Consider the following 143,593-nt stretch of genomic DNA (forward strand, 5'->3'; position numbering starts at 1 on the left):
TCGAAACTGGCTGATCTCTTTCCTTAGTAACAATTCAGCCGATAAACTGTAAGTTGGAAAGTTTGCTGCCGATTTTCCTCTAGCAGAAGCACTCCCGGGTCGAAGTCGGGATGCACCACGCATTGGCGACATTCTCACCTAGTAAAGAAATCGTACGCGTGCATATTCAACTCGAAGTAGACACGTCGCGCTTGACGTTTGCGCGAGCGATGTCTTCAGCCACAAGAAGGGAGCGACGGCTTGGCGACGTCTTCGTGCAAATCGGCTTGGTGGTCGGGCGTGTCGTACGGGATGAATACCAATTCTTTTGACCAGTCCCAAATTTCTTTTTTAAAGGCAGACAAAATTCGCCGGTGCCGCGAACGACAGTTCTGAAATAGAGGTCCCAGGCCCGTCGTCCGCTGCCACCGCCGTCCCTGCGAGTCCCACGATACGCGAAACGACGCACGTACAGAATGCTTCCGGTTGTCTGTGGAACTTTCTTTTCAATCAACGTATTTGCAGCTTTTTAGGAGCCACAAAAAATGGGTTACATATTTTTTTCTATTTTTAATATTGAGTGTGTGCCTTCAGTGACCCACGACTTTGATTAAATTTGGTGGTCGCATCGATACCTTAGAAAACGGCCCGTGACCGCGGAAAAGAGAGTGAGCGAGACTCGAACCGGCCAGTTCTTGATCGGCGGTTTTCGGGCGGAAAGAAACCGAATTTCAAGCCGCAAATTCTGTTCTGTGTAGTTGAGCTCTCATATGTCACGTACAACTAAAAACCTCGGCGAGCATAAATACCCTGTCAGTGTCCCTTTAAAGAGCCTGGCGTCTCCTTGTATCACCGTGTAGAAAAGTGTCAGCTGCGAATTAGCGCCTGCCCTTGTCCACTTCTTCGCCTGTCCTTGTCTTAGCGCTATCTGTAATTTAGTTTGATGAATATTAGGCTTAGGTGAACGTCGGTTCACAAAGAAAAGGGGGATCGGTGGCCGAGTGGGCTAGTGCACACTCTAGTGCACACCATCTCGGAGCACGTGGAGCGAAAGGTCGCGCAGCAAATCCCAAGATCCAGAGTTCAATTCCCGCCCCTAGTGACATATCCGCCCCCGCCTGTTTTGATCATGAGCATCGTACCGGCGCCGGCGGCGTGCGGTCGTGGATGACTACTGCGTGATGTACGTTAAAAGGGTACGGAAACAAAATTGAAATATTCAAATTTCGTTCGGAAATGAGTCAAGCATGACGGATAATAACCGTAGATGATAATCGCACGTTTGTATTTCGTTCCAAACGGTGCACTCGAGCAAGCGCTCGAAGAGAAGCAAACGGAGAGCGCGATGCGTCATGGGATATCCGGTGAAAACAGAAACAGAAAGAAAAGGTTCCCCGCATTCGTGACGTAGCAAGGCTGCCGTGGTTATGAGCTTTGCCCTTGGTGGCGTTGTCAGCGTTGTGGTGTCAATGGACCTTTTCCAAATACCGACGGCACCAGGCGGTGGCTCCACGAACTAAAAATCGAGGAAGTGACCTACCTGCGCTACCAATCGATAATGGGAGCTACGCTACCAGTTGCTTCGCCCTCTGAGCTGCGTCGCGTGCCCAACGCGACTTTAAAGAGGAAAATCCGTAGCGTCCACCCAAACGTCGTGTTTTTCTTTCCGTCCACTTTCTTTTTTTGTGTAACACAATTATATACATGCTGCAATTACGTGTTCTACTCGTCGATCTACAGCCTCATTCCGAATTTCCTCGATTTTTCGTTCCGACTTCCACCGCTTAGCATCAGGCGCTCGCGCGTGCGCAGAACGCTTCTCGGAAAAGGTCCATAGGGAGTTTTCGTAGACAGCGTTTCTCCCTCCGCTAAGCCTTTCGCAACGAAGAAGCCGCTACTGCGCCTGCGCGCCCATGGCTTTGAATGTAGAGTTCCGGCTATCGTAGCGGGTCGCGGAGGGCTTAGCGAAAGGGGGAAACGCATCGCGTTACAACCGAGCCGCTCGAAGTACCCGTGGGGTGACGAGCGTGTGGCTGGCCCAAGGAGCACGTAGCTTCCACAACACTGTCAGCTTAGGGTTGAACGGGGTGGGGAAAGCAACTTTTGTTCCAGTTTTGAGCGACGGGCTAATCTTCTAGGGAGAGAATGGCTGTTTCCGGTTGCACGAGCGAGGGTCGGAGAGAGTGGGGAGTCCTTCCTTTCTGTCTTCTTGGACCGTTTGGTACAATGCGCGATTTGTGAGTTGAGCTAGGAGGAAAGCTAAGAAGGAAAATGTTTAAATTCCGAAGGGCGGCGCTGCTCGGAAGGAATCTGCTACGTCACGACTACGTAGCAAGTTCCCCAACGTTCTTAAATTACATCCCAAATAGGCTCCGCATGCATCCACCAGGTGCACATTGAAAGATCGTTTATTTAAGTTTAAAATTAGTTTTCTTGTGCCTTTAATTGGAAGACTGGTGTTTTTGAGGTTAGGGTGCAACATGCGACGCATTCAAGCTAGAAAATGAGCGCTGGAATTTCGTTTCCCTACCAGCGGTTGTACGGCACTAGCTAAATTTCTATCTACAGCTGGGAAACTTGTCGCCCGTCGAGTCAGGTCACCACTTTTTTTTTCTCACAAAGTAATTGGGTTTTTCTTTTGTACCTTTGATTCATATAACGTTATCTCCATAAAATTTCACATTTTGTCACCACTGCTACCATTCCATTCTCACAATTTCAGTTTTATGCGATGCGCAGTGTATTAATACAGGCCGAAAACAAAGGTTACATTTTCGACATCTTGTAAACCCTAAAATAGAAAACGATAAAAAAAAAATTGGACGAACACAACAAAATTTCTTGATTGAAGCCGGCAGTTTCGGTTTCGTTGTTTGCGTACAGAGTTTCTGGATTTGTCTGAGCCGAAAGCTAGCCAAGCGAAGCCAGCTTCGAAAATAATTTTTGTTGTTTTTGATTCCGGCAGTTGTTGCCGATGGCTCACGGCTTCCCTTGCCTCCGTTTTCTTCTCTGCGAGGGCAAAGCAGTCATGGTCATGGTGAGGGGGTTAGCTGGGGGGCTTTTGCGAGTCTTTTCTTAATTCATTTAACGCTCTTCAACTTCACCAATCGCACGGCGTGTTGACTAGTCGCTATGGAGGCGTTAATACCCGTCATCAACAAGCTGCAGGACGTCTTCAACACCATCGGAGCCGATGCCCTCCAACTGCCTCAAATTGTGGTCGTCGGGGCCCAGGTTTGAATATCTTGGCTCTCTTCCTTCCTTATCCAGCGCTTTGTTGTTCGCCTTTCGTCACCCCTTTAGCGCAGCCGGACGATAGCCTCAGCTTCTGCGCTCCGCAAAACAGTTAGAAAACGATAATAAGGGCGGTGTGCAATCGCCGCCGAGATATGCAACATTTTGGTCTCGACTCGTGTATACAGTACATAATCTCACGTGTATCTCACCAAATTCGTTGCTACGACGTTTGCATAGCGCCAAGTTTGCATGTTTTTTTGTCGCTCACACTCGAGATTTTGGTGCATCGCTCCGCAGTAGCAGGTTCACCAATGTACCTCGAACCACCTGACCAACTTCTTGCACTCAGAAGTCTCGCGGTTGTTTTTCAAATCACTTCCGTTACACGAAATGAGACACGCATTTTTGTCGATTCGATACTTTTCCAGCCTGTTGAACATTTCACCCCCGCTCTAGCGATCGCGCCATTCATTGATGTTCGCTAACTGCTACCTCAACCGCAGAATAAACGATCGATTTTTTTTTTTTTTTTCTCTTTTGAACTTTGTTTAGGGGTCATATCAAAGTCAGGATGGCGAACAGTCTCCAACATTGGTTCGCGACATAGAGACGCTGATGTTTTCGCGTGAACGCTCTTTTGGTCGTCGCAGAGTTCGGGCAAAAGTTCAGTACTGGAAAGCCTCGTGGGGCGGGACTTCCTGCCTCGGGGTTCGGGCATCGTGACGAGGCGCCCGCTCGTGCTTCAGCTGGTCTATGTCTCCAAGGACGACGTTCAGCACCGCTCTGCCGATGAAGGTGGGTGCAACTTCGTACCGGGAGGCACTCACTTGATCGAATGACATTTTAGCGAAAGCCCACGTTTCACCGAATGACACTTTAGCGAATAGTCGGACGCCGCCAAGCGGCGTTTTCGGGTGGGCCGAATGGGTTCACATTTTTGTAATGAGTTGCCGCAGACTGTCGCCGCGAAGCGGCGTAAAGCGCAGCGCGGCGGATGGGTTAACGCGCGCCCCCGTTATTCGCTAAAACGTTAATTCGCTCAAACGTCGCTGTTCGCTAAAATGTCATTCGCTCATGTGATATGGACCCCTTCGTACCTGCATGCGCCTATTTTGCAGGGTTGCACGCAATCGCCACAGTTGCATACTACTTTGGGGACAAGAGTTGCCTTCAGCTGTGCACAAAACATGCTGCCTGTCTCCTCGAAAGCTCTTCCTGGATCTATGCCTGAGAATTTCTTGGGAGTGATCCCAAGCACTAACCGCTCATCCACACTGGAAGCGGATCCGCGTTCGCAAAGTGGTTGCGAACGCGGTTGTGTAAAGATCCAGTGTAATTGCACGCGCACTCGATGACATCAAGTGCGCATGCAATTGTACTGGATCTTTATACAACCGCGTTCGCAACCGCTTTGCGAACATGGATCCACTTCCAGTGTGAATGGGCGGTCAGAGGCACGCATATGGATGGAGCTGTGAGCGACTGGGCGTGAGCATGACGAAAATACCACATTTTTCAGGCGATTGTCCATAGACTATACACTCTTAAAAGCTGAAATTTCCGCAGTTTCGACTGTCTGCAGGTGTAGACTATACGGGGACTTTTTTTTTTTTTTTTTCTGGATTGGTTGTTACAATGATATGTAGATTTTGTGACTGACAGAGTATGTTTATGATGATTTATGTATTGTGCTCACTTATGAGCTGATAAAATAGGCATTATTCGAGCAGTGCTGTGTATAATTCTTATTTATGTGCAGACTAGGCATCGGGTGCTCACTATGCGGTGGATGTGTACTATGTAAGGGAAAAGCTGTTCTTTTAATGAAATTTGCAATGCCCCTGTAAACTATCCACCGGGTGCAAACTATAGACCGGGAAAGTGTGGTACTCAGTCAACATGTTTTGCTGTGCCAATGCATATCAAGGTTGGGCAGAAATGCCCTAAAATACATGGAAATGTAAATACGGTGACATCTGTTCCCAGGGACTGCCCTAGGGGTGGGCGACCAGGGCAGTCTCCCAGGATGCCATTCAAAGGGGTGCTGCTGTATCCCTCTTGAATTTTTTTTTTCACCTTTTTGATTTATTTGAATGCTGCGCCTGACCCGACGCTATGCTTGATCGCCGTTAGATTTTGGTATGCAGTCCTCGTCTTGCGTAACGCTCGTGTTTGGTCACTACTCACATGTTTACTAATAACGTGATGTCGTACCTAGTAGATAGGGGCATATAAAAAAAAGGGGGGCGGGAGGGGGCACATGGCCAAAGTGCCCAGGGTGTTTGATGATGTAAGGCTGGCCCTGTGTGTTCCTTTATCTTTTCATAGTTTTAGTTTTGTTGTATTCTCAGTTCCCTAAGCTTCAGAGTCTAATTTTTGCTGTTCCCACTTTATCAAAATTCAAAACAAAAATAATATCCAGACAAGGGCATACCCATAATTCATAAGAGCTCGCTTCCATCAAACAATACTTCTTCAGCCATATTTGGCGTTCGCACCCTTGCAGTTGGCAATACCAACTGTCCCACAACAAAACTTGCAAACAAGTGTTGCTTCAATTAATGTTTATAGTTTAAAATGAAAGCTAATTTTTTTCCCTTCCCTTTCCATCACTTTACCCTGCAGCTGTGCTCGGGGGAGTGGAGCAAAGAGTAATTAGGAGTAATATAAAAGCTTCAGCTGCTTCCTTTTAAATCTATATATTCATAGCCGGCACCATTATCAAAACAAAACCTATCTCTCCTCTAAGAAGCACAAATAGATGGTCCAAACTAGAAACCGGAAGAGTGACTTTTGTTGTGACCCAGAAGTGCAATAGTCCCTTATCTTGAACAATCTAGCAAGAAAAATAGTAAATCCCTTTTTGTGAATAGTCCGGTATTTGAAAGGAAACTGGAGGGGTCCCCTCTCAGGAGCACTGACCCTTTTCTCCGATTGCTTATTTGTAGAAAAGCATCCCTTTTTTTTTTTTTTTTTTTTACATTGTGACTTTGAAGTTGAGTTTTTCTGATGAATTTGAATAGATAATTGCAGATGTGAGTGTTTATTTTAAAACAAGGAGCCCGAGTTGCGTGACATATACAGCTAAATACTGATACTTCAAATACATCTATGATAAAAGTATTGCAATGCGCATCAAAAATACATTAGGAAAATGAACGAAAAAGTACTTAGAAACACAAATACAGGAACACGTTTTGCTGATATTGAAGAACGTACAACATCAACCTTGGTGGCAGTCTGGCCCCTTGAAGAGACTTCATAAAGTGGTGTTCTACCAGATTGGGATGTAATTAGTTACAAAGGTGCATTAAAAGTCCTATGAAACAAATTTTGGGCTGGGAAAAAACAATTTAGATTGGGATTTTACTAATAGCGCATCATTCAGTGGGCAAAAAGAAAAAAAGGATAAAAAATCAAAAGCCGCCTGACTTTTGGTACAAAAGTTTGAAAACACAGCGGACTATTTCGTACCTCCTTCCCTTCGTAAACTCTCTGCCTTTTCACTGTCATACATCCGAAGTCCCTAAAACGCGTCACCGGGTCCATACGCACGTCACACGACACCGGACCTCATGCTTATTTCCTTCACCCCTAAGCTGATATTGCAGTGGAAGCTACGCGCGTGCCGGACCAATCAGCCGTCTCCCTTTCATCACCTGACCTCATTCTCTGCACGTGGGTGTGCGCGAGAGGGCATCATCACGTGGCAAAAGTGTGGCTGGCCCAATGAGCACTCAGCTTCCACAGCACTGTCAGCTTCGGGGTGGACGGGGTGGGGAAAGCAACTTTTGTCTGAATTTTGGGCGGCGGGCTAATCTTCTAGGGGGACAATGGTTGTGCCCGGGTACAGAAACAAGAGTCCGAGCAAGAGGGGACTCCCCCCTTTCCGTCTTCTTGAACTGTTTGGTACAATGCGGGATTTATGAGTTGAGGAGGAAAGCTAAACAGGAAAAAGTTAGAAAATTGTGTTTTAGTACCCCTTTAAGATTTAGTAAAAATATGGATGTAGAAGATCACCACTGTAAAACAAATGACAAGGGAAGAGCAGCTTTTTCCTATGAACTAATTGTAGCTTAAATGAAACAGTCAAAGAACATGGTGGGTTACTCTGGAGTTTATTGTGGAAAAATGAAAAAGTAAACACTTCCAGACGTTTTCCTGTTGTAATATGCACCACAATGTCGTCTGGTAACGTTGCAAAAAAAAATAAAGAGAAAACGTGATTTATGCGGTTCCTTGAAAGGGCTAGGCGGCCACCGGGGGCCTGCCAGATTCTGCAAAAAAATTCCAGATGTTCACGCAGTGTGTGGCACTAATTTCGTGCACACGCTATACTCCATTCAATCCTTAGCTGTGAATGTTTTGCAATTTGGAGAAAAACGAAGAGGCAACGAGCCATGATGTGAACTCCAGATTTGCTGTTGTACAAGAAAGTGCTTGGACTCACTTTATTAGCTAGTGTGGCGTGTAGCTACAGTGCTCCCCCCCACCTGTGTTTACCTGCGACCCATCAAAGATATAAAATTGTGTTGCGACCCCCACCCCACCCAAACCCCTCCTTTTGCAATGCCACAAGCTTTTCGATTTCAGTGCATGAACAGTAAGTAATGCACAAACATGGTGCTGAAGTTTTATTTGGCAGTCAGTATAATTGGAGTGAATAAGGCAGGCTAGAAGCCATCGCAAAAAGAAGAAAAAAAAAGGGCATGCCAGCATGATTGACTGTTCCTAATGACTGAAATGAGCTTGTTTGTTAGAACGCAGCTTCTCAAAATAAGTGTGGAGTTTGGACATTGCAACCCTCGGTTCCCGCTGGGGGCGGTGCCGTGACCTGTACCTTCTTTTCATTGACGCCACCGCAGAGAAACTAAGTTGACATTTTTTTAAGTTCCCAAGCAACTTTGCAATCCCTCTTGGGGTCTTGACCCGCAGTTTGGGAAACAGTGGTGTAGTAGAATTATGCTAAGTACCCCAAACCTCATTAAAATGGTTATTTGGGCCAGTTGGTTCATGATCGCCTAAAAAGCAGAAAAAAATATTCAAGGATGAAGGAATTTGGACATATCCCAAACTTTTGAGGTAGATCGAATACTCCATAAAAAGGTATAGCTGCAATAAGCAATTGAGTTCTTTTATGAAAAAAGAATGCAGGTTTTCCGAGCAGGACGAGTTAGTCTGATGTACAGTAAATGACATTCCGGAGAACATTCCAGCAGCTGTTCCTTGACACCTTTTCCGATAAAATGGAATTGAAGAAAGGAAGCTTTTGTTGTCCCCCCTTTAGTGACCAGCAACTTCTTTACATTGCTTACACATCAGCAATAGTTTCTATACTCTTAGAAGAGCATAAAACCTGCTACACCTGATGTGCTGCATAATTATTCACAAAATTATTTGTCTGATTGACATTCAGAGACATGTTGCAAATGCAAACTGTGATAATGCATCTATAATGAAAAACAACAAATTCATCATGCCTCATCGCTTTAACAAGAACTCTTTCATTGTTAAATATGGCGACGAATGAAACTGTCTATCGATGGATGCGGTGATTAGTGTAAATCTGTGTGCTTTCCTTAGTATTAGTTCTACTACCTGATTCTCTTTCTTTTCACATACTGATCGACCTGCATTGGTCTCAAAGATAGCTGTATTTTCAAAATAAATAGAATAAATGTGTTGTAAACATTGAATTTGTTGGGAAATTACTTATGGAAAAAAAGATGGAGATGGTTTTATGTAACCAAATCGATTTCAACGAACAGAGCTCACTGTTGAGTGCCGATCTATAAATCCTCATTGGGCAAGTGATGAAAATGCACCTCTCGGGGCAGTTTCATCTTACGTAGCCTCAAGAAAGAAAATGGTAAAAAAATTGACCGCATCTCCACGTGGTGAATGGTGTTGATTGGGGCGAAGCTCTGGTGGTGTTTGTCTGCGTAGACGCTGAGCTGCAGCATGCCGAGCCTTTTGTTCGTTTTCATCTATGTCAGAAAGAGAATGTGTGGTATGGAACGTGGTTATATAAGCATTTGAGCATTTGATCGCAGCGCCCTCTCGTCTATAAACGTTGAGCCAATGCATGCAAAGTTTAACGCGATTATATACACATTTGACCGCAGCCCCCTCTCCTGTATAGACATTGAGCTGCTACATGCAACGTTTCATCCATGACAGAAACCCCAGCTCTTGAGTTACTACCACATCTCAGAGCCCCCTACTCGTCCCGCAGTCATGGCCGAGTGGTTAAGGCGATGGACTAGAAATCCATTGGGGTCTCCCTGCACAGGTTCAAATCCTGTCAATTGCGTAAACACTTTTTTTTTTTGTCTTACACGAGCACGTGCTCGTGAGCACGTGAGCTCACGAGCACTAGCACCAGCAAGATCGATGTGAGCACGGACGCCGGACGGACAAGGCTAGACCCCAAGGAGCTTCGCCTCTAAAAAATGCAAATGAATTAACCTTACTGATTAAATGGAATAATTGCTACGAAGCCGCCGAAAGGACAAAATCTTTGGCGGCACTGGGATTCTGCTTGCAGTGTCCAGGTAGCACGCCAGAGAAATGCGTAACTCGGCATAAGCTTGGCGCAATCCTAGTGGCTTAACATGAGCCGAATGCCTTGGAGCAAAGCTGAATATGGCTTTGCTCCAAGGCATTAGTTAGTGTCAGAGTACTTTCAGTGGCTTTTCTCTGGCTCGCCACATACTTGCCAAAGTGCCAGGCTTGAGCCAAGGATCTTACGTATGAACCGAAAAAATAGCCCTGAAGCCTAAATCGAGCACTTGTTTTCTGCGATTGAGGCCCGAAGTTACCACCTGAATTTGAACAAACAAAAGCGAAGCCCAAGTCTGGTGCTTGTTTGATGATTTTGGACCAAAGATGCCAGATGACGGCCAAACTTCCAGTAGTGAAACCTAACTTTAACACTTTTTTTGGCATATTATTGCCAAGACACCCAGACTCTGGCCAAAGAAGGGGAAGTTTGACTCAAGCTTGGTTTTTTTCGGGCTTTCTAAAGCCTTAAATTCCGAGATAAAACCCAGATTTTGTCCCAAAGAACTGTGCTACTTGAGTGTCTGCTATCTGACAAAAGCTTATTGGTGTGCAGAAATTTTGGTTGATGTTAAAGATTTGCAGGGCTCTAATGAATTCCATGCCCCTGCTCTCAGAACCCCATTTGGAGGTGGCATAAACGAGGGCTGTTTTGCTCCCACGCAGGAACCATGCAGTTGGAAGAGTGGGCCAAGTTCCTCCACACCAAAAACAAAATTTACACCGACTTTGACGCCATCCGGGCCGAGATTGAGGCAGAGACAGAACGCATGGGAGGGACGAACAAGGTGAGGCGGACAGTCTTCGAGCCCCTGGTTGGCCGTCGATGGCACACTGCGACTGGGGCCGGGTGGATTTAAACCTCTTTAACATAAAAATCTCAAAAACCAGTTTCACATGCTCTCACACTAATTTAGCACAAAAGTGTGGCTGACTGGTAGACTTGTCTTTTAGAGCGCAGCTCTTAGGCGCCTATTTCCGGAGTTTCACAGTGTGGGCATCGGCGTACCCGCGCTAAATTTAGCGGAAAAATTGATGTCAAGTGACCTCAACACCAATTCAATTCCCCGCTAAATTTTGCAGGGAATTGAATTGGTATTGGTCACGTGACGTCCATTTCTCATTAAAGGGACACTGACAGGGTATTTATGCTCGCTGAGGTTTTTAGTTGTACGTGACATATGAGAGCTCAACTACCCAGAACAGAATTTGCGGCTCGAAATTCGGTTTCTTTCCGCCCGAAAACCTCCGATCAAGAACTGGCCGGTTTGAGTCTCGCTCACTCTCTTTTTCGCGGTCACGGGCCGTTTTCTAAGGTATCGATGCGACCACCAAATTTAATCAAAGTCGTGGGTCACTGACGGCACACACTCAATATTAAAAATAGAAAAAAATATGAAACCCATTTTTTGTGGCTTCTAAAAAGCTGTAAATACGTTGATTGAAAAAAAAAGTTCCACAGACAACCGGAAACATTCTGTGCGTTCGTCGTTTCGCGTATCGTGGGACTCGCGTGGACGGCGATGGCAGCGGACGACGGGCGTGGGACCTCTATTTCAGAACTGTCGTTCGCGGTGCCGGCGAATTCTGTCTACCGTAAAGAGAAATTTGGGACTGATCAAAAGAATTGGTATTCATCCCGTACGACACGCCCGGCCACCAAGCCGATTTGCACGAAGATGTCGCCGAGTCGTCGCTCCCTTCTCGTGGCTGAAGACCTCGCTCGCGCAAACGTCAAGCACGACGTGTCTACTTCGAGTTGAATATGCACGCGTACGATTTCTTTACTGGGTGCGAATGTCCCCAAAGTGTGGAGTTTCCCGACTTCGACCCGGGAGTGCTTTTGCTAGTGAAAAATCGACAGCAAACTTTCTAACTTACAGTTTACTGGCTGAATTATTTCTAAGGAGAGATCCACCAGAATAGCGATGCCCCAGTAGCTCAGTGGGAAAGACGTCCGGTTCACACGCGGTAGGACCGGGTTCGATCCCCCGTGAAACTTTTTTTTTTTTTACAAACATTTTCCGATGTTTACATATATATTTCTTTTTACAATCATCACTGAAGAAACAAACAAAAAAAATAACAAACTAATGTTGTGGACTATACTTCGCTGAATTAAATGATATGAGATTTCCGTTTTGACACCTGCGAGCTCAATGTAATCACTTTCCACAAAATGCAAGGAGCATATAAATCAGGTAACGTCCGCTTTTCCTAGGTGCCCGTTTATGTTCTACAGGAATTGCAGCCAGCCGTTGGTCCCGATCCTGTTGATCTCTCGGAAACTCTGTCGCACAATGCCACTTTTTTTCGGATGCAGGAAATGTGAGCCAGCTCTTCACGCAACATCTTGGGTGTATTCTTTTCGGAGCCGATCATGGAAATTCACCACGGGCACTCACTACTCATCTCCAACTCCTCAATGTACAAAACAACTCATCTTGGAGTACAGAACAACGAGCGGAACAAACATAACTGCAAAAAAATCGCACGGCGAGCAGTTCCCGCACGCCGCATCGCACGGCGCATGTCCTGTCGTCTGCTACCGGAGAGGAGAAAAAAAAACAAAAAAAACGCACGGTCTGGTGTAGCCACGTGACTTCCGCCACCAACTCTCTCCTTTCCACTTCTCCGACCTCCGTCGGGTTTCGGTTTCGGTTTCGAGGAGTTGCGTCTTTTGGCTTTATTAAAAAAATACGCTACTCTGTTGCAAAATATTAATTGGGTAGTCCTCCGACACCATAACGACACCATAATGAAGCGCCTTGCAAAAAATAAAAAAATTTTTTTGGGGGGTGTCAGTGTCCCTTTAAATCTAGCTGAGAAACTACCCAAAAAAGTGAATGTTTGAACCATTTGTCTTATTTGAATGACATTTACAGGGCTTGTTTATGTTGATGTTGAGAACATTTCTGCCAAATTTTGTTAACCTGGATGAAGTACAAAAAAAAATGCAAATGTTCAAAGATGAAAGTGGGCGTGTCTGTGTAGAAAAACTATCATTTTGAAATTTTGAATTCACTTATAAATTTGTCATTTTCATGTGTTGTATTGCTTTAGGACACAGGGCAGATAGCTATGGAGCTATATTTTTATATTTTACCATCTTTCATGACGAAAAAAAAAACCACATGTACACAAAACCCCTTCTTTCCATCCTTTGTCCAAAATTTTTGTTCTTAAGCATGAAAAATTGCAAAAATAAAAAATACAAGCTTATAGCTATCTTCTTGAAATTTCACCCCAGAAAAACTTATAAAAATGAATCCAAGTTACGTAATCACAAAACAATAGTTTTCCTAAAGTGAAATTTATGCCAAAAAGTGGAATGGAGAGAAATGTTTTCCGAGTCCTTCATCCTCTACCTTTTCTTTAGCATTGGTGGACTGATAATAATTTATAAAAAAATAACTATGCAGTGCAAACTAATGAAACTTTCGGAGAATACTCTCCAGATGTTGGTGGATGCAAATACTGCATTTTTCAGAACCAACTTTTTTTTGCAGAAGTTGTTTTTTCTGGGTAGTGTCCCCCTTAAAGTATTAAAGAGCAGACTTGCTTAAATAAGACATAGTTTTCCTACAGACCAACATTGAGTTACCTAAGCCTTTTTCAATCCTGTGTGTCAAAACGTTGTGCGTACATGGAATGTTTAATTTAGCCTCAGAAAAATAGAATGAAGAAACTCATTCTTACTGGTCTCATTCTCTGTTTTGTCTAGTAAAGTGCCCCAGTGGCTCACAAAAACACTTTTTCGCTCTTCATCTAAAAAAGACCCTGCACCAAGTTATAGGAAAATTTCGCGTTTTATTTGGAACTTTTGATGGAGACATGTGACCTAAATCCATTGGGCACAGGTTGCACTTCTGTCGCCGTGCTAATCGACATTCTTCCACAGGGCATCTGCCCGGAGCCGATCAGTCTCAAGATCTACTCCAACCGCGTCGTGAACTTGGGATTGGTCGACCTGCCTGGACTTACGAAGGTGGGTTTTTTTGTTTCTAAATTTGGGAGAAGAGGTGTGTGTTACGTTGGACAGGTGTGCTCGCGGGCCCAGCCATCCACTTTTAGCGTCGAAGGTGTTTTAGGGCTTTTTTCCAAGTCCCGAACATTGCGAAAAGTCGTTACAAAATCAATATAACACATCCAAGTTTCCCTCTGCTCCTGTCATCTGTCTCCACGAAAAAAATTGTCAAAAACTACCGGGTAAAGGGCGAAGAAAGAGACAACGATGAAATTGAACTGTACTTAGACACAATAATCGCAGATATTGTAAAGAAATGTAAACTCATCTTAATCCTAGGGATTATGTCGGATGACGCTCTAGACTCGGAAGCCAGCCCCAAAGCAAATTTTGCGTAAAAAGCCAGGAATCGAAGCTCGAATCTTTCGCTTCCTAGACCGGCACTCTACCTCTGTACCATTGGAGTGGTTTGAGTGAGTTGTGTTAGAGCTGTCGTGTCCTTGTGTTGCTACAAAAGATTTGAACTTACCTTGATACTTTTCATTGTGAAGGCATGTTGGAGAGGTATCTTTTATTATAACAATCTTGACAATAGGTGGAACACGTAACAATAGATGGCAACACTTATTAGACAACATACGTTCGGAATGCATGACGGTAGGTGAGGATACCTGCCTGCCTCACAGTATGAAGCTGACCAACATAGCCCGTGTCATGTGTTTCTGTGAGCATCCCTGACAGATTTCTTCAAAAGTCAAACAGCAAAATAGATTGAAACAGGTCCACACAAAATCACGGCACATCAAAGTGTCCCAAAACAACCACAATGGTTATTTATAGATAGCTAATTGCCTCAAAGGCATCCCTGTAGCAAGAGGAACATATACGTGAAAGATAAACCGTACGTTACAGGAAAACGCGAGATTATCTTGGGTAAAATGCGACGATTTTAAAGGGGAAAGTATTAGAACATATGCTTGCACTTTGTCAAAACAGAGCTCTGGCAGTATCGTTTCTACTGTGTTAATGGGCAAGCTATTTCAGTCTCCGGTAGACCAAGGGGAAAAAAGGGCATTTGAAAATATTGATTCTGCATTCAATGAACAAATTTTTCTTAAACTATCTCTTCTATTTGACGCATAAGTAGGCTCGTAAATATATTTGATTTAACAGGTATTGGTATTGTTAAAAAAATGAAAGCCATTTACAACTCCCTGTAACGCCGAATTGGAACGCAGCTCTTGAGGAGGAGGAGGGGAGGGTATACCCCTCCTCCCTCCTCCTCACTCGTGATCCTGCCTGCTACTCCTGAACAAAAGGGCTCCGGTTCGAAGCCGACCGAGGGACAAGAGATAAAAGTCTTTTAAAATCACTTTTCGGAGTAATGGAAATTCGGATGCGTCCCCCCTGCTCATCCTCCCTGCTCCCCTCCTTTCTCCTTTTCCCCTCACGGGGGTCACGTGACCCCGGACCTGGGGGGGTCACATGACCTGGCGGTGTCGCGTGACGGGGGGAGGGGGGTGTCACGTGACCTGGGGGGGGTCACGTGACCTCACGGTTACGCGGACTGCGACACCGCTTAAGCCGGAAACGGGCGCCTAAGAGCTGCGCTCTAAAATGTATTGCGTAAAAGCTTGCAACATAGGCAAAGTATGGAGAAAAAGTACATTCAATTTTGTTTTACATTTTGAGCCAACAGCGAACATTAAGATGGGAGCACCATGAAATCATGTGTGAATGCCATCCCCAAAAAGATCACTCATACCATTTTTCTAGCTAAATATCCGTACATAAGCGATTCCAGAACAAACCATACTCCTGATTCTCGTCGGACGTCTTCGCGAGAATCGTGTCAGTTGCTGAATTTGAGGTATTTGTACAGGTGACAATCGAGTTCGCACCGAGTTCCAAAATCTTTACCACACTACGGAACCAGAGTTTGCTGTGTCCACATTCTGCAGTGTCAGTTCCCATGTCACGTGCTTTGTAGCAGGTGCCCCGTGTTTATTGCTCCTTTTAATGCAGAATGTGTTAAAACGAGTTGCATTAAAAGAGCGAGCTCTCTACACTCAGCATTCCCACCCAATGCGCTTGCTCTTTACTTTCTGTTCTTTGTTTTTCAACATGCCGACGCGCTCGCCCGACTCGGCACCGCTGCGTTCCTTGCGTTCTGTCAGCCGTTTGTTCAATCGACTGCATCTCGTGGCCTTGCACACTGTGCGAACCAACGTTGGTGCAAATGGTGCACTCACGGGCCTACCGCAGAACGCGGAACCTTCAAACAAAACACTCACGGAGTGCTTGTGCGCTTATGATGCTGCAAGGTCAGCTGTGGCAAGGAAACGGTCGCCAGGTGCTCGGTGACTGCGGTGACCACCACTGGTGGCAAGATACCTCCAGGAACATGCTCTGGAAGCACCCTGCCACCAACAAGGAGTAAATGCTCGTCCAGCAAACGCTCGCACTTTGCTCCACAGACGTACGGGGTGTTTAATTTCAATTCAAGCAGACTCATTCAAAACGAGTCGTGAAAGGTACACTAGTGCGGTCTGTGCAGTCGAGTTGTACGGCCAGGGGACAAAATATAGGATGCTAAGGAATAGTTAACTGAAATTTGTTAATTAACTTTAACTTAGCAAAGACAAACAAATTGCACCAATTCGAAACTTGTTGAACGTCGTTGAAAGCCACTGAATTGACCTTTCATGATGATGGGCAGTCTATGTTTTGTCTCCCTGACCGTATAACTATTCTGCATGGACTGGATCAATCTACCTTTCGTGGCATTTTACAGTGGAGCTGTTAAATAAAGGCTAGTTTCCCGAAGATTGTGTCCCCCCGTAAAGAAATGTTGACACAAAACTCTGGGCAGCTACCGCCATCTATGAGCGACGGCGGCAACCAGACAACTGGCTTGCTGGCCTTGCTCATAGATGACGGCAACCTTTTCAGCCTTTCCACTCCGGTTTTCACCAGAGTGGAAAGGCTGAATTTCTCTAGGCGTCGTCCTCAAGGTCGTCCTAGAAGCCGTCCTTGAGGCCGTCCTAGGCATTGTCCTTGAGGTTGTCTGAGAGGTTGTCCTTTAGGTCGACCAAGAAGTCATCCTTGAGGTCGTCCTAGAAGTCGTCCTTGAGGTTGTCTTAGACGTCCTCGAGGTCGTCCTAGAAGCCGTCCTTGAGGTTGTCCTTGAGCTCGTCCTAGACTTTGTCCCTGAGGTCGTCCTAGATGTCGTCCTCTAGGCGTCGTCTTTGAGGTCGTCCAAGAAGTAGTCCCATCATAGTACAGCTTCGCTGGTCTTTCTTCTTCACCAGAGTGGAAAGGCTGAAAGTTTTTTAATAGGTCTGTTTGAATTAAAATAGTACACCTTGTATAGTGATAGTACTGTTTACACTCCACATTAGGATGTGATGCAATGCGATGTCACCACCCCAAACACCCTAGGACACAAGGAGCACACAACTTCGTTGGCCGTCGGGTGTTGCGCACCATTTTTCCACCACCCCTCAATGATAAGCTAATACATTTTTCACAACAAGGTTTGCTCAATCATGCCTCAATGTCTGTACCCAGGTCCTCTGACCTAACATATTACAATCAACTAGTATAAGACAAAAACAATAATCTTTTTTCCATAAAATTTTTTTTCCTCCTTTCTAGAGATTGATTGCCCAGTATTTTTAACCATTTACCGTAAAAGCAAACCTGCATGCAGTATAAACTCATTACAACAGACCTGGTTACTACAGGCATTTGGATATAACATGCTGCTTTCTGAAGTCTGGTTAGTTTTCCCATTTGTACCGTTGTTTCAACTTTGTACAGTAAAACCTCGTTATAACAAAATGGGATATAACAAACTAATGGATATAACAAAGCAATCATAATTCCCCTTGCTTGCTAATAGTATGGAGAAATGGACATTGGCTATAACAAACTAATGGTTATAACGAAATAACTACGACCGCTCCTTCAACTTTGTTATAACGAGGTTTTACTGTATCTGCATACAGCGTTACTCCTCTTACAACAGACTGAAATCTTGGTCACTATTAAGGTCTGTTAAAACCAATTCAGACTGTACTGGGGGATTCAAGGAGCGGCCAGGCTCTTAAAATTGACCGCAAAATTCGGTTTCTTAACCTGTCGCGTGACGATTTTGTGTAGCGTTGCCCACAGATGGTGCATTTTTTTTGTAAAATTTGCAGAGAGCGAACTTACTTGAGGAAAAAGTAAAGAAAGAAAAGGGCTTAGCTCCTATGGAAACGCGGCGAAGTCACCGGTCTTCAAACAATAAGGCACCGCTTCGCACGGGAGACAAGAGATGGCTCAAGCGGTCGCGACGCCAAGTGCCGTCAACGAACGAGCATACTGCGCCGAGAGCCGGCATCTCTAGCAGAATATCGTTTAGACTCAAAAGTGGCGTGGGCTTTTTTAATATCAGTTGCCAATGCTTAATTTTATTATCCTTCCTAATAAACATTGAATTGACAGATAATTGAATAAAAAATGGTTTGTCGGGATATTTTGACAGTTTTTTCAGGGTACTGATGTCATCTGCTTTGCAATTCCTTGTTGATACCGCGCCTGTTTTTGCTTCTGCGACTGTCACCGTCTGCGGAATGGGCACCGCTTTTGAGTCGAAACGATTGTTTGCTAAACACGCCAGCTCTCGGCGACATATGCTCGTTCGTTGGCGGCAGTTGGTGTTGCGACCGCTTGTGCCATCTCTTGTCTCCCGTGCGAAGTGGCGCCGTATTGTTTGAAGACCGGTGGCTTCGCTGCGTTTCCATAGGAGCTAAGCCTTTTTCTTTTTTTACTTTTTCCTCAGGTAAATTCGCTCTTTGCAAATTTTACAAAAAAAAAAAAAAAAAAGAATGCACCATCTGTGAGCAACTCTGCACGAAGTCGTAGCACGATAGGCTAAGAAACTGAATTTTGCAGTCGATTCAAAGAGCCTGGCCGCTCCTTGAATCACCCAGTATAATACAAAATGCAATATGAGACCTGCCAAAAAAACCAAAGTAAATTTGATTCACGTATAATGCAACTCAGGAACATGCAGGTTCGTAGTATTTGCCTGCAGCAGCTCGGCGTTTAAGGTGAAGTCCAGAGCACATTGTTTCTTCACGAGCCGTGTCTGGCCGAAATCGGTCTCTGCAAACTTTCCTTACTTGGGCCCTGGGAAACATTTTCTCGCTCCCTTGGACGATAAAATAACTTGTTTCGGTCTCCTCCATCCACGAATGCAGCTTTCGCTCACCGTTAACTTTCGTCCCGCCATTTCTTTGCCGATCTTCTCGGCCACTGAGATAACCTTCCTTTTCAGTGCAGCCCAGCGCCGCTTCCGCTACGATTGCATCACACGGCTTAGAGACGAAAACACTTCAGCGAATGCGTACGCACGCCAATGGGATTGGGTGGTGACGCATTCTCGCAACTCGCTGCTGCCGGCGATGACGGTTGCTAAAAACCAAAACTGCGTAAACCCTCTTTCACACGTACCCTGCAAAAGCTTAGAATCATGAGCATCCAACGATAATACGAGAGCAAATTTTGCGGGCAAAAATTGGGGGAAAAAAGCTTAATATTAGCTTCGTTTGATTTACCCGCGCCTCCTGCACCGGTGCAGAAGGTGTAGGGCAGTGTACTTCGGGTATGAGTATTGAGATTTGACCGGAAGTACATTGCCCTACACTTTTCTTCACTGGTGCAGGAGGTGCGGGTAAATCAAACGAAGCTATTACATGCGGGTTTTTAGTCTCTCCTCGCCGCTGGTGGGTGTCAGATCGGGATTTGGCAGTAGTCTCGTTGTCAGCCCCGTGATCCCCCCTCCCTCCCCAGGTTCCAGTGGGAGACCAGCCGGAGGACATAGAGACCCAGATCCGGTCGCTGATACTCAAGTACATTGGCAACCCCAACTCCCTGATCCTGGCGGTGACGGCGGCCAACACGGACTTTGCCACGTCCGAGGCGGTCAAGCTGGCTCGGGAGGTGGACCCCGACGGTGCGTGTGGCATTTAGCCCCGGCTTGTCAAGACATCTCTGCCTAACATGTACTCTTGCATAATAGCCACAGTTTAATTTTGAAAATTTTATTCCACTGTATACATCAATATTCACAAAGTTCCCCTTCCTTTTCTAAATGCACCAGGCGTTCGCATGCACCATCTTGCTTTGAAAGTGTGTTTTTCTCCTAAACACACTTTCGATATCCATACTTTTCCAGGTATCGATTGTGGCGTGTTACCCTACTGAGTGCACTTCTTACCAAGCACCATTGCACTGCGGAGAAGCAACACCCGCGGAGCTCGCTTTTACGGATGCTGCTTCTCTGCAGTGCACCGGTGCTCGAAAAGAAGCGCACTCAACAGAGCTAAGCCTCTGCGATCAACACTTTTACTTTGCTCATCTTGAGCTGCGAATGCAGCCAAAGCTACAAGCGCGAGCTAGCTTGCACTCCTGGCTTTGGGACATGCATTTCAAGCGCGAGCGCTCATTTTACGGAAGAACGCTTTAAAGCAGCGACCTCGAGCTCTGATGCTTTGGGCGTTGGCTGCACTCTCAGCTTAAAGGTAGACTGAGTATAAAAAATGTGAATAGCACAGTTTATCTCGAAGCAGATATCGAATAGCATATTATTCTAAACTATTTAATATATTGAATATTCGCACAATGCAGGAAAATTGTCGTGAACGACATAATTGTCATGAACGAGTGGCTTTGCAAGTGTCATGAACGAGTTACACGTTGGGTAGGTTAAGGATGGCAAAGGTTATACGTAAAGTTTTTATATAAAGTTTAAGCCCCGGCGGGGCTCAATTTGGGGTCGGTGCTGTGGCAGTCAGATGCTATAGCCACTAGCTACTAGCTGGTCTGTAGGGGCTTGCTATCTTCTTTGGATGCAAACGTGTTAACGAGAATGGCAGGTTTTGGACGAAAATAATAAATAAATAAACAAAATAACTATAAAAGAAAATAAATAAAACTGGAAAATAAATATAAAATAAATAAATGAAAGGAAAATAATAAGTAAATTACTAGATGATATTAAAAAGAGTGAAAATCTAGCACAAGCCACAAATGGAGCGTGATTTGTCTGGGAGAGATTCTGCGCTCCTCTGTCTTTGTCAGCGTGATTAAGCTCGTTTAATTTTTTACTTTCTGTTGTACCGGTTCGCCGCTTCTTTTGCTGTATTTATAGTCGGTAGAAACCTGAGGCCACATTCCCGAAACTTCCTTACGACAAAAGAGTTAGTAAATTTATCTCACGACAGAGTTACGAACCTTTAAGTATTTCCGAAGCAAAATATTCGTAAGTTTTGTGTAAGTTACGGCTTTTGTCGTAACTTACAGAAAACTTACGAACATTTTGCTTCGGGAATACTCAGAAGTTTGTAACTTTGTCGTGAGGTAAATTTACGAACTTTTTTGTCATAAGAAAGTTTTGGGAATCTGGCCTCTGCACTTGGAGCATTGGTACTCTTTTCTCCCCTTGCCTGATGCCACCAGATCGTCCATTCGCCCGTTTGCGTCGTGCGACATGTGTTTGCGTGCCAGCAGGTCGTGGCCACCGCTCTTCTGGTGCTTGGAGCCACACGGGCGCCGTCTGCAAGTTTTGTTAATTGTGACTTCTTGAGTGGTATTTCACCAGTGACGTTCTGCTCTGTTGGAAACGGTGTTGGCAAACAGAACGAAAGAAAACATCCGCGTCGTCCATCGGGCGTGAATTCTTCACAAACTGCAACATTGATCTTGAGCACCTACACAACCAGAGTGTCGTTTCTCTGAAGCGTAGCTTGTTTAGTCACTAGCTGTACCCAGTCAAAACCACAGAAAGCAATGGAAGAGGCTGCAGTCACCATATAATGAATAGTGCTGTCTCTCGGTGATGGACCCTCCAGGCTTAGCACCAACAGTAGCCATACAAGACTGTCCCACACTCGCTCCGTGTAGACGTCTTAGTGTGCTCTGTGTAGACTCGCGGACTTGACGGAATGCTTCGGACCCCCTTCTTTTGTAGGGCGCCGCACGCTGGCGGTGATCACCAAGCTGGACCTGATGGACGCGGGCACGGACGCCATCGACGTGCTCTGCGGCCGGGTGATCCCGGTGAAGCTGGGCATTGTGGGGGTGGTGAACCGCTCGCAGCAGGACATCAAGGACCGCAAGCCCATCGAGGAGGCCCTGCGGGACGAGGCCCTCTTCCTGCAGCGCAAGTACCCCGCCCTCGCCAACCGCAACGGCACAGAGTACCTCGCCAAGACCCTGAACCGGGTGAGAGCACGTGCCGCCATTAAAGTTATTGCGCCGTGTGTACATTCAGACAGTTTCATGGCGCAAGATAAATATAGGTGTGGACGTCGTGTGCGTCGCAGCTGCAAGCTAAAGTCTTCTCCTCGCCTTGGTTGCAAGCGGTGCCACCGAACGACTCTTGGATAAGTGGCTAGTGCTAGCCTGTCGCGGGCCCGGTTCTCCATGCTTTTCACTGGACGTCACATTTGAAGGCGATGTTTGGAGTGCATGCTCGGAATGAGCTCCCATTAATAGCCTGCTAAGACTGGCAATCGTGCGGAATGCACATTGCAAAAGAACTGCGGAAGCTCGCCTTTGGCACGCGCTCGGCAGCTGTGCACACAGCTATGACCGCCAGGGAATACTTCCTATGGGAGACATGCGTGTTTTTAAAGCAGTTTTTTGGGTATGCCACTTCATGTAGGACCTGGCAGCTTCGTCATTGACCCTAGTTTCGTGCCTCAGTGGCAGTAAGAACAGTTTTATGAACGCCTCAAAGCGGAGAGATTTCTGGTGCAGTGTTTGAGCCTGCGCCTGTCAAGGTCGGAGCAGATGCGCCGAGTGGAAATCACACGTGCACATGTGCCATGGCAAGGAGATACTTAATTTTTTTTTTTACTTTGTCATTAGTAATGTTATGGGGCCATGGGATGCTGTCGACATAGGTTACTCAATCGCAAGCCTCTAGTACTTTATCTGGTCGATCATGTCGCAGCATTAGCCGTGCTGTGTGTCCACACCTATATATATCTTGCATTGTGGACAGCTTGATGTTAGTCTGCCCGTGTGCGTCTGGAGTCTACGTCACAAGTGAGACATTTAGCGAGTGCAGTAGCTGTTAGCCTGTAATCTTTACCGTGTATCGAGCACGAATGATACGTGACCGGACACTGGCACGATGCTCATCCGGATCAAACCGGGCAGGGGTGGGGATAAAACCCGGGATCCCTCGGATCTGTAGCTTGAGCTTTCGCTCCCACGGCGCTAGTGATCTAGAGATGGAAGCAAATGTGATCCTGACCTTGCAGGACTTGCAAAAGAGGGTGTCTCTTACGCACCTGGGCCAGACAGGGCAGTGAAGATGGGAGCACAGAAAATCCTAACTACTGAAGTCATGAGAAAATGAGAGAGAAATGGAGCGACAGAAGGTGGAAAAAAGAAGGCAAACGACACATTTGCTCGTCAATTAAGGTGTCTTGTCTACAGCCAAGACACCAGGCACCCACTGCGGCTGACTAACTTCTGGCTGTCGAGACGTACACGCAACACAATCATATCATGCGGGATGTGTTACATGGCCGGCAGCTAACCATTTCCAGCTTCCTATGGAAGACTGTCGTGCAAGTACTGCGTCATCGTTCCCATGTAGCTCGTGTCCTTACTGATTAAACGCGAGCGCCAGCCGAATGCAAAACTGGTGTCTGATTTGTGGCCCAGGCTGGCCTGTTGGGTGCCCTACACGAAATTCAGCACCACGGCTTTAAGTACCTTTTACAGACCACTGTTTGTCTACTTTATGGGATGAACCGTTGAGAGAAGCTCTATTTCTAGCAGACGATAAAAGTGAGCTCCAGGCTTTTGTCCCTGTCAAGTGTGCACTCTTTTTTCCTTCCTCTTCATGATTACTACTTCAGCACGCTTTCTAGTTTGGGCTGTTTACTAGAAATCCACGGCCGGACGCGACTCTTCTATCTTCTTCGTTCCAGTATGTCTCGTTCTTGGAGCTGCCGCTACAACAGAAACGGCGGTGCTGTGATTGCATTATCCTTACACTGCATCGCTTTCTGTGTTATGCGGTGTAACAGAAGTGTGGAAAAGGGGCAATTTTTCTTAGTAGTAGCTTGCATGATGCGTGTCTTTCTTATAAAAAAGAAGCTAAAAAGAGACGAGGTACTGACCTTGCCAGTGATATTTTGCTGCTGCTTTGTGTATATTAAAGGGTTACCAGCAATCGGGGACCACCATTTTTAGCCCCCTATTCCTTGCCATTTCGAGTCATCCGAAATACTTTGGAAAATAGCAACCCTTTTCTGCTAGATTTGTTATATGAACTCTATGGGACTAGATGCATCTAACCAACCTTAACTAAATCTCAAAATCAGCTTTGCATGCTGGAACACCATATTTTGCAATAATAGGCAGGCTGAGTAGTAAATTCGTTCCAAACATATTGAAGGAAGTCTTTGCCTCACTCTGAACCGGCAAATAAAAACCAAAACCTTGTAATGGCTTGAGCCTTTTTCTGTTGTCCAGGTTCTTTGGATTAGTTTACTTACCAAAGGTCCGAGTGACAGTTAAAATATGTTCCAGTTTTTTGTCTTGGTGTTGGTGAGAATGATGAACGGCTATTTATGACGTGGCATTCTCTTTTGTACTTCACGGCAGTTTAAACATTGAGTCTAACCTTCCGCTGAATTGAGGGAGAGGAAATGAGATGGCCAGCGCTGTGGTAAAGTGTTGTGTCGCCGTTGTCCAGCTGCTGATGCACCACATCCGGGACTGCCTGCCCGAGCTGAAGACGCGCGTCAACGTGATGATCTCCCAGTTCCAGTCGCTGCTCACCTCCTACGGGGAAGCCGTGCAGGACCAGGCAAGTCGGTCTTTTGGTCCCAGTTTGTGGCTTAGGGGGACCCTGCACGCTCAGAAATCTTGTACAGCGATAAGTCACTGCTAGGTGAGAACAACAGGTCGTCTCTTTCAAGTGCCCGATCTCCAGTGCACGTGCTGCCTTCTGGCGTGCTTTTGCTGTGAAACGTGTGGCAGGGTATGCCGGCGCACATCCCTCACCGTGGAACTCGATTGGTGTGTAGCACTGTCGGATGTAAAGCAACCCAGCGATCGTAATGGTACTCGTCTCAATATAATCTTGGGCAGGGTGTTAACTCGTGTGTGCAGTGTGTTCCCTTTCCTACATACTTCAGTGACCACAAGGCTGTGTTGTGAGTGATCAAAGAAGCTGCCGATTTTTTTGTGAAGTGCTTAAAGGGCCATTGAAAAGAAAAAAAAGTGTTTTTTTAAACAGTGTGGTTGGAACACATGTGTCAAAAAATAAAGTTTATGCGCAAAATATTTTTTTAAATCAATATTGACGGCGCGAGATTTATTTCAGTTGCATCTGAATTTTGCGTGCAAAGTTCCCGATGTCACGGAATGAATGGTTGTACAGTCATTCCACCTCATCGACATGGTCATACTCTCTCTCCACCCCAACGTGATGGCCACAGCTTCTTTCCTTCACGTGCCCAAAATGCCAAGAGAGAAAACAAGTGGAAGGGAGGTGACTACCGACTAAATTATGTTTCGCGCCGTTAATATTGCTTCTAAAAAAAATGTTTTTTGTCAAATTTATTTTTTAAAACGAGAGTCCTAAACAAATTGTTTAAAAAAAATACTTTTTCTTCTTTTTCAGTGGCCCTTAGGAATTTCTTTTCTCAAGAAAACTTTTTGTGCCATGTTTACATAGAGAGATTCATTTACTGTGAGGAGCAATTCCAAAACATTCTTTCCTTATGACATGTTCTACAGAAGCATCAAATAGCAGCATGTCGCGGTATTCAAAATACGTCTCACAACCAAAACATTCCGTGAAAAAAGAGGCCATTTTTGGGGCAAAGCGTTTTTTGTGATACAGGTATGTCTTCTATCGGGGTACAAGTACATCCGTGCTCGGCCGATTTGCATATTAAAGAAGTGATCAAAGATCGCTGCACTTACCGTCATCGCAGACAGCCGACGGCGCCACCGAACCTCATCAATTATGGTCGGACAACGAACGGCGTTCGTCGGCCACTCGCGAGTGACAGACTCCCGCTCAGGCGGGCAGGACCAATCAGCTGCTCGTTCAATCACTACCAACTCGCCCAACTTACCACCTTACTACGGTCGTATCTGAGCACTCAAAAGAAACGTTCTCGTGGAGTTTGGCATCGCTTTAAGAAACCCAAAAACTCGTCCGATCAACATCTCGTAACGATGACCTTTTCCTGCCGGCTCGCAGGGCCAGACGCTGCTCCAGATCATCACCAAGTTTGCGTCGTCGTACTGCTCGACCATCGAGGGCACGGCGCGCAACATCGAGACGACGGAGCTGTGTGGGGGCGCCCGCATCTGCTACATCTTCCACGAGACCTTTGGCCGCACCCTGGACTCGATCCACCCCTTGGGGGGCCTCAGCACCCTCGACATCCTCACCGCCATCCGCAACGCCACGGTGAGTGGGGTACTTCTAAGCCCAGTGAACGCGGAAGGTTCGTTGGCGGGCGTCCGATGCAGGTTCCCATAACGCATCCGACCGGTGCGTTTACCACGTCTAAAAAAGTGAACCGTCGATTTCCGCCTGACGATGTCGTAAAAGGGCTGTGCCATCACCGGCCTGCTGTAGCGGCAGCAGTGGCAGCTGTAGCAGACGTCTGTTCTGCTGCGGGTTGCTTTCTGGCTCGACGGTTCACGAAAGCTTTGGCAGCCGGGAATCGGGAAGCCGCGACGACGGCGACGCTCGTATCTGCTCGTGCTTTTTGCCAAAACTTCTGCAACCAGCCGCCTGTATCGCGACATTCGACGGTACGTCGCTCCGGTATTTCTGATGTAATTTGTTGTCACTTTGGGACAACTCCTGACGCATAGGTGGAATGGGATGCTAAACACACTAGTTGGAAACGCATTCCATGCACCATAATCTGCCTGTATGGCGACATTTCTATAACATTTAGTTGCAAAACTCGGGATCCGTTGTGATGTCGCCCCCTGGAGTTTTATCCTGCCTTGGAAAACATGGCTAATTGGTGAGTCGGGGAATGGGACAATGTGGTGTTTTTTAGGTGCCCAATGACCTCTCAGGCTTTGAAAAGGAAATCGTCAAAACAACTGGGTTTGGTGTCTGTATCATTGTTTTGGTTGTGACTCTGCCGGAGCAGCCTTTCACGCAGAAGCGGCTAGACATCAAGCGTCGTCTGCTCGTGTGATAGGCAGGCGGCATGGCACGCACAGAGGGAGCCGGTTTTTTCCAGCGCCGTTCTCTCCCACTTCTCACCCCCTTGCTTCAGGTTGCGGCGGCAATGGCGGACAATGCTTACACACGTGCATTCGGAGCGGAGGCGTGAAAGAAAGTCGACTCGCAGGGCCGCTCAATGTTTGACGTCACTGCTGTGGCGGGGTTCGCGCGGGAACTTTGAATTCGGCATTCGGAAATTGTTTTTTTACTTTACAAATACTGAATTCCCAAGTTTCGAATTTCGAGGGTAATGCCCAGGCATTGTTTTTAATCGTTTTGGATTAAAAAAAAAGTATTATTTGGACCTGTCAGTGCCCCATTAATCTCTTTGATAACGTAATAAATAACCTGGTTCTTGTAAAAAAGCAACAGTATATCAATGAGAGCATGTTCCGTATAATCCGTAGCAAGCATACTCGGTATGTGGAATATGGACGTTTTCCAAAGTCTGTCTTAGGTGCTCGTTCTTTTTGCAAACAGCGCGAGAATGGAATGAGCTCCCAGCACATGTCATGACCGTGCATTTTGAGTGTGTGTTTCTGTGTTGTGCAAATCCACTCCTATCTTGGTCCTGTGTAGGACCAATGGTATTTCAAATAAATAATAAAAAAAAAAAATCATTAAAATGCTAACGAATGACTACTGTAATATCCTGAAAGATATTACCCCCGAAATATAAACCACCTTTTTTTTAGCTTGATTTGCTATTTTTTTTTAAACACCGAAAGATAGCCCACTCCTAATATTCGTAGTGTTTGGGTCAATGATGACCTTGGCGTAAATACAACTAGGTAGGCCAACATAGAAGTTTGGGCTTGTTGGTATTTCATGATTAAAAATTAAAACAGCACAAGGACACGGACAAGAACAAGAAGGTAGACGAACAGCGCCTTGTTCGTCTGCCTTTTTGTTCTTGTTCTTATCTTTGCGCTGGTTTAATTTTTAAACAACTACCCTAAAATACCGGGCAAGCCCCCACTCAAAATTGAGAGATAATTGCGAAAAAAATGGGGGATGGGCGCTTGTCCGATCATCAATTTTACATATAAATGTACTGCACACATTTTTTCATATCTTAAACATTTGGATATGGGCACTTAATGTGGAATGGGCGAATGCACGGTATTCTACGGTTGGTAGCTATGGCGGGATATAAGCGAACATTGCTAACTGGGAAGTACAGTCATCTTTGCTTCACTCTTACTCGCCGCAATATCAAGTTTGGCTCAAAAACATAATCTAAAAATAGCCTTTTTTCAACTTTTCTTGGTTGTACACCGAAGGTTAGCCCACTCCTTGTTTTCAGCTGATTTGCTCTCAATTTTAGGTGGGCTATCTCAAGATATTACAGTACTCACATGACGCGATAAGGTGAATAATTTATTGCTGTGAAAAAGACTGCTTCTTGTAGTTGACCGCATGCCTTATTACAAACCGCTCCATGGTCTCCAAACAGTCCACCAGTGCCAGACCACTACCTTTGATATGCGTATTGAGAAACATTCTATCGTGTTGTTTCCATCCAGGTAGCCTTTGTGTGTAATCTTTTTGAAACTTTAAAGATGGTGCGGGATATTTTAGTAAGATTCCACGCAAATTCTCACTACTGAACTGTGAGCTTAGGACCCTTAGTGATATTGTCTACATCTCGCATGCTATCTTTAAGGCTGAAAAAATTGGGCATACAGAGGTTACCTCGACGGGATGTTTTGCAATGGGCTCTTCAACGTTTGCATTGGAGGGCTTGCACACTAATTAATATTTAGAAAGTTGGCTGATTCATTTGCGTTCCACTTAAAATATTGTTCCTCTTAAAAAGTGGAACGACATTGAGTTGGAGTTGTAATTTCTTCACTTTACGCGAGCTTACTGGCTCGAACGGGACCCAGGTATTCTGGCATGAAGCATCACTGACCCAGAAACTTCCTTGTTGCGGTATAACTTCTTTGATGAAAGCGAGCGTTTTATTTTAGTCTTTGCAGAACTTGAGGACGTGGCACAGGGGTTGCAATGTTGACGTTGTCCCCCATGCGACGGTACTCGAATGCGGCTCGTAGATTAGACGTGCACATTGCGAGAGCAGTCGACTCACACTCGTGACAATCAATGACTCAACAAACATTCGGGTAGTAGCTTGCGTCCAATCGCTGCAACAATGGAAGTAGCCGGATCCTAACAACGTTTGGAAGTCAGCCCATGCCTTGTTTCTTTTGTCAACCTCTGCGTTTGGCTACGATAAATATTGGGTTGGCTGCAGATCAGACCACATGGCCACTTGTTCTGGCTGCAAATTGAGAGTTTGGTCCATCGCAAAAATATGGATTCGCTGAAGAGGACCGTTACGTGGCTGACTCCTAGCAGCTCGCCGTGACACAGACTCCCGTAACACATTTGTAACAGGGGAGCATCGTACAAAAATTCATTAGCATAAAAAAGCGCCAGAGAAAGTGTGGAAGCGCTCCGTTTCGAACCGGGGTCTCTCCGGTTGTGAATCCGATGCCCAACCATCTGCGCTGACATCGCAGGCGGCGAAAGCGAGTCTGGAACGTTGTCACGGGGCGGCGTGCACTCTCTGACGTACGGTGGCAGATCGTGCTGCAGGCAAGGGGGAAGAGAACAGGCGAGTGCTTCAAAGTGCACAAGGTCGCTGGGCCAAAGTTGGGAAGCACGAGTGCAAGGGACACAAAACTTTCTGTTCACCTCCCGCTCCAAGGCTAGCTATAGCAGGGCTTTCTTACGTGCCATGGAGGTGACGCGATGCAACGTGCAATATATTTCACATTACCACAATAGGGGGGGAAGGATGGACGTTCTGTGTCGGAACGAACATAAGCGCAAGTCCGTCGCAAAACTAGGTTGTGCAGCATCGCGAGGGCGTTCTGACCCCTGCGTCCGTTCCCAGGGTCCCCGGCCGGCCCTCTTCGTGCCCGAGGTGTCCTTTGAGCTGCTGGTCAAAAGGCAGATTCGACGCCTGGAGGAGCCGAGCCTGCGCTGTGTGGAGCTGGTGCACGAGGAGATGCAGCGCATCATCCAGCACTGCGGCACAGAGGTCCAGGTGGGTTCGCCGGCCTGCTTTAAAATCTGTTTTGGCAATCCTTGGCCGTTTCGGACAAAAGGGAACTGTCTTCTAGGGGTGCGGAACTATGAATAAATTGACTATCGATAGGTTTTCCAGAACTATTGATTGTAAACTTTCAGAAAACTATCTGACTTAAGAAAACGAAAGTGAAGCTCAAAAAGGGGACGGTGACAGACATGCGGGGGGTTATTAATCCAGTGTTGACTGCTGTATTTACTCGCATAATGAATGCACCCCCCAATGGGCATCAATGTTTTGACTTTTTGTTTTCCCTCCTGTAATCAACGCACCTCCAATTTCTGGATCCGCGAGCTTCGAATTGCGTCCAATTTAGCAAGCCACCAAGCCAGTTTTCTTTTGCCGTTAAGTGGTCATGCCAAGTCAAGCCAAGCCAAGGCACTCTCGTAATGGCCGCAAGTGCCTAGTTGTGGTAGTTACTGAAATGATCAACCGTGAAACCGAGTGTCGCGCACACTTGACAAAGCTTGGGTCGAGGAATTGCCGAGCCCCGGCCATTTTTCGCCTATCGGATGCATTGATTTCAACAAACAAGCCATCGTCTGTGGTCCGCTTTCGGACAGTGAAATTGTGAAAGTGGTTAGGCCTAATTTCAAATACTCTGGGTAAATGCGTTTATTTAATCCGCAACAGAACGGCACAGCAGAGGTGCACGCTGCGCTGTAAGCTGAGAGTGTCTGGTAGCCTTTCCGGGAATGAAACTTGATTCCTGCAAGCGGGCTTCGGTGGTCGGGGGTTAGACTTCATAAGAGTTCTTATACGCGTAGTCGCAGATTATACCTGAGCGTGCCCGCCGGATACTAGCAATATATATCGCCTAAGAGCAGTGTTGTTGCTTTTCGTGCTGAGTGAGCTTCGTAGGACGCTTTTCCTTCAGCAGAAGGCACCCCGAAAGCGCCCTAAAAAGGTTTGCAATTTATAAAGCATGGTTATTGTGGCGCACCCCCGACCAGCCGTGGGTGTGCCTCCATCACTGGAGACGTGCCACAGTACCTCGCCGTGTCATATTGGCATCTAATGTGACATTTGCACAAAGTGTGTAAATTCAAAAATTTTACCCCATGTAATGAACATGTCAATATGTGTCAATTTTTCGGGAAAAAAAGTGTGTTCATTATGGAGTAAATACGGTATCACATTCAAGAAAAACTATTGGCACTTATTCACAAATAGAGTTCACCATTGACAGTACCTTATCTAAGTAAGTAGACTACTGATACTATCGATAGTTTTAATGATAGTACCATCAATCTTTTTTTTTTATATCGATAAATGGACTCTGCCTCCACTGTCGATGGTATTATTAGTACTATCGATAGCATTGCGCCCCTACCGTGTTGTTCTAGCCGCGGAAATAACCTACACTACTGTTTGGGACCTTAGTAGGAAGGAACGTGGTTGAAGTAGGAAACATCTTGAAGTGAAGTCATTCCTCGGCAGGTCTCCTTCGGCAAGTGTTTGCAGAGCACCTGACCCATTCTTTTAGAGCCTATTAACTTTCAAGTCTGCATGGCTCACCAAAAACGCCAGAGAAATTTCCAGTCTTTTTTAAGAATAGTGCTCGAGAGCGTTTTGAAAAGGTGAAACCATTGTCCTCTATTATATCTTTCCTGGCGATACTTTGATCGTCTTGGCCTGTTACCTGCCGAATCCATGCAGCTTCCATCTTAGGAGTGTTAGAGCATGGGGCATTGCTTGCGGCAGGAGTGTAATGCTGTCTCGCAGCATTCAGGCCGCGTACACGTTGCAAAGTACCTTGAAAGGCACTGGCCTTGAACTGGTAATGAAGGCCACCGGGCATGACAGTTGCATCAAATTTCAGTACTTGTCTCCAGGTTTTTGTCGGGGGGCGTAAGCAGGAAGGTCTTGAATTGTAGCGACTTCGAAGTCGTCTTCTTGGGACTGACGGTTTGAAGTGAATTTGCCGGAGCTTGCTTCGTTCTCTTCGACGGCCGACGCAGTGATGCGGTGGACTCGTTTCGTTTCAGCAAGAGATGCTCCGCTTCCCCAAGCTTCACGAGTGCATCGTCGAGGTGGTGACGCAGCTGCTTCGGCGACGCCTGCCCGCAGCAAACACCATGGTACGTGCCCCTGCGCCGGCTGCTCCGGGTATCGGAGCATCGGGAAATGGTCTTTCGTCACGCGTTACGGACACTACAGCCCATTTTCCTATTATAATACTTTGTTTTCCATTATTTATCCCTCATGTTTCAGACAAATTTGGTATCACTTACCTACGGTGCTCGACGAAACGAAAAAGACCAGCGGAGCGTTTGGCCTCACCATAGTAATTGCACATTTTCTGCCTGAGGAGCATATACAGTTGATCTAGCATGTTTAACTAACAAACCGGAGTGCCCCTAGCGGCACGCCACCAACACTGCACATGCGTAATGTTGCGTGGGCAAGAAGCGCCACCCGCATCAACGAACCATTGGAAGGAATCTGCCGTTGTTGGCGTCAGTGTGAGTCCCCTGCTCTTTTTCACTATGGAATTGTTGATTCTACGTCTTTCTAGCAATGTTTTGCTACTTCAGTGGCCCGAGCAAAATTAACGAGGCTCATTACGCCGTGCGGCGATTCATTCCACCTAAATGCCCCAGAATGGATGCTAAAACCCAATTCACTTGATGAGATTCTGGTCGCTATTTTTAGTTGCGACGTTGCCCGGGCTACAAAAGCGTGGACGGTAGCTGCGATGCTCGACGTCGATGCTGAAAATTGCAAGCAGAATTGGGCATAACAAGTCGGTGATGGCCACTGGTAACAATAATCCACATCTCCTTGTATCTACTGTTTACATTGAGCCTACTTACCCCAAACAACCTTCAAAAAGTCTTTAGACGCCTGCACTTGTTGGAATTAACAGGTCTAAGTTTGATCTATGCCCCACTTTCGTCTGAACAAGCGCAGACGAGTTTGAAAGAGCAGTCAACAGTTTGAACGTTCAGACGGCCGTTTGAACGTTAATACACGCTTCAGTGGTTTGCGAGGGGTCGTCACAACTACCGTATTTACCTGAGAATAGGTCGACCCCTATTTATTGAACCCACCGAGAATAAAAAAAAATAATTCAAACATAAGCCGACTTTTTTTAAAAGGAACAGGGGAAAGTTAAGGCAGAAGAAAGAACAAACATTTATTTACAGCCCTCTCAGTTACATCACACAACGATGCCAAAAACTTAATCATTGTCAGAACTTCCGGACATGCCATCGTCGTCCGAAGCTTCGTCAGCTTGGTAGACATCTTAATAGGTGGGAACAGCGCAGGAAAAACCGACGAAGGACGAGTAGAAGAAGTGCACAGACACAGCGCTGACTAACAACTGAATGTTTATTTTCAAGCGAACCAGAAAGTAAACACTGGGTGTGGAAAGGAAAAAACACAGAAGCCAAAAAAAGGAGGGAACCCGATAAAACAAGACACTACCACGCCGTATCACTTTCACACACGTCTGCCACAGTTCTTGATAAAAACACTTCGTCAGCCCTCAAGTTAACCGTCAGCCCTCAAGTCACGGACGCGTGCTCCGGTTGCTATGGGTACTGCCGCGCGCTGCCGCGCGGCAGTACCCATAGCAACCGGAGCACGCGTCCGTGACCTCTGGCCACCTTGCGGTACATTGTAGTAGGTGCGGCTGCGTTCCCCTGTTCAATGAGTTGACGATCTTGGCGCGCAACAAAAACAAGACTGCCCGGGAGATTGATGAGGCCTTTTATATTTTATCAAGGGGGGAGGAAGAATGCGTCAGTGCTCCGTCGGTTAACTTGAGGGCTGACGAAGTGTTTTTTATCAAGAACTGTGGCAGACGTGTGTGAAAGTGATACGGCGTGGTAGTGTCTTGTTTTATCGGGTTCCCTCCTTTTTTTTTTTTTTGGCTTCTGTGTTTTTTCCTTTCCACACCCAGTGTTTACTTTCTGGTTCGCTTGAAAATAAACATTCAGTTGTTAGTCAGCGCTGTGTCTGTGCACTTCTTCTACTCGTCCTTCGTCGGTTTTTCCTGCGCTGTTCCCACCTATTAAGATGCTTAACCAACTCTCCCAACCCTCTGCCGTGTTGGTAGACATCCTCGCTAATTTGCAATAATACTTCACTGACACCGTTGTAAAACGACGACAAGAAGAAACAAAAGAAGGTGGAAACAGGCGAAGCGATGAAAGACCAAATACAAAGCCGTGCGAGTCGCCGTGAGCAACACGCGAGCCGCCTCAAACAACAAACAAAAATAACCTCTCTATCTTTTTTTTTGTTGTGCGTATTTGTGGAAGAGAGGGGTGGAGGGCAAGGTGCATCGTGCATCATGTCCATGTCCCCCCCCCCCCCCCCCCCCCCCCTTACCCAGCGAAGGGAAAGCTACAGGTGCGATGGCGTGATGGTGAAACCTGACGCCCGAGGTATGTGCGCGATTGCGGCGGCCACGGGGGGGAGGGTTGGCGTTGTTGGTTGCTGCTGTTTCGGTTGTTTTCGTGCGCCGAATGCTTTTTGAAACAAGAAGAAGGCGCGGCTCTACGGCGACGCCTGCTCAGTGACTCGATAGCTCCATGCCCTCGGAGGGGTCGCAAAATTTGGTCGCAAATGTAGGTCGAAATTCCTTAGTCACAATTATAGATCGACCCTTAATTTTTGACAACATTTCCAAACAAAAAAGTTGACTTGTATTCGAATAGATACGGTAGACAGTTTTCCCGCATTTATGTTGGAACGAAAGACACAAATCTGATGACCACAAGCCTCCGTGAATTCAGCTCAAAGTGCTTCTTGCACAAGCAATTGTGGTGCGACGGTGTCTGATTTTTTTTTTTTTACGGCACCTATTCACGTTCTCGGATGAACTGGGCCAGCAGAAAACGCGTGAAAATGGATCTTCCCCCTTTCTCGGCTCTTTCGGTATAGCCTTGGCCACGGCGTTTTGTTGAGAAGGCAGTTTTTTGTCTGGTTTGTTTCAAAACAACACAGGGATGGCCATCCCGCATGGCGACTTCCGCCCACACTTAAGACCGGAGGTATGCCTGAGGTGCCACCACCGCGGTGGGACATAACGAAGTTGGTTTGGTGTATTCAGCTAGCATACACTGTTACTACCGCAGAGTAACCATATGGCTCTGCCTTTGAATTACTCTAGGCATCGCTAGAGATTTAAACACGATCGTGACACCACCTTGAATCGCAAACAAAACATCTCCACGCCGTACCTAACTTTTTTACGCGAGGCCGCTTGCTCCGCCGGTTCATTTTGTTTTGTTGAGCACCGTACATCACTTACGTCTGCTCTTGATTTTGCACTCTCCTGTTGAAGGGTTAGTAACCATGTTCTTATTGTTCAATTGTTCCGTTGCTTCCACTGTTATTTGGTGTTTTCGCTAGGGGTGTACAAATACCGTATTTACTCGAACGTAGCGCGAGTTTTTTTTCAAATTTCCCTTACGTAATTTGTGGGTTTGCGTTATAATCGTAACGCCTTAAAATTTTCCTTGGCGGTGTCGCAGCACAGGCTCTTTAAAATGGCTACGAGAAATCTCGCTATCTTTCAATCTTGTGCTGGCAACATATACACGCTGGAAACAGCCAATCCAATCTTATTCTTGTTTGCGACTCATTGCGCCCATGTTAGGGTTACGGGTTACCTTCACAACACTTTCTCTTTCTGTTAGGGTTACCGTACCCATGTGCCCGTGTTGTCCGTGTTTTGTGAGCTGCTGCTACGTGCTTCGGCGACTGGACTCGAGCAAATGGCCACCCGACAAGCTTAGTACCACGCCCGCTTTAAAAGAAGTGCAATTATGACGGCTGAAGAAATCGGAAACTCTGCCGCAGCTCGACGGGTAGATGTGACAGAATCGACTATCCGTGGGTGGAGGCTCCAGCATGAAGTGCTCTTCAAGTGTGAACCCGGCCGAAAAGGCTTCCGCGGACCACGTTGTAGTACTTTTTAAGGTACTTTTTTCCCCTCACATAACTCGCGTTACATTCGTGTTCTTTTTTTTTTTTTTTCACTTTGAAAAGTCGCTTCTCGCGTTCAATCGTGGTCGCGTTACATTCGAGTAAATACGGTACTCGAATACACAAATTCGAATTGAGTAGTAAGGTCCCGAATGATTAGATTCGCGAATCGAATTCCTAGTATTCGGTCGCTCGACTATTCGACAGATTCGGCGAAAGACGCGCAGAGGCAACAAAGGAACCGTTTTTTCTCCCGACGTTAGCGAAGCGATGTTAGACAGACCGTGGAAGAAACACCTGTTGGTACTACCATTCCACAAAGATCTAGCGCGCGGACTAGGAAAAAAAAAAAAAACCAGTAATGAGCGCCACGAATCTTGTACCACGCAGATTTAAACACGATCGTAACACCACCTTTGAATCGCAACCAAAACGTCTCCGCTCCGTGCCTAACTTTTTTCACGAGAAGCGTCAATGTAGTACGCGCTTGGCACACTCACAGAAATCGGTGACTACAAGATTGGATAAAGACAACCCCGTTAACCACGCCGACAACACTGGCTGTGTTGTGGTTGTGGTTGTTTTGGAACCGCAAGCTGCAAGTTCGGATCGAAACTAATTGGAAAAGATATACAGTATAGACCACTTACAACGTAACCGCTTATAGTGCAGGACCGGGTATAACGCGGTTTTTTTAAACCACCGGTTCACCTCCCATAGAACTCCATGTAATTACATACCGCTTAAAATGCAGGCGCACGAAGGGAAATACCGGTTATAGTGCGGCTTTTGGCACGGCCCGCCGACCGCGCCGACGACCGGATCAGCGAGCTCGCTTCCCTGTGCGACACTAGATAACGGCGCTGACGGCGCGAGCCGCAAGCTGCACTTATGCTGCACTCGTGGGGCAAGGAGGTTGCTCGAAAACGCGGGGAGAAGCGAAGAGAGAGGCTTCTGTTGCCATAGCGATGGAGGGACGCACGCACGAGTCGTTCACGTGCGTGCGTCCCTCCGCTGCATTGGAAACAAAGAAACAAACAACCGCAACGACAGACCAATCGCAGGTCGGGGAGAAGTGTTCGCGCGCGTTGCATGCTGGTTGTGCCGGTCGCGGGCCGGCTGCTTCTATTCCGCAAACATGGCATCGGTTGTGATCGTCGTCGTCATTAGTCGTCGTAGACGGCGTGCATCTCATCGTTCTGCGTAAAAGCGCTATCCTTGACTGAATTTTCGTTGTGTGTCGCTATGATAACCCAGCACGTACTAGAAGGGAAGATCCACCTACTCGTGCGGCGATGTCGTGGCGGCGCTCTCAAGACAGCAGAAACGCCCGTGTCGTCGTGTTTGTTTACTTCGACTACAGTGATGATTTCTAAGCATTTGTGTCCTCGAACATCGCCCAGATTTCTTATTTGGCGCATTTCATACGTGTGCTTAAGTTGAAGGTATTACTGGCGCGTACCGTATGAGGGATGCGAATTTTCACGCGTTTTCATCTCCGGAGAAAAGTGATTAGGGTTAGCAATCCTGAACGCTCGCAACGTCCGTCCGCAACCCGCGACGCCGTTAAAAGGCTGCGCCAGGCAAAAGCCGCTCATTTCTTTCAAAATGTGTGACACACCTGAGACAGAACTGTACTAGTCTGGTGAAATAAAGACTTTCCTCAAACTAAGCTTTATTTTTCATCTAACATAAAATAAATTCTTTTACAAAGGTAAGTTGTCTCATGGCATGTATTTTGGCCTGAAAAATTGATGTTTTGGTTATAGTGCGGTACCGCTTATAGTGCGGATTTTCGCGACTCCCGAGACATACGTTATATGCGGTCTACACTGTAGTACGCGCTTGGCACACTTGCAGAAATCTGTGACTACAAGATTGCATAAAGACAACCCCGTTAACCACGCCGACGAAACCGGCCGTGTTGTGGTTGTGGTTGTTTTGGAACCGCAAGCCGCAAGTTCGGATTGAAACTAAACGGAAAAGATATAGTGTGCTTAGATCCAAGAGTGTTTTTAACTGTTCGATTTTTTAAATACGAACTGCGAAAAGGTGACAAAACGACGAAACAAAATTGTCGTTTTAATCAAACAATGGACACCGGATTGCTGTCCTAAATCTGCCGTTTTTATGCTTCGTGTTGTTGGACTGCGTTTGCACAGGGACGTGTTTTCACAACGATGCACAGCGCTCAAATAGATGATTCGGTCCTGCAAACGACCGGTTGTACAGAATTTCAGGGAAACTTAAGTCACCACCGATATTTTCTTGTAAATCTCGTGCGAGTCTGTTGCGCTCATCATGCAGTGTGAATAAATTTGCGCAAGATTTCCTACCTGCCCACAGATGCATGTATGAGACCATCTTTTACGTACCGAATAAAGTTCTTTTTTTTGGGGGGGGGGGGGGGGGGGGGGGGGGGGGATAGGCGTTGGTGCATTTATAATGGTACAATCACTTGAGGGAGTTCAAAAATTGGGGAGGGCGAGCAAGCTTTCCCAACTTTGTCTCTTTTCTCTCTGGGACTGCCCCTAGTTTCAAGCTGCAGTTTTAGTAGACATACCTACTAGCAGGTACAAACTGCTCTAAAGCAGGTAAAAGACTGGGAAGTCAGTACGGTGCAGACCCCGTGTTTCTCGCTTTTCGCAAGGTGACTGGGGAGGTGCTTTTGCGAGGTATGCGGAATATGCAAATGATTTTGTTTTGCTCGTCGTTGGCATCTCCAGCAAAACGAATAGGATGATCTATAAAGGTGCAATCACAAGCCAGGATTTACGATAACAGTGTGTTTGCACTGTTATCGGCTTTAGAGAGAATACCACTTGTCGTGGGAGGTTGACACTTTACAGGTAAGAAGGGACTAGTACACTACAGATTCAATCTTTACGTAAGATGGTTCGGAAGCCGAGAAAAAAAGTTTGTCGGCTAACGCAGAATTCGGACTTCCGAAGGCTTCTGCGGACAGCTGTTATGTAATAATCTGGCCCCTTGCCAGGTGTTTTACGTAACAGCTGTCTCTCAGTCGCAAACGTTCGGTGCACCCGGTGCGAATCTTGAAAACCTCCGGAGCGAAACGACGAGAACATACCTGGACACGTTTGTCACTATGCGGACGCCAGATTTCCTTTGGCTAAATAGCATTCAGCTTGTCATCTTTCGGGGCGACATGGCTGCTGGAAGACTTGCTGTCGTGATCACTTATCTGGCAGCACTTTACAGAGCAACGGCGCCGCTTTGCAGGAGCTGACATCTCCAAAAAGTCGGCATTTGCACGCATAAGGAAAAGAAGAAAAGAAAAAAACGCTCAGAAAGCAAAGAGGAAAACAAAAGTAATGAACTGCGCTATGAAGGTCAAAACCCTGCGTCGCTTCATAGACTTTAATGGGTTTATAAATATACGTTTCAATTTGCTCCTTTAGTGGAATTTAGCTCGACTCCCGAGCTCTGGAGATCCCCCAAACAAGTGTGCAGTTCCAAATGCACTGCATATTCTGTGTCTCAATAAATATTAATCTGTAGAATTAAGTTTCAACTTTTTGTTACTTTTTCCTATTCATATATTTCTTCTTTCTCCCTAATGCTTCTGGCTTTAGGATAACTAAATTAATACCGTATTTATTCGAATATAAGGCGGTCACGATTATAAGGCGAGGGGGCAGTTGAAGGACCCAAGAAAAAGAAGAAAAAAAATCGTCATATTGCTATACTGAGCTTCGAATATAGGGCGGGGTATGACTTTGAGACTACAGATTTTGGAAAAAAACCTCGCCTTATATTCGAATAAATACGGTAAATAGGCTCGGGGCTAATGAAATAAATAAATAAATGAATGGCTTTGACTGCAGGTGGAAAACCTTGTGGCGATCGAATTGTCTTACATCAACACGAAGCACCCGGACTTCCACGACGCCGCGCTGGCCGGCACCCTGGCCAAGGAGGTGACCAAGCGAAACAAGGTGGCCGAGGTCAATGGCCTCCCCGCCGCCACGGCTGGAGAGGGGGACAAGCCGGCTGCACCCAGTGGCAAGGTTCGTGCCGTCCTATCTCTTTGGTCGACGGGTCGGAGTACTCGAGACTACCGCAAAATTTCGTAAGGGCACCCTCCCCTGAGAGATCGCCCACCTAGTTTCTCCGGCTAAATTTATGCAGCATAAAAATTCAGAAACATTGATTGTGAGAGGTGAGTTTGCAGCAGGCTCCCGCGTTTCTGTCCACAATCTGCACGTGCAATGTCGGTTGCCGTAGATGCGATTTCGTAGCGAGTTTTTGAGTTTTTTTGCTTATGTTCTGTGCGCGCGATGTCGGTTCCTGTGTCACGAAAGTTTGTAGTTGTTCTTCACGTTTTAATTGCACCGTGAAACAGGAATCTGCTGCATCCACAGTCTGTGGTATCCTTTCCCGTGACACAGTCATTCGTAGCGAATTCCCGCGTGTTTATTGGATTGTGAAACTTGAATTGGCTGTATCCACGATCTGCGGTATCAGTTCCCATGTCATGTGGTTTGTAGTGGGTGCCTCTGTGTTTATCGGTAATTATCTCTTCATTTTGGGTGGACGCCTTCGCGGGATTTTACGATAGACGAAACATGACACCTGAAAACAAAGTGAAGTTTGTTTAGCTTGCAAACAAGCAAAACCCGCAGAGGCGAGCTCTGTGGGTGTTTTTCCTCGCTCGTAAAAAAGTGCACTCAACGGTTCCGTGAAAACAAAAAGTATGAATCAAAGTGGCAATGCAGGCGAGTTGATTCATGATACAACTGGAAATGGAGCACAAATAACAAAGACAAGGAAGTTGTAGACGGGACAAGCGCCTCACTTCGACCGATTATTTAATAAAAGTAAAAACATTGAACTAACCATTCACATCGCTATCACATCGATACGTCCTTCGATGTATGAATTGCGCAAAAACGTCGTCCAAATTAAGCAGCTACATTGAAAACGTAGCGGGACGGCAAAAAGTTCTGAATTTGTTTGAATTAACCAAAAGCATGAAATATTCGTGTTTGAAATACTGCTTGCGTACTCTATTGATTGAAACCTAAACTTGTCTCGATTATTCCGATCAACGCGGAGAGCACAGAACGCGCCGTGCACACATTATGCATGCGTTACGATTTGTTGCGGTTGGTCACGGAAAGCTTCGGATGACTTTGGGTGCATTGCACACCCGACGCGCTCGAGTCCCCCGGGTTCGTCAGAGCGATCGAGATGAGTTTAAATTTATTCAGAAGTGAAGCATGCGAGAGTATCTTTAGGGAGATGTTTCCGTGCGTTCCGTTTCTACCGAGGGTGAGTGTAGTGCCCCGATTTATTAGGGCTCTTAGATTCCACGGAGACCCTCACAGCACCTGAAGTAGTCGCAAGAGAGAGAGCTTTAGCTGAAGCCCCTCAATGAAAATCAGGTTTCGCGTTTCTTACGAGTACCAACAACCGTTGTTGCACGAATGTGCAAAACACGTGCCTCTTTCTTCGGTGCATTTGATGCTACTTACTAGGCAAAGACGAACAAATCGAGGGGTTTCTGGTTTATCACACCCGCTACGCTATCCGTCAACTGCTCTGTGAACTCGGAACGTTGTACGTACGCCGAGCTATCTGTCGGTGCGATACGGTCCGTCCCCGGGATGCCGGGAGATCAAGTGCTACATGGTTCAGAAGCCACTTGCATGTGCCAACAGTAAGTAGCTAGTGCAGGTTTCCACGAGTCATATTTGGTCGTGCAGCTTGCAGACCCTTACATCTCCTCCTTATGGCGTCGAGCAAAGGTATTGGGCTACAGGTCAAGCGTTACGAGGTTCAATTCCCGTTGAGGTCGTTCGTTAAAATTAATTATGCCTAGTTACGATTACATCTGATTAATTGTGACTAAGTCTGCCTTCTGTTTGTATGTTCTTGCATTGCCTGCCGTTGTCTAGGCACGCTCTGTGTTGCCTCGGCCCACGTGTAACGCTTTTTGTCTCCGATCAATAAACATATTTTGCGTTAAAATAAAGGAATGAACCGTCCGTCAGACTGCCCACGCTCTTGCACTGCGTCCCAACGCCCCGAGCGAAGCGCTGGGCTGGATCGGCAACGTGGTCGGGGCCGTGACTGCAGCGGGTCGGGGCGAGAGCGGCGCCAACACCCCGGACCAGGCCAGCCCCATGCACCACCCGTCGCTGGCCGCGGCCGGCAGCCCTATGAAGCCGGTCAACCTGCTGCCAGAGGAGGTGACTGTGCACGGGGGGGACTGGAGTCACTACGTGTTGAGAAACTGAGGGAGAGGGGAAGGCGATCGGTCGTCGGAATGCCCAGCTCTGGTTGGAGTGATTAGTGGGTAGGCGTGAAACTAGCTGCCCTTGTTTCCACCGCTTTCGTCGAATGCATTTGAACGTGAAACCCGGACGCCGGCATTCCGCGTTGTAAGGCGTTCGGCGAGTGCAGTGGAGGCAAAGGCAGCTAGTTTTAGGTCTCTCCACCAATCATTCGAACCTGAGCGCAGCTTCCTGACGTCCCCAATTTTCTCTAGCTCTACCTACTAATCATTCTGACCAGAGCTGGGCGTTGTGAGGTCCCCGATGGTCTCTTCCTCTTTCTCAGTTTCTGGGCAAAGGCACGGACAGGATAAGAACGCCAGGAAGTAGCCTCGTTGACCCGCCTCCTGCGCGAGCTTCGCTTCTTGGACGACGCTTGGGCGTATCGTATGCCTCGAGTGTGCAGCCAAAGAATGTCGGAAGGCAACAAGCACATGCCGGAGGTCGGACGTTGGAAAGAAACGCCCTGCCAAGCTTCTCACCTTGGCAGTGGCTGTAGATGGGTTTCTAGGATGTTGAAACTTCCTTTTTTAGGGAGTGCGCCGCCGTTTTGAGGCCATCTGCCGACGCAGTTTGTTCTTGGTCGCTCCACCCGGAGTGTGCCAACTGAAATTGGCCACTAGTAGGGGTTTTATGAAAACAATTTCACATACACTGAAATTTTCTTTTGCCCGCAATCGAACGCTTTGTCCGAACAACGACCATTTTGTGTCGACCTCTAACGACAGAATTTACAAATCGGCTTTTCCTTTTTGAAACAAAATAATGCTTTCTCGAACGAAAAAGAGCAAGGCAGGAGATCGTGGGTTAATTGGCTTGTTAGTTGACTGTACGTGTCTGAACACACGGTGCTGCGGCGTCAACCTGCGCCAGGAAAAGGTAATTTTGCTGGCACAGGTTCAAGTTCTTGTTGTTTTGGGTTAGGCAGTTTTCGGTGATGACGCAGCATCGTGCACGCCGCGGCCCTTCCTAGATCCGGTTTTGGTGCTGCCGGTACTGCGAAGTGCAATGCTCTGAAGGGCTTGTGTGATTTCGGCTTGAACAGGCTGTTTGGTAGGGCAGCTAGAGCTCGTGGCTGGGAGCAGCAGAACCAACGAACTCGGTTCTTTTTACACAAGGACGCAAAGACTGCAGTCCTGTTTACGCAGGAACGCCGGAACAAGAAAAGGAATGGAAAATATGAAGGCACGAACCAAACTCATCATGAAGGCACTATTCAAGAAATTCAAAAGGCCGCCCATAAAGTCATGTACACTCCTTGCTCTGAAGAGGGAGAGGGGAGTTGGTACAATCGCTCTCGTGCACTCTCCTGTTTACCTACATTTCATTTTCTCTGTCACCTCCATTGTCTGCTACAACTGGTCGTGCGCCTACTGTTCCCACCAATTCCCTTTCGCCGCCGCGGTCGGTGCTACACGTTTTGCAATGGGTCTACTGGTTGGGAGCAAATAGTATATGGGGAGACAGGTTGTTCCATTCTGTATTGGTTCTCTGAAAGAGAGAGTATTTCGAAGCATTTGTGCGAACTCTTACGAGAGTTATTTTGGAGAGAGGGTCATGTCTAGTCCATCCGCTCAAGGATGACTGAAGATAGGATGAGAATTCAAGCCGAAGTTTGTTGCACCAGAGTTAACAAATGAATTTCAGTCTAGTTAACTTCCTTTAAATTTCCAGGGAGAGAATTTTGTAAGTTATTAAGTCAGTAGGGGAGTCAAGCTGGTGGTAACAATTACTGTGAAATACTGCAAAAGCACCCACTTCGATCGAGTGTCCAGTACCAACATTTCCCAAACTTGGAAATTCTGCAAATTACGCGTTAACCACCTGACGTGACCGGATGAGCGCCGGTGTCTAGATTAACCCAGTTTCCAGTGAAAGTGGTGTGGGCGTTCCCCCGGACATTTTACAATATATGTAAAACAAACTGCAAGTTTGAACTTGTTCAAGCTGCTCCCAGTACAGTGCAGCCTCTCTCAAAACTGGAAGTTCCTTGAGGCTGGTTGCATTGACCAACGTTTCTAGAACTCAGTTGAGAAATTCACCCTTGGGATGTGAAGCTTTAGCACCCACCAGAAATGAGCTTCCGCGAACTAGGCAGTTAGTTTGTTCCGTTAGTTTGTCGGTTAGTTAAAGGTGCATAATTTTTTTTGGCATGAGGAGCTCAGCAATATTAAGTTTGCAGACGGAGGTAAAATGTATTTTTACTTTTTTTTACAGCTCTGACGCGCCTGATTTTCGGTGTAGTTGTTGCAGCAGAAGTGGCAGTGGCGGGATCGCCTATGGTTTGGTTCTTAAGTATGGGTTGGAGTCACCTCTCTAAAGCAGGCCCCTATGGCAGTTTCCCAACTGAGTCGTTCTAGAAACGTTGCACCGTTCCGTGCACTTAGGTGACGCCATTGGCCCTGGCACATGTTCTGAGTTGGCAAACATCTCGTTGCAGCCGACTGCGGGCTCTCGCAAGCTGTCCCCCCGGGAACAACGGGACTGTGAGGTCATCGGTAAGACTCTCCTGCTTTGCGCCGCTTGGAGCCACTGAGTGAGCTACGCTTTGGGGTATTGAAGAGGGTGCCGCCATTTTGTTGCCAGTGCAGAGCGAGCCCAGTCGGCGACGACTACGGTTTGGAAAAGGGACTTCCGAGGCTTTGGATATGGCTTCTGGAAGCACGGGAGACATCTTTGTGCTTCGTTGCGGGCTTTTTTTGTGTTTGGGGTGACGAAATCGTGTTCTCCGTGGTTTTGGTTAGCTGGCAACAGCAGTTTTAGTAAACCAGATGGCTGAAGCATCGCTAGTTCGAAGCATCGCCTATATAGTGGCTCTAACTCACACCACGGTGGGCACCACTGTTGCCAGCGTCATTGATGGGCAAAACGGAATCTCACCACGAGAGAGTTCGAACACTCTGCAAATTGAGCAGCTGGCGTTCATATGGAAGAAACTAAATCGAAGTCTGGTTTGGCTCGTTAGAGAAAAGTGCAACTAGTCCATCAAAAATGCAGAAATTTATGGCAAATTGCTAGGCAGTTGTGGCGCATAGGTGAAACGTTTTAACACCAGAAACGTGTAGCGATACTTCGAGTTTCCAGACACCAGACGTTTACGGCGCTCTTTGCCGGATAGCTTAACGAATATCTCACGTACGCTCGAGAGTCGTTCCTAGAACGAAGCGATACTACCGTTAATCAGGCCGATATACCCAGCGATCTTCCGGAGTCCGGCATCTAGCTCCTCGCCCCTTCTCTCCCACCCGTCAACCGATCAACGTCGAGTATCACAGCCACGTTTTTATCCGCACTTTACTTTTGGGCCTTGCGAAATGCCAAATACCCAGCCAAAGAATGTTTTATGTAAAAAAGAGATGCCAAAACCACCAGCTGGTTCGCACGTTTGCGTTTGAGTGCTGCCTAGTGCGTCGCATTCGCTCGTGATGGCTTACACCGAGGTAATGCGGTGGCGCCATCTGTTGGGTGGCCCTACAATGCATACAATCTGTATATGTTTCCTCGTGGGCTCGAAATATGTTTGACGATGCTAGAGTCTACCATTTCTCGTAGGTCGTGCTAGGTTTTATACAGTCTAAGCTCGTTATAACAGACCTTGATTTTTACCAAGATTTCGGTCTGTTGTAAGAGGAGTATGTTGTATGCAGATATGAAGTTGAGTCAATAATGCATAGAGGGAAACCAACCAAACTTCACAAATCGGTATGTTATATCCAAATGTCTGTTGTAACCAGGTCTGTTATAATGAGCATAGACTGTACTTGCAGATGCCATATAACCTTCAGCCTAGCTGTACATAGTTCCAGGGCTATGTGACAGACGGCGCCGGTGCTTTCTCTCGTCTTGAATGGACGTAGGCGATTCCAACGCCTCTGGTCATGCTCAAACGTAAATGTGTGAATCAGCCTTCGGAAGTAAAGTAGCAAGAAGTTTGGCGGCAAAATATCTAGGCATCGTCCGAACACTAGCAAATTCTGCGGGGAGCAGACGTAAGAATCTGAGCATTCGTCGTGCCTCGTAAAATTCTGATTCAAAATGTATGTATCCAAAATTGGGCTTGCAAACACTGTTTTCGAACAAATTTTGTCTATTTTTCTGAAGCTTAAAGGGATGCTGAATTGAAATTTGAATTTTGCAAAATAAGGCCGAAGAAGTTTTAAACGAGGCGCTACAAACTCCAAAACATCACTCGTACATCAATATCTCGATTGGATAACCGTATTTTTGGAAAGGAAGGGTGCGATCAAGCGAGGGCTATGACGTCAATGTCCTCCTGGAAAATATGAGAATGAAGGGATGCAGCCTTGCTTCTCTCCTCCTCTCTTTAGTCCACCTGCTCAAGGGGTCGAAGAGGAGAGGGAAAGAGAATCGTGATGTGACATGTCTTGTCGACCTCATCGGCCGTGTTCATTCGCGCACTTCTTTTCCGAAATTGCGGCCAACCGTTAGAGATATCGCTGTATGAGTGATGCTTTTGGGTTTTGCAGCGTCCTGCCTATCGCTCCAGACGAATTTTGTGATCTCCAAATGTCGGTCAAACATCACTTTAACCCAAGAGCGGTGAAATATTCAAAGTAAAGCAAAAGCGGCAGCCGTGCATTTTCCGCATCCTATACCAAGTCTTCGTCGTCGGCACACTAGTTTGCAAGCTTGCTCCCGGGTAGTCATAGTTTATATATAGGATTCCGTGTTTTCGGAGTTTATTTCTCGTGAAATTCGGAGGGTGTTTTTGAGAGTTTATTTTTCGCTGGGGATTCAGGTTTTATTGAAGTTTATTTTTGGGAGATTCCCAATTCTTTGAAATTCAAAGTTTATTTTACTGCGTAAAATTTAATAATTCGAAAACCAAATAAATAATCTCCAGGTACCATGACCCGTTGTCCCGAATAAACCTCGACATGCTAAAAAGCAAACCCCTTTTTGGCAGTAGTTCTAAATTTCAAAAGAAACTGAAGTGGAATCTCCTCAGGACCACTGACCTTGTGCTCTTACAAAATTTAGTTGTAAATTAAAGGGGCGAGGGAGGGTAAAACTCCGTCTTTCTTGTTCTTTGTTTTGTCAATGTTGTTGGATCCGAATTGACAGGAAATTTTGTGAATCTGAAATCCTAATTGACAGAAAATTTACCGGTGAGTGTTTTACGAATTTTTTCGGATTTATCCGAAAAGACTGAACCCTATTTATACATTACATTAAAATTATTACTTATCGTGACTGTTCCGCTCGTTGCCAGCCTCTACTATAGCGTTCTCAATGTATTTGCGTTTGGTAATCCAGCGTACAAACAACAAACAGGCTGGCATAGGACGTAAGAAATTCACGATCGCCGTTTTCGCTTTATCTTTAATATTTCGCCACCCCTCGGTAACTCTGAAAAAAGGTATAGACATAATTCTTCGCACAAAATGACTTTCACGTGCCCAATTTCAGGTATGTACTATGGGGGAAAAATGAAATGCGAACAGAGGAGAGCGTGGCCTGCAGTACAGGCTGCACCGCCTGGAAGTGAGCCTAGGGGCGAGGGTGCGTGGCCTACTCCGATGTGTTTACACCCTTCGATCGGTGCTCTCCAAGCTTCGGCAGTGCGCCTCTTAGTGCGCTGAAAGCTATCATTGCTATCTTTGCTCGCTCAGCGCATGCAGTGCGAGGAAGCTCGCTACTAGCAGCAGCTAGAGCGCACGCTCAGCCAGCGTGCACTTCAGCTGCTACTAGCGGTAAGCTTCCTCGCTCCGCACGTGTCGAAGTGACGCTTCGGAGTCGTCGCTCAAAACGACAGTTGCCGGTTGTCCGAAACTTTAGCAGAAATCTCGGGAAACGCTTTCCCGTCCTCCAGAAATGTTAAAACGATGCGTGACGGCGCAAAGCGGCTCAAACGTGCCGACACCACATCTAGAGCTCGGGAGGTCGTGCCTCTCGGTCTTAATTTTGGCCAATTGCACCCGTTGTGCACCAAAGTGAAAGTATCCGAGAATGGAGCGTTGATGCCCTAAACGCCGGTTAACACCCTCGCATTTGAGTGCGACCAGCAGCGTCGCAACCACCCGTGAAGGTCGCAATGAGATAACACTTCCGCCGTCCGTCGTCTAGCCCCAGAAGACTTGCGACGTGTGTACATTTCTTTACGCATCATTCTTTTGCCGTACGCTTAAAGTAATTGGGACAACATTATACTAGGTGATGATTTCTCATAGATAGCTCATGAATCTGATCTCGCAAACACCAGCCTAGGTATTCGCGGACCAGGAGCGTTCCAGGGCCCCCGGCAGATGGCAGCAGTGTGCCACCGTGTTCTCTCGTTGTGAGAAGTTGCAAACAGTTGCGAGTCCTGTTAGGTGGCACCATCAGGCGTCGCGACGTCGTGGCCCTTGCTTCTCTCAAACCCCGTGCCTCTGGGTTGCAGAGCGGCTGATCCGGTCGTACTTCCTGATAGTGCGCAAGAACATCCAGGACTCGGTGCCTAAGGCCATCATGCACTTCCTGGTGAACTTTGTGAAGGACAACCTGCAGAGCGAGCTGGTCACACACCTCTACAAGCACGACTGCTTCGACCAGCTCCTCGCCGAGTCGGAGCACGTGGCCGTCAGGCGCAGGGAGGCCGCCCAGATGGTCAAGGTGAGCGCTCTCAGGGGCGGGCCCGGGGGCAAGCACCCGCGTCTCGGAGGGGAACGTAGGCCCTTTTCGGAACTTCGTCAAGCGACGTCGGCGGTCACCGTTTCTTGAACGTAAAACGCGCGATCGAATCGGAGTCCTCTCCGAATGCTGATGCAGCATTCGTTTTCTTATGCAAGCCGAGCCGAGCCAAGTTAACACCGAACGACGTCCTCGTATTCAATACAGGCTCGCAGTGTTCAATACGGGCTCGCAGGGCTCGCAGCATAGATAAAGGCTTTGTGCCTTTATCTCTGCCCCCTCTACGGAAACAACTCCGCAAAACAAATAAAGAAAAAAAAAATTACCTAAACAATGGCAGATTCGGTAATTGCTGCAGCGGCTACTAGGTGGTGCACACTTTTGAAGGGGTCCTATTGACCTCTTAATCCTGCGGGTGAAGTTGGGAGATGCAGAGCGTGCGGCACATTTTGGGTTGCACTGGGTTAGCGTTGCACTGGGTTAGACACAGGCATGTTGTCGCGCCACTTGACATTACATGATACCGCAACCGTGCGGCCATGTCATGTGGCAATGTGTTATCGAGTCATGGTGTCGCTTGATATGATGTCAAGGTGTCGCATGGTGCGGTGTCACGGTGTCACATAACCGTGGCGTCATGTTGTGGTTTCAAGTTGTGGTGTCATGTGGCATTGTGAGCACCATCCGCTAAATTTAATGGAACGTAAGTTGGCATTTCTCGCAGTCACATTCCCCAGCCTCAATCCTGTTCTTTCGCATGTCCCCGTTTCCTCCAAAGTGTGCGCTTGTTCTGTTCCCCTCTTGCAAACTCCCCCACAATATGTGCGAGCATGCTCGCTCAACACGTCCTAAATAACAAGGTCGTAATGCTGTACCATAGCCTCCACTCACCACGAGACGCGGCCGCTGAAAGTGAAAAAGGTAGAGCGGCAAACAACAGATAAGAGGAGAGTCATGTAACGGGTGCCCCGCTGCGGTGGGACGCTGAAACACACTATACTTATACAGCGGAGCTGTTAAGGGCTAGTTTCCCGAGGATCGTGTCGCCCGCAAAGAAATGTCTACGCAAAACTCTGGACAGCTAACGCCATCTATGAGTGACGGCGGCAACCAAACCATCTATGAGCAAGGCCTTCCCGGCCTTGCTCACAGATGGCGACAACCTTTCCAACCTTTCCACTCTGGTTTTTACCAGAGTGGAAAGGCTGAATTTCTCTAGGTTTCGTCCTCGAGGTCGTCCTAGAAGTCGTCCTTGAGGTCATCCTAGACGTCGTCCTTGAGGTTGTCCCACAGGTTGTCCTAAAAGTCGTCCTTGAGGTCATCATAGACCATGTCCTCGAGGTTGTCTATGAGGTCGTCCTAGACTTCAACCCTGAGGTCGTCATAGGCGTCGTCCCTTGAGGTCGTCCTCGAGGTCGTCCTAGAAGTTGTCCTTGAGGTCATCCTAGACGTCGTCCTCTAGGCGGCGTCCTTGAGGTCGTCCTAGACTTTATCCCTCAGGTTGTCATAGGCGTCATTCTTGAGGTCTTCCTAGACGTCGTCCCTTGAGGTCGTCCCCGAGGTCGTCCTAGAAGCTGTCCTTGAGGTCGTCCTAGACGTCGTCCTCTAGGCGGCGTCCTTGAGGTCGTCCAAGAAGTCGTGCTTGAGGTTGTCCCATCATAGTACAGCTTCGCTGGTCTTCCTTCTTCACCAGAATGAAAATGCTGAAAGTTTTTTTTTTTTTTTTCTGTTGGCAAGGAATAGAACGCCACCCCTTCTCCCGTTCCTCCGCTTTGGTTTCGTCTGTTTCCTTTTCGCTCAGAATTGTGCGGCAAACTGCCGTGGCTGGTTGATTACAGATTACTGATATTTATACACGGGAACAGCGTCGAAAGGTCGTTATCCCCTGCTTGGAGTTTTTGCCGGTCCATGCGCCATGGGGCACACGACTTTATACCTTGATGACAAACGAGAGCAACTCGCGCTTGCACTGCTAAAGACAAAATAATGACGACGAAGCTGAGCCGCTGAGCACGCTGACAACGTAGCCTCTGCCACAGGCCTTCGTGGCCACAATCGCCGTAGCTCCGACATCAGCAGCCAGTCGCCTTGGTTTCTCCTGAGAGAACGAGTGTGTTTCGGGTCCTTGCCGGCTCAAAAGCTCTGCGATCAATACCAGATTCCCCGAGAAATGCTCTGTGCTACCATATCCTCACACTCTAAATCTGCGACCGGGCGCTCTATGGCTCTCTTGTCGAACTGCCAGGCTTTGTGAGTATAAAGGAGGCTATGGCTACACCTTCCACGTTGCCTGCCGGACCCCAGGGCAGGGCACAGATTAGACGTAGAAAATTTCAAGAATCCTAGTGCTGATGTAGTGCAATTAAAGTCCTGTATGGCATGCAGTTTTACCAAAACACGTCCCTTTGCACATGAGAGGAGAGGTATGAAAAAGAGAGGAGTCTCTGCCTATGGGGAAGGAGGGACAAAAAGGGGAGAGGGGGATCGCACGTGCTAACAGCGTCTCGGCCGTGGGTCCTTTGTTCATTGTAGCACATCTGGTGGTTGCTAGTCAACAGAAACCCTGTACCTTCTTAGCATTATTTCAACTCCCCTTTCCTGAAGGCTCAGTTTTTATTGAAAAAGAGTCAGTGGATTTCCTAAAGCCGTAGGAAAGATGAGACTGTCATTGCCACGACCGGCAGACGACGCCATCCCGATTCCCGACGCCGCTGCACCCTCTGCGGAGAGGACGGACGAACTTGCTCACTCAGGTTGGAGGAAATAGTGGGTAGACACGACATCTAGCCGCTATGTCCTCGAATCGGAGCTTGGCGCCATGACAAAACAGTTTTGAAACCCTTGCAAGGACATCTTCCTCACCTCTATGATGCCCCCCCTCATAAAGACGAAGTTGCTCGCCCTATACATATCTCGCCTTTCAACTACTTGTGAAAGCCTTGCGTTTCAGTGATGCAAATCTTTTTTTCCTTTCTTTTGCTCGCAGGCACTCCACAAGGCCAGCCAGATAATAGGCGAGATTCGCGAGACCCACATGTGGTGATTGTCAGGACGCAGTGATATCGCGGCATAGCGACGTGCCGTTGGACGGGGGCCTGCAAGCTGCAGTCGGCAACACGTCGCTTTGTCGTCCATTGCCGACTCTGGCCCCAGGAACTGTTGGCAGCGCCCCCTAGTGCAGTTTTCTTCTTTCTTTTTTCTTGTTGGGACTTTGTTTTGGGGGGTAGGTAGTGTGGCTGCCTCCGCAACGGCCAGGAGGAAGCGTGACCACCGTCACTCAGGGCGTTCCTCGTTTCCAAGCTTAGTGACAGACCCCGGACCAAACATCTCGTCTGTCAGTGGACACCGTGTGCACGCGAGCATTCGATGCACCATTTGTTTTTTATTGTTTCCTTTTGCGCCGTGTAGTGGCTAGGAAGGAAGTTGGTGCGGCTGTTTTGCTGCCTGCTGCATAAAGATGAAACTTCGCCGAATGTTTCAAGTGCACGGTGTGCTTTACTCGCCATTTTTTCAGGAAGCGGCATTTTTGTTGACTTGCCAGCAATTGTTAGCATGCAGCCCGAGCCGACTCGATGGGCTGGGCTGCTGCCAGAAACCTCAGTGGGTCGGGGAGCGCTCGCTTCACTTGCAGGCGATGTGCATCATGGGGTTTGAGCATGAGTGTACGTGGGACTTTTTCTTGGGAGGGGGGCCGGGGACTTTGCATGTAGAGGACAAAGGGCTGGGCCATCTACTACGGTGCGTGGAATGCATCTGACTGGTGGGTTTTCTGTCCTGTCCCGCCCATGCATCGAAAGTGATTCCGAAGTGGCAGCCAGCTGTGTCACAGGGGCCAGCGTGTCGTGTCGTCACATGTCGCGATCCTGGCACTTGGTCGTAAAAATGCTAGGTGCTATACTCCGTTTCGCGATAACTTGGCGAACTGTGGAGGCTGCGGCTCCTGCTACCCAATAAGGGCGCCGTAGCAAGGCACGTGATAACAGGACATGGTCAAGGCTGCGAGGGCCTCGTTACTGCCACAGTAACAGCGCCGCCCTCGACAAAAAGTAGTTCTAGTCTTCTTTTTCTTTTAACGGCAATTGAACGATTCCATCTCTAATGACGAGATATAAAGAATAAATAATCATAAAAAATTAGTTTCAATTAAATCTAAACCAAAGAAGTGGCACCACGTCCGTATCAACTCCCAATATTTTTCTCCTTGTAGTGGCGTGGCCATTGGCGATCGCAGCCGTGTAATCGGCCTTTTTTGCTTTAAATCCATCACAGATTCGTGGCTAGATTGAGAGTATGGTTTTCTCATGAACTGTTTCCGAAGTGCTAGCTATTCTACTGGATGGAAATGTTGCTGCGGTGGACATTCGTCCGAAGTTGGTTGGTTTCGGAGCAGACGATTCATCAAGCAGACTACAGGCGGTTCCTCCGGGCCTTGGGCCTCGCATTTGGCGTAGTGACACAAATGCTCTCGTGACGTTGGGTTACGTGTCTCGCTCCGACACTCTTATTGAGTCGCGGGATCCTTGCCTCCGCAGTTCGCCAAGTTATCATGAGACGGAGTACTGGGTCGCTGTCGTTGCGGCCTCCCATCTCGCGTCTGCTCCGGCTTCTGTCAACTGTCTGGCTGCGGGGTGAGGTATGGCGGAACTGGCATCTGCCGTATCCACCTCCGCCCCTGCTTCGCCACCAGGATCGTGGAAGGCAATTGCGTGCATGCGATGCCTTGGTGGCATGCAACACACCGCTTAGTTAAGTGCCGCCCGCTCCGACCCAGAGCCGTATATTGTGAGAGTTTGGCCAGCGGGTGTGGCAACGAAGGCGCCGGAGAGGAGAAAAGTAAATAAAAGGAAGGGGAGCGCCGAAGGAGCGAGAGAGAAAGAAGGGAGCAGGGAGGAGACGACCGCCATTTTTTAGCAACGCTGTCGGAGACTGGTCGGAGAAGAGCACTGCCGAGGCTACGCATCGTCTGCTACGGGCCGACTTCTTTTTCGCCTGAATAAAAGTTTCTGGCCATACGCCGAAAAATCTCCATTTATTAGCTTTTTAACCCACCGAGAAATAACAGAATGTCATTTTCTTGCCAGAGCCAGCGATATAAAAGGCAATAATCGAGATTTAGATGCCGATCCCACGCATTCCGCTGGGGAATGATCGAAGATGGTGGCCCTCCCCACTCAGGTGGGGCAGCCGGGAGTTCACGCGCATGCGCTCATGCCTCTCGCTCTACGCCGCGTGCTGATTGGCTCACTTGGGAGGAGAGCGTTATGGCGGCGAGATCGTAGACTGACCAAACTCTCCCTATATACGGCTCTGCTGCGACCTACTCTAATGGGCAGGCTCATTAGAGTGTTTCTCGATCTAGCTTCAGAGTAAAGGCTTGGCACGTCGACTTTCGAAGCCTGCCCATGTGCAGCATTGCTCTATGTTTTCTCCACTGTTCAACCTGCGGGAGTTGCTTGAAGCTCGGGTTGTAAGCGTCAACAACGACCACATACTACCATGTTTTCGTTTATCTGCTCCGGAGGATGCCCCTACAGAGCGTATGTGCAGGGATTAAACTTCCAGACAATGATGCCTTTATGTCAGTCTTGTTACAAAGCTAAAAGTCGCGAGCAAAAATTGATAAAAAGGGAGTATGGCGGTTGTGATAAGGCAGTACCAGATTCTTGAATTCCCGGTGAGATCACTTGATCTTCACCTGGCCACATGCCTCTCCCACGTGCCAAGATCGAGTGGCACGTGCCTCTCCACGTGCCACTGGCATCGGCCTTCCACACCTTGCACAGGCGTGGGTGCGACAAGCTTCACCACTTTTCATTGGTGTGCTAGGATAAGCGGCTTCCGAGGGGGACACCCATTGTTTTGCGTGATGGATATGGAAATTAAGATCAAACTTTTTATGGCGAAAGTTTTACTTGTCCCGTTGAGCAAAAAAGCGGCGTATATGGCCATAAAATAATGATTGAGCGGCACGTGCCACTCAGTCGTATGCTGAAGGACGACGCTGCCCTTGGTGTCGTCCTAGTGGTTGTCCTAGACCTCTAGGATGACCTTACTTGTCCTATCATGCGAAAAAGCGGCTACGTCGTGCCCTAAAGATGGCCATAAAAATATGTCAAGTATGCACCACTCACGCTCAAGTACAGGAGCATGATGTCGCCGCCGGAGTGCCGTGTGCTAAAAGTACGCTTTGAACTTCATCTGTTGCCGTGTGCTTCGTGCGATGGACTGTGAGGCAACCGCGTCTACATCTACAGCCTCAACACCGGCAGCAGCGTCTATACCTACGGCGGCTTCCGCAGGCAAATGTGGCTGCCCACGCAAATATGCCACAGCCTCCTTAAGCGTCCTCTAGGCATCGTCCTAGACGTCATCCTTAAGGTTGTCCTAGAAGTTGTTTTTGACGTCCTAGACACCGTTCTTGACCTCGTCCTAGACGCTGTCCTTGACGTCGTCCTAGATGTCATCCTAGATACCATACTTGGTGTCCATCTTTAGGACATCGCCCTATACTTTCTAAACTTTAATACGTATAGAAACATTACTGGAAAACATTTTTCCCACAGGACTATAATGCTCTTGCCTTCCTACACGTAAGCAGTCTTCAGTGTCCTGTAATTTTTTAATCTTCATTGTAGGCAGACCTGATTTTAAAGAGCTGTGCCAAGAAATTAAAAAAAAAAAAGAAAAAAAAACTGACCTATATATAACAATTAGTCGAGGCAGCTCCCAGGCAGCAGTCGATCGCTCGTTGTTTGTGGGTTTTATGGCGCAAGCTCGGACGACCATACTGCACCGAACTAAAAAAAATCAACGTGAAAACATGCACTAAGGATGCAGCATTTGATTGAAAGGGCACCGAATTCTGACTAAACTCTGGCTCCAGTGCCACTTGCTCTTGCAGAATTATAGGGTTGCTTTTAAAGTTTAAGTAATTTTTGGTATTATTTGGCGGTGATGTTGTAGGTTCCCCAGGATCGTGTCCATGTATGTCGACACAAACCTACCTGGACAGCTACCGGCATCTATAAGCGACGGCGGCAAGCACACAGCCACTATGGTTTCCGCCGTTGCTCGTAGATGGCGGCAACCTTTCCAGCTATAATAGAAGAATGGATAGTTGGGCGCGTTGGTGGGAATTCATCGTAGGAAACGGCGCGAAAAACAGACGACGAAGAAGCACACAGTCTATGCAGTACAGCTCCGCTGGTCTTCCTTCACAAGAATAAAAAAGCTGAACTTTTTCTTTCTTTTTTTCCAGTTTATTAGATTAGATATTTGAGTTTGGTAGGTTCATAAATCTTGGTGGAACACATCTTCATTGATCGACGTTTTAACAGGTATGCTAGTTTTTGTGAAATTTTACTTAAATTAATGATATTGACTCGCTACCTTAACTATGAGTGTAAATAAGGAAGTGGAAGAGTCGTTTCATCTGAACCAGAGTGTTGCTACGATTCAGTTTTCAAATATGTTTTTCTTTATCCCCATTGTAGATGGAGCCTTATTTCTAAAAAGTGTGCTTTTTATGATCAAGAGGTATAAGGTAATATGCCTGAAAAATCAAAGATGAACCCTCAAATAAGTCAATCAAGGATTGACTTATTTAGCGAAATCATTGTTTGACTTTCAAGTGATGCGCTAACACATGTTGGCATCTGCTCCAATGGGTAAATGGCTGCTCCAAACCAACTTTTTGCCTGCTAGAAAACCTGCTACAGAAGTCAAATGCCACTTCCATCACTGTTTGTATGTTCAACGGTTCCGAAATCGCTACGGGACGACATTCACCAGTTCCAGTAATTGATAAAATCTCTATAAATACTTTTTGTTCCTCTTATTTTCCGATTGCCCTTTGCTCGCTGTCGGATCGAATAGACGTACCGAGATTGAGATGATCGCGGCGCTTTTCGCTGGCGCATGGAGGCGATCTGTGTTCTCAATTTCTGGGTCCTGTTTAAAAAAAGTTGGCGTCGACTGCGCACCCATACATTTTGTATGGTGCTCTGCTCAGGAAAGCTTTTAATTATAAACTAGGGTTGGCTGCTACACTGGATATCCATGGCAGTGCAGCCGTGGTCTAACGAAATGCTTTGTCTATGAGCTGCACTGTGGTTGCACCAAATACGATATAGCTTGCTACCGTCTCTCCCAGAGGGCTGGGTGGAGGGAAACTGCTTCTTTGGATGCTCATGGGTTTGAGTAAAGGCAGAAGTTTTCTCGGAGGAATTTTTGAATCTCGAGGATGGAACATGTTGGAAGTAAACGGGCGATCAGCAGTGCTTGCTTTACTTGCACAGAGCACGCCTTACTGGGCTTGGGTACACAGCTGTTTTATTGAACCTGTGTTGGCAAGAATATCACTTAAAAAAAAAAAAAAAATGCCAGCAGAGTTTTAATGTGGAGTACAAGTTCGTCTGCTTCTTTTGCAAGGATTATGGTTGACGTCGGAATGCCGAGCTCTGATTGGCTCTCATTGAAGGATATAGTGGGTAGAACTCGAAGCAAGATGCCTTGAGGTCTACCCACTATACTTCAATCAGAGCTCGGCGTTCTGACGTCACCACAACCCCGGCAAAAAAAAAGCCGACGAACGTGCACTCCGCATTCAGTACTTTCATGTATCACTTATTCTAAAATCGGTTTGATTTTATTACAAAATAGCATTTTTTTAAGAGAAATTGTTAGCAAGGATTCTATGAGATGACTTGCCAAGCAACAACCTAAAGCTGCTATGCATTGAAAATCTACAAGCCCACCATAGCCGCGTGATCGGTAGCCGTCGTGACCTACGCCGGCTGGCCGTGACGATCGTGACAGCCTAATGACGTCACGCAAAAGTTGAGAGTTACTCAAGAGGCTGTCAAAAGATGGCGCTAACTACTAGCCGCGCGAGCATTGTGGAAAATCTTGCATTTCAAAATCTGAGGCTTCACAATAAAATACTAACATATATATGACCACGTAGTTATTAATTCGCCTCATTTTAATCGAGAGTTTCCGCTGATCTACTGTGCTTGTTCAGCTCATTTGCTTAACGACCGAACGAGACTCGATTATTCTGGCGTCTCATTATAGCATTAGCTCACTTTGGATGCCTTGGATAATGCAATAATGCTTACGATATCCGTGATAACGAATCGCGTACTTGGATGGGTTTATGCCAACGATGCAGAGCTGGGTTTATGATAATTTCTACGGGCTCATGGCCTCAAACAGCCGTTTATTGGGCTGGATGGATGGATGGATGGATGAATACGGCTGAGCCCTTTGGATCGGGCGGTAGCTTACGCCACCTAGCCATTTTGTTTTACCATTTAAGCTTAGAATATTTAAATGTGAAATCTATATTCACTCCGCAGTGCAAAGAAAGTGAGGCTATGAAACCCCCTTGCCATCAGTGATTAAGAAAATACCTAGTTTTCTCTCGATTTCTGCCACCATTCACTTAATCTTTGCTTGGTAATCTCTACAGTCTTGAAATCCACTCTCCCTTCGCTGTCTCTAAAACCCAATGACTTTATTAAATCTATGTTGTCTTCGGTAGGCATAGGGTGAAGCCCTTTACAGTAGAGTATCAAGTGCTCAGCCGTCTCGTCCTCCTCTCCACAAGCAGTGCACACTGTATCAATTTCCTGGTACTTCACTCTGTATGTTCTGGTTCGCAGAACACCCGTTCTTGCCTCAAACAGCAATGAGCTTCCCCTAGAATTGTCATAAATGCTTTCTTTGGCAATAACTCTTTTGTTTAATCTATAGCTTTCCAGAGCAGTCTTTGTCTGCATTCCCTCTAGCCACCGATCTCTTTCTGTGGCCTTAACTTTCTTCTTAACTGAGACTTGCTCTTCCGTATCTTCGCTATAGCCCAAAAACCTTCCTCTTAATTTCCTAGTGCGCTGTCTCCACTTTGTGTCTACACTCCTCATGTATAAATAGCTGAAAACCTTTCGTGCCCATTGCTCCCCATCCATTAGCCTCAACCTATCCTCAAATTCTACCTTGCTCACCGCTTCCCTGCTCTCAAATGATGCCCATCCCATGTCTCCTTGTACTCCCTGGTTTGGCGTTTTGCAATGCGCCCCCAAAGCCAGTCTACCTACTCCGCGCTGTTTTATTTCTAGTTTCGCATGCACTTCGGATTTCATGCATAGCACTGCGTTTCCAAAAGTCAAGCCAGGCACCATGACCCCTTTCCAAATCTCTCTCACCACCTCATATGTTTACTGGCGCCATCTGGGGTCGACGATACGCGGCTTGACGTTTGCTGTGTTTGTGCACGCTTCTGTCACGGGCTCGTGTGTGTGTGGGTGTCCAAACGCGTGTGACGTGCGTCGCGTCAGGTGCCAGTCTCTCGGTGGCTGGCTGCGGTGGTTGCAGCGGCTGCCCCTATTCGGTCGGCAAAATCCATTCCAGCTTTCGCCATCCCCGCCTTATTTACCGCCGCCACAAAATTACCTCAGAGGATTCCTGCGACGTCCGAGAAGTCATTCGGCCAGCATTCATAAAATATTCACGTGGGATTGGCGAGGCGACGCACCTTCGGACGTGAGTAGAAAAATCGATTGTATTCTCTACGTTTACGGGCTTGGGGGGCACAACGGCAGAAAGGAAATTGTTTTCTTCCCAGCAGTTTGTGATCGGAGGAGTCGACAGTATCCCACAGTTATTGACACTCACGGAGCTGATTTCGCGCTGGCGTCCTTGGAGCGGCCGTGAGCTAACGTTGACCCCCGTTAATATCCACTTTTCATTCATTTTCTAGACTCGCGTATCGCCTCAGTCAGCGGAACCTGTTGAATATCGTTCGTTTGTCGGATTCGTTAGAATCGTTCGTTTGTCGGGTTCTGTTCATTCAGGCGAACACGGGAATTGCGGATGTTGGAGGAAACAATTGACGGTGTTGTAACTGCGAATAGGAGGGGGCTGTTTGTTTTGTTTTCTTCCGTCACGCTGTCTCGCTCGCGACGGAATCAAGCAGTCTGACGTCAGGCAAGGAGCTCCTACATTCATTGTCGTCGTGGGACGGTCGTGGGTGACGACAACTTGCCCAGGTTATCGATGTAGTGGTACAGGAAAATTCGAAAACGGTCGATGTATTAGCGCCGGCATCCTCGCAGCTGCCTTCTCCTTCGACGTGCGCCATTGTAAACGGCACTTGCGCTAGAACTGTGTTTTGCAACTAACGGTGGGCTTCCGCTAGCCGCACTCAACACGACTCGCTCCAGTTTCCAGCGGACACAATTTCGCGCCCCTGCGAGCGCGTGCAAAGCAGATTAGCGGCAAAGTGGATTCGAGGAACAATGTTACATGTGCTCCTGCGCACGAAACCGTGTACGCTGAAAATAGGAGGGTGTTGTGTTCTGTGTGAATAGCTTACCGAAACCTTTCTCGAGTTTTAAGTGACGATCGCTCGTCCCTTCTCTGGCCCCTGATAAGAGACGGCATTTCTGGTATATCGTTCTAGGGGGCCTCTCGCGTTCACGCGATTTATCTCGAGAGTGCACGCTTAAAATAAGGAAAGAGGAAAACAAAAAACGCTTTTGAGTGTTTTTCCGCTTTCCGCTCTACGTAATAGACCGTTTCAGACGCCGGTTCAGGAGGTCATTTTGTGAAATGGAGTGAGCCGGAACTCGAGCGAGCGCGGACACTCCTTCGACCAAGGGCTAGATCCTGCTGGCATTGAGCTTTACTGACATAGCTTCATAGCATCTTCGATCAACTCGCACCGGAATCGCCCTGAAACCAGCACAGTGCACAGCGCTCCTCGGTCGTGCAGCGCGATGTCGGTGCAACATCGAGGACAAACTGCGCCGCGCCGGTGCACCGCGGCGAGCTCCACCTTGCGTCACTTCGCGTTTTGTTCGTTTATTTTGCGTAGGTCAGCGCACGGTGCCCGTCTGCTGTCAATTTCTTCTATTTATTTACTCGCGGATTTGACGGTCCCACAGAAATAAACATCGTGGACGTGATTGTCGATGGGGTCACGAAGCGGGTGACAATTCCACATGTATATGTTGGCCATCATTATTAGTTCAAGAAAACGAAACAACAGATAATAGCCGTACCTCGCTGTCATCGAAACGCCTCGCGCCGCTTTCCACGAAGTTCGTGCTTTTCGGGCGCTCCTTGCCACCGCAGCAATCGCCAGTAATCGCGGCGAGGGTGAGAAGCTCGTCGTCTCGCCGTCAGAAGACCCGAGGAAATCATCTAGTGCAGCTGCGAAGCGTGTTCGTTTTTGCAAGATCGCCATCTCGATAATCTGCGCGTCTGCTACTCCCGCCATCTTCTCGATTCCCGCTCCTGGCCGCAATGCCTGATGGGACTGCCCCCCGGCGCACCGCCGATTTTCTTGGTGCGCGTTGGGGCAACGAAAAGCCGCACCGGGAGGGTGCGCTTCGTTGATCGAGGACGTACGGTGCGCACCGGTGCACTTGATCGAAGATGAAGGGGCGCACCTCAGTGCCCCGGTGCGCACCGGTGCGGATGATCGAGGATGCTATAAGCTTCCCCAATGTCTTCTTTTTTTTTTTTTTTTTGCACCTATTGTGACTTTTTTTTTTTTGCCCCCATTTCCTTAAGAAACAGAAAAAAAAAACAGTCGGATAGAGTCAGTGCCGGATTAAGGCATTTGGGGCCCTGTGCTAAGGCTGATATGAGGCCCCTTGTGATAACAGTAACCATGGTGGGGATGATGATGATGGAGGTGGAGGTGGAGGTAACGACAACGGAAAGATATGTCCAACCATGTCGTTTAATACCTCAGACCGTGGGGCAGAAAAAAAAAAAAAAAAAAATCTTTTAGTGGGGAGCAGACGCGAAAGGGAATGTCTCAAGTTTGGCTAACTGGTTTATTTCTCGAGCATCCTCTATGTACCCCCACAGCCACTCTCAGCCACCTTCTATCCAGAGATCTCCTTTGTTAAAAGCATTTTCAAATACAAAGGACGTACACATTTATAAGAGAAAACGCCGTCAACCCCACAATACAATGCCCATATCATCAATGACGACAGGAAAGGTTTCGGGACCTACATTAAATATGTATATTTTATTACCTTGTGAAATCTAAATATGCTTCATCTTATGATTATTGTCGAGCCTTTTCTTGATTTGTCAATTCAATTGAATGCAAGTTTTTCTTGCTGGCAATGAGGCTGTGGTGATTATTGATGAGAAACTACTTTGCAAATAGTCAACTGCTCTATACTCTGCGACAATTTTTCTTGGCAGTGCAATTGAAAGTACAGGCACACATTCTCTCTTCCATTTTGAGTGCTGAATAAAGCTGTGCGCAAGCTCTCCTTTTCTCCCCGGAAACGCCGAGAAAAATTGTCGCCAAGTATAGCAGTTCACAATATAGTAATTTTGTGCTACAAAACTGAAATCAATGATTCCAAAAAAATATTCTGATTTTTCGTTCACATCCAGCAGCGTGACATAAAAAACAAAAAAAACTTACATTGAAAATGTTGACTCTTTTCATGAAGTTGTTTGACCAGAATTGCAGTTAAATTTATACTTACCCGCAAAGTCTCCCGTATTACCCAGGGGACTCCCAAAGTTTCCTCATTTTGTACTGTTGTGCTATTGACAGGAAAATCTGCTGGAAAACACAAACTCCTCCTCCAGTGCAAATGTAATGAAGTTGTCTTTTTGTAAATTCATTGTCAATACTTCTTTTAAACCCCCCTCTTCCTTCCCCTTTGGCTTAGAAAATCTAAAGGGTTTGGTTTCCCCGAACTTGGCAGGTATGTTTATAGAGTACACGTCCAGGCCAGCTTCCACAGGTTTGTGCGTAGTCCTCTTCCGTTTACCCACATCCCCAGACACATAGTTGACACATCGAGTCTGGGTGTCGAGAACAAAGCGAGACATTACTACCCGGAATAAGTACAAAGGATAGAGAAGAGCACGGAAGCATTAGTGACGGCTGCAATTAAAACGTAAACACTTCCCAGTGGCATGGACCGGAAGTTGCGCAATTCAAGATGGCGGCGCCCACGTCGAGAAGGCCTGTATATCACTTCGTGCGTACATGTCCGTGCAGGCGGAAGAGGTGTCCGATAGCCCCAGCACTCCTTCACTGCTCGTCCACCTTCGAGGTTTGCGATGGAGGTCCGCGAGCGACGGCGTGGCAACCCCGTGCTGCGGCCGCCCCCAGAGCTCGAGCTGCCGGCCGACGCGGGCTTCCTGGACGTGGACGACGACTGCCTGAGCGAGCCGCCCACCTTCGCCCCGCCGGGCACCCCTGAGGAGGACCACCTGCTGGGACGCCACGAGGCAAGGGCTCCCCCTCACTCTCATTGCCGTGCCCGCAGCTCGTCCACGGCTGGCTTGTTTTCTGCATCCTCAAAAGCGGTCCATCGATTTTCGCCCGACGACGTCTTAAAAGCGTCAGGCCGTTGCCTGCCGCAATCTCGGCAGTGCAGCAGCGACGGCGGCGGGTGTTGTAGGCATGGCAACGAGAGCCTACAGCGTCCGCTGTGCGCTCTCGTTGCTGTGCTGTAGGCTCTCGTCGACGGAAACCAAAACAGACAAAGACAGACGCAGATATGGTAGGCGCCCGTTCTGGCGTCGTTCGCTCCGCAGCCACACGGTCGATGGAAGCCAAAGCAAGTGCAAGACGACGTTGCAACTCCTTCCCTTTTTTTGCAAGCATTTCTACGACCGGCCGCGGAGATCATGAGCTCCGAAGGTGTGGCATGCCGGCTCTTGTGGCGAGTTTTGTCTCCGCTTCAGGACTACTTTGGTTGTATGGGCAAGATGGCACGGTAGACATGCCGGTCGAAGACTCGTTTCGGGCACCATGCTCTCGTCGAGCCCCTAAAGGGGGGCTCGGCCCGTACCGCCTAGGCTTTCCTGGCAGCACAAAGGGTACTACTACGTAGTGTGGAGCGCGTCATTGACTGGTGTGTTTAGCTTCCTATACCGCCCATTCTTCGAAAGTGATCTCGAAGTGGTGGCTAACGAGGTCGCAAGAAGTGGCGTGTCACGTTGTCGGATGTCGTAGTTACGACAATTGGTCGTAGAAGTTCCGGCAAAAGATGGAGCAAATACCAGCATCGCATTCGTAGCGACGTCCCAACTCGTGGCTGCCGAAGCTTTCGTGGACCGTGTAACCGGAGAGTGGCAGTAAAGTGGCGAGTTGGTGACATTACACGTGCAGACTGGGCATAGCGTAGGAGAGACCCGCAGTAAAACGGGTGTCTGCCACATCTACATCCACTGCTGTGCCACCGCAATGGCGTAAAACTTTTAGACATTGTCATGCCGGAAAAAAAGGCGCTTTTGACGATGCCTTAAACACGCCAGTCGGGCGCACATTTCAGGCACCATAGTTCCACATTCTCTGGATCCTGCAACGTTGCACAGATCTCCCGTGAACGTACCGTTTTATACAAAGTGCAGATGCCTGGGTGCGTGGCTGTTTATGCTTGCTGCACTACTTGGAGGGCCACTGGAAACTCGTAAAAGCATGCAGTAGAGCCTCATTTCTGCTGCTTGTGGGTTCCCAGTAGCCCACAAGGTAGTAAAGGTAATTAGTTTTTTGTATGTTTAGACAGCAGGAAGTTGGTCAGCCCCCCTGTCCGATGTCTCTGCTGTAGATGAGAAATTTAGCCACTGCAGTACAACTGCTATCCTGGGATCTTTAAAGGACACATGCAAAGGAAAAAAAACATTTTTTTTAGACAGCTTAGATGGAAAAAGGATGTCATAAAACGATTTTACAACGAAGAAAAAAAATTTTTAGAGCTATATTTACGACGCTATACGAATTTGTAGTTGGCGCTTGCGGGAGCCGCCGCTGGTCACGTGGTAATCCCGTGCGCCGCCGCACGCTGAGCGTTGTGCAAACGCCGCTTCAACGCGTTTCTCCACGCCGCCGTCGCCGCCGCCGCACAAGTTCGTCTGCTTCGGGGCGCCGCTGCCGTCGTCTGACCGGCGCACAGGTCTATCACGTCTGCTTGCGCTTTTTCAGGAGTTTCCTTTGGGCTCTAAAAGTTACTTATTCATCTTAGTTTTTTGTTATACTTCAAAGAAAGATGAATAAGTTACTTTTATAAAAAAATGTTTTTTTCCTTTGCATGTGTCCTTTAACACGGAGTAGTGGTGGACGACCGCAAAGCTAATTTAGGTGGCACAGACGTCCTCCGAGCCTACCAATGTGCAAATGGTGGAATGCGTGGCTTTGAATACATGCTGCACTATTCGGGAAGGGGGGGATCGGCAAAAGCACGGGTTCTGCGGCGTGAAAGCTAACGCTGCGGAACCCAAGGTTCAACCTCTGCCTCTGCCCGTTGCTATCTATACCCGGCGTCAACTATTTTGTGCTACACTGTCAAAACTAGCCTAGCTTCCACAGTGCTCCAACTCTGTGAAGACTAGTTGCACGAGCTCATGCAAATGAGGTGCAAAAGATAAAGCTTGCACAGTGGGTGTCTTTTTTTTTTTCTTTAAGCTTTTCAGATTGTTTTTAAAACAAGCTATAAAAACTACATTAGTAATATATAGGGCTAATCGTTGCGATAAGCCGAATATTTATCTAAATCTGTTCATTAACTTTTTAGTTAGTAGAACAAAGCATATGGTTTTAATTAGAAACTTGCTGAGCATCATCGAAAACCGCTAAATCCATACTTTAGAAATATTTGGAGAGCCTGGGGAGTTAGGTGGTCTGCTGAAGCAACCAGTTGTGGAACAAGCTTGAGGTTGGCAGTGCAGAAATGGGAACAATAAGTGTGCGATGGTGTCATCACTCATTATCCTTGCGCTTGCGACGTGAGTAATAACTCTGGTGCACCTCCGTGCTTTTCACGCACTCCGAATCTTGCTCAAATTTGATTTAATGGTTTTCAATGATGCTCGGCAAATTTCTAATTGGAACCACGTGTTTATGTGCAGTAATTAAAAATTCGTTAAACAGTTGAGTTAATTATCCGGCTTATTGCTACTATTAGCCCCGTATGCTGTGTATCCCTGGCCGTATAACTAACATGCGGAGACAACTTTTTAAAAAAAAAAAAACTATGAAGCCCAAAAGCCCACTCTGCATGTGTCCTCCTTAACAAAAACATTTTTGGGAGCTCATTATTTCTATAACTTAACGTTTAGAGCCTAAAGTAGACAGCCTTGCCAGATGGAACTGATTTCACTATGACTAGCCGGCAGTATTGCAGTGTACTCATGATCAAGGGGGTGATTTTCACTATCTGTATGGGAGTTGAATAACCAAGTGATCCAGTCGCATTGATTAAAGCATTGCCTGTAGATCCTTTGATAATGGTAGTGACGTCAACCCCCGTGCTTATTGGAGCTAAGGAGAGATACATCCGTGACAAAGGTAGAGGTTTTCTAGAGGTATGGACATGAACGGGATCTGATGCCTAGTCAAACAAATAGGAACAAGAATAGCAATGTATTGCATAAAAGCGAATTGTTATCTATGAGTGTGCTCATCTGATAAGAGGTCGGAGTGCAGTTTAGTTTTTTTTGCAAGATTGTACAGAAAAGCAATGCTACCCTCCTATCAAACAATGGCTTCAGCTATCATGAGACAATTGTTAGTAAAAATAGAATATTTTCATTATTATTTTGCTTGCATTTCCGATAAAAAAAAATACCATGCCATAGATACAGTTTGTAACTTGAGTGGAGACTAAACTAACGGTGATGGTCAGTATTTTAAGCTGCAGCATGAAGCGAGATGTGGTACCGAATGTCTTCTCGTCTTACGTCAACGACAAGACGTGACAGCACCGAATGGTAGCGCACTCTGGATGCATGGGCCCAGGTTACTCACAACATAGAATCGCTAAAACATAACTTGCCAACTATGTCTTTGATGGTTCATCTTTCTCTTCTAGAGTAAATCTTGGGGTTTCCATGCCAAACCGAGGAAGGACTCAGATTAAATTTGACCACCCGGGCATATTTTGACCTGGGACTGATACCTCAGTTGTGCGTCGAGTTTCTCTCAAATTGCGGGCACCTCAGACATGGTTCAAACCTGTTGACCGGGGATCCAAATGCTGCATGGATTTGGGTGTAATGTGCTCGGTGACAAGCCGAATTGCCGATGGCAAGCTGGGCCTTCTCCAGTGATATACAATTTACTACGAAAAATAAATATGAGGGTTAGTCAACACATTAGTAACAAAGCGAGATATAAAAAGTATTCCTGAAATTTCAGCTATTCATGCGTGACGTTATAGGCAGTTTCATGAGAGCAGCCAACATTATATGTCGGACGGCTCAATTTTACATATAAATGTACTGTGCGTATTTTCTGAGACCTTACAAATTTTCATAATGGGTGCTTAATGTGGAATGGGCAGATGTGCGGTATTCTCCAGTATGTTATTTTTCCCTCACGTCTCAAGAGATGGATCGGTTTGTGTGGTCGGTGTGTGTCGTATACCTAGATATATGTAGCTTTTAAATGCGTAGCATTTCTAGGGTCAGCCTTGGGGATCGTGTGTCTGTGGTATGTAGCCTCTCTGACTTTCTAGTGTCATGTGAGACTGTGATGACATTATATATTTGCAAGACCCTCGCAGTGTGCCCTTGAGTGCCCTCCTTACCGTGCTTGCAGAAGGAGGAGTGCGAAGAGGTTCTGACAATGTGATGCATTTAGAACGTCTTTGGGAAAGGCCAAAGAGTCGGCAAATTGTTTCCTCTGACTGAAGGGGCATGTTTTTGCAGGACGACGACGATGACGAGGATGAGCTGTCGCTCCCTGCCCGTGCGGCGGAGCAGGCGGAGCACCTGGTGCGCAAGGTGCTGGAGGAAGCGGAGCAGGCGGAGCAGCTTGTACGCAAGGTCTGGGAAGAGGCCTGGAAGGTGCGTGGCTCTGATACTCCACGTTCCGAGCCGCTGGAGTGTAAAAATTCCCCAGGCTCCACCATCTGTTTTTTGACGACGCAACCGCTCTGCTTTGTAGCACAACTATACTCTGCTTCATTTTACGACGTATTGCAGCGGATGCTATGACGTAGCTGTGCGTCACACTGCCACTCTGCCCAACCGGAAGGTCGCTGGATGTACTGAGAGTTGTGGATTGGCATTGGCGACTCTTCGCATCCGCTGCGGTATGTTGTAAGTTGAAGCGGTGCATAGACCACGTGTAGCTCGACGCGTGTGCGTGACAAGAAAATGGGAATGTCTCGAAAGAAGTTAGTGAGGTTTTATTTATTTATTTATTTATTTATTTATGCGAGGTACCCTTCAGCACCCAGATAACTCCCAAACTGGCATTTTATCCACACCAGAGATTAGGTGCAAGATGAAAGAAACTACTTTGCTTTTACGACATTCACGGATTAGCGTGTCTTCGTCCGAAGGCGTATTCTTTATTGGTGTCCGCATCTCGGGAACATGGATGCAGGACTCGCCGCAACGGACCGTAGAGTTCTGCCCTGCGTTCTAGGTTTTTTCAAACGAAAGCGTCGGTTTGATAATCTGCCTTTCTGATCACCGAGGCAAGTATGTTTTCAGTGTCGCAGAGCTGCGTTCCCCTCGCGAGTTACCAATGGCCCGAGGTCAGGATTTTAGAACAACCTTCCAGAACCTACAAAAAAATCCAGGTTCATGAAAATAAAGTTTTTAAAGTTCTGCCTACCTTATGACGGAATCCTATGACAGCTCAAAAGCTCTTAGGAATGAGAACTTTGGATTGATCTATACACTGAGTCAACTATTTTGTGCTACGCTGTCGAGGCTAGCATAATTTCTGTGGTGCTGCATCCGTGCACTGCAGTGGAAGCGTAATGCTTTGTATTGCATCTCATTTGCACACGCTCTTGTGCAAAGGAGGTGACAATCACACAAACGCGTTGCTTTGTTTGGCCACGTGCAAGTACCTTTGAGAGCGATAGAGCACTGCAGAAGGTGCGCTAGCCTCTACCACTTACACGAAATAATCGACGCAGTGTAAAGTTGGTTCGTGATTGCCGTCTCTTTTTGCAATGACGTTACCTTCGTCACCATCAGCTAAAGCGATTGTCCTGGCCTCAGTAATGTTAGGCATTGCAAGTACTTTACCCGAGAATCACCAAATGATATGGCGGTGTTAACGTCTTGCTGCACGGTTGTAGCCTCTCAACAAGAGGTGCCGGAAGCACAAGCTATAGCTAGTTATCGCTGGTAACCGTGTTCATTGTGGTTCAAATGCGGGATTCAAAACAGGCCGAGCTCTGCTTTTACAACGTTTGCAAACTTGTGGGACATAGAACGTTTTGCTTTCCTTTAAAAAAACAATATTGTCTTCGCTTAAAAAAGTACTGAAAAAAGAACACCTTTTTTTTTAATGCTAATAAAACATTTTGCAAAAACAATATTTGATTAAATAAAACTATTTTGGCACAATATTTATGCCGCTATATGAAATTCGGTGGGGGTCATGATCCTCTTTATGCCCTGCCAAAGAGTGGTGGCCAAGCACGTATGCGAACCTAATGTCTCCCCGTCGCATTGTCCGGTGCGTCTAGTCTGCCGTCCGACACCGCCTGCTAGTCCTGCGAGCAGATACACGGCAGGGTTTGGCATCGTCTGCTATTAGAACACACACTACCAACGTCTGACACGCTCGAATGAAAGCGGCACTTAAGAGCCCGCCATCGCCTGCGTCCGTCTGCTATACCGCCACCATTTACCACCGTCTACAACACCCACAAGACACGACCATGAAAGCAGTGCTCGAGCGTTCCATCACGCGTGAGCAACGGTTTAATACAGGTATCCGTCAGCGTCTGTCAATCTGCGCTAAAAGGCGACCAAAAGGTCTAAAGAAATTGATGAAATAAATATACACTCCTTTCAGCTTTTTTGCTGTTTTCTTGCATAGCGTCCACGAGCAAGGTGGGGGCGCGTCACGACGCTTGATTAAAACACGACCTATTCGCTTTGGCAAGTCGAATGCGCCGCTCACAACTTCAGAGCTACGGGCCTTCTGGAACGAAACGATGGGAACATACCTCGACAAACCTCGTGCAAGGCAAAAACCCGATTGCTCTAGCCAAATGGCTCGCAAATTCTTACCTGAGTAAGTGTCCTCTCAGTACTGAAACCGTGGTCACAGTCAAGACGGTAGCATGATTCACTGGACAGCAGGGCTGTTTTTACGGGAACCGACGACTTTATTGAGCATGAACACGTGTGAACAAATTAAGTCAGATCAGGCGAAATAGTCATGATGCTAGGCTTGCGCCGGTCCTGTTCAGGGGCGGATCCAGACCTCCATTTTAGGGGGGGGGCGGTTCCTCGGTGTAAAACGGCGGGGGCGGGGGAGGGGGGGGGGGGGGGGAGTGTTTATATTTTTTGTGGAGTTATCGTTTTTCCTAAACTCTGATAACATAATTTAGACGCTTTGCAGCAGCTGTGCATAAACGCCGCCATAACTGACCCTCAGTTTTCATTTCCTCTTATTTCGTTTATTTCACTTCATCATTACCATAGCAGGCCAGGTTATGGCCACATTAGATTCAACTGTGTCCTTTTCTAAAGCATCGGCCTTTGTAGAGAATCGTCAACTACCGTTTCAGTTGCTCGGCATCTCGGTAAGACAGGAGAAGGTCAGCAATGGCGGCTGTAATTTAGTGCGTGTGTAAAGCATCTATAGATCTTGAGAGCTTTTGTATCGGTTTACCTGTCAAGGATGAACTCTTTGAATTAAAACCTTTCGGGTGACCACGCTAGAGGTAAGTATCTCGAAAATTGTGGTGACACTATCCTTTCTGAAACATGGGTTTCAGACCGACACTACGGGAGCAGTCGATTTAGGACAGCTTAAAGACATTGCCTTGGCAGACATTCTGGTTGGAGGTAGTGCTCAACTGCTGCGGCAACGGGAAGAGCGGCTTAATTCAGCGGAGCGAGTACAGCGCAAACAAGCGACAAAAATGGCCCGGCGGCTTCGACGCTGCTCGCGGCGTCAAAACATGCACTGTAGACGCAGCGAGCGAAACAAACGCTGCCATGCAAGTTCGTCGGTTGTTCGCCGTATATTTGGAATGTCCAGAGCGCAGCACATGCGGCATTGCCAACCCAAACTCGTGTTTTCACGTATTCTGGATGCAACTCGAGAGAACGAAAGCGAATAATTGTTGAATATTTTTAAAAGCATGTTGCAGTTCAACAACTATAACTTTTGAACTTAGACAAGACCTTAAACCAGCAATGGATCCTTCCAAATTATTATCGATTGCTTTTCGTCTGGATATTTTCTGTATCAAAGGAACACTTACTTGTTTCTGGGTAGTTAGCTCATTCGTCAGGGTCGAGAGGACAGGTGCAGAGATATGATAGGGCAGAGCGTTTGTAAGGTCGGCGAATCTCAACTGGGCTAAAGGCCTATCACGACTGCAGCTTGGATGTTTGGGAGTCGGTGTTCACTCGAACGGGCACAGGCACTGTCGATTTAATTTATGTATAGCCGCATCTTTGAAAGGGCTCGTTTTCCCCAAGTCCGTTCGACACACACATATTCGCTCCTGCAAAGCCGCGCGAAAGCTCTGCCGTCAATCCACAGAAGCCGCGTTTAACTGGAAAAGACGGAGACAAGGGGTAGCGGGCGCTTTTCCTAAAATATGTCCCGCCACCCTAAGTTGAAACGGCATTGTATACAAATAAATGCCTACGGCGTCGGCTTGAGGACCCCGTGTAAGCAGCCTCCAGCCTTTAGAGTGCTTGTACCGTTTATCTTTCTTTTATTAGCTTCCCGCCACGAGAAGTCGTACCGCAGGCAGTATGAAGCCCATTCGAGGAAACATCTCCCCCTTCTGGCGCTCGTCGGCTTCTTTCTGTATTCCGTGCTGCGGCGCTGATCCTCAGTGAGGGATGGAGTCGAGGACGTAAGCGGGCTTATGTTTAAGCCAAGGTCGTGGGGAAGTCCGGAGCGTCTTCAGGAGAACCTCAGACCCAGACTACACTGTACCCAAAGCATTTGCTTCCTCTCTCAGTTGAGAAGAAAAGCAATTGGTCATCTGGTTGTACAAGCTGCACCCCCCCCCCCCCCCCCCCCCCCCCTTTGGAACGTCTCCTCCCGTTACGTCCCCTTCGCACCTCCCTTGGCAATTAGCACACCGTGCCAATAAGATACCTTTAGTGAGCCCGTGGGCGACAGCATCTCAAAGCAAGCCGAAAAAGACATGCCAAAAGACAAGCCCAGAACCACGAAGAAACCATCAAACGAAGAGTGATGAAAAGGCGGCCGCTAGAGAGGAAGGATAATCCGCCACCCCTGAGGAAGGCTGCTTGGCGTCTGCGTTTGGGAGCTTTCAGGGCACAAATTTTTCGCAGACAACCCCCAGAGAGAGGGAGACAGAGAGAGAGGGAGAGAAAGGGGACTAGATATGTTGAAGGTATTTTCCCCCCATGCTCGACGTGCTGGCCTTGTTTGGAAGTGTGCCTGCAGTCGAGGACCCTGATATTTGGTGCTCCTCCCCGCTGTCTCTCCACTTCGAAACTCCTGGCGCCGTCCCTGTCGGGAAGACGTACCGTGACCTTGACGGAGATAAACCCCACTTTGGAAGCTCCCAGCTGGCGCGTCCACCCACCGCTGTTTTTATCTTTTGTTTCTCACGTCGATTGCTTACGTTTTTTCTTCGAGCTGACGAAGAACCCCGGGGGGGGGGGGGGGGGGGGGGGGGGGGGGTTGCCTGGCGAGGCGTTTGGGGGGGGGCGATCGGCCCCACCGCCCCCCCCCTTGGATCCGCCACTGGTCCCGTTACCAAAACGAGCATCCGCACAGCAAACAGCAACAGTGGTTGCTGCAAGCTACATCGGTTGAGGAGGTCGTCCTCTAAACACCTCAGTGAACGCGAAACGACTCATACTCATAAAAATGGATGAGCTCAACAAGCTATGCAGTGTATGAAACTGCTCCTCACTAATGCTGGTAGGCACATTTGTTATCGTTTAGAACTGAAAGGAAAAAGGTGATAGCATGATATTCTAACAACAATTATGACTACCTAGATCGCTTGTTTCTCAAACATAAAACAATGTCGAATGAGAGACTGCCACAATATGGAGAAACAATTTCATAATGAACATTCCACATGTCAATCATGTCCAACCAATGAAAGCCGGCAAATGGAGCATAGCTAGCTATGCTCCTTTTGCCATTGGGTGGGGCTTAGAGCAGGGCTACCTGCACCTAAATTGTGTCTAATGTAAATATTGCAATATAAAAGTTTATTTTCCAAAAGCGTTTTTTAAACACGTGTTCGAAATAAACAATTTTTTTTTTTTTTGAGAGCGCACTTGTAGGTAATGAAAGTAAACATATTTGGCAGAAATCTGCCTGGTTAGGTGAGAATTAAAGTCCAAAAATTGTAGCTCCATCTACTGATTTCACCACTTTCTATTTATACAATTTGCTGTACGGCATATTTCTCCCCTTCTTCCTCTATGCATAACTTACAAATATCTTAGCTAAGTCTGGCGTAGGAGCATTTTTGTGGATTTAGTGTATGGTGATAATGTAGATTCCCATTCATTTTATGCGTGGCAGGAGTGTTGTTCCGTGTTGTTCCTGCCACACGAGCACAGCTTGCGTGCGTCACAATGTTGGGATTTCCTTTTGGCAGAGTGCCAAAGGCTTTGTCCTTTAGCAGCAGACCGCAAAGTGTGAGATGCTCCCTTCCTGTTGCCATGTGAGGTTTCCTTTAAATCTTGTCGAGACGTTTAGAAAGGGTGAGGCAAACCAAGACTCTCCTAAGTTTTTCTGTTTGGGCTGTTCTGGCTTTTTTTTTTCCATCAAATCATTTTCATAGAATCACGTCTAATTCCCCCCACCCACCTTTTTTTAATGTTGGTTTTATTACTAAACGCGTTCATCAAATGGTGGAAGCTCATGAGCTGGCGATTGTCATGGTTATGTCGATATTGCAAGCAAACAGGTCTTATAGACCTACTTTTAATGTTGCAATATCTCAATCAAATGTTGGCCATGAGCTCACAAACATATATTTATTAATTTATTTACTGTATATAGGCATTTAATGGCCGCATTCATGTAACAGCCGCACTCCTAAGTTTGAAAATAGCCCGAAGGGAAATTTATTACTCGTGCATAGGCCTAGTGATTTTAAAAGGCTGAAGTGCCATCAGCCTTGGGCCCCAAAGGCTCTACAACAATCTTACAACTACTGCCGGATAGCGCGCAAAAATTTTATGTCTACTCCGCACTCTTTGTGCCATCTCCCCACCTTTGCTTACCCACATTCCCACTTTGAGTTCTTTTGTTTGTCATTCATCTGTCCAATCATCTCGCACATTTTCACACTCGAAATCGGAGCCAGGGACGCCGGAATGCTGAGCTTTGATTCAAATGATTTGTGGATGGACCTAAAGCTGGCTGCTTTTTTCTCCACTGCACCCGTCAAACGCGCTTGAACACGAAATGCCAGCGTCCTGCATTTGGCTCTCGCGTTCTAACGTGTTTGACAATCATAACCTAATCATTCCAACCAGAGGTCGGTGTCCTAACGTCCGTGCGCTCTCGTCTGTGCGCTCTCTCGTCTCCATCTCTCCCTCACTTCCTCAGCGCATACGCGACGTTTGCAAGAGAGTCTCCAGGAAACTTCCATTTTGGACGATGCTGGCGCCGCCTGGCACGCAGCATGTTTCCACCATGCCGAGCTTAACCTAGTGTTGCCTGTGACATTGATTTTTATTCTTTTTATACTCCCCATACTCTTTTTCTTTTTTTTCCTTTGACCGGGTTTTTGTGGCCTCTAACTTTCATTTGATTGTTTTGAACATGGTTGCGGCCACACTCAATGCCTAGCTCGGATTGTGAAATGGAACTGTCACACGCAAAATATTGCCACAATGACCCGCACTTCTAGCCGGTTGAGACATTTATGTCTCAACCGGCTAGCATTGTTAGTCTAAATTTATGTCAAGTGCCTTATGTATGGCTGCATCATTTGCGACCACGAACCCCCCCCGTGCAGTGCGTACATTCTCTCACGACGAGTGCAAAACAAAACAGAAATGGCATGTGTCGCAACAGCAGCTTCCCCACTGCCGGCAGCTGTTTTTGCCATGCGTCCATAACATAAGGGGCATTGTAGTTCTCTGGCATGGAAGTGAGCGGACAGGCGGCTTTTGATTGACACAAGCTTTATTTTTTGTTTGCAAGATAGCTGCCTCGCAGGGCTGAATAAAAAAAGACGATTGTTGCGCGACTATGTCGACTTCAGCACCTACACAATCTTGCCGCCAGTACAAATCTCACCACGTCCTTCTGCTGCAATGATAGAAGCCGACACGAGTCTCGCCGAGAGACAGCAACAAAGCTTTATTCTTTCAAGGTCAGAGAGCAATAAACGTTCAGGAATGTTAGCCCTAATCCGTTCGATGAGATGTCTGAACCGAGAGAAACTTCGCCCTTCTCGGACACAGCCACGCACGCACGCACACGCACGCAGGAAAAGAGTGTGCACCGGTAATGGCATGATGATGAGCACATGTATATCCGCAAAATAAGAAACTTCCTACGTTTGAGGCTGAGACAAAATCTTTTTGGGCTCCCGGTGCCTTAGACTGTCAGCCAAGCCAAGCACTAAAACATTTCTTTTTATTTGTGCTGGCTGGCTTTTGGAGTGTTTACGGCAGTGGCTCTCAAACATTGATGTTTCGAGGACCACTTCTGGATCAACAGAAGTGATGGAAGACCCATCCACCATTAGGGAGGGGAAGGTATTGGACGATTGCAATGATAGAAGGGTAAATGAGGGGGAAAACTAAATATCTGTAGTCATGACCGGCATGCAACGCACGCCAGCAGGAAGCGGTCACCCTGTTTGGAGGGTGCGGGCGACTCTTTCCCGCCATGCCGTGCGGTCTGAAGCTATGCTGGGTCCCCACTTGCAAACGTCTATACTTGCTCACCTTAAAAGTTGTTGCGTTTGAAAGGGTGGATGACGGACGATCCGATGAAAGCCTGGTTGACATGAGTTTGGGAAAAGTTGCCAGTAGCAGACCACGGCACGCGCTCGCTTCTCGCTCTCTATAGGTTTCCAGGACACTTGATGGAAAATGTGCGGGAGCAACTTTGCGCATCTGAAATAGACTTGGCCGTAATACCTGGAGAAATGACCGGAATGCTTCAACCAGTTGACGTGTCTTATGAACCGGCCGTTCAAGTGTGAATTTCACCTTGCGTACACTGAGCGGATGACGTTTTTCCCACTGATCTCCACTAGAGGGGGCTGGATGGCGCATTGAGCAATCAGGTATGAAGCCACCGGAAGTGAGCGGCTTGTCCCAGAAGTGAGCGCTTGGCAGGCTTTGTAACCCTTCGAGTGCTGGTTTGAAAAGCGTCGAGGGCGCTGGATTTTCGCATTTTCCGTCAAGAGAGCCTGATTGTTGCGCAGTAAGAGCGCATGCGGACCCGAGAAGTATCATGGGAAGCCATGCAATGTAAACATTTAGAGACTCTAGTTGATCAAGTTGTGAATATGTCCCAAGTTCAAATGCGCATTCTCGGGATTCAATCCAGAACGGGAGTATTAAAACCCAATCGACTGAATGCACTAGGAAGCCCAGCGCACGCCCGACTTCCGGGACAAGCATCAAACTTCCGGTGGCTCCACTTGCGCCGGGCTCGGAGAGCAGCTAAGCACCATCCAGCCCCCTGTAGTAGAGATCAGTGGCTTTTCCCTCTATATATCGAGAAAAAAAAAAAAAGAAAAAAAACCTGCGGCCATCTTACACATATGTTCGGATTGTGCAACATTACAGGGTGGAGTGGTACATATTATGCCAAGAACATAAAATCAATGTTAACACAATTATGGTTCTTTGGGTAACAAGAAATAAGGAGCATTTTTAAAATTGGGTCACGAATGGTTGCAATTTTGGTGGGAAAGGTGGTTTCATTCTACAGAAGTACAGAGGATGAACTGAGAAGAATGTGCATTCGCATCGCGTGGGAAGACCCCAAACCTGTTTTAGAGATCTAAGTGACAGTAAATATGTGAAGGGGGTAATTAGTTGGTCATGACGTGGGGAAGAATGGTGATAAATTTTGTGAAAGAGGGGTAAAAGAGAATACCATTTACATAAGGCAAGGTTTGGCAATGATAAGGAAAGTTTCACGGAGGTTACATTACTAGCAGTGTGATACTAGATAGAAAGTATGAAACACGTGGATTTGCTTTGAACAGATTCTATGCCGGGGTTCTAGATGTTGAGAAGTTTAACGTAACAGGACAAAAATTTATTCTCGGAAAATGAAGTGTGCGGTTAGCATCATTAATGACGTGGTTAGGTGCTCTGTGTAAATGTTCCATGAAAGCTCAGATGTTATGTAAACAGCGAGACACTTGTAATGACACAACCGAACTTGAAACAGGAGGGTTCTTGAGAATGCCATTTCCTGTGGGTGTCCTCTCATTGCAACCCAAGTTAGAAAGAGGAAAAAATGAGAGCAATGTTTTTTGAGCTGCACGTTGAGATGGTTGGGTCTTCTGGCGTCCAGCGAGCCAGGCGTGTTTGTGTTTGTAATCTGAACGCTTGCAACGGGATGCGGGATGACCTGTGCGTTTGAGAGGGTCGTCCAAGATTAGACTAATCATATAGCTGATAAAAATGGGGTTTCGGAATACAAAACTGCAGCGAACCCCGCTGTAATTGGAACGCGGGGTCCGGTGATGCTGGTCCTGTTAGACTTTGTTTGTTTGTGCATTTTGCGGGGAGGGGTAGTGGAGGTTGGTAGAGATAAATAGTTACATAACAAGGTGGTTAATTGGGCCAGTTGGTTCACATTGAAGTTTGAAAAAACACTAAAAAGATATGGGGATAAGTCAAGCAAACCGGTTATCTCAAGATATCTGGTCACCATCTCCAATGTAGTGGAAAACAGGATTAATGTCATGTTTCAATAATATGAACTCCATTAATATGAATATCTCACTATATAAGCAACATTTAGGGGGACAGACAGGGTTAATTTTTGCATTTTGTCTTTCTTGCGAAATATTCTCATTATGGACAATTTTTGGGGGAATAGAGGCATTTGTATTATTGAGATATGACTGGATCACTATTTTAACGAGCTGGGAAAAAGGTGGGAAATAAGAGCTGTACTGCGTGGGCTCAAACGTTTCTGGAATCAACTAGAATTGCTGACCACGTCTCATTGCCTTTGCACTGAACAAAAGTTCTCACATAGAGAGCACCCACCGTCTTTCCCCGCATGCCTCAAGGTTCTTTGTCACGACCGCATCACAAACCTTGCTTGTTCCTTTGAAACATTGGCAGTGGTTGCTTTGCTTCTGCAATCAAATTTGTATATCACTGGGGTATCTGCTAAACTGAAAAGCCTGGAGCTGTCGCGGAAATCGTCACAAAGTCAGTTAAGTCGGAGAAAATGAATGACGAGAGTGGTGCAGAGATGTGCGTGAGGGCACGGCATGAGTGGCCTTCCGCGGCTTTGAGATTCTTGGCGCTTATAGCATAGCTTCTCTGGAGCTCTGCAAGGTGATGTTTCTTCAAAGCCAGCGTCAGCATCAAAAGCATCAAGTGTGTGCACGCAGCATGGAGCTTGTATGTTTGTTAGCACTGCGAAGGCTGTATTGGCATCTCCGGTCGTGGAGATAACGGCCGTCCACGACAACTGGGCACTCTATGAGTTTCACATATTTTTAAACTTGTTTCAAATAGGGCAGCGGGCGTTTGGTATGTCCTTTGGCGATTTTTGAAATGTTTCAAAAGTATGGGACGGGTACTTATTGTGTCGTGAGCGCATGCTCGGTATTTTTAGGTAATGAAGGGGCCATGCAGCGATATTGGGTTGAAACATTGTCCACCTTACAGAAGCTTACTGTGACCCAAGTTTACTTTCACGCGACGCCACTGACTGGGATGCTTTTTTGTTGCTGTGTAATTTCGGTCTTAAACACAGATTTTTCCCATCAGTTTACAAAACTTGATGGCATAGCAACGGCTCATGGAAATGGCGCGTGCTGGTAAAGTTGAGGTGTTAGAGGAGAATTGCATAAACGTGTCGTTTTGACCTCGTCTTTTATATAGGTTAATTTCTCTCGAACACCGCATAGTAACTGAGATCCAATTGTTGTCACAGTCATGGAGAATTTCCACATTATGACATTACCGTAAAATCCGGAGAGATGCACCACCCCTGAAATGTAACCGGCCCCCTATTTTTGGCTCAATTTGCCATTTTCTTTTAAACTCCGAAAGACAGCCCACTCCTAATAATCCTAGTGTTGGGATCAATGATGACCTTGGCGTAACTGCGGCTAGTTAGCCATGGCGGAATATAAGCAAACATTGCTGATGGGGAAGTAGACATCTTTGCTTCACTGTCCCTCACCGCGACAAGAAGTTTGACGCAAACACAAAATTTAAAAATAGCTTTTTTTTTTTAAACTTTTCTCGATTGCACATTGAAAGTTAGCCCACTCCTCATTTTCACCCCATTTTCTTTTGATTTCAGGGGGGCTATCTCTCGGGATTTTATGGTATTCGAATGCAACTCATAGATTCACAAGCACTGCGTGAACACTTGGCTTTGGCTCGTGACAATCAACATCTCAGCGAGCGTTTGAGTAGAGGCCCGTGTAAAATTACTGCGGCGACGGGAACAGCTAAATGCTTGCAATGTCTCTAGCTCTTAATGCTTTGGGCTGTGCCAACCTAATTTATTTACAACTTCTACCGTGTGTAGACAAAAAATGTTGTCTGTTTCATAGGTTTTGGACGTCAAGAATACATTCCAAGCAGTATTTGCCTCAAGTACGGATATTGCATGCCTCCCTTAACCTTTTGGGGTCCTGTGACTTTTCACTTTGTCGGCACCTCAGGTCAGAATGATTTTACACTAAAAAGAATGCAGTCACTGTAGGGGTCAAAATATAAAATTCATCATCGAAGCCTCCATGAAAAACAGTTGAAAATGGTGGATCTTGGATTGTACAACAAAGAGCTTAAAAATCTTGGTCAGCACCCATGTGGGTGTCCAGCTTTGAGAAATGAGAATGTCCGTTGCGACGCAGAAACATTACAACTTTTCTCTGAGTGAGGATTCATCAGGCCCGCTTCAAACGGGGCAATTTCTCCCAGCAACTTAACTTCGTAACACCAGCAACACAGGCCGCTCGCATTCACACGCAGCAACCAAATTTCTGCGATTTGCCATCATCATCATCAATTTTATTTTTCTAGCACGATTTAGACACACAGTTACACGCTATAAACATGTTCTTATACCCTTAAATGGTGTTGAGAATACTAACTTATCTTTCTGAAACGGTTTATTCCCGAAAACGATCCATTTCAAACCTGAACCAAGTCCTTAATTGTCATCATCACAGTGTCACATGAAAATATTGCATCCCTGATGGCTGCTGCCGATTCAAATGTCTCAGAGTTGTCCGAGTTGCTCATCCGTTTCAAGGTGGACGCGATCCAAGCTGTTTGTGTCGGAGCATCAGGATCTATGGAAAGCTAGGGAACAAATCGCCAGCGACACCCAAATTGCTAGGAAGGTTGCTCCTTCTTCAGCAGACATCACAGAAACTTTCAGAGCCCTCTTGAAGGTTGTCTTGTCCTGTAAAATCACTTTTACCGTCACTTGGATTTAAAAACGAATGGAGAAATAGATGCCATGATAAACAATGCGTGAATGTATGAGCAAAATTCTGCTCGTCCAGAAAAAAACAAAGTAGAAAGAAGCGTTGTTACTTATGCCATGCTGTGTAGAGCTAAAAAGTTACACTCCCAATGATATAGGTGGCGCATATCGAAATTGTTGGGGCGCTGGCGACAGTTGACCAGAAATCAGAAATGAGACTGTCGGGGAAACAGGCGACCTCAAAGGACTGTGCCTTGGTGGCCTGCAGGTGTGCCACTTCACGTCACTGCCCCAGTGGCTGCAGGACAACGATTTCCTGCACAAGGGCCACCGTCCGCCCCTGCCCTCCTTCTCGGCCTGCTTCCGCTCCATCTTCCGCATCCACACCGAGACAGGGAACATCTGGACGCACCTCCTGGGTGCGCATGTCTGAAGACTTTTGGGGGGGGTCGTTCCTTGTCTTCAGAGACTTTTAAGTAGTGCCATCCCAATTTCTAGCAACTTTTATTGATGTTGTCTATCAATTTCTAGTGACTCTTAGGAACTATTGTCCCCGTTTCTTGGTGCTTTGGGTCACACTTCCCTATTGCGAGGGGCTTTTAGGCAGTGATGTCCCAACTTCTAAAGACTTTTAGAGAGAGACTGTTCCCATTTATAAGATTTTTAGGTTGTGCTGTCCTCATTTTAGGCACTATATGTAAAAAAATTCCTATTTCTAGGGATTTTTATGAGGTATTGTTCCCATTTCCAGGTGTTAAAGTCAGATTTGTCTTTTTGTGAGGACGTGTAGGTAGTGTTGTTCTAATTTCTAAGAACTTTTAGAGGTTATTGTCCCCTTTTTAAGCACTATGGATTGTGCTTCTCTATTTCTAGGGGCCTTTAGGCAGCACTAGAGAGTTTTAGTAGATAGTTCCGATGACTCAGATACTCCGCCGCTGCTTTGCGCATGCATCGTATCATTGTTGTGGATATCGGAACTATCTATTAAAACCCTATTGTCTCAATTTTCAAGGGCCTTATGAGATATTGTCCCCATCTCGAGGGTTTATGGGGCACGCTTGTTTTATTTCTGGGCACTGTCCCCATTTCCTTAGACTCGTAGGTGGCGTTGTATCTATTCGACAGATTCCGGTTTATTGTAGAAATAAATAGCGCGAAGGTCAAGTACAAACTGACAGAACAAGGGCGAATTCACAACTGTCTTTTTAATGTTTACAGAGAAGACGAGAAAGAGGAAGCGTTTCTTTCTCGTCTTTCTTTAGCCATGAAGAATTCCCAAAATGAAATTGCCTTGATGGGAAGAGGAAGTTACGTTGAAAGAACTGAGAAATAACATAAAAAAGAAAGGAGGACGTTACGTCAAAACATGAGAAATAACGGAAAGAAAAAGAAAAAAAGAAAGATGAAGTTGCTGACAGTAAGCCAATGAAACAACTTCAAGTAGGAAATATAAGGTAATGAAGTTGTTTGTCACTTAATGTCACTGATGGTGCACTGACACACGAGTTTTCCTTTTTTTTTTTTTGGTGCTCATTGCCTCGTATATTTCCCTTGATTTCTCCTTACGGAAACTTCGAAGGACCTTTGTCGCTGTAAGTATCGGTTTGTCTTCCGTGCACCGCGAGATGACCCGATGGTGTTGATTTTAGTGACGAAGCATGTTCACGTAACCTGGTGTTCATGCAACGGCCAGACTGACCAACATTTACTTGGCCCTGTACAGCAAGTTCAATACAGCTGATGCTGTAAAAAAACGATGGACAGGTTATGAATCTTTAGGCTCATAGCAGATATTCCACAGTCTTGCGGGGTTGCGGGTGGCCGTAGCCTGGCCTCAAAACGGCGGACGGCGTCTGACGAAGTTTTCCACCCTTCCCCCCCCCCAGGGTGCCTGGCCTTCACGGGGATGGCGCTGTACTTCCTGACGCGGCCTTCGGCCGAGATTCAGTGGCAGGAGAAGGTGGTGTTTGCCAGCTTCTTTGCGGGGGCCATCATGTGCATGGGCATGTCCTTCACCTTCCACACGGTCAGCTGCCACTCAGAGAAGGTCGGCAAGCTCTTCAGCAAGTGAGTGCCTGGCTCCCAAAGCCCCCCCGTCTCTTTGCCGCCTTTGTTCGGGGGACGCTGCACTCCCCAAAAAAATTTCTTTTAGACTGCCATCTCAAAATCCATTTTCCCCGAGGAAATGAAAGGAAAAATTAAGTGAAGCTATATTTACGCTGTTATTTTGATTGCAAAATATAGTGTTACATTCCGAGTTACTGAAAAAGTTTGCAGCTATCTATCAATTAAGCTGCCATGTGCAGAGTTGTATTTTATGAGAAGCAGGGCCGACTCTCACGTTCCACCTCGGCCTTCTTGACAAGTGCCTTTCTGAAACGTCACTTTGTCCTTCTTTTCTACCTTTTCTTTCTGCAGCCCGAAACATTTCCAGGCCTTTTTTCTCGTTTTCTTTTCGCGTCATTTTTTCACCATGGGCTCTAAATACTTCTCAACGATGTTAGCTATGATTTCTTGTAGATGGTGCATGGATTTTATCTCGCTAATACTGCAATACCTTGATCTAGATGTGTGCAGTTGCAGGGCTACCTAAGAGATGGTGCCAGTGTGGCAGTGCACTTGAACCTACCTTTAGGGGGAGCGATGCCATGCCAGAAATGCACGTGCAATCTGAATTAGCTTCTGTTAGAATGCAATTTTTTATATAAAGTAACTAATTACCATTACCTTAAAACGAGTAATGACTTACTCCACATGACTAAACCTGAGTCACAGAAGGAAGAAGGATGTCGCATATACATGGAGGTTTGCAACATTCTTAGTTGTCTGTGGACCACTCCGATAAAGAGCTTCCGGCAAACGGCATCTTCACAGCCCTTGTGTTTAGTCGCCGTATTTTCCGGTCTATAAGTCACGTCTTTGTATACGTCTGACTCTTTTGTATGGACACAGCCTCAGACCCGTGTCGCAAGGCTTCGGACCGCACTGCCAGAAGGGCAGGCCATCGGAGGGGTGCTGTGCCATTTCCCTTTAGTCATAAATGTTGATGTAACTTACATCTTGCACAGTTAAGGTTCATACCTATAAAGAAAATGCACATGGGTCTCACCATTACATAAGATGCGCCGCCAAAAAATGCTGAGAAAACAAATGTGACTTTTACACCGGAAATTATGGTAATCAGTTTGCCACAGAAGCCGCCGTCTTCCCTTGGACGATGGGCATGAACCGGCGGTGGTGCCCCCCGTCTCACTGCATGTGGCGGTGTTTCAGGCTGGACTACTGCGGCATTGCCCTGCTGATCATCGGTTCGTTTGTGCCCTGGCTCTACTACGGGTTTTACTGCGATTACCAGCCCAAGCTGGTCTACCTCACGGTGGTCATCGTACTCGGCATTGCCGCCGTGGTCGTCTCGCTCTGGGACAAGTTTGGGGAACCCCGGTACCGGCCCCTCCGCGCCGGTGAGGATTTCTTTCGTGTCTTTGCTACCCGTTTGAAACAGTGCACGTGACCGGAGGGGGAGAGGTAGCATTTTGGGTTTCCTAACTGAAAAATTATGCGAGCGTTGCCAACAGTTACAGTAGAATCTTGATGATATGATCACGGTTCATCCGAATTTTGGAATGGTAAGAATTTTTCCAAATCCCCGGCCAAAGTTCTTTAAAGGACACATGCAAAGGAAAAAAACATTTTTTTTAGACAGCTTAGATGGAAAAAGGATGTCATAAAACGATTTTACAACGAAGAAAAAAATTTTTTAGAGCTATATTTACGGCGCTATACGAATTTGTAGTTGGCGCTCGCGGGAGCCGCCGCTGGTCACGTGGTAGGCCCGCGCGCCGCCGCGCTGCGTCGCCGCCGCACGCTGAGCGTTGTGCGAACGCCGCTTCAACGCATTTCTCCACGCTGCCGTCGCCGCCGCTGCACAAGTCCGTCTGCTTCGGGGCGCCGCCGCCGTCGTCTGACCGGCGCACAGGTCTATCACGTCTGCTTGCGCTTTTTCAGGAGTTTCCTTTGAGCTCTAAAAGTTACTTATTCATCTTAGTTTTTTGTTATACACCAAACAAAGATGAATAAGTTACTTTTAGAGGCCATAGGAAGCTTCCGAAAGAACGCAAGCACCACGTGATAAATAAAGACCAGTCACGTGATAAATACGGACCACTTTTCCGCGGTGCCCGCGGGCGCCAACTACAAATTCGTTTTGCGCCGTAAATATAGCTCTAAAAATTTTTTTTCTTCGTTGTAAAATCGTTTTATGGCGTCCTTTTTCCATCTAAGCCGTTTAAAAAAAATGTTTTTTTCCTTTGCATGTGTCCTTTAAGAGGGCGCGGTACCTCTATTTATTCGTCCGTTTCAGCCACCAGATGGCGCGCGGCTCGAAACGTGGTTGAACGCGCAACTTCTAGATGGCGCCAGTATCGAGGTGTGAAAAGGCCCGCGTTATCCGCTGCGTGAAATAGATCCTGAAATCTGCCGTGTTCTCCCGGCGGAGGAAGTTTCTGCATCCCTCGCGCGCGCTTGGTATGTACGCGCGGTGACCGAGTCCGGCCTCTGCGCTGTGTGATGCAGTGGGTGGCGCTCGTTTCTGTTCGGAGGTAGGAATAAAAATGCCGGTCCCCTTTTTTACGACGCTCGTTTCTATAGCTTGTTTTTCTTCTTTTTTTTTTATCTCAAGTGACCTACAGTACCACCTGTTCGAAATCGTCCTTTGCGGTGAGCGATTGAGAGTCAGGTTAGCATTTTATTTGGGTCAGCACTACACGTTCAATGGAGACCTCGGGCGGCGATATATGCATTGCTCCCCAAAGTGTGTCCAAGGTGCGCAATGACAATTGGAAAGGGTATTGAAGGCGCGCGACCGTCGGTTGGTAAAATACGTGAGTTAGATTCACTTATTCAGTCTAATCATTTTTGCCAACGTCTTTTATCTGTTTCGACAAATGACATGGTCGAGTCTATTGATAACCTTAGCTAGATTGGACGTACGGAGTGTCCGGGCTTTAAATAAATTTGCTTCGTTTATGTGAATGAATAACTGTTTTCTCTTTTCCGTGCTCGGTGCTATGCAAAAATCGCTGAGATGTTATGGTAGCTCAGTGTGGCGGCGTTTTGCACGCTGACTCGCTATTGCATTCGCTGTGCACAATATGTGTTCAGATGGAATGTGCCAAATCGTATTTCCGATCGATATGATAGATTTACTTTGCTACAGTGTTAATTATATTTTCCTGATTTAAACTGGTTCGTCCCTGATCTGAGCCTAAGTTTAAATTCGAAGGGCAGACAGACTTAGCGTCGTAACAGCCGTAATGCGCAGAAAGAAATTAGTACCATGAAAGAAAAACAAAAGGATACGAGGTGGCTCAGTGTTATAGAAGTAACGAGTGTGCAAAGGATGGGATACGGTCCATTCGTCACATGCACACTCGTCACAGGACGATTGGTCACAGAACGATTCGTCACACAGGAACATTCGTCATAGGATGACTCGTCACGCGGCCAACCGGTCTCACAATAGTTCGTCCCCCCAAAAATGTATTGTTCAATTTGGTTCGGGCGGACAAAGGCGAAGAATTTGTAAGGAACGTTTTAGCTTCTGATTCGGTCCCGAACATTGAATGTTGGTTGGGCCTCAGAAAGTCGGTCACCTCTTATCTTAGCATGTCTTTCGCTTCTCGAGGTCAAAGAATTTGTAACAGACGTTCTAGCTATCTGGGTCCGTCCTGAACGGTGAATGCGGAGGCCATAGAAGAGCGACTATTTTTGAACTACATTCAAAAGGATGGAGGTGATCGCAACAGAGAGAGCCATGATGCTGCACGAGGGGTACTCGTACACATTCGGCAGAAGGAATTCCGATACTTGTTGGTTTTGTCGAATAGGTGTATGCAAGGCAAAACTAAAAACTAATTTGGCTGCCAGTCGGATTATTGCTCGTTCAAGCCTGCAACTGAGATCAACCTGCTGAAGACCCGTAATATAATGAAAGGAAAAGCGGATGAGTATTGTAATATTAGTTTATATAACCATTGGTTTACGTGACAGTGGAAAATTGTGAAACTCCTCATCAGGGTATGTAGGCAGATGTTGAAATTTACAATTTACTATCGTCCCCTGCTCGATCAATGAGACCAGTTGCCCGCATGACGAGTCATCCTGTGACAAATGTTCCTATGTGACGAATCATCCTGTGACCAATCGTCCTGTGACGAATCCGCATGTGACGAATCGTCCTCATCCCGCAAAGGATGCCATCGTACGTTTTTTTTTTTCTTTTTTTGTTTTTTTAACTCTCCGCATTGCTGGGAAACGCTCAAGGTACCAGCAAAGACAGCGAGCTGGCGTGAAATTTCCATCGAGCGGAAAACGAGTGTGACTTTTATTTCATCATGCGCTTTCATTTTGATATGGCTCAAAATGGGCGCGAAATAGTAACAGGTAAGGCAACAAAATTTAGATGTTAGGTCTGGAGCACCGCCATACTCAGCCGTGTTGGGGGCATCTCTCGCGAGTCAATACGGCAAAGGTATTGCGCGTCGAACTGTACGTGAGAGTTATCCATTTCAGCGAAACCTTGATTTCGCAAAACTATTGTGGCTCGAGTCGTGGCTTCCAGTACTTGAAAGCCACGAGCGAGAAATAAATGACAGTTGATTTTGAAGGACAATCGCGACGTGGAAACCCATAAAAGAGAGTTCCAATAAGACGAGAGCTTCCCCTTCTCTTCAAGTGCGTGGGTTACGCTCTCAATCCTGCACCGGTGGTAACACCGCAGGCTCCTAAAATGGCTTTGAAAACGTTCCTGATCGCAACAACTTTTTTTTTTTTTTTTTGTCGAGGCGCTATTTCATTTTTTTTACTTTTTGTCTACCTTGATACCCCATCAGCGCAAAAACTACCATAAACTAAAAAAAAAAAATAGTGGGCATACAACGACAACGCACCCACTGGGACACGTGTCAAGGCAAGAACAACTAACTACTAAAAGGGGAAAAAAATCATGTTCGCATACACAGACAGAACGCCTCCATCGAAAGAAATGAATCATGCGCTTGTTCTGCCAGTCTCGTTGTGCGTCTGTCAAAAGCCACAAAGGAGGAAGACAATCAGCGCCTACACCACTCCCCTCCACTCCCCCCCCCCCCCCCCCCCCACCACCCCTAAAAAGAAGAAAAAAAAGGTTTCTTGGGCGCGCGCGCGGTCGCCCAAGCGATGACCTTGGAAGGGTATGCGATTGTAGCACGTTTGTCCCCCGGTTGTGCCCCTGTCTCAAATGCCACGGTCCGTTTCTCCCAAGTGCCCGTCTTATCTTCCCGAGTATCAACTCCGCAGTGATTCTGAATCATTCCGATGCTTTCCAACGTTGCAAAACTGTTAGACGAATATTTGCACAGAAGTATACTCTGTTCGCAGAACTATCTACGGCGCTAAAATTCAAAAGCGCCGAGTTGGATTGGGGAACTCGTGTAGGTTTAGCTCATCGTTGGAACATTCTTATTCGCTCGATGAACTCCACAAAACGTGTAAATATTAGAATGAACTTTCCAGAGAACGAGAGTTGTTGTCGGGGTTCCAGGCGACCGGACAGGTCGCAATTATTGGCTGATTAAAAATTTTATTTCATAATCACAATCGTATCATCAAGGGCACGCCATTTCCTCATCACTTCTTCTACGAAAAGAGTTGCTGTATTCGTAGCACACACAGACGGAAACGGTTGAGACTGCCCAAATAATATCTTCTTTTGGCAGGTACTGCGCAGCGATTACACACAATGCCTCTAACATAAACATGCTGCTCCACATGTCTATTCACAAGATGCAATACATCGTTCTCCCAACTTTGTTGAAATGGGCATGAAAGCGCGTGACCGTCACTTTTTTGAAGTTCTACTTAGAGGTGAAGTGTTTACCGTAAAAAGTCGTTAATTATTTATTTTTTTCCGTTTACTACAAAGCTCGATTCCCTTAAATTTTTGTTTTTATATCGTCTCTACAGCGCTTTTACGTCGGTACTTTCGTGTTAGAGGACATCACATAATGTGCGAAAAAAACAACAAAAAAAACGGTAGGATCGATGCTGCATAGCCTTTTTTTTTTTTTGTGGACATCAAGAAAAAAAAAAAAAGATAGTAGTTGTCTTCACTTCGCACTGCATGTTTTGGCACGGAAGTTCCTATTTGGTTATGATGTCTTTACTTTCTTAAAAATTATATACAGTAATTTAAATTACCGAATTACAAAAACGTCGAAATTGTATAATTGCTTTTCGTTGGGACGCCATGACGACAGCGACACTCGTGTTCCCTCGTGGTTTTCGCCAGCATTTCTACGATGAATTGCCAGGATCGCGAGATGCAACAGCGTGACACTCCGTCTTCTGTGACGTCATTTGTTGCACTTCGGGACAACTTTTGATGTATGGCCAGCATAAGACGCTAACCACACCAGTCGGAGACGCGCTGCAGGTGCCATAGTACTGCTCGTAAAAGTAGCTGTCACGTGCTTTGCTCCGCGACTGAGGGTTGCCAAATCACGGTGAAACGGAGTATAGACAAAACAGACTGGACGACATTTACCGGGCATCTTTAGAGCTGCGAAGCTCAAAATCACGCGTACTCATAAGATTTTTTTTTTCTCGCGTGTTTGTGATTTTTATGATGTCCTGCAAGCAAGAAAAAAATATATATGGTGAGGTCACTCCGAGGGGGTAGCGATAACTGCGAGCCACGAACATGAAGGACTCGCTAACATCCGTCAGGAGTGTGAACGGTAAATCGTCACGCAAACATATTCTCACAAGCTGCAAATATTTATTTGGCTTAGGAAGTAGAATACTAATATACTAACGACATGTGATTATTGTACACAAGATACCATTTCTCGGTTCTTCAAAACCATTTCCCAAGTCTGAACGGTCGCGCTACGGGCCGCGGCTAGCCGTGCCCTCGATAGACTACGGAGCTGCGTTGTGTCGTCTGCTACTGTACCGCCAACAGGAGAGCGATAGCTCTGTGTGTTCCACAGATGCGTGTTGCGGTATAACTCTGTACGTCTGTCCTAGAGGAAGACAAAGAGATAGGCTCTGTGACCCCCTCCTAAGCTAACAAAAACAAACAGAAGTATACTCGTTTGGACTGAAAGGTTTACAAAATAGTGACCAGACATTGGAAAAGCATATGTCACAGAACTTGGTTTATGAAATGGCATCATTGTTTCGAGCAAGAAATCACCTGCTCACCACTGGGACGATGAAATCGTCACTATTTATTGCGTCAGGTATATTTGCGCTCATGAAGAAAAATCTGAACACATCCTTCTCCCAAAGTCCTATGTCGAATAATAAACACTTTTTTAAACATCTATGCACAAATAACTCATTTTTTTCTACACTTGTATATGCACGTTAATTGACGTCAAACCGCATTTTTGATTAGATCTTGATGTCTACACCAACTACATTCATATTTTTTAGGGCTTTATTGAACGATAACTTCAACTATCGTTAATGGAACACGATGGCTCGATCTCGACAAAAACCTCAACGTGCGAAGCTTCCACAGACGGTCGCTAGCGAGTATTCTCAATGTGAGACTTCAGAAGCTTTCGCTTGCCATAGGGAGCTTGCTTTCGACTACAGCACTGCACGGGCCCGGAAAGCGCTGCTGTGTGGAGAGGTTGACTTACAAGATGACGTGTTACGTGGTCACGTAAGATGGCGTCATTTTGTGCAGCGTGATCACGTAAGATGACGTCATTTCGTGTAACGAGATCATGTAAGATGACGTGTTTGTGTCACGTCATCACGTAAGATGACGTCAGTTCGTATGAACTGACGTCATCTTACGACAACGCCAACAACATTAGTGCCGTCCGGAACCATTGACCTTAGAAACGCGCTTCTTCGCTTGAAGAGCTGATATGCGTTGATTGTTATTTGTTTCTTTTGCCTACTACAGACCATTCAAGAACTCGCCTTCTGGGTGCCACCAACTTCGTCTACTGGGCTGTGAAGCGCGTTCGAGCGTGCGCAATACCTCTCTAGGCCGAAAGATTGTACACTGAGTATGCGTTCACAGCTCAATGACTTTGGCATTTTTCGTCAGGATAGATGCTCCCACGAGAAGAGCGTAATGGATATGTGAATAGAATTGGAAATTTGAAATGTTCTTGTCCAATCGCATTTTTCTTTGGTTATCAACGCTTTTTAGCGTCATCACAAGACGTTCAACCCATAATACACTAGTGATTAAAAAATAAGCACCGAAAAACATGCACCGATTTTCGCTCAAAAATAAACACCGAAAAAAAACATACCGTAATCATTACCCATGTCACCTTTTTGGGTGATATGTGAATTTCCAGAAGAACAGCGAGTTATCACCCTCCCCTAGGAATACCCTGACTACAGAGCAGGCGACCCGTTTTACCCCGCGTTAGATTGTGGTGACCACGAACCGTACGGAGGTCACAGGACGTCCGTGAAAAATAAAAAGGAGGCAAACAACGATCTACTCTGTGCACGCTTCATCCCCAATTTCCACGACCCCAAGGCCGAAGGACGTTTGTGTGAAGGATAACAATAAAATAAAACTTTGCGTCAAAAAAAAAAAAAGCCCGTTTTTAAAAGAAAAAAAAAAGTAGAAACAAGCACAACGCGTTGACGGACCGCGAGGTTGTGGAACACCTCGCGGTCCGCTTGCCACAGGACGGTTGTCTTCGACCCATAGCTCCAAGGTGAATTTGCCACTTGCGAAAACACGGAGACCTACCCAGCGAGAACCAGGAAAGCAAGACACGCACACTGACGCCTCGGCGTGCAGAATGAAACAGGATACGGGCGCGGAACACGGCCGCGGAAGAACACCTCGCACAGTGCCGATCCGGCCGATCTCCGAACGGACGATTTCGCATTTCGTGGACAGCGAGCGCCACCGCACGGGAGAGAGAGGTACCTTAAAAACGACGAAAACAAGCACCGACACCTTGGTTCTTTATATTTGCTGTAGTTACAGAACAAATCGACTTACATGAATAATTTGAATATTATTCGATTCCGTAATAAATTTAGAAGACATTAAACGCAATTCTTCTTATGTTTGAATTTAGATAATTTTGTAAATTCGCTCCGAACGCAAGAATGCCGAATTAGCCGATTTTGACCATTTTCATGATTTTTTTAAAGAATATAATTAAATTTATGACGAAACATCTGTTGCGTTTAGTGACTCGATAATGACTCAATGTCTTTAAAGCCGAAATTTTCAAGAAGATCCGCGCAGCCGTTATTATGTGAGAATTTTTTTAATTTGGTGAAAAACCTCATGTATTCTCTATGGGGCTCTGAGGTGCGCCCCCTCTTAAAGGCCCTGTCACACTGAGGCAACAGTTGGACAACTCTATTCGGCAACACAGGGCAGTCGTGTTGCCGGCGACCCTGTCACATCAAGGCAACAACAACGGTCGGGCAACATGTTGCTGCCGCCCGGCAACCGTGTTGCCCGATTTGTTGTCCGACAACCCTGTCACACCGCGCTGACGGCGAGGACAACACGGGGAATACTCCGCCATCTTGATTGTTTACCTTCGTTCGTGTGCGGCGCGGAATCGCTGGAAATGTGACTCTACAAAGTGCTAGTACGTTCCAAGGGCCGGGAATTACCACGGTACGACATCAACCAGTGACTGTGATTAGAAAACTTGACACGGGGAGTATTTTTCGCTCTTTATTTTATCGAAATGTTCTACATTCGCTGACAAAGCAGATAGCCCTAACCGAGGAAAGTGACATCGCTGAGGTATGTTCGGGATTTACGCCACCGTATGAAGTGATTCTGTCCGGTTCTTTCATACAATTCATTTCTACTGTAAAATTGCGTTAGCACCGACAGTACCCCAAAGCGTCTTTTGTAACGTGGTGTTGAGCTGAACTGACAGTGCTTCAAAACTGCGACACCGACACCATCAGCCTTCATAACAATCGGTGAAATAAATATTTTTCAACGCTGTCTACTGGCCTACCGCTGCTACGTGATCGCTTCATTCCCACAAAACGTCCTAAGTATTTTTAAAACAAATCAGGTGCCTGGTAGCGGCTGTTCCCAAGTTCCAAGCATCAACAATCATGATCAGAGTGGTCTTTTTATGTTTCGATTTTCTAATCTTAGGTTTTCTGGATTATTTTTATTATACTTTATTAGTGGGTGAGTAGGCATGCCATTTTATTTCACTTTCCGTAATGTGCGCTGGTCTCTCGGGAGATCTAATTCCAAAACCAGTCTGAACGTTCACGACCGTAGCTGTGACCATTTCGAAAATTGCTTTCCGTAGCTACGCAGCAAAAACATTAATCGAAAATATTTTAGCTGCACGCCAGCCCTAATTATTGTTAAATAACGTTTTCCAAGCCTTTCTTTGAGTAAGACCTTATTGATAGGGGACTAACTCTACCATCGAAGCTATCTATGTTGTCGTGTTGCCGGCCCGAAATTCGCTCAGCCAGCGATCAGGGCAACACTCGTTGTCCAACACAAGTTGCTGCTGTTTTTGTTGCCGAAAGCTGTCATACCGAGGCAACATTTTAGTTGTCGTCCATGTTGTCGTGCAGTTGCCGCGGTGGGACAGCTTTGTCGGACAACACGGGGAGCGAGCAACAAGTTGCCCGACTGTTGGACAACGTGTTGTGTTGCTGTTGCCGTCGTGTTGCCTCAGTGTGACAGGGCCTTAAGAGAAATGAATTACGTTTCGGGATAGTCCGAATGTTTTCTCTGGTTGTGGTGGATCCTACGGACGATGATCCACGACATTTACACATCCTTTAGGGCAGCATCACTCGGCTCCGGCAACTGTAGCCAATGTTTTTGTGTCATTTTTCTCGCCGTTTTTTCTACATACACGTTGTGCAATCGTGGCTGCATTCCGAAATTCAAAAACATACCCACGTCCAGCGTTGCTGCACTATCTGTGTTGTCACGTGATTTGAATTTGACTTGCTGGAGTGACTCACATTCACCTACTCCATGGTTGATGCTTTATTTTTATTGTCACGGGATAAACGGGTTCTAGTAACTCTCAATTACTTGAGTGAACACGAGAAATGACATTCGGAATCAGCACTGATTATGTCAGGGGTTCTCAAACTGGGTTCCGGGGAACACAGGGGTTCCACGAGCTGGTCTCGTGGGTTCCGCGAACACCCAAATTGTAACCCCCCTCCCTTCCCCCCCCCCCCCCCCCCCACGTTTCAGGCTGCGCAACAGGACCATGGAAAGCACCTTCATCTCACTTTGCACTGACATTGCGATTGATATGGTGGGGATATATGGGAAGCAACACAAGCAAAATTGCCTACAATTGTGCATCCGTAGCTTCTCGGTCGGCAAGTATGAGAGGGGTGGGGGGGCGAAGGGGGTGTTGGGGTGTCTATTCCGGTCTTGAACTGTTGTAGGTGTCTTGTCCAGCCTTGAAGGATAGAGTGTCTCGTCCGGCCTTAAAGTGTAGATTGTGTCTTGTTCGGCCTTGAAGGGTATAGAGCGTCTTGTACGGACTTAATGTGTAGAGGATATCTCATCTGGCCTTAAAGTGTTGGTGTCTCATCCGGTTCGGAAGTGTAGAGGGTGTCTCGTCCTTTTCCTCCTGCCAGGGGTGTTTATGACCTTTGGCCTGAGCGGAGTGGTGCCTGCACTGCACTACCTGGTGGCAGAGGGCTTCCTGAGTGCAGTGTACCATGCGTCTTTCGGCTGGCTCTGCCTCATGGGCTCCCTCTACATCGCGGGGGCACTCTTCTATGCCCTGCGGGTGCCCGAGCGCTGGTTCCCGGGCAAGTGCGACCTCCTGGTGAGACGCATCTCTAACTCTCGCGAGGTGACACACAGCACTAAGCCACGCCTTCGGTAAAACATTTGGCCTTTCTGTTTTTGCGACCCTGTTTGCAGAGCGAGTCGTTCTAATGTGGTCTCTTTGTGCATGAGAGGGGTAACCTCACCTTGGGAAGAAGGTGATGAGGCACGGTGAAAGGAAGTGGTCTTGTGTGTGACAAAGCTCCGTCCCCGCAGCCGTCTGCTCCTCGGTCTGGAGCAGACGACAAGCGAGTAACACGAGGCTTCTCGGCCTCCTTGTTCGTTGAAGCGCGTTTGGAAGTTGTTAGTAGACAAAAATGACATACCCTTAGAGTTGTTTCCTGTCTCCTTTCTCAAAGGCTAACTCCTTGCTCGTAAAGAACTGGTGGGTGTCTGAAACTCGAAGTAAAGGTAAGACAACCGTGGCTAGGAGTAACAGACTATGCTGGCCTTCAGCATTCAAACGCCAGATGCAGACGCCTCTACTCCCTCTTCACGTGGAGCAGACGACGGACTTGCTCGCTATGATTGGAGGAAGACAGTGGGTGGAGGCAAAGACAGCTGACCCTTCCGTCTACCCACTATCATTCCAATCAGAGCCCAGCACTCTCTCGTCAGTGCAACCTCTGTGTGAGAAGCAGACAAACTAGCTCGCCACATACAGTTGAATTCCTCTAGAGCAAACGCCACTTCAACAAAATTTCCGCGGCAACAAAGTGTTTACAATTTCTGGTCAGTTTATAAATGAGAGTGTATAAAAATTCTCTCCACAAGGAATGTTTTAACAAGGTTTTCAGGAAAAGAAACTAAATTCATTTACCAAATTTTCGAACTCAAGAAATATAAATTCATCTCTCCATTTGATATCGCAACTGATCCGCGGTATGTGCTACAAATAATGTAAAAACCACAGGTCGTTTCTGTGCTGGGGCACGTAGTGGATCAAGATGACACACTGAAACAATGGAGTGGGAAACCTCTTCATTGCATCTTTAGGTCATGGCAAAAGATAACTTGTTTATTGTATTCGATAAACAAGTTTACTGTTTGGATTATGTTTTTTCCAACACTTGTTTACTGTATTTTGTAAACTGATTTACTATATTTCTTAATCTAGTTTACTGTATTCTGTAAACATTCAACAATATTTCAAAAGCAGGTTTACGAGAGTGGCGTCTGCCACGTCGCTTTGTTCGCAGTTCCACAGCCACCAGATCTTCCACATCCTGGTGATTGCGGCGGCGTTTGTTCACTACCACGGCATCATGGAGATGGCCATGAAGCGGCTAACCATGGGGGAGTGCCACGAGGAGGGTCCACCATTCGACTGAAGCCGGCAACGGGCGCCGGCCTAGCACTACTTTAATCAGTATTCCAGGGGCAGCCGTTTTTTCTACAGTCGCTAGTAATATGCAATAAAGCAGGTGGTTTCTTTCGCGCTTCTTCTCGCTCGTATGTGTGTCGCTGTCATTAATGTTTCTGGTATACCTTTCCTTAGAGGGACCTTCAAACGATTTTGGGACCCAATAACTGTGGGAGTTAGGGCCACTAAATGAGCTACGCTTCAGAGTAATGACATTTCGGCCATCTTGATCTTAAAACAGTTCTCCAGAAAACTTGAAACGGTCTGCGACAGAGCAAAACTATATCACCTGGACTTCTCGAAAATGTGTCTAAAACTTGGTAAGTCCTTTTTTTAATTTTCATTATATATTATTGATATAGTGAGCATTGATTCATATTGCGAATATAATCATCTACGCTAATGACTCGAGTATATTCTTTGCAGACGAATCTGAAGAAGACCTTATGAACAAAGTCTGCGCATTTGTTTTAAATTAAAAGCTTGGGCTGATGTAAATTGTTGGAAAATCGATCTATCAAAAACAAAAGCAATAGTGTTTCGCCCCCATGGTGCGAGTGATAGGGACTCTACGGTCCCTTGAAATTTGGGTCATTCAACATTGAATTTGTAAAGAGCATTAAAATGCTTGGAGTTATTTGTCCTGGTGATATGCTCTGGAAATATGTTAAATACCCTTGCTCTAGGCTGGGCAGATCTGTAGGAATTGTTAACAAGCACAGATGTGTTCTTCCAACAAGCGTTAGAAAGGTTTTATATTATTTTTTTCTTCACATTTGTGTTACTGCCACCTAGTCTGGGGATGAACATCTTGCTCCAATTTAAATTAAATACTTTTACTACAAAAAAAAAGGGGATAAGAATAGTTGCAAATATTTTCTACACTCATCATACACAATCATTGTTTAAATTATACAAAATACTTAAACATACACCAAATTTATAATTGACAATTGCTCACAAGTATGTGGCATATGGATTCTCTAGTACAAAACTTGAGTTATCTGATTTAAAAAAAACAAAAAACAACAACATTGTTCTTCTAGAGATCATCAGCTGTCGCATCTTCCAAAGTGCCAAACAAACTGAAAAACAGAAAATAAGCTACCGTAAAATACCGGGCAAGCGTCCACTTAAAATTTAGAGATAATTGCGAAAAAATGGGAGATGTGCGCTTGTCCGGTCATCAATTTTACATATCAATCTACTGTGCATATTTTCTCAGATCTTAGAAATTTGGGAATGGGCGCTTAATGTGGAATTGGGCGGATGCGCGGTATTCTACGGTATACTTTTTTTTTTGCTGAATAATTATTTTGATAAAGATATAATTTCATGTGCATGTCTAACAACTGCACCCTTAAATTGTTCATTTAATATATATGAATAGGTGCACACATTTTACTGAACGCGTTTTGTTGCGTACTCCGTCACAGCTGCTGAATGGAAGGTCAATGTGCGTTTGGGCAGCTTTTTCTTCGGCCTCCCATTCACCTCATTAGTCTGTGTGGTGAATCAATAATTGTATTGTATTTTAATTGTAACTATCGCACAAATCGCCCAAGTGGCAGTGCCCTCAACAACGAACAGAGTGCCGATACTCAAAGCGTAGCATATTTAATGGGAGTTAGTGTCTGTCTCATCAGCAGGCTGAAGAAGAAAAAACCAGTTATTGTGCCCTAATTTATATTTAAAAAAAAAACTGGTTGAAGTTTTGGGTATGTTGCACTTCTACACCGTCTTTCAAGTCGCGTGTGCACTTGTATGAAAATGTCAAATCAAAACTGGAATGGAAAATGTTGGATCCGGTCCAGATCTGAATTTGGGTGTGAAAAATGGGGCGGCGGAGAAAAGCTCACCGGAGAAAAGCTCACCGGAGATAAGCTCACCGGAGATAAGCTCACCGGAGAAAAGCTCACCGCAAAACCGGCAGATGCGGAGAAAAGCTCACCGATTCTTTTTTTTTTTTTAGCTTATCGGATTCTGCGTTAAACGTGGAAATTTAAGACAATTCGCAATCGCCACTTCATTTAAGAACAAAAAAAAAAAAAAAAAAAAATGTCCCCTTTCTTGTAATATTCTTGAAGGTCATTGGGCATATTTACTGATTCCTCAGGAATTGGTAATCACCCCTTCTGTATATTATTGAAGCCGCAAAAATGATATCAGAACATCGTACACCGGTAAAAAAGACAACAATTTATTAACAACTGAGGGTACGCCGTCGGTAGCTCTGTCAAATAAAGAGGTTTGTTCTTTGTGAGCTAATATGAATAGCGATGTGGTGAACCGTTTCAGCTCCAAATATTCTGTAGTGCCTAATAGTTAAGTAGGTATTTGTTGATGCAATCAGTGTTGGCTACGCTGTTTTCTTTCTGTTAATTTACTAAGAAAACTTTAGTGGCGAAAACAGCTTCGTCCTGTCGTGTTCGTTGTCTTCACTCCGTCGTCGTCGTTTGAGCGGTTTTCATCATGCATAACGTTTACCAACTCGCCCTATTCGCTACCTTACAGAAGACTAGATCTTATGTAGGTCACGAGAAACAATGGTGCCAGTGGGCAGCTCTGAAGGTCACGGGTACTTCGCAGTAGAAGGGCACTATCACACGAAGGCAACGTGTGGAACCACCACCAGCACGAACGGCTAGAAAACGTGCATGTCCGTTGAAGCAAGAAGCCTCGATATCCTACTGACTGTTTTATCTTGTTTTCAAAGGTCAATAAAATCTTTAAAGAGAATTTCAGGTACCGCGTTGTTGCGCATGCACTTTCGGATTTTCGGTGTTTACAGTTTTGATTTTTAGGTTTTAGGGAGACAGTTTTCGAACTTTTTCATGTTATTCAAGTTCATAACATTTTCAGTTAGGCTTTAGTGGCCTAGAAAGTAAGCCGCAGAAAACACTGGCCCGCCATTATTAATTTGGGAGCAATATACTTAATAAGCTCGGCAAATAATACAAAAAAGGACATTTTCTTTTTGACAAAGCTGACGAACTTTAATGATAATAAATTGATATATGTTACGCATGATCCAAAACCCTCCATATAGAAAGAAAAGAAAATTGGTGAGCTTTTCTCCGCATCCGCCGGTTTTGCGGTGAGCTTTTCTCCGGTGAGCTTATCTCCGGTGAGCTTTTCTCCGGTGAGCTTTTCTCCGGGATTCGGAAAAATGTTGGGTTTAATTCGGCGGGATTTCTTTGTCTATTTTCAGATTGGAGGTTTCTTCCTACCCAATTTTAGATGCAGTGCGTATAGACAGTTCCATTAGGGTCATAGCAGAGAGGGTAACAAGAGAAAAAATGCACATGATGGTAAACCTGAGACTGGGGCAGAAAAGAACACAACATAAGGTAGTAAAAGAGGAGGCAACGTCTCAACGTTGCCTTCTCTTTTACTACCTTTTGTTGTGTTGCCTCCTCTTTTGTCATCATGTTCGATCATGTTCAACTTACGCCAGCTCGCCAGCACTCTATTTTTTTTTTTTTTTTTTTTTTAATAAAAAATGCCTTTTTCCTCTCGCCCGCATGTCGTCTGCTCCGCCGAGTGGGCAGCACCTAGCATCCGGCTGGCGTACGAACTCTGCTTAAAATCGCGTCATTTTGGGAATTTCAAGCGCAGATGCGCAGATTTTGGTATGCCAGTTATCGTGTATTACTATGCTAGATAAAAAAGACTAACAGAATCCAATTGCGCTGTTATCTGCGTGCAAATAAAAAAAATAGGGAAAACTGTGTCAGACTGGCCGGTCTCTCCGGCGAAAAGTGAATCCGGTGGCTGTACCTTTTTTGCTATACAAAGTTCGTACTGGTGTAGGCCTCTAGCGACCATGAGTGGATGTCTGAAATAATAAATAAAAACGTGCTCTCCCGCCGCAATACACGCAGTAGTTGAGGGTAGTACTGCCGGCTGATTTAACTGCTATTTAAGTAACGGAAAAAAGATATGTCAGTTGATCATTTTACAAAGGTCGCTTTCTTAAAAAATGGGATCGGAGACAAGTGGGAATCGATTGAAGCGGAACAAGGAGCGTTTCCAGTGAACTCTTCTTTCGACTCCGGAGAGATTTGAAACGGACGCATCACACTTGTGGGAGGAGCTTCTCCTACCTTCTTGACTTGCAACCGACATATAGCCCCGAGAGCGAACACAAGCGTCGCTGCGGTCGCCACGCCCTGATTGGATGAGGTGCACCGTGACGTCAGGGGGAGGACTCCGGTCCGCGCATCGGCTCGCTTCCCAGCATCGGTTTCCTGGTTTGGCGTTGTGTGCCGCAAGCTCTTCGAGTACCTGGACTTCGTTTACCCGGTGTACAAAACGTTGAGTTAGGCCGATATTGACGTGCTTCCGTACATTTTATAAGTTTGCTTGTCGCTTTTACTTTTAAAATTGGGTTACAAATCCCGAAAGAAATCGGCGGAGGCAATTCTGCCGATGAACCTACCCGTTCGTCCACACGACACAAGGCAATCTTGCGAGGGGTCGGTGAAGCGGTGGCGCAAGTGTTTCAGACGCTGGAATTCTGTTCTTTGCATGTTCATGATTTAGGACCATATTACATCCCGCTTTCAAGGCATTTGAAGTGGCATTTATATCATGGGCCTTTGGGTGGTCGGCAATTTAGCTCGCGAACCCGACTCTGCGCTGCCACTCTGCGTGCGCTGGTTCGCAGATGTTTTAAAGGCCCTGTTTCTGATTATCTTTGAAGTGCTCATAGCACAGGGTTGTTTTACATGAATGTAGTTTCTTCGCGAATTATTATATAGTTTATACACGTATGCAGGCATATTTCTTAGAAGATGCACAATTACTGGAAATTAGTTTGTATGGTAGCAGCAAAAAACGGCCGAATCGCCCCCAGTTGCCTGTATGATATTTATTGAACTGCCCAAAATATGCACAGCAATAGTGCCGTAATTTGGAATGTTTATACTTTTTTCCTGACATTCTTTAGTCCAGTCTTGCGTATTCGGAAAATACACCGTTTAGTCTGAATTGTCATTTCCAATTAAAAGAGACACTGCTGCAGGTCTCCCAAAGCTTCCTCAGCCTCCAAACTTCCTACAGCTGGACCCTGTGACAACAGAGGAAAACAGGAGTAAAAGCAAGCATTCGAACGTTTGTCCAGTGGTACATGCAGCACTAGTAGCAGAAAATGTGGAACCTGTGAAGGGCGACAGTCTGCGCGAGGAAAGCATCTGATATTTTAGCTTCAGGACAATTCGATTTAAGTAAAATCTTAATTTTAGGGCTTAAGGGACTAATAACGAGCTAGACACCTTCGCTACATTAGTTGAGGATTGATATAAACAAGTCCACACATGCTACCCACGTAGTCCATTGAAATACTATCCGAATCCAGCAAAGGTCAAATGCGAGCAATGTATATAATAAATGTCCCTTTTTTTTTTTTACTTTGCCCCTGCACTTGGGCTGTCTTACTTGTGATTCTCTCCCATGGCCCAGACTGTATTTAGCATGTTGCTCGAGCGGCATGCAGCTTTTCTGCTCCGGCGATCTTGTTTAAAAACAGAGATACAAAAAAAAGTATACATAACCTGCCAATTCATTCAGACCACCAGCAGCGTTTATTGTGCGAGATGTAAATCTATAGTAATGCTCCTGCAATTATAACCATACTACTTTATTTTCATATACCAGCTGTGATTCATGCGTTGCCTGCCCTGTCAACCATGCTTAAAATGTTGCTTGAACTTTCCCCTGTAGCTATAGACCATACCTCAATAAAGGCACATATAAAAATTTACACTTCCTACGAAAAACACGCCAAAAAAAATTAAATAGAAACGAGCGCGCCGACAGCTCGCGTCGTCACAGCCTCTACAGAGCGAGCGGGGCGAGTCGGGGAGAAATTCTCTCCTCGCCGTGACGTCATCCCGGTTCGCCGTAAGGGGGCGCCACGCGAACTTCTCGGGGCTAATAGGCGAATGCCCTCTCTCTCGTTTTATCCCGCCAAACCCGCTGAATTTCCCGGATGTATGGAGAGGGCGCTGCTGTCGAACAAAATGGTGCTGCCCAGAGAGCGCTAAATGGAATGGTCTATCCGGTCCAACTTTTGTCCAGCAGGGGGCAGCGGGGGAACTTGAAAAGGGGTGTCGCGAACCGGCCGAGGTTCGAGTTCGACCAGGTTCGACTTTTTCGAACCTTTTTTCGAAAATTTCGACGAACCTTGTATTGAGGTTCGACTCGTGTGCGCATGCGCGACAGGCTGGACAGTTAGCTTCGGATTGGATGGTAATGGCTAAGGGATGAATTAAGGGCACCGCTGATTGGTTATTTCCATAGAGATCATACATACTAACTCTAGAGGAAAAGGTCCGCCATTTTCCCATACATTCTGGCTGCCGCAAGCGGCGGATCATGCAGGCAGACCCTCGGGGTCCCAAACACGGTTACATCATCAGAGCAGTTTCGTGAACTTCAACAATCCACGAACTTACCGGTGGAAAGATATTCGCGTTCCTTTCGAAGCTCTCTTTTTGCATAGCGCGCAGATGTACGGCCTCGCGTTAACGCTAAACTAAACCATATACCCGGCTTCGCCGGTGGGGCGCGGGTGGGCGCGGTTGAGGAATACGAAACTGCGCAACCACCAGATTTCCGAGATTTCGACAGAAGGGAAGTTAATGCAGCGCAATGACTTTATTGCTTTTTTTAAGCGTTGGAATGGCTCAGAATTTAGTTTACAACGTTAAATTATCACTGTTTATATTGCTGAGAGTTTTCACTCTTCGCGTTTACCATGGCAACGTTGCTTTCTTTCTCTCGTGTTCTGTCGCTCTCTTTTCCGATCGTTCACTCGGGACCCCGGGTGTCGGCGCACGGGATTTGCCGCTCCTCCTCACCCACCTTTACCCCCCTGGGTTATTTCAGTTAATACAGTACAAAACAATTAAGTTATTAACGTCTTCAGTGACTAAAATTGGTTTCTTTTAATTGCAACTGTTCATAAAATAAAATAACTCTTTGCATAAAAATAAATTCTCCAAACCTAGACATGCGTGTATCAAGGTCTGGCCACACTGTCCGCAAAGTCGAACCGGTCGAATCTGGTGAAAAGTTTCGAAGGTTCGTCGAACCGGTTCGACCCAGTCGAACCCCGAAAGTTCGACCTAAAAATCCGGTTCGACAAAGTTCTCGACACCCCTAAACTCCTCTGTCGCACTTACTATCAAGTTCACAACTGCTTTCCCTTCTATACCGGAACTGACGTCAACGTTTCAAAGCTATTTTGAAAATAAAAAATAGGTGGCGCCCTAGGCGCTCCCCCTTAGGCAACGTTACTGAAACACTCAGTTGGGAAACTCCCATAGAGACAGCTTTGAAAAAGTGGCCCCAATCTGTCTCCGAGCACCGAGCTAATGACGAACACAATGCCACCATTTCTCCCGCAACGGCCACTCGAAGAACTGCACGTGACTTCTATTTTGGCTTCAGAACAGATACAGCGGTAGAGGTTACAGGGATGCCACCCCCGTCTCCCCGGCGGACGCGCCGCATTCAGCTACTAACGTTAAAATGCACCTAGGTCAGGACGTGCTACCTGAAAGGCCCGCTGAGGCATGGTTGTATGAAAACAATATTAATTGTTCCGCAAAACCTTGCGAACTAAAGATGATAAAAACATAACGCGCCCATCATTTGGTACTAAACTCCAATAAATTCCATACAAAAAGAGTCTTTTCCGTTTGTTTTTACGCAAAAACAGGCTTTCAAAAAGCTCAAGGGGACCACAGTACAGACAAACGATAAAGAGTGGCGCTGTTGTCGCATTTAGCTCGGTCTCGGTGGACGCCAGCGGCCCAGGTTTCGACGGCGAGTTTCCCAACTAAGTGTTTTAGTAACGTTGCCCTTAGGGAAGTATTCTCCCCTTCCGTCTTCATCTTTCCTTCGTTGATCGGAGCGACGAGTCGTAAGTTTCATCGCTCTTCGAGCCTTTTCTTTGTTCTCCGGAGATTTCAACCGATAGAACTCGGAGAGGCTCACTCTCGTCAAGAGATTGACTTCGCCTTCTGCGAGGTTTTAGAAGAAACTTTATCCGACCGCTGAGTAAACAATTTTGAACCTATTTGTCGCACGTCCGCTATCGGTGCTAGGCCTAAGTTCTCGGGCCCCGGCCTCGAACAAAGGCAGTAGAGTTTCAAGCAGCGAAGTTTTAGTGGCTTGAAGGACCCGTTCCCGCTCACGTCCTATGGGCTCCGGACAAAGCAGGACTATTTTCGGTTTACAATAGGGTCCGATCCCCCTTGTTGTTCTATGGGCCCCGGCCCCGAACAGAGGCGGCGATCTTAAACTACTTCCGGCGTCCTCGCTCGCGTCCTATGGGCTCCGGCTCCGGACAGAGCAGGACTATTTTCGGTTTACAATAGGGCCCGATCTCCCTTGTTGTTCTATGGGCCCCGGCCCCGAGCAGAGGCGGCGATCTTAAGCTACTTCAGGCGTCCGCGCTCACGTCCTATTGGCTCCGGCTCCGGACAGAGCAGGACTATTTTCGGTTTGCAAAAGGGCCCGATCCCCCTCGTTGTTCTATGGGCTCCGGCCCCGAGCAGAGGCGGCGATCTTAAGCTACTTCCGGCGTCCCCGCTCGCGTCTTGGGAGCTGCGGCTCCAAACGACGCGGCGCGGTCTTAGACAGCCACAAGGGCTATTCAATAAGCCAAACTGTCCGATCCCCCTGTTGTTCTATGGGCCCCGGCCCCGAGCAGAGGCGGCGATCTCAAGCTACATCCGGTGCCCCCACTCGCGTCTTGGGAGCTCCGGCTCCGGACGACGTGGCGCGTTCTTGAACAGCCTCAAGGGCCACACTTAGCACCTTTATCCCTTTCGTTCGACAACGGAGATCAGTGCGGCGGTAATCGTTTCTAACCGATATGTGACTTTCTCGGGCTTCTCAGATGTCAACCGCCGAGATCGTGGAACTCCAACGAACGGTGGCGAACATCGCTACTTCGGTAGCGGTGCTCACCAACCGCCTCCCTCCGTTAGCCACGGGGGATGTCGAACTCCGACATAGTGAGCGGAGCAACTCGCCAGACCTGGACCCTTTGGGTCCCGCTGACGAGCCCCATGCCTGGTTGGGGAGACCGACGGAGGGCCGTCCCCGAGAGGTGGACCCTGCCCTCGTCGACTTCCTCAAAGAGCACTGGGGCCCCGAAGGGCGCGCGGAGCGGTGCAGGGCGGCCCTGACGAGCTTCCCGCGACCGCGGCTCCCCTTCGCCACAGTGCCGGAGTTAAATCCGGAAATGAAGGCCCTGGCGAAGGAGAGGAGCCGCCGTCCAGAGGGTGGCTCGGAAGGGCCCGCCAACGTCGCTGCCCGGGACCAGGCACTCCGAGAAAGCCAAGACGGAGTGGCCGCTGCTATGGGGCCACTGGTTGGCCTATTAGAGATCGGCCTCACGGAGGAGGCCATTGACCGAAAGACGGTGGCTGACCACGTGGGGGCAGCTACCGCCCATCTCGGGCGGCTCTTCGCGTCGCTCTCCCGCGAGCGCCGGGAGGGGGTGATTGCACGAGTGGCCCCAGACCTCCGCCAGATGGTGGCCCATGACGGTGGGGACGAGGGATCCCCACTGCTGTTTGGAGAGGGCTTCCTGGGGCAGCTGCGAACGCGGAACGAGACCATCAAGGTCCTCCGGGAAGCCCGCCAACCGCCCCCTCCCGCCGCGGAGCCAGCAGCCAAGAGGTCCCGCAGCTCGGCTGCCCCAGGGACCAGTGCCCAGAGCCGGAGTGTGGGCCGGCAGCCCTTTCACGGGGGGCCCCCTTCCCGAGGCTACACGAAGGAGGCCTACCTCCGCCAGGGACATCGAGGCAACGGTAAGCCCGCACCTCTTAGCACTGCCGCCCGCGGGCCGACTGGCATATTGCCGCGAAGCGTGGAGGTTACTCACCCACGATGCTTGGGTCCTTCAGACAACACAGGGGTACAAGCTGGAGTTTGCACAGGTACCAGCGATTCAAGGGTTGCACAACGTGCCGACCCGAGGGCAGTGAAATCAGGTCCGGGAGGCAGTGTCCGAGCTGGTCAGAAAGGGAGCGGTCTCTCGGGTACCACCCTCCGAAGTGAAGTTCCTCTCCCCCTTCTTCATAGTACCAAAGAAGGACAACAAGGTGCGCCCAATTCTAGATCTCCGACAACTAAACGAGTCGGTGCAACACAACCACTTCAAGATGGAGGGGTGGCACTCTGTGAGGGATCTTATCCAGCAGGGCGACTCCATGATACGTATCGACCTGAAGGACGCATACCTGTCTGTCCCAATCTGCCACCAGGACCGCCCCTGGCTCGGCTTCCGAGAGGGGGACAGGGTCTACCGTTGGAACGTGCTGCCATTTGGCCTCAGATCGGCACCGAGAGTTTTCACAAAACTACTGAAACCAGTCGCGGCCTATCTCCGGTCCAAGGGACTTCGCATTGTCATGTTCTTGGACGATATCCTTGTCATGGACCAATCCCCCTCCTACTCGCAAACCAGGGACATCTAATCGTGAACCTTCTACAAAACCTGGGTTTTGCCGTAAACTTGGAGAAGTCGGTACTGACACCAGCCCAGGACTTGTTGTTTCTGGGACTATCGATAGACTCGAGACGATTGACGCTCGAGCTCCCTGGAGAGAAACTCGCCAACCTGTTAGACCACCTACAGCAGAGGCTAGAGCAACCGGTGATCTCGGCCCGCCAAGTCGCAAGCTTGGCGGGACAACTGAATGCATGCCTAATGGTACTGCCGGAGGGTTCCTTTTATATCAGGAACCTTCAAACAGATTTGAGACGGGCCCTACAGAGAGGTACATACACGACCACTCTAACACTATCCAGGGACACGCGGCAGGACTTAGCGTGGTGGATCCGAGCACTGAGGAAGACCCCAAGGGGCCAGATCAAGACACCCCCAGTAGTACAGACAATACAGTCGGACAGCTCGTTGAAGGGGTGGGGAGCATGCTCGGAGGGGTGGACGATCGGGCATCACTGGACACCACTCCAATCCACTTGGCACATCAATGCCCTGGAGCTGATGGCAGCCTTCCTGGCCCTTCAGGCGCTAGCAAAGAATGTGTCTCGGGGCTCCATCCTCCTCGAGCTAGACAACACAGCAGCAGTAGCGGCCATCAACAGGAGGGGCAGCACCTGCTCTCCACAACTCACCAGGATAGCCCACGAGCTATGGTCGTGGTGTTGGGCGAGGGGAATATCAGTCAGGGCGCAACATATTCCGGGGCACATGAACACGGATGCAGACCAAGCATCCAGGAGAGTGATGGATGCCAGCAGTTGGAAGCTGTGCCCGTTCACATTCAGCAGGATCAATTGTCTGTGGGGCCCCGTGCACACGGACCTTTTTGAAGACTTCTCCAACCACCAGGTGAGGCACTACTACAGCTGGAAGCCGGATCCTCAGGCGGCAGCAGTGGATGCTCTCAGCCAGGACTGGACGGGTCAGGGCCTCTATACCTTCCCACCGTTCAGCCTTGTGAGCAGATGCATTGCCAAGTTGCAGAGCTCCAACAGTCCGCTCATTCTAGTAGCTCCAGTTTGGCCATCTCAGCCATGGTATGCCTCGCTGCTGCACCACTATTACGAGGAACCGCGTCTTCTTCCCCAATCACACGACCTACTGCGCAGCCACGACGGGCAGGTACATCCAATGCTCAGCACGGGGAGCCTGACACTAGCAGCATGGAGACTGACCAACTCCAGCAAACTCATAGCCAACTTTCGGAGCAGGCTGCACACCTCATTGAGGCATCATGGAGGCGGGGAACACAGCTCACCTACACCTCTTGCTGGCGCAGGTGGGAACGCTGGTGCCATTCAAGGACTGTTGATCCCTTTTCTCCCACTCTAAAACAGGTGCTCAACTTCCTCGCTAGCCACTTTAAGGAGGGCCTGGCGTATCGCACTATAGGGTGTTACCGTTCTGCCTTGTCTCAGATCTTGCATAACTTTGACGGTTGCCCTCTAGGGGAACACCCATCAGTTGTGCGCCTTATGAAGGGAGTGTTTAATTCTAACCCCCCCAAACACCGATACCCCACAACTTGGAGGGTTGAAACGGTGACAACCCTCCTGCAGTCGTGGGGTCCTAACAAGGATCTTAGCCTCAAGATGCTCACTAGCAAGCTAGCTATGCTATTAGCCCTTGCCTCAGCAGGCAGGACGTCAGACTTGTGCCTGCTTTCAACATGCCACATCCGTAAACAATCCGCAGGTTGGGAGCTTGGGCTCAGTGGCCTCAGAAAGACTTCTGGGGCATCTAAACCCCTTCCCACCCTCTTCTTCCCAGCATTCGAAGAGGTTCGGGAATTGTGTCCAGTGGAATGCTTGCAGGTGTACCTCGAACGAACTGCAGGACTCCGAGGCGCCCACACGCAGCTTCTGCTCACTACGCAGAAGCCTTTCCGCCCAGCAGCACGGGACACAGTAGCTCACTGGATAAAACACACACTAATGCTTGCGGGCATTGACACGTCGGTTTTCAAAGCGCACTCAACGCGAGGAGCGGCCACCTCCAAAGCTGTGGAGGTCGGAGTACCACTTGCCGACATCTTAGCAGCAGCCGACTGGTCCTCCGAGGCGACATTTAACCGCTTTTACCGACGGCAATCAGATACCCGGGCTCACTTTGGAACCCAGGTGCTGAGAACACATGCGAAAGCTTTGAACAAGCAGTTGTGAACTTGATAGTAAGTGCGACAGAGGCTGAAGTATAATTACCAGTTCTGACGAATGGTACTTACCTGAAGTTAGAGCGGGAATTATACGAAGCCTATGGAAGCACTTACTATCAAGTTCACACTCCCACCACATCCCTGCCCATTTTCGGGGTAAATTATCACATTCTCTTCCCTGTCGCAGGTCGAGGTGGTTCAACATGGCACCAGAGGTAACGCATAGCGTGAGAGGTCCAACCAGGTGCCATCACCAGAACAGGAAATAAAAGTGTTCTGAGTGCACAAGTGCCTATACTCTATCTTTCTTGTGGGGGCCCCACCATCTCAATGCAGCCGCAAGCTGTGCTGTAACCATTAACTCGGAAAGATGAAGACGGAAGGGGAGAATACTTCCCTAAGGGGGAGCGCCTAGGGCGCCACCTATTTTTTATTTTCAAAATAGCTTTGAAACGTTGACGTCAGTTCCGGTATAGAAGGGAAAGCAGTTGTGAACTTGATAGTAAGTGCTTCCATAGGCTTCGTATAATTCCCGCTCTAACTTCAGGTAAGTACCATTCGTCAGAACGGGTAATTGAAAAGGAATGTTTGTTGCCAACATACTTGCTCGAGCTGCAAACAATATATTGCCGTATTTGGTGAACAAAGAGTTGTAATATGTTATTGCGAGGAAAGCATTGCACTCTGTTATTGTGAGGAAAAAACATTGTATTTATGCATAATGCAAAACACTTGATATAAACCGAGAAGTTAAAACGGATTTTCATAACTGGTAACTTCAGCACACGCAACCTATCTCGCGGGTACGGTTTCGGCTTCCCTAAACCAATCGGGCGCTGATGGTAAGGTACACTATTTGGAATAAGATAAGCTGATGAACTGGTTAGGAAACAGTTAACGACGTCTGTTGTGGTGCCAACCTCCTGCTTCTCACGTGGCAAGAACATTTCAAAAGGACCTGGAGTTTCCTTTTATCTTTTTTATTCGTGAGACTCAGAATCCGGTTTGCATGACAAAGTGTTTACTGTGCTTGCATTACCGTAAGTTTAAAGTTTGGCACTGAAACTAACCAAAACTAAACTGATAGAAGTCATTACCACATTACGCTAAACATTAATTTGTTATTGTATTTGTCACTGTTTTGATATTAAGAACCTGCAGCGCGTAAGCTTTAGCGCACGCTCATCGTATTCTGCCGGGCTTTAACTGGGCGCAAGACGAAGTGTCGTCAAGGGCAGAAACCTCGAGGCGAAATCTAGTGGGTTCTTAACCAGTCCTGTTGTCATTAGAATACAGTAAGCGATTTTATGATTGTGACTTGATGTTTGGCGACTTCGTCAGAATGCTGCTCTTAGGGATATTTTGATGTACCGAAATTTTGTTGTCTGGAATAATTAACATGCTCACTTCATCCCACGAATAAATATGATCACGTAAACCAATTTTTAATGTTTTTTTTTATTTTTTGCAAAATTAAGTTGTTACAAAGTATGACTTTTTCAGTAAGATAGAAATTGTTGCAGGGAAATTTGAACAACTTGACAACCTCAGTTGTGGAGCTCCCACAGAAGGGGAGTTTCACAACCCTTTCACTCGCTTCAATCTGCCTCCCGTCGTTTGAAGTTTCAAAACTATGTTCCATAGAGTATGATGGAAGCCAGGTATATCGCTATAGGGCGGCTTCAGGCGCCCTAGAGCGAAACCGCGTGTAGCCAGGTAGCTCGTACAAGAGTGGCTTTAGGCGGTTTCGACATATCTACAATAAGGGGAACTGACACATCAAAATCATTTTTTTTTTATTATCCGAAACGATTGAAAACCCATGCCGGGACATTACCCTCAAAATTCGAAACTTGGGAATTCAGTATTTGTGAAGTAAAAAAAAAAAAAAAAAAGAAAAACAATTTCCAAATGTCGAATTTGAACTTCCCGCGCGATCCGCGCTAGTGCGGTGACGTCCAATATTGCGGAGTCGTGCGAGTCGACTTTCACGCCTCCGTTCCAAACTTGTCCAAACCGCGCCGTTGCCACCGCGACCCGAAGCAAGGAGGTGAGGAGGGGGAGATAACGGCGCCGTCTTACCGGGAAAAACCGGTTTGGTTTCCGCCGTGCGTGCTGTGCCGCCTGTCTATCGCTGCGAGCAGACGACGCTTGACATGTGAAAGGCTGCCCCGGCCAAGTCGCAATCAGACGGTCAAAACAACCCAGTTGTTTTGACCGTTTGACGATTTCCTTTTCCAAGTCAGAGGTCGTCGGGCGCCTAAAAAAGACCACTTCGTTCGATTCCCCGACTCGCCGATCATCATCTGCAATGTGCGTCGAGCGCCGCCATGTTTTCCGAGGGAGGATACAAATCAGGAGGCGACATCACACCGGACTCCGACTTTTGGTATTGCAAAAAGAAGGGCCGTCATGCGTTCGCAAATGCGTTAAAAAACATTTTGCGATTGCCGTTATTAAATTTTATAGAAATGTCGCCTACAAAGCTTCCAAATTTCATGATTTTTGACGTCACAATGAAAAGAAGCGAGGAGTTCAGACGCAAGAGAGAAAAACGCCATAAATAAAATGGCGCGCGTGCGCGTAAGAATTTTTTTTTTTTTTGCGATGCGGTATTTTTTTTTGCGTGCCTATGGCTACAATTTGCATCGTTTTAGACAATAAAAAAATAAGACCTTTGGGGTGTCAGTGCCCCTTTAACTCGCTACAAATAGATGACCCATTTTACATTCCTAACTCAACGTCGGTAATTGAATACCTAAAAAGTGATAACCCAGTAGGATGCAGCCACCGTGGATGCAGCGCTTTCAGTATCGACGTTGAAGAGTTATATTATTCTTGCAAGAGATGTAGGCGGGACGCTAAAATCCCTACAACACTACTCGTAAGGCGATATCTCAAATGGACGGCCGTATTTTGGGAAAAAGAGATCGAGATTGAACCAGGCCGACGAGGCGCGTGACGTGAAGATACCTAGTTTCCTCTTCTCTTCGTTTTGCCCCCTCATAGGCGGCGAGGCGGAGAAGACGCGAGGCCGTTCTCTCTCTCTCCCGGAGAAACATGACGTAAACATTTCTGTCAAATGCTCCTCCTTTTTTTTGTTGAAAAATACGGTTATTCATTCGAAATATCGCTGCATGAGTGATGTTATGGTGTTTGTAGCATCCCGTTGCACGCTTTTGCCGCCGTACACTGGGGGGTGGCCGTCTCCGGATTGCGGGACTCGCGCGGCACAGAACTACAAAACTACAGGACTACGGCACTACAGTCACTACAGTAGCGAAACCACGCGGAATTGTGTCGACGTTTTCGACGTTATGGAAACCGCAGGAACTGCGTCCAAGACAGGCAGGTTTTGCTGCCGGCTGCCTGGGTGCCTTCCCCCCTGAGTTCGGTTCTGTTTTCCGATGCCGAATGCAACCGGCGTTCAACGTGGTTCTGTGTTTGTGCGTGTCAGCAACATAGCTGCAACATCGTGATGGCAGTGTTGTCGGTTGTGAACAGAAGACTGGAATTATCGCCGATGTGACCGTGTGTTCGCGTATCAGTGGTGTAACAAGAAGATGAGATCGTAAACTGTTGGGCATTGATGCCGCTGGTCGGGCCGTGATCGGAAGGGGCGGGGTGTCGCATGTTGACATTCCGCTTTACATTAAAAAGTTTAATACCACTTGTGGGATCACGTGCAATCGATCAACGTGCGGATAGTCAGTCATGTTGGAACGCTGGTCTGAACAGTAGAAGCTTCTATCGTATACAGTGGCCAATGTGACTGTCGGAGTTGTCTCGTCCCCGAGAGCGATTGCGCTCTGGGGCAAGGACTGAACAGTACGAAATCGTGACGGAAAGTACGTATATTTACAGTATGAAATTTCGGCATTAAAAAACAATGGTAGGTAAAATCGCAAAAAAAAAAAAAAAAAAGCTACCCTTTATTTTGCTGTTTAAATATACTACGGTTCCTGGAGAAACTGCCCTCCGTGGCGCGCTGGAATGAGTGCTAGAAGTTTTCGGGCTCGCCACGGCGTAGCTCCGTACACTTGACACCTGCCACAAGTCGCGGCTGTGACTGCATTCAAGTTGATCGAAAGGCGATTTCTCAGCCCGTGAAGCATCACTTTCAGCTGAGTGAATATCCGCTCTACAGAGATTAATTCAAAACGGCAATTGCAGCTTTGCGCGAACAGCACAAATATAAAAACCAATAGAAATACAGGCTACGACGTGCCGTGTGGGGAAACAAACTCATGGCTTCGAACCGCATTGGAGCGGCTTGATTTATTGGCTTTCAAATAATTACGGCATGATCGAGCGTTTACTTTTTAATAAGAGATTCATCCCCTGAGCCATTCAAAATACTCTCAGAGGTATAACATTGCTGGGAAAAAATCAACATGCTGGGAATATGTTTTATTGCTTAAGGAGTCACCGAAAAGTTTCGTACGTTCAAAACGACCAGTATAAAAGACGGAAACGCAGAGCAGGGGTGTTGTGTTCGGGTTAGTGTGGTGTTCAGTAGTAATGATATTTGTGTGCCGTGTATGTGCTCAATGTATGTTCACCTGATGCTCGTAATAAACGTAATATGTGTACAGTAGAGAATCCCCAAGCGCAGTAGTGGCCTAAGAGAAGCTAATTATTTTTTGTAGAACATGAATTGGGCGGTACCTAGCGCCACCTAGCTTAGCTACTTGCAATTACTCTGCTTGACCCCTCCATCTGGTGGCTAGCGATTTAACCTTCTTTCACGCTACGCGATAAACAGCGGCTTCGAGTTTGTTCTTTCGAGAGCGGCTTTTGGTTTCGCGATTTGAGTTTGCCCTTCTCCGTGATGTGCGGTTGACGAAGGAATTGTGACTCGAGGAACACCGAAGGTAAGACGCAAAGTGCGCGATGTAACTAGGTATATCGGTTGTCTCCGTTTAACATCGCAGTGCTGTCGACGAGAAGACTGAGTAACTGCTTTCAAAACGCAAGTTTCTGTACCTGTGGGGGGAACCTGGCTTCGGAAATAAACACAGTTTGCGGAAAGCTCGTGTTACGCTTTCATTTGCTGCTGCTCTCGTCCCGTACAAGAGACGTAGCGTCCTCGTCCAGCCTTATTTGGCTCGATTTGCTCGATTCGGGGCCGCCATATTGAGATGCAAGCGACGGAGGAACTTTGCTCCCCTGCTTCAGGGACAAAAGTTTCTCCCTTTCTAAAGGAACATAGGTTACAAGACCGTTCCTCCCCTAAGGGAGGACTATCCATACCCTTTTTCTAAGAGTGCAGTGTGGTGTGACGAGGGGGAATCTCGTCGGTGCAGCGTAAGGGCTGCCCTCCGCTGTATGGACTCGAGAGATTCCTTATACGTTGTTGAAAGGGGGGGGGGGGGGGGGGGTGCTTTTCCGCGCAATTTTCTTTACACCGCAATTTTAAGTAGTTTATTTTAGGGGGTACATTTTACAGCGTATGTATATCGCCATGTGTCCGTCGCTGTGTGCGTTATTGTGTTTACATGCCACTACTAGAAGCTCGTTACATGGCACGTAAACAGCGTCTCTGTAAGGATCACGGCCCCGGGGGGGGGGGGGGGGGGGGGGGGGAGGGAGGGGAGGGGGGGTTCTGGAGTCCCCATGCATTAGTCCCTAGCAACGGTTTGTTTGGACCCAGACGCCATGTTGGGACGTAGTCACTTACGGGGTCAATTCCCACACCTCACTCACTCCAATTGAGGCGCCCCTCCACTTCCCCAAGGAAGGCGGGAGGGCCGGCGCTGGCCAATCGCGACGACGAATAGGCGGCTTCTTCTTCTTTTAAGCGTTGTGAATGAAAGGGGGGGAGGAGGAGGAGGAGGGGAGGGCCAATAGTGTGATCCATCTGGCGCGGTCCATTCGAGCCAGGCGTCTCTCGTGTCCTGTCTTAGCCATCGTCTCTCTGGCCTCAAAGCCCGACCGGCCCAGGTCTCCCTGGACTGTTTCATTGGGGCTGTTCGACAGGGCCCCGACGGCCATCCTCCCAGCTTCGGACTGCCTTGTATCAAGAAAGTTGCGAGCGGTCAATGACAGGCAAGTCACTCCATTCCCGAATGTGATTCCCGGAACCACCACCATCTACCACAGGCCCCTCATGACCTCAAACCTGTTGAAGGCCCAGAGAGATTTCCTTTCGAGAATCCATTTACCTCTCGGAGCACGCCTGCGAATTCGTTCCTCGTACAGTCCCAGAGAGTTGGGCCCTTCTGTATTTGAATTCCGAGATATTTGTATGTCTCAACCCAGTAGATTTCCGTGCTTCCCGCTCCCGCGAGTGAAGCCACCGGACGGCCATCTTGCATTTTGAAAAATCGCGTTTCTGGAGCGTTGCGGAGCTGACGGCAGCTTGATGAAGACGCGTTTTCTACTCGCTCGTCGTCATTCGCGGAAGAAGCTCTTTAAAACCCTGTGTAAGCCGTGAGATCTCGCTGTTGAGAACAGTGGAAATTTTTACGGAAGCGCAGTGCTGCATGAAAAGGGCACAACTCGTCGAAAGCAAGTTTCGTCGGTCTCGCGGCGTGATCAAAGCTTCCTTGGCACGCCGAAGCTTGGCACGCTACGTCTCTGTGCCTCTTGGATACCGATCGAAAATCGGTGCCGCGGCAAAGTTTTGGAGGTGTGTCGCGCGTAGATGTGTTTGCTTCATATATCGGCCACGGAGTTCTGGATCGTCCAGCAGTTTCGGCGAGTTGCTATCAATAAAGGGAAAAAACAATATGTGCGGTTGCCCTTGTGCACTATTGACCATGGCTATGTTCCAAATCTACTCCAATGGATCACATGGCAGCACAAATCGAGCAACGCTGTGGAGCAAGAAGGATTTTCGAAGGCAAAACTATAAGACGGCGATCATGAAAAGTTTTCAAGCGCGGCCCATACGGTCGTGTGCAATCTGTTGACCAATCACAAAAGTAAGTTGATAATGAGCCAGCACTTATCAGTGATGAGAAGCTGCTGTGCGCGGTATTTTGTAAACTGTCTAACGACCAAGAAAAGTCATGCCACCCCTCTCCCCCTCCTGCGTCGCCACTGGACGCTAGATCAAGCTGGTTTCTGTACCGCGAGTGCCGCAGGTTACAAATACAGTCGTGAGAGTAAAGTAAAGCGATGCTCCATAGGCACACACGATTTCACACACATTGCAATCGCAAAATACAACCACACGGTGTCGATTCTTGATTGGAAATCAAACGCGCGAAGCGCTTCGGCGTGCCAAGAAAGCTTTGATCACTCCGCGAGACCAGTGAAACTTGCTTTCGACGAGTTTCGCCTTTTTTCGTCGGCCCTGCGCTTCCGTAAAAATGTGCACGTGCGCTCAACGGAAAGCCTCACGGCCTACACAGGGTTTTAAAAAACTTCTTCGGCGAATGACGACGAACGAGTAGAAAACGTATCTTCAGCACGTTGCCGCCAGCCTCCGCAACGCTCCACAAACGCGATTTTTTGACATGCAAGATGGCCGTCAGATGGCTTCACTCGCGCTGCAGTGACCAAGCGGGGATGCGCGATCCAGCTGGGGTGCCTCCATGTGCGCTTCGCATAGAGTGATGCCAACTGCCTGTTTTCCTTTCCCAGATCGTCTCCCACCGCCATTTTGTGCCTTTCATTGTTTCCCCGTGCTCCGAAAAGTTGCCTTTGTGTCCATCGGTCCCCCCCATCCGAGGGGGAAAACGCTAATCCTCCCTCCGTGGGTTCCACAACGCTGCTCCGAACTTGTGAGATAAGGTGCTTGTTTCCCGGAGGGTTGTAAGCCCCACGGATCATCGCCGAGAACCAAGATGGCTGCTGGTCTGTCGGCGAGTGGTATTACAAAGAATGGCATCACCCTAGCAAAGCGGACATGAAGGCTCCCTAGATCCCTAGAGCTCCCTAGAGCATACTGAAGACTGCGAAGACGAGATGAATGGCAACAAAACGCAAGCTGGGGCCCTAAGCTGGACGCTTGGCGAAAACGACGGCGAGAAATTTGGCGGCCGCGATTGGCCAATGCCACACTTGACCTCGGCGCCGGCTAATCATAGCCGCCGAATTTCTCAACGACTTTTCCGCCAAGTGTCCAGATTAGGGCCCCTGGATGCTGCCAGAACAAAAAAGTGGAAAGAATGAGCACAAAAGTTTTAAAGCTACAGAATTTAATTTGTGACATGAAGAGCAAACAAATCCTGACTGAAAGTGCAGAGAAAGACCTGGAATCGTTCGGAGAACTTACGGAGGAGCTTCTCAGCACATGGAACTCTAATCAACGTATAGAGCATGCAGCTCCCGGAAGGTGCTACAGCCAGAAGATGCGCAAATTCGCAACGACCCTCTACTTTAATTCCCCCAGGGCTTTCGTAGAAGGAATGTTTCCCTAGCCGGCCATCAAGACGCTTCGCTCTTGGCTGAAGGTGGCAAGTGCTTGGCCAGGATTTACTCACGAGTCTTTCAAACACCTGAGGACAACCCTTTACAGCAATGTGAAGGGTTGTCCCTGGACAGCAATCTGTGTCCAGCGTTGGCCTTCTCTGACGAGGCCGTCTCATTCAACACTGCGGCTTTGCTATCTAGATGTGTCGGTTGAAAGCACGAAAGCGAAGGAACTGGAGGGATACCCAGGCAATGTCTGGGATACAAAGTGCTTGCTGCTCTTCTCTGCTTTGCACTTAGAAGGTGATGCACCAAAGGACCTCCGAAATTGGAGCCTTGATGTAGAAGTGGTCCTGTTTCCGTCTGTTTTCGGCCATCTTTGTTATCTTCATTTCTTTTCCTGCGAGGGAAAGTAACGACGACATGTCGCAGTGCTGACAACAAAGCAGTCTGGATGGTCCAACAACCTTAAGTTCCCACAGAAATTCTCTGAATAAGTGTGACAACCTTCTAACGTTTTGCTTTGCAACGACTCGAAATGTTAAAAGTGCTTTCCAGTTTTGACTGATAAACTGATTTTAGCGATGTGCCTATTGGAGTGCCAGCTGAATGTGGAAATATATTGGCTTTGGCATTTAGTTATGATATTGGAATGATTAGACAAAGCCACCGTAGCATACATCATTATTAGCATAGGATAATCACTACAGCCTCAAACGTTCACTAAACATGGGCCAGTTAGTCTGGGGAACGTGCCAGTGACGTAGTCTGGGGAACGGAGGGTGCTTATGGGGATAAAAGCCCCCTCTCTGGAAATACATTCAACCCCCCCCCCCCCCCCCCCCTTAAAGGAAATTTTGCTTACGTCAATGAAAACAGCATGTGTGCCACACTCATGTGCGAGCAGCACATATGACCATGTTAGTTTTTATATTTAAATGACATTTTAGCATATGGGCATATTTATTTGGAAATTAAGCCCACTGTATCGTCGTTGTGGCAAATCGAAATCTCTCATTTCCTTCGGAAAAGGGCAACAAATCTTAGATTGGAGACCCCTTTGCAGTATTTACAGCGCAGTGATATTTTGGATTAGGAAGCGATGTACTCACCAAATAGTTCCCGGACAGTGTCATCCGGAATGCTTGTCGGAAAACCTGAACAAAATCGGTAGAAAGTCTCAAATTTTATTTATACCCCACTTTTGGTGCCGGGACAAATATTTCTTGCAAATGCAAAAACTACACGTTTTCTAAGTATTAAAAAGGGGTCTGAAGTCAATTCTGAGATCGTCCTTTTTGGCGACAACTGAATCTAGACGCTCTAAGCATCCGAACAAACCCGAAATCACAATCGTGCGTAGCTTATTTCCTCGTTGAAAGTGTGTTCAAAGATCGCGACACGCCCTTTTTGGGAAGACTTCCCAGTGAAGCGGTCGACGAAGGGCGCTTGCCGGCGAGTTGCAAGCGATGGCTTCGCCCGCGGAGAAAAAGAGGGGTCTTATCCGAATCTGTATACATATCAGACTCTTTTCGAAACGAGTTATAGTAAAATCATGCGAAATCTGCGCGTATTGTAGGGCTTTCATTGGTCCACACAATGTAGTCCGCGAGAAAAAAGAGTCCGCATGTTTTTCTATTGTCCTGAGATGATTATGCGGTTTTGCAATATAGGACTTGGTGTATGCGGGAACTAGCACCTTTCAAGCAATATAAGGTCAAAAACGACCTTTTCCAAAAATGACTTCAGTGGCCCTTTAAGATCATCTTTAATTGGCTGACTTTTAATCAAGTTCAGGCAAACTGTCAAGTCCACTCTTTTCAAATTTTGTAACATAATTGTTGCTGACGACACGTGTGGTTTGCCCAGTTTTGCGAACCCATACAGTAGTAACGGTCTCTATATTCAGCTAACTCAACTAACCTTTTAATGCGAATGGTAAAGGAAGCCATGTCTCTCTTAGTTGACTGTGAAGTTTGAAGTCTGGCAAATAGGAACTGACCTGTGTAGCTTTCATCGTCGTGAACAACAGAAATGAGTACATATGTGCAGTCTGGTGACATCAGGGGCCGCAGGACGCTGATGTACCTGGAAACGTTCGGGAGAATTTTACTTGATCTCTCGCCTTGACCGTTAAGGCTGATCGAAATCCTGATTTAACGGCCACCCACAGTGGAGAAACAAATGGTGAAAGGTATCGGGTGGGCGACCTATATATATGCGGATGGGACAGCAAACTTTTATTAAAAACGAGCGATAGACAACAACCTTCTACGAACCACGTGACAAGGGAATTGATATCGCGGACACGGCCAATTTGCGCTCCCCGGTGCGGTGCGTTAAACATGTGGGAGCTTTCTACGAATTCACCTATTACAGAAACAATACCGCAAGCAGCGGTGAGGGCGAAATTGGGCTCTATGGCGCGATAAACACGCGGAAACTCGCATGTCATGGGAACCAATACCGCAGATCGCGGACACGGCAAAGTCGGGTTACGCAGCGTGACAGACACGTGGAAACCCACTATACGAACTCGCTTGTCACGGGTATCGATACTGTAAATTGCTGACGCAGCAAATGCGCGCTTCACGCGGTGCGATAAAAACACAGAAACTCACTGCGTCACGGGTACCGATACCACAGATCGCGAGATCTGTGGTATCGGTACCCGTAACCCGTGTGATGTCCGAATCGAGGGTGAACGGTGTTTAGGAATTTTAACCCTATGAAAATTTAGCTAGCAAAAACGGGATGGGCGCGATCTCTCAGGGTAGGGCGTTTATACGGAATTTTACATATTTTACAATCATGTTCAGATTCTCTGACGTTTAATCTGCAAAACCTGTTCATTAGGGCTGAAAATCGTTCTTTTTTTTTTCTCTTTCTACGTTATTGGGAAGGGTAAGATGCCTCCCTTCTTCGAAATTTGGTGAGTTAATTGCGTGAATTATTTTTTATGGCGTGTGCTAGTGTATATATATATATATATATATATATAAATATATATATATATATCAGTAATGGCTTAACTCACACCGTCTTTAGACTTGGGTGCGTAGTGACTTCAGAGAAGTACAATGGTTGGTCCAGTCTTCAGGGCTGCCTCCCCGCGATTGTCTACTTTTTAAGGCAGACAATAAGAAGTTTATAGACGCTCTGCAGCAGCTGTGCATGGACGCCGCCATAACTGACCTTCAGTTTTTGTTTCCTCTTATTCCGTTTATTTCACTTCATCATTACCATAGCAGGCCAGGTTATTGCCATATTAGATTCAACTGTGCCCTTTTCTAAAGCATCGGCCGTTGTAGAGAATCGTCAACTACCGTTTCAGTTGCTTGGCATCTCGGTAAGACAAGACAAGGTCAGCAATGGCGGCTGTAATTTGGCGCGTGTGTAAAGCGTCTATTAGATCGTCCAATACCTCCGATAACGATACCCGATAGCGATAGGATGCATGCTCAAAGGGGTCGGCTGAGTATCGTTATCGGAGTTAACAAAACGATCTACTAAAACTCCCAAAGAGAGCACCGCACTCGCTTAGCATCCTTGAAAGTCGCGGCAACCGATCGAGACAAAAGGGGTCTTGTCACGGGAACTATTTCCTTTCCGCCTCGGAAAGGAAATGATTTTGTTGACTTTCATTAGATGGGCGCTATGAAAACTTGTGTATTCCATATGGCGTGACACTCTGGTTCCTGCGACCGCCACACACAGCTGCAGATCTGGTAAACACGTGTTTTTTTTCCTTTGCAGTTACTCAGCGGAATTGCAGTATTTCAGAGGAAGGAGGCGTGTTTTCTAATTCTTGTGCCCCCCCCCCCCCCCCAAAAAAAAAAAAAAGAGAAGAAAATTGTAAATATTTTAGGATAAGAGTCGTTGCACTGCACCTTTAAAATTGGTGAATCACAGGTCGATTGTCCTCTATCAAACATTTGCAGTCTCTATTTGACGGAGTGTCCTCTTCTAGACATTTCATACTATTTTACCGATGGACCCCATCTTGCTTGATTGTGCTGGTGTTGATCATGTCATAGAAACATTAAGATTGTCGTCTTCAGCGGGAGTGGGCGGTGTTAATTCAAAGTTTTGAAAAATACAAAGCATTACGCTTCCATTATTTTAACTAAACGTTTTGGTAAATCCATTAGAGATCGTGTTCTCCCTTTAGATTGGAAGGTGGGGAAAGGGGTTCCCATTTACAAGACTGGTGACAAATGTTCCCTTTTAAAATATCGCCCAATCGCTATAAACAGTGTTCCTTGCGAACCCCTTGAGCACATAATATTTAACAACTTCTTTTGCCCATCCTAAGATGGATTTCGAAAAACATTTTCATGCGAGACATAGCTTCTATCAGTCACACATGACCTTCACTGCATCCTGGACCGAGGATCCCAGGCAGACTGCATTTTCCTAGATTTCACCAAAGCGTTCGATGAAGTATCTCATCAACTACTTCTTCTCAAACTGTCCAAGCCTAACATAGGTGCTAACGTTCTTGCATGGATTCAATCTTTTTTATGATTGTGGTCACAATTTGTTACAGTAAATAATACTAACTCTTCCTTTTGGTCTGTAGCCGCTGGGGTTCCCCAAGGATCTGTTTCAGGATCTTTACTCTTTTAACATATATTAACGACCTCCCTCTTAATGTTTCCTAGTCTATTTGTTTATTTGCTCATGACTGTGCGATTTACCGTGAGATACTTAATGATCATGATAACATCATGCTTCAGTCTGACCATCATATGGTCTATGAGGCTTAATACTAACAAATGTAAGTCCATGCGTGTATCTCGCCAGTCACACGAAACTCGCAACTATAGCTTTCTTAATCAAACTCAGCTTGACAAGGTATCTTCTTACAAATATTTAGGCGTACATATAACTTCTGACCTCTCACGGAAAACAGTTGTTCAGTATATGTATATCCCATTTAACGCTAACCGTATGTTAGGCTACCTCAGGCGCAACTTTTCATTTGCATGCAGGCATCTGTTTCCCTCAAGCTATTTTTTTTCCATAAAACTCTAGTTCGACCGAAGTTAGAATATGCAACCTCTGTTTGGGATCCCGGACAAGCCACTCTCATCACCGCGTTGGGAGTCATTCAAAATAGATCCGCTCGTTTTATTATTTCTAATTATCATTATACATAGAGCGTCACTATATGAAATTGACTTTATCACTCCCGCCCCTCTTCCTGCGACGTAAGCTTCACGCCTCTCTTTATTTCACTTTTTCTTTTGTAACCCTGTGCTTCGCAACAAATTAATCACCCATCCCTCTTATATTTCTGCTCATCATGATCATCAGCACAAACTTGAGGTACCTATCGCTATCACATCAACCTTCCAATCTTCTTTCCTTCCTCGCACATCCCTCGACTGGAACCACCTTCCCGGACCAGTTGCATCCATGACTGACACTCTGCTTTTTAGGTCTGCTCTTAATAATTTTTTTAAGTGTAAATAACTATACATTACATTGTTTTGATCCCAACTTTGCTCTCCCCCTCTGTAAGGCCTTCGGGCCCTGAGGGCAAGCAAATAAATAAATACATAAATAAAATGTTTATTCTAATTATGTTTATAATGGCACCTTTATTTGTGCAAAAAAAATATATATATTCAAGCTTACCTCGATCTATCTTCCTTGTTAACCGCTACAAGAGCGCCTCGATCCCAGATGATGTCTACCGGCCCCACAGATTCCCTGTAACAAATAAATGAATAACATCTTGGCCACAGCACACAGACATAGCCTGCGTGGCATGAGCAGTTTATCCGCAAAAGAAGTGGCCACGTAACGTTGGGGCGACGTTTAATTAAAATATATATTCCCCCATTACGGCTATGGATTATATAAGAGGCTGCTTGTCTCGAATACATTATTGTATTGCATGTAAAAAATAAGGGCATACACGGGCATTGCATGGTATATTTATGTTCTACTCATGTCGGTTTAAAACATGCGCTGGACGCACATTTCTGAAATGCTAAAAGTTCTAGAGTGAGTTTGTGTCTAAATATCCGGAAAGCCCGAACTGGCTTTTGGGGAAGACAGTTTCATTTCTGGAGTGAATCACCAAGACTCACATTTATTTGAAAGGAAAAACGTTGAACTTTCACTTTGAAGAACGACACAAATTTTACTTAGCGGTGACGCTTTCAGAGCACTTGGACACTCACTTTTTCAAGTCGAACACGCTGCAGATGAAGATCCGCAACCGCTTGTCAACCGTCTGTAACAAACAAATTTTAAACGATAAGTTACCGATTGACTCCGGCCATCCCTTGCTCGCTTTGGCGAATGGTCAAATTCGATCGATACGGCTCATGTGTTGAAAAGCAGAACCACACTTTGTTCTACACTTACTTGGAGCAAGATGAATGCTACGCACTCGAAACCGAAGCCATGAGAGCAGCGCTTGCTCACTGGAATCAACTGCTAAGAGTTCGTGCTGTGTACCCTTGCCCGTGCTCTGTGCCGTTAGTGTGAAAGCTTTGTTTCCACCCGCACTGTGCCCACGTGCCTCATAGAGAACCATGGATTCTCGAGGTCAATAACATCCGCGATTTTTGGTAGTTTACTTCGAAAAGATAGACCAGTAAGCAACACAATTATCGCTTGGAAGTTCTGCTACAAATCAGTGTTCCCACCAGGCTATGCTTTGACAAGACGTTTAAATTAAAAAAAAAAAAGGCGATCGCTTGTTTTTAATGCAAATCGGACAACTACGGGAAAAAAAAAGTACTTGCAGGGGGTTGTAGTGACGTCAGAGAGACACCGCGAGCTTTGATTGGTTCTGATTAAAGGATAGTGCGTAGACCTCAGTGTTCGTTGTTTTGAGGTCTACCCACTATTCTTCAATCTTAGCCAATCAGAACTCGTCGTTCTGACGTCACCACAACTCCTGCAAAAGCAGACGACGAACGTACTTGCACTCCGCATTGCTTAGGCGTACGTCATACATTTTTTCTCTAAACCTTTCACATGACGAACGTTTCAAGCCATCGCATTGCCGTTGACGGGAGAATCGAAAGTTGCACGGCGAATCGCGCTCCACATGAACAGCAAAATGACATAGTGCCACTAAACGCTGATTTCTGCATTATCATCGCACGAAGGCCTGTTTGGCAACAGACGCGAAAGATGGCGTCGCTGTCGTTTGGTATGTAACGAATCCACCCTATGGGCGCCTCAACGAACGATCCTCTTCCCACTAAGCTTTTGCCCATACGTATACATTCTCCCGTCTTGCTTCCCACGGTCGCCATATTCGGAGCGCTCCGTCAAACACTACCAAACAAACATTGTCAACACCTACCTCTGCGCGTATTTTGTCTTTTTCGGCAGTTTTTTTTTCTTTTAGTATTTGTAGTACGGGGCATGAAACGCATTGAAAACCGATACAACGGCACGATGCCAATGTGTTTTGACGGGTGGAGCCATGTTAGGCTTTCCTTCATTTGTAGTTCGCAGACAAATACCCATACGGTGCTTGTTAAAGTACATTCTCGGTGTTTATAACGGAGGTGCGCCTGCTAAAGCCGTGCTCGCAAAACGTGCATACCTGGAGAATTTTGCAATTGATCACAGGGCACGTGGTCTCTTCGTAGGCGAGCTTGTTTTCCTCGAAGAACTGGCGCGCCGTTTTTTCCACGTACTCGAGTCCCGCAACACGATGCCCGCGGTCGTAGAACCTGCGACGGTTGAACGAGCGTTTTGATTGGTCACGATGGCGTCCCCCTCCTCCCCGCCTGTCCATGCTGCTGGTCTTTCTCACTTGTTCTTGTTGAGGAAAAGAAGTTCAGTAGAGCGAAATGGATGCTGCAGAAAGTACGCGCTCAGCAGTAAAGTCATCACAATGGCCGATTATGTGACGTGAACTCGAGGCATGTATTACGGCGTGCACGTCAATCTGTCTGTTTGTCTACCCCAAGAGACCTTTTGCAAAGCGTGCAGCGTCCGCGGTGCCAAAAGGAATGCCGGGAAATCAGTGTCACGTGGGGCCAGGGAGCGCACAGGACTTGACGCCCGGCCTTTTGGCTCAATACCTTTGCTCGTTTTGATCTATATTAATGATATGCCTAACATTCCATATACCGAAGACTTCGTTTCATATGCGGACGACACAAATCTGTTCTGTGCGAGAGCCGAGCTTAACGACCTAGAAATTACGGCGAATAAATATTTATTCGGCAATCTCATCTGGGCTTATCTCTAAATATAAAAAAAATAATATATATACATTTTTTTTGCCCAGCAAACCGGGTTTTTACAAAGAACATCGTACTAATGTTTGAAAACTCCGAACTCGAGCGTGTAAATAACCCCAAATTCGTTGGAGTGTGGGTTTGGGGAGCACATGAATTGGACGCACCATGTCAACACAATAAGAATCGAAATCTCAAGATCAATAGGCTTGCTTCACTCTGTAAAACCTTTATTACTGGATCGGCTGAAGTATCAACTTTAGTACACTCTAGTATACTCCACGGTATATTACTGCTTTCTTGTCTTAGACAACCTAAACAAATATATCACACTTACAGCGACTACAAAAAAAGCTGTCCGCCTAATATATAATCCTGATTATGACGCGTACACATTACTGCTTTCGGAAGAATATAAAATCTTGAGCGTTCATCACTTATTCATATATAAACTTGCAATCTACATTTATCAGGACCGTAAAGTTCTGACACCAGCTCACCCATCACTCGGTATTCGACCTGACCATCATTATAGCACACGCCATGATGAGTTCATACTCCCGAAAATCAGAACAAATATGGCCGAACAAAACTTTAGCATATTATATCCCAAATTATTTTGAGACGCCTAGCTACATTCAGACACTTTTGACAAGTAGGCTTTCACCAAGCAAATACAAGCATCTTTTAAAGGAATCTTTGATGAATGAAAATCAAGATCAGCAGAAAACTTAATAAAAAATGAACTTATCTCTTTACACTATTGTTATGCTATTAAAATGTTATTTTTGTTGGTTTTGTTCGTATTTGGCAAAGCCTTTTTTTCGAACATGCATACTGTACACAATTGGAGCGTTTCTTTTTATTTTTTGTTCGGGTGCCGACAGTGATGCATTGTTGTATTCCTGTTTTATAGCGGTGTCGAGGCCTCGTCATACCATCTGGTCTTTTGCCTTGATGCTGCAGACAATGTGCAAGCAAATGTGCTGGGAAGGCGAGCAATTGCGCTACCCTCTCGCTGTCTTAAATGTCATGTGAGCAGTCTTGTGCCCGTTACTCCAAAAAAGTAGTTAATTACAATTACAATTACTTGGCCTAAAAAGTAGTAGATTACCGTTACAAATTACTCCCCGTAAAAAGTAACTGATTACTTCGTTACTTTACTCAATTACTTTTCCGTTACTTTAAAGAAACACACAAAATACCTGCAATATATACTGCGTGTTTGTGGGGGGAATTTCGGGCCCCATCAAAAATAAAACAGATTCAGTGCTATATCTACCGATTATTTTAGAATAATAATTTTACGACGATGGATCTATAAGGCTGTAAAGGACTGGAACAGCTGTTCGATATGAACGAATCTAGCGCTGTCCACCCGGGACAGAACTGAATCCCATGAGCATGCGACGAATGCACATGGGCGGCGGAGGCACGCACACCATTCGAAGTATGGCAACGGCAAACTTTAGAACACGACTCTCCTGAAGTAGTGGTTTTTCTACGGTTGCTATATATTGCCTAAATAGGGGCTGGTTTAGCCACTAAAACCAACTGGCTGTAAGACGTACATGCGGTACTTGCGTTTGGGCAGATTTCAGAGTACCGCTTGTTGAAGGTTGTTGTTATCCGGACTTGACCCACTTGATCTTTTTTTTTTTGGTCATCAAACTAATCAAAACTGAAACTTCGCACGAAATATTCATCCACAATCTTTCAGCCAAGCTGAGTTTTCCGTTTAGAAAATATTAAAAAATCATAATTTTCAGTGAACAGCAGGCTTCAATGTATCTCACGCGTTTACAGCCGCCTTGCGCTGCCTTAACTCCTGTGGAGGCACCCTACTGTGTCCAAGTCAGCCACTGTTTATTCTCAGAAAACTCGGGCTGGTGTTCCCTTTCCCTAAAATGTCGGAGTAAGTTCCCGTAGCACAATCCGCTGACGAGAACATTCTCGTTTCTAGGAATATGGGTTCAGCTTCGAAGTCCCAAGCCATTTTGGCTGTGCTCCCCGGCCACCTTATCGCCTGCTGTCTAAAGTTATTGTTTGAACTGACAGTAGTGTTGATCCTGCATTCTTTTTCTGTTCCAATGAGCTGCTGCTATCGCTTCCCTTATGTTTGTTCCTTACGCATCCGCTAGTGCGAAGTCAAGTGACAGATACCACAAAGCTGGTTGGTCCAGCCAGTATTTAGCTTTCACAGCGCTGTCAAAGATGAACAGGGTCAAGATCTCGTTACAATTTTTTTTTTGTCTGCGGGGTGGGTGTGTGTAGGCAGAACATCGACAAGCAAAGGACGGTCTCGTGTGACAAAAAAAAATATGCTGATTGGTTTTTGGGGGACAACACCCAGGGGGTGGGGCGGAAAGGATGGGGGGGGGGGGGGGGGGGGGAAGGGAGCGAGCGGACATCTGCACCACGGTCACAGTGTCCACGTTCGTACTCTTCACGACTCCCACTCGATGGTTTTATGGGCCATTAGTTTTCTGCTCTTTTGTGCGCTGGAAGCAGTCCGTTCGTTTTCCAAGTCGAAGCTTGTTGCCTTCATGTAGACAGTCGAATCCTCTCAGCCTGACTGCCCGTACGAACAAGTCCAGACACGGGCTCTGGCTAGGGTGTCGCGGTTTCTGTGAACTCCTTTCCTTCGCCAGCACCAGATCTCTTCGCGAACGAACCCCCGTCTTGTGTTACCATGCTAAAAGCGCGAAGGCCGTTGCATCGCCCTTTTTCCTCCCTATTTTTCCCTTTGACGGGGCAGAAGAATTGTAACGAGTAATTTCAGTAACGCGTTACTGAAAAAGTAATGAAATGAGATTACAAATTACATTTTCAGAAAAATAACGGATTAATTATAAAATTACTAGAAAAGTAATTAATTACAAGTAATTCCGTTACTTGTAACGGATTACTTCCAAGTCTGCATGTGAGGGTAAGGAGCGTGCAGGACTTCGCGCGCGGCCTTTTGGGATTATCTTGGAAAAAGTATTTTGCAATCACTTGGTTTTGTTGCCCTTCAGCTACCTCTTCAGAGCTCGCTCTCAGCATGCTCTTTATGGCTAGGTGGCTCAAGTCACCCCTCGATTCAAAAGGTTCTCGATTCGATTCATCATATTGTTTGCTAATTGACGAACCCTTAAAAGGTTTTGATTACCGTCCCTGAACTCGTGCAACTGTTGTCATGTGCGATAGGTCTCGCAAGAACCGGCAATAAGCGCGACCCTCCGCGGTGCCCAGACACGAATTGGCTTGCGATGCGATTTCATCAGCGCCAGTCACTTCAGGTTGAGCGGGTAATGGAGGAAGTCATACACAATAGACAATTTGGAAAAAATTACAAAAGGCAACACGCGAAGCGCGCAACGAGTGATAGTTACATCCCGCATGTTCTTCTTTACACCCGCAGCATCTGTCGCATGATAATAATGCGAAAGCCTGAACTGCCCCATGTAGCGCCGCCAGCGTTGTCCGTGACCACGAAAAACGGGCAACTAAAGAGTCCCGCTGCTCGCCTGCTCGCGTCGTCCGCTTCGGCACTTCAGTTTTCCTTCTATCGATTTTCCTTACAACCATAATTATCTAGCTCCTATTTCTCTACGTAATATATCTTATCATCCTTTAATAGTGTATTGCTGACTGTTTCTTGTAGATATATATTTCTGTATCTCACTCTCGCGTCGTGTGATATCTCGAACGACGGAGGAGCGTCCACGACTAGGAAGGGGTCGCCGCTTCCATTGGAGCATTGAAGCGACCTGCTCGTTGATACAACTTTGGAAGGATCGGCTGGAGGGCCTCCGACGCGTGCGATGAAACTCAAGCGCGAGCACGACGCCGAACCGAAAAAAGCAAAAGCATAGCAGAAGCACGGCAAGGAGCCGGGGCTCCGAGCAACGTTAGGACGCTGAGTGAGCGGGGAACGCTCAGGGTTACCGCTAATTGCTAAAAAAAAAAAGTTTGCTTGGGCTGAAAGTGGACTTTGTTGTTATATCATTTGACTGAACTCGTCATTTTGTATTTCGTAATATTTTGTTTCATTGAGGAAGACTTAAAAAATTATCTATATTGCCACAAAATTATTCTTCTGGCGTGAACGTGATTCACGCGTTTGCACGAGTTATGATACCTCAATCGCTGTAAACATCGTCTAGATGACATTTACTTGCGCTGTCTGGCACGTCAGAACTTAAAGGTCATTTGAAAATCCTAAAGGCCTTTGACGTAAAGGTCCTTTCAGGTGCCCGTCTGACATAGGTATTAGGTATTCTCCTGTAATCTTTGAACACCACCTTGATAGTCAAGCTGTATCTTTCACGTCCTCTCGCGGAGTCCAGCAGAGGGCCCAGATTTCACACAAGTGCCGCGTCAGCGTTCGGCTTGGATGAGTGTGGACACGAGTTAGAGCCGAACGCCGACGCGGCACTCGCGTCCAACTCGTGCCCCGTGCCAGTATAGGTAACCCGCAAGATCCGGCCCTAGGCCTCGCTGCGTACGAGCTGTCGAGTCGGCAGCTGCTTCCCAGCTGCCCTCGATGTCCGTGTATCCTCCGTTGTCTGCTACAGCATCCACCATACAGCCAGTTCCCGGCATTCCTTCGGGCGTCGCGGGCTGCGCTGCACGCTTTGCAAAAGCAGGGAGCCTTCAAACCATGGTTTTGAGAGTAGTGGTTCGAATCGAATAGCGCTGTGTCATTCGTAGCCGTGACAATGCAAAGGATAGCCGAGAACCTGTTCTTTCAACAGTGAAGAAGCTGAGGATGACGCTGCACAGTTCGATTCAAACCACTATTCGCGCACCTAAGTTCAGACGCGTCCCTCTGCGGAAGGTATTTACTCCGATCCAAGTCGGAGCGCAACCGAAACAACCATCCGATGGTGTCGACCAAAGAGCGTCAAAAATGCTTCGCCACGGCGTCTTTGGGGCGTTTCCTATCAAAATGTAAACCAATCACACACAGTGAATATGTGTCTTTGTGCTTGGTCTGGTGATAGGAAATGCACAAAGACGAGGAGGGCCGTGACGAAGCAGTTTTGACGCTGTTTGATCGGTTCCAACGGATCATAGCGTTGGCTGCGCTCAGATAGTCTGAACGAAAAACAGGCACTCTCCAAGGTAAGGCCCATACACACAGTCGCGTTTGAGAGCGATCGAGAGCGTCGCGGCTGCGAAAAACCGGGACATCCCCGCTTCGTATATCACATGCCAAGCTACTGCTTGAGATGAATTCCGCCCTTCGCACGAAGCGCATATCTGCCGGTGACTCGCTTCCGTTTCTCGACGCAGCGCCGTCAAACGCTTTCAAACGCGATAGTGTGCATGGGCCTTTATCGGGTGGCTGCGGCTTATGCCTTAGCCTCCTATATACTAACAAAGCCTGGCAGACCGCCACGATAAGCGGCCGCCGAAACGGAAAAGGTGGAGCAGCAGACAACGGAGGAGAGGAGAGCCACGTAGCTGGCGCCCCCCTGCGGCGAGATACCGAAACACACTTCTTCCAAGCGGACAAATGTGTTTCGGGTCCTCGCCGCTGCTAAAGCTGTGTGCTGACGTCCAGGTTCCCCGAAAAATGTCTCTTTGATGCTCTGTGCTACCAGACCCACGCTTGAAATCTGCGACCGGGCACTCATGGCTCCGTCGTCAAACTGCCAGGCTATGGAGTATAGAGGAGGCTATGCTTATGCATACGACGCGTGAACGAAAGAAGGTAAAAGAGGCTGAGAAAGAAGAGGAGCTCACCACTTGACTTCCTTGGCCTTGCCGCAAAGCGGAATAAACACCTGGGCGTCTCGTTTGTTGGCCAAGACTTCATTCTCGTGCGCTGTCAATAATCTGCGCAACGATAAACGGATGTGCGTGCATTTTTACGCTTTTATTATACACGTGTTCGCGCTTTCCAGGGAAAGCGTTTACATACCAACAGTGTTTATATAGCAATAGTGTTTACATAGACTTTACCGAAAAAAGTAATGAAATACGTTACTCATTAGTGTAAAATAAAGGTATCCGTTACTGAGCTACGTTACCTCACAAAAAAGGAACGCGTTACCGTTACCGATAAAAAGTAATGCACGTTACTTTTACGTTATTTTTGACACGTTGTACTGTTTTGACGTTACAGTTATGCAAGCCCCATATTTCGAAAAACATTATATTCAAGCAGATCTTTTTACGGTTTCACCTAAATATTTGCGCAAGAAAAACGCAGAGGAACCGCAAAAGAAAGAAACTGAAAAATTAACGTGACTTGGCGACAAAAACACGAAAAAAATGAAGCGTAATTTTTTTTACTTTTAGGAAGAAAAAGTAACGAGCAACGTAACTACGTCGCACGTTACTTGAAATAAGTAACCTAAGTACGTTACAGATTACTGTTTTGAACAAAAAAAAACAAAAAAACTAAAGAGTCCGGTAACGCCGTTACTTGTAACACAATACCGCAGACACTGCATAGAGACAAACCTACGTGTCTCTTGGCGTTAGCTTGTCCGTTTGTAAAGTTTCTCAGTGACTCGATTTATGTACAACTACAAAAACCTTTTCGCTGAACCACTGTCTGTAGGGGGTTGAGGACGCGTCAAGCTGCTCTATACACTCCGTGCGGGAACTATAGAGGGCGCTTTGAAAAACGCGCGTAGCGCCGCTAGCGGAGTAGCTGGCGTTCGACAGCGAGGCGCGCTCAGCAGCCTGCGGCGCCTTTTCGCGTGCGAAGCTGTGGCGGCGGAAGCGCGCACGGACGGAACTTTTGCTTTTTGAGCCGATAAGTTGAGGGTAACGTTGCATGAGTGCTGGGACAGACGTAAGAAGGACATTGAGCTGTTCTCCGCTTCTTATATATTGAGTTTGAGTCGTTATTAGGGGTAATTTCTTTAGTTGCGGTCTAAAAAGGGGTTTGAGCAATTTTCCGAAAAGCAAGACGGCCGCCACCATAATTGCTCTCAGTGGGAAATTTGTTTCGCTCGTCGCTGTAGACGTAGGACTGCTGGGACGATGATATTTGGAGGCGAGTGAAATGTTCACTAAGTTTGTGCACTAAATGGGCCAAGTTTTATTAAGACAGCAGGTGTGAAAGTTATGGTTCTAACGAATAAATTAATAAAGCTGTCAGGAATATCCAATATTGGATCCAAAATGTTGTGTTATAACCGGGCTGTGCGAAGTGGAGATTTGGACACACAGGTTCTTGGACATGACCGTAACTTGACACAACAGTTATAATAGCAAAAATAGGTGGCATAGGAAAACCAGGTAGAAATTTGGTTTGGACGGCGTAACTGAATGGGAAACGTTTTACCGTGAAAGGGGTGTGAATAGAATACCACTCGTTGTGGAAGATGGAGACTTAACAGGTAGGAAGAGACTGCTACACTGTACTTTCAATTGAAACAACTTTACGAAAGGTGGCTTCAAAACCGAGAAAACCAAGTTGCCGGCCAACACACGGTTTGGCCGTCAAAGGCTTTTGTGGTCAGCTGTTGTTTAGTAATACGGTTGTGCGAGGTGCTCAGCTCGGACTCGGCGGACCTCCAATGGGCCCTGGCGGAGCAAGCGCTCCTTTTCACAAGGCCGTAGTTTTTGGCTTTTAATAAAGTTGTTCTCCTCCTCCTCCTCGACACACAGGTGCTTGGACAGCCGTAACTTGACAAAACACTTATTATACGATACCTAAAAGAGGTGGCATAGCTTAACCAGGAGAAATATTTTTGGGCATCGTAACTAAATGAGAACCGGTTTTGACCACCAAAGGCTGTCAAGAGAATACCACTCATCATGGCCGGGAGGTGCAAACTTTACAGGTAGGAAGGGACCAGTGGACGGTACTTCCAGTTCGAACAAGTTTGCGATAGGTGGCTCTAAACCCGAGAAAAGAAATTGTTGCCTACAAGACTCAGGGTGTCAGCGTTTCCACATCCAAAAGGATGCTGATCAAAAAAGAAAGCACACCACATAAACTTCCATACTCAGACATCGATTGTCCAGCGATTCCAAGTTTCATTGCAGTTTTCCTTAGATTCATATTTGTCACTTTTTGTACCGTCCGAATCTTTCTTCAAGAAGTGCAGACTGCGTGCCATACTGGTCCGGAAATATCATCGACACGTACGATGGGGATGAAACTTATTTGGAGGGCATTCCTTCAACGAAATTTGCACTGCATAGCCGCGAGTGTGGGATGGAATTTCAGTTCGAGCTGAGACATGTAGGCGTTACTGGTACGAAAACAAACGCAGAGCGCAAAGCGGCAGTGTAGAATATGTCAGCCGTGCCGACACAGTGGCAGACATGATCGGGAGTCAAAATTTCTCGCGTCGTACGGCACGGGTCCATCGTTGTCGCTGTCCCACAAAACATCGGCGAGGTGAAAAACTGCGAAACTTCGTCCCCACGAGATACGACGCATAACTATTGGAACAGTTAACGACGCAGCAGTTCATGCTGTCAACCCAGCGCAACCGCACCGCTCCGACTTCAATGCGTACCAATGTACGCGACGTGGTTTCGTTTCGCTGGGGCACTCACTGCCTACCTTCGGTAACGGCCGCGCGGCGGCGCGCCGGTCGCGTCGCACGGAGTGTATAGCAGCTTTTTTCCTCCACCTCCCCCATTTTCGATGGAAATAAAGGAATTATCTTATCTTAACTTACAGGTTGTTTTTTTTTGTCTGGAGGGCGACTGCTTTACATACATGTCTTGAACTGACGTCACATGGCATACTTTTGACCCACATGTAAAAATAGAGGGAAGCTGCTTTTGTAAGAATTTTGAGTGACTGGTTAATCTTCTATATTTCTTCTGGGAGGAGAAAAGCGACGTCTCTGTAAATCCGGGAGGCACAAAAGAGGCTCCTGGTAAGAGGGGAGCTCCTTCTTCCCCTCTTCTCCGGTGGTCATCGGAGCGCTCTTTGAATTACGTCATGTGCAAGCCATGTAGAGTTTCGGTAAGCTTTCGGGGCTTGCACAGACTAAAAAGAACGTGCAGTGCCCAGAATCCTTGCGGTCAGACGTAGTTGTAAAACAATCGCGCGCCTTAAAGAAATTTGAAATATACCTGCCGTGTTCAGAAATAGGCTGAATATAATCCACAATATCCGTAAATGACAATCGCACGTTTCCATCTTGAGCCTGATGGCTGTATTTTTCGTTAGAAACGGCCCGCTCTGGCAAGCGCTCGGAGAGCAGCCAGCGGAGGGCACGTCACATCCGGCGTTATCGTGACGTAATCTGTCTCGGGATGAGCAAAGCTTTGGCGAGGCTGACGTCGTCAGGATGCCCTAGCCGTTCCAGCCACCGAAGTGGTCGAAGCACGCCACAAATCGGGCCACCGCAACTAACCGCAAAGCTGCTTTTGTGTGAATCTTGAGTGACAGGTTAATCTTCTATAATCTTGTAGAGGGACAATATTGACGTCTGGGACACACTAAAGAGAGTCCTGTTGATCGTGGACTTCCTCCCCTCTTCTCTTGTGCTGGCCGTAGAGCTGTCGGGATGACGTCATGTTCAAAGCATGTATTGTTCTAGGCGAGACAGTTATCGTCACTCCCTGTCAAGGTTCCTAGACGGGCATTACAAACGAGGCTTTAGCGACATCCACCAGGTGCTCTTCGCTAATCGTTTATTTTTGTTTTAAGGTTTCTTTTCGTGACTTTTTTAACAAGATATTGGTGTGTCCGATATGATTCTGCTCCTGTGAACATGTATAGACCAAAAAATAAGCGCCGATATTTCGTTGCAGTATTCCTTTAAAGCAGACCGGAATCGGAGGAAAAACCCCACTTCCAGCATGTACAGCAAATGCCGTACACGGCATCTGCTTTGTCCTGTAAGAACAGCTCTTTAGAAGCCTGAAAGGTAGAAAGCCAGTTTAGGTGCTTCAAGAGCGAGTCTGACCACCGTGGTTGGAGAATGCTTTGTCAGGGCACCAGTCTAGCGACCTTCGGTACGCTTTAGCAAGGTTTTACTATCAGACGATCTAAACAGCAGCAAGATGGCAGCGCCCAGAGGTCCTAATTGCAAACATGAATAATGTGAGTCAGTCAGTCCCGTACTGAAGGTAAAATATTTTCTGAACTCACGGATGGATGTCTGGCCTGTTCCACGGAGTGTTTCCGGTCTCCCAACGGTTGGACCAGTAGTCCCACAGCGGCTTCTGCATGATCTCCGCCATCTTGGTGCGCGCGTCGCAATCGACTAAAACGCACAAAGAGGGATAATTGCCTTTAATAATTGAAATACTGAGACTGAGGGACAAAAACACAACAGCTCGGAGCACATGGAACGAAAGCTCGCGCCGGAGAACTTATAAGGACCCTGGGTTCAGTCCCCATTCCTGCCCGTTCCGATCTGGATTGAGCGGTACCGGCGTACGGTCGTGTGTGACTCCTGCTGGATGCACGTTAAAGACCCTAGGCTAGCAGTCATACTCCACTGGCGAAACTTCTCGTCTGCAGCTAAGACACGAGACGTTCACTGGGGCTAACTTCCTGCTCTAAACAAACAGACAATACCTTTAAATTACATCATTAGTCGAAGAGTAGCTGAAAATTGCATGTAGACGACACAATAAAACCAGAAATTCAATTAAATGACAGGGGGTGTAGGGAACAACCAATAATATGTTTTCGGGGGTAAGTTTTTCTTCATGCAAAGGTGTGGATTGCTGGGCTAGTTGGCTGTTGCACGACATGATTAGAAAACAGCGCAAAAGTATACGGGACAAAAGTACACATGACAGGGTCTGCCCTGTGTGCTCCTGCTACTTTCGTCCCGTCCTTTTGCGCTGTTTTATTAATCATGTTCCCTTCGTGCGCGGAGAGTTTTTTTAGTGCTTTACATGTATGTTTGAGAAAATCCACGAGAGCTACACTAATGCGGTCTGTGCAGGTGAGTTATACGATTAGGGAGATAGCATAGGGGGATAATTACCACGATAGGTCGGATAACCAAAATGTGTTAATGATGTTTTTAGTTAGTGAAGATAAACATACGATCACAATTAGAAGCTCGCTGAGTATCATTGAAAACCACTAAATCGGTCAATTTCAGAAAGACTGAGCGCGTGGGAAGTGGGGTAGAGCGCTAAAGTTGCCGCTCGTATAACAGGCGCAAAGCTGGCGGTATCTTAAACGCGGTTAATAGGCGAAAAAAGTGACCGAGCACGTTTTCGCTCCTTCAGCCTGTTGCACAAGTAGTAATTTTGACGCCCTTCCCACGCGTTGCAGGCACTTCTAAAAGTTACTCATCTAGTGGTTTTTAATGACGTTCAGCAAGTTTTTAATTAAAACCATATCCTTATCTCCAATAACTAAAAAAATCATCAGCAACCTGCACAAACCGCATTAGTGAAGTTAGATGCCTTTACTGTTTATCTTTAACAAAGTCTAAAAAGAAAGCCTGGTATCATTGGAATATCGTACACGGTTTTCTCGACCCAGCGATAGTAAAAGACTTACCTTAAAAGTAATCTCTCGCACCTTTTCCAGTAGCCCAAAGTGCAGTACTACTTCCAACAGAGCCCCTTCGCAATTTGAAAGCGGACAAGTACCTGGCATTCTTTTTTTTTTCATAGAATGAGCTTATCTCGATCATCCGACAGGCCTTGGATAACGGGAGCAGTGACGATCGTGTTGAAGTCCACACAGCGCTCCGTTTACATTCGAAGGGAAAACGTCGAGTTGTTCCGGGCACACGAAGATGAAAGTCTATAGCCTCTCTAGATTACAGTACCTTTCCGGACTGTAGTCTGCGGACCATAGACGTTTGAACGTTGCAATCTTGCGCGGTGCGATCCATCTATACAGGAGCGACCTAGGATTTGCATTTTCTAGATCGTTCATTATGAAGGAGTGACATGATTTGCTAATGGCAGAGTATGGTGACGAGGACTTACGTTGTGAGCTAATCAAGCAGACATTTGTCAAGGTGCGCCGCGTATGAGAATGTTGGCGTACGGATTAGCCTATAGGTGCATACAATACTCCAAATGCGGACTATCTAAAGAAACTATTTTCAACAGCAATTTACCCCTCCAAACTGTACACCGAGTGTGAACCGGAAAATGCGGTAATATACCATGGTTGACAGTGCGGCGGAGGACATAAGTATACCGGCAGGACCAGTCAATCAGCTGTCGCTTTGTCAGTCGTGCACTTGCACGGCTGATTTGGCTATTATTAATAATAATAAGAAGAAGAAGAAGGAGAAGAAAAAGAAGAGGAAGAAGAAGAAGAAGAAGAAGAGAGAAGAAGAACGCTTCATTTTTCTCGTATACCCGCATACAACCATATCGGCCTCCTGTGTGGGGCACAGTAACATCAAACCGAAAAGCCACTATTAAAACTCAAACAACAGACGCTAGAGGAACAAAGCAAACACTGATACGAGACATGCCTTGGCGTACCCGGAAAGTTAACATCCATTTACGCCTAATGTAAATGAGAATCATCGAAACAAGTAAAAAATATAAAATTTATCTCGGTGTACAGTATTATAATGTTTCTGAATTCCTGATTACGTGGACATTAAAAACATACATGACGGATAAAAGGTTGAGACGCTCCGGCTGACCCGAGACGGCACGTGACAATATATCGACTGCAAAAACTCATTGTTTTCACTCCGGCATAAACAACTCTACGTAAAAATAAGAAGTCTCTGAATTGCTTCCTTTAAGCCAACCTAGACAACTCAATTTTTAGCAGTAACAATGTGTTGGCGGTTGTTTGTAAATGCCAGCCCAAATTCAACAATATAACATCACCTGGAGGGGCACAGATAAAACCTCCAGAAAATTATTGGAAGCAGATAACAAAGAATTTGCAAGATGCATGCTTCAGCCCAACATCGGTTTTTCTCCACAAAAAAATAAATTTCTCGTCTTTACACGTGCTGAAGCGATAGTGCGGTTTACTTAGTTGGTGTTTTTTTTTTTGCTTTGTTTTTTGAAAATAAATTAGTTGTAAGTTTAGCGCTTGTGTCATTCGCATTTTCCCTCTTGTCCTTGGCCGTATTTTTTGCGCGTTGTTTATTTCCCATTCTAAGGAAATAAGTAAGGTAAGTAAGTAATATCCGTTACTGTTCTTAAAATTCAACGACAGCAATACGAGGTTACCGGTAACGCCGTTCCTTGTATGACGATCTCACTGATCGTACATACAGCGTCTGTAGACACGTTGGAAGCAGACAAAGCATGCTCGGAACATGCTCTGCCGCAGAATCACAGCAGCGAAAGTTTTTTCTTGACTGCGGCTTTAGTGTTTACCATCCATAAGGAATGCATAGGTAGAAAAAAAAAAAAAAAGATCAAAGACGTTTTCGATAGGCAGTTCGCAGGATCTCATTCCCGCACCGACATTATCTTCGCAGACTGTCTGGCGCGTAGATATCATCGACCTTGAACGACGAGGGTATGAATCGCACTCGATCGCACGATAGAAATATCGCCAACTATCCGGGCGGAAAAGCAACGTTCTCTGTCTAATGTACAAAGTGTGCATTAGAGAAATGTACACGTTGTACATTTTTTAAATGTACAGAAAAATGTACAAAAACGTTTTTTTACTGCACGGTTTGAACCAGATGCCCAAACTTCGGAACTAACCGTTATCAATCAACCAGTCTGTGCTTATTAAAGTGTCCAGGAACAACCAATCGGTCTTAGTGCTGGCACACTCAAAACAAAAAAATTAACGAGTACGAAAGACACTAAAATCAACAAAGGAAATCAAAAGCACAACACAGAGACTCCCCAAGTGTCAGAGCAAAAAGCAAATACTTGGATATCTTACTACAAACATCAACCCTTCAACTGATCAGCCCTTCTCTTGCAAAAGGAAGTTTCGAACAGCGTTTCCGAACTTGCTCCCGCATGAGTTAAAAATATCGAGTGAATCAGAGTCGCGGTTATTACACTCAGCCGATCTTTGGATCGGGTTTAAGTGGCTAAGATGTCGAGCTATTTAAAACTGGTGATTGAAGCCGTGTAAGCACACGTGGAACTCTAAGGCTTACTTCGGACAGAAGGCTGGGAGAGTTAATCGAGCCGTGCAGGGTCTTAAACCGAAACAACTGGTCTGCCTTCACCCAACGCGCTGCGGGCTCAACAAGTAGACGAGTTGCGGGTTACACCCAACGTTTAAACAAGGATCTCCTTTCTCAAGGTAACGATATTTAAAGATAGAGATAAATTTGTTTTGGACTCGCCCGGCAGATAAATTGTTAGTTTTGGAAGTGCCGTTCCAAACAACCGAGGCGTACTCTAGCTGAGATCTAACTAAGGAACAATACAGCGTAAAAAAAGCGGACGGGCTTTTGAATTCCTTGGTTATGCGAGACACGGCACGTAACGTGCGCAAGGCCGATTGAACCACTCTGGTAACGTAAATGTCAAATCTCAGGGCTGAATCAAAGACAACTCCAAGGTCTCTCAGTGTACTTACACGTGAGAGCAGTTCGCCATGACAACTATATCGAAAAAAATATATCGTGGGTCTTGCGAGAATATGTCATTACTTTTGTTTTAGAATGATTCAAACGAAGGTCATTGTCTAAACACCAACGACAGAAGGAATATACGTCATTTCGAAGCGCGATGCAATCCTCTAAGATCGATCTTTTTTTTTTGTGTAAAGTTTTATATTATCAGCGTACTGCAGGAATGAAGAATTTAATATAATTGGAGAGACATCATTTGCAAAAATATTAAAAAGGAGGGGGCCCAAGACAGATCATTGAGGCACTCCAGAGCGTGCAGTACAAGGGCGAGATAGCATTGTTGACGCGGACGTAGGCTTGCCTATCAGGCAAATAGCTTTGTAACAAATTGTATACCGAACCACATACTCCATACGAGGAAAGCTTGCATAAGAGGGTGTTGTGGTTGACTACGTCGAAGGCCTTACTCAGGTCGAAATAAAAAAAGTGGAAGCCGTTTACAAATCCCTGTAACGCCGAATTGGAGCGCAGCTCTTGAGGAGGAGGAGTGAAGGGTACTGAGGGGAGGGTAGACCCCTCCCCCTTCTCCTCCTCCTCCCCTCATTCTTTAATATGCTCCGGGGGGGGGGGGTGTCACGTGACTTCGGGGAGGGGGTCACGTGACCTCGGGGAGGCGTGACCTGGGGATGACCTCAAGGCCACGTGACCCCAAAGGTGACCCCCACGTGACCTTGGGGTCACGTGACCTGGAGGGGTCACGTGACCTCAGAGGGGTCACGTGACCTGGGGGTCACGTGGGGTCACGTGACCTTGAGATGACCTTGGAAGGGGTCACGTGACCTTGGGGGTCACGTGACCTCGGGGGTCACGTGACCTTGGGGAGGCGACCACGTGACCTCGGGGGTCACGTGACCTCAGAGGGGTCACGTGACTTGGGGGTCACGTGACCTTCAAAGGGTCACGTGGGGTCATCTTGGGGTCACGTGACCTTGAGATGACCTTGGAAGGGGTCACGTGACCTCGAGGGGTCACGTGACCTTCAGGGGGTCACGTGGGGTCACGTGACCTTGAGATGACCTTGGGAGGGGTCACGTGACCTTGGGATGACCTTGGTTACGCCGACGGCGACGGCGACGCCGACGCCGACGGCGACGCCGCTCAAGCCGGGAACGGGCCCCTAAGAGCTGCGCTCTAAAACGCCAAGCTGACCTCTATTACAAACTACTTCAGATGCAGAAGACGTAAAAAGATACGAGATTGGTGGATGTCGATCTGCCGGACATGAAGCCATGCTGACTAGGAATGACTATACTACGTAACTTGAGTTAGAGGAATTGATGGATTACCATTTCAAAGAGTTTGGAAAAAGAAGAGTGAAGAGAAATCGGTCTGTAATTAAGAACATCACCACTATTTCTAGATTTCAGGACCGAAACAGCCACTGCCACTTTCCAGTCGTCAGGGAATATTCCTGACGTCAAGGACTTATTAAAAATAGTGCTTGAAATATTGTCACTTCAAGTATGGGCAAAAGCATTGTTTTGTCGTCGCCACGCCAATAGAAAGCATTTAGGAGATAAGCGTAACCGTCACCCATTCTTGTCTTGTCTCCCCTCTATTTTTTTACTATTTGCAAGTTGAAACGCTTTAATATTTTTTCGTCGCCCATACCGGATATGCCTACTTGAAGGTCGGGGGTGAGAGTAAGCGGAAAAGGTCTTTAGGCGTAAGTAATTCATGATAAGCCTTAACAATTGCAGCGGGTATCCCGTCATGACCTGCAGACAACGTGGGTCTCATTTTCTTAATGCATTGCCTAACACATTCCACATCGACAACTACAGACCTATAACAAGTCATCAAACCCGTTAGGTTCTGTAGTTGTCGATTAGGAATGTGTTAGGTTAGTTTAGGTTAGGTTAATAATAATAATAATGATGATGATGATGATGACGATGACGATTATGGCGATAATAATATTGCCAATAATAATATTAATAATATTGCTCTATTTTTTCTTAGTGCTCCCACAAAGCTATGGATTCTTATGTGTGCCAGTTCGTGTTTAGAGCAACACAATTTAAAGTGTGCAGAAATTAACATGAGAAGAGACAGGATTACATTTTTGTGAAGCAGCATCAACTTCTGCACAAACTTCAGGACAGATAAAATACTTTTACAAGGCTAGCTTAAGTGTAACAAAATCAAGAAAAATATCTAAGTCACGATCGCCTATGTTATTAGAAGCAGACTACATTCGAGAAAATGGCGAGGATTAACACATTTTACGGGGTACAAAACTTTAAAAAAATGACGAATAGTTCTTGTGGGCACATGAAAGTCAATACTAACAAATAAACTCTCGGATGTAACAGTAACACAAACATACCTTATAAATTAAATTAATTTCTCTGATACTCCTCCTGGTTGAAAGCCTTTCCAGTCTAAATAATGATAGCAAAGAATGGTAATTAAAAAACAATTTTCGAACATTCCTGCCCCTGAATACGCACTGATTGTGTCTCTCGCAAACGATCGAGACGAAACGTCTGATTAAATTTTCAATACTGTTAAGTCAAGTCGGTGTAGTTTTCTTTATTATCATAAATCCCAGTTTTTGGAAAATGTTTGGAATGTATCGGTTGTAAATAATTTGAATAAATGTATTTTGCACGATTTCAGTCCTTGCAACTTGGACTAAAGATATTGAGTTCGAAATGACTGAACCGAATTCAAGTCCCGAGCGTACGAGGCTGCAGAACTGACGCACGACAGATAATGGTGAAGTGAAAGAGCGTGATACTCGAGTGATCATTCCAAACTTCCTTATCGCTGAATCAACAACCTTAGAAACATGCGCAGTAAATAAAAGAGTATTATCGATGTAGACGCCCAGATCTTTCACATATGAGGTACATGATCTATCCCAATGCCCTCAAGCACATCAGGGAACAAGATATCGACATGTTTTCTTGCTAAAGAAATCAATTTAGTTTTCGCGTGCTAGCCAAAGAAGGAATCCGCGTAGCCCACAAGCCGATGTCCACGCTTGGATTACTCATGCCCCGTCCAAAAGATCGCCCTCCGTAAGAAAAAACGCAGGGCGTGGTTTATAAGATCCCTTGTGCAGATTGTCCAGCCACTTACATCGGCGAGACAAAGAATTTTAATGAACGAATACGCCAACACAAAAAATGAAAGCCGCTTACAACTCCCTGTAACACCGAATTAGAGCGCAGCTCTTGAGGAGGAGGAGGGAAGGGCACTGGGGGGGGGGGGTTAAACTAACCAGTGGGGGGTCACGTGACCTTGGGGGTCACGTGACCCCCAGTGCCGATGATGTCATCACTGACGTCACTGATGACGTCATCACTGACGATGACGATGCGGGTACCGATGACGTCATTAGTGACGTCACTGATGACTTCACCAGTGATGATGACGATGACGATGCGAATGTCGGTGACGTCATCAGTGACGTCGCTGATGACGTCATCAGTGATGATGACGTCATCAGCGAGTGATGAGTGATGATGACGATGCGGATGCCGGTGACGACATCAGTGACGTCACTGATGATGTCATCAGTGATGATGACGATGACGATGCGGATGTCGGTAACGTCATCAGTGATGATGACGATGCGGATGCCGGTGACGTCATCAATGATGATGACGATGTGGATGCCGGTGACGTCATCAGTGATGATGACGATGACGATGTGGATGCCGGTGACGTCATCAGTGATGATGACGATGACGATGCGGATGCCGGTGACGTCATCAGTGATGATGACGATGTGGATGCCGGTGACGTCATCAGTGATGATGACGATGACGATGTGGATGCCGGTGACGTCATCAGTGATGATGACGATGATGATGTGGATGCCGGTGACGTCATCAGTGATGATGACGATGACGATGTGGATGCCGGTGACGTCATCAGTGATGATGACGATGACGATGCGGATACCGGTGACGTCATCAGTGATGATGACGATGACGATGTGGATGCCGGTGACGTCATCAGTGATGATGACGATGACGATGTGGATGCCGGTGACGTCATCAGTGATGATGACGATGACGATGTGGATGCCG

General features: G+C 46.8%; 4 protein-coding genes across 6 annotated transcripts; 3 read left to right on the forward strand and 1 right to left on the reverse strand.

Annotated features, from left to right (window-relative positions):
* The first annotated feature begins 2,919 nt into the window (after positions 1-2,919).
* On the forward strand, positions 2,920-52,465 carry LOC8027576 (dynamin-1-like protein). Of its 2 annotated transcripts, none has more exons than XM_040222592.2 (15): positions 2,920-3,213; positions 3,867-4,011; positions 10,444-10,565; positions 13,679-13,765; positions 19,586-19,748; positions 21,765-22,018; positions 24,513-24,626; positions 26,034-26,246; positions 29,929-30,081; positions 32,112-32,204; positions 39,912-40,094; positions 42,081-42,278; positions 44,803-44,860; positions 48,763-48,974; positions 51,979-52,465. In XM_040222592.2, the coding sequence occupies exons 1-15, from the start codon at positions 3,112-3,114 to the stop codon at positions 52,033-52,035; spliced, it is 2,154 nt and encodes a 717-aa protein (XP_040078526.1). In that variant the 5' UTR covers positions 2,920-3,111; the 3' UTR covers positions 52,036-52,465. The 2 variants fall into 2 exon arrangements, with proteins under 2 accessions (XP_040078526.1, XP_040078527.1); XM_040222593.3 differs by lacking the exon at positions 2,920-3,213 and adding an exon at positions 3,453-3,575.
* A 6,783-nt stretch (positions 52,466-59,248) lies between these two features.
* Positions 59,249-95,878, forward strand: LOC8052092 (adiponectin receptor protein). The gene is made up of 8 exons (XM_040222594.3): positions 59,249-59,534; positions 63,037-63,269; positions 67,692-67,829; positions 80,864-81,014; positions 82,482-82,662; positions 83,869-84,056; positions 94,240-94,433; positions 95,635-95,878. The coding sequence occupies exons 2-8, from the start codon at positions 63,099-63,101 to the stop codon at positions 95,764-95,766; spliced, it is 1,155 nt and encodes a 384-aa protein (XP_040078528.1). The 5' UTR covers positions 59,249-59,534; positions 63,037-63,098; the 3' UTR covers positions 95,767-95,878.
* An 11,397-nt stretch (positions 95,879-107,275) lies between these two features.
* On the forward strand, positions 107,276-108,491 carry LOC121833542. Its single transcript, XM_042286944.1, has one exon. It carries the CDS (start codon positions 107,295-107,297, stop codon positions 108,489-108,491), a length of 1,197 nt encoding a protein of 398 aa, XP_042142878.1. The 5' UTR covers positions 107,276-107,294.
* Positions 108,492-116,614: 8,123 nt separating this feature from the next.
* Positions 116,615-136,629, reverse strand: LOC115315856 (probable thiopurine S-methyltransferase). 2 transcript variants are annotated; one of them, XM_040222596.2, is made up of 9 exons: positions 136,511-136,629; positions 135,134-135,248; positions 130,801-130,893; positions 124,425-124,554; positions 123,040-123,092; positions 122,489-122,563; positions 118,848-118,933; positions 117,958-118,002; positions 116,615-117,245 (listed from the first exon to the last, which is right to left on the reverse strand). In XM_040222596.2, exons 2-9 carry the CDS (start codon positions 135,223-135,225, stop codon positions 117,142-117,144), a joined length of 678 nt encoding a protein of 225 aa, XP_040078530.1. In that variant the 5' UTR covers positions 135,226-135,248; positions 136,511-136,629; the 3' UTR covers positions 116,615-117,141. The 2 variants fall into 2 exon arrangements, with proteins under 2 accessions (XP_040078530.1, XP_040078531.1); XM_040222597.1 differs by having other exon boundaries at positions 136,532-136,569.
* Positions 136,630-143,593: the final 6,964 nt, after the last annotated feature.

The sequence above is a fragment of the Ixodes scapularis genome, unplaced genomic scaffold, assembly GCF_016920785.2.
Source record: "Ixodes scapularis isolate PalLabHiFi unplaced genomic scaffold, ASM1692078v2 PGA_scaffold8__174_contigs__length_109621045, whole genome shotgun sequence".
Taxonomy (NCBI): domain Eukaryota; kingdom Metazoa; phylum Arthropoda; class Arachnida; order Ixodida; family Ixodidae; genus Ixodes; species Ixodes scapularis.

Bases quoted from the DNA above. Each gene is read 5' to 3' on its own strand.
- LOC8027576 (XM_040222592.2), top strand. From the start codon at position 3,112: ATGGAGGCGTTAATACCCGTCATCAACAAGCTGCAGGACGTCTTCAAC. The intron at 13,766-19,585 runs GTGGGTTTTTTT...CTCCCTCCCCAG, and splicing joins ACCTGCCTGGACTTACGAAG to GTTCCAGTGGGAGACCAGCC. The intron at 48,975-51,978 runs GTGAGCGCTCTC...TTTTGCTCGCAG, and splicing joins AGGCCGCCCAGATGGTCAAG to GCACTCCACAAGGCCAGCCA.
- LOC8052092 (XM_040222594.3), top strand. From the start codon at position 63,099: ATGGAGGTCCGCGAGCGACGGCGTGGCAACCCCGTGCTGCGGCCGCCC. The intron at 63,270-67,691 runs GCAAGGGCTCCC...ATGTTTTTGCAG, and splicing joins ACCTGCTGGGACGCCACGAG to GACGACGACGATGACGAGGA. The intron at 84,057-94,239 runs GTGAGGATTTCT...TCCTCCTGCCAG, and splicing joins GTACCGGCCCCTCCGCGCCG to GGGTGTTTATGACCTTTGGC.
- LOC121833542 (XM_042286944.1), top strand. From the start codon at position 107,295: ATGCATTGCCAAGTTGCAGAGCTCCAACAGTCCGCTCATTCTAGTAGC.
- LOC115315856 (XM_040222596.2), bottom strand. From the start codon at position 135,225: ATGGCGGAGATCATGCAGAAGCCGCTGTGGGACTACTGGTCCAACCGT. The intron at 130,894-135,133 runs GTGAGTTCAGAA...ATCGTTGCGCAG, and splicing joins AACAGGCCAGACATCCATCC to ATTATTGACAGCGCACGAGA. The intron at 122,564-123,039 runs GTGAGTGTCCAA...TATTTGTTACAG, and splicing joins AGCGTGTTCGACTTGAAAAA to GGAATCTGTGGGGCCGGTAG.